The 143601-nt window shown below is 40.2% G+C and overlaps 1 protein-coding gene across 2 annotated transcripts; it reads right to left on the minus strand.

Annotated features, from left to right (window-relative positions):
• Positions 1-19402: 19402 nt before the first annotated feature.
• LOC115396064 (seizure protein 6 homolog) lies at positions 19403-121540 on the minus strand. 2 transcript variants are annotated; one of them, XM_030101824.1, is made up of 18 exons: positions 121105-121540; positions 68182-68958; positions 67632-67753; positions 47717-47909; positions 38239-38424; positions 36907-37075; positions 36219-36385; positions 35933-36127; positions 34424-34562; positions 24946-25142; positions 24019-24213; positions 23416-23607; positions 22524-22718; positions 22266-22304; positions 22051-22159; positions 21872-21968; positions 21187-21260; positions 19403-19867 (listed from the first exon to the last, which is right to left on the minus strand). In XM_030101824.1, exons 1-17 carry the CDS (start codon positions 121190-121192, stop codon positions 21234-21236), a joined length of 3087 nt encoding a protein of 1028 aa, XP_029957684.1. In that variant the 5' UTR covers positions 121193-121540; the 3' UTR covers positions 19403-19867; positions 21187-21233. The 2 variants fall into 2 exon arrangements, with proteins under 2 accessions (XP_029957684.1, XP_029957683.1); XM_030101823.1 differs by lacking the exons at positions 19403-19867; positions 21187-21260 and having other exon boundaries at positions 21794-21968.
• Between the last annotated feature and the right edge of the window lie 22061 nt (positions 121541-143601).

Raw genomic sequence — 143601 nt, forward strand, 5'->3', positions numbered from 1 at the left:
TTCTCAAGCACAGCAATGTCAGCCGTGTTGGAAGAAAACAGATTGTTCAAATTACAATGGAAACTAAACAAATCTGAAAACATGCAACACTAGATTGTTAAGAAAATTGAATCTAGTTTAATACCTGCATTCTCCTATTAAACCAAACGGTGCATGACAATGACAGCAACGCACCCCATTGTTTATTCCTGCAGCTCATCATCCAAATGTAATTAAATTATGAACTGATACACATCAGGCCCACCGCGCCTGTTTGTTTATCCATTATTACAAACTGAAAGCTCCCATCCCGTGAATGAGAAACAGGGCTGGCTCATAATGAGCCCAGCAAAGGCAGGAAAATGGAAGGAATGATTGCATATAGTGGTCAGGATGGTAACAAGGAGAGTGTGACGGGCCAGGGGAGGGACGTGCCGGTTTGAGGGGAAGTGGAGTCATTTGAAGGATACGTCTTTTTTCCCTCTCACAGACTAGAAACAAAATTGATTCTGTCACATCCATTCATACTAGTCTTTGGCGGTTGAGAATCTAGTGACTTGGTCTTCATGTAGTCTGTAACTTTCACATTTATTCTAATTAAATCTTCAATATAACGTAATTCAGGATTTTGATTTGTCTTTATTCTTTAGCATTTCTCTAACATATCTTTTCATCCTCCACACCTCTGTGTCATACTTAGGGTCTTGGCTGCTGGAGCTTATCCCATGGGTCATAAGGTCACCAATCCAACACCGAGATGGACAGTCACACACACTCACATTCACTCCTACACACAGATTGGAGTCATTGATTGGCTTCAAAGGTAAAAAACAGGGAGAACAGAGAGAACGGTCAAACTTTGCACAGCTTGATTTCGCTGTGAGAAAAGAGGGCTCAGCATTGCTGTGCGGCCCATACTTATTGATTGTGAAAAACATCCACGAGAAAAGCAAACACACTCCTTCACCCATTCAAAGCACCTCCAGTTTCTTCACAAATCACACACCGAGACCAAAAATAACAAATGCAGCAGTATCAAGGCTATAAACTTGTATCTGAAATATAAAATTCAAAAAAATAATATTAACAACGAATTCAGTCATCGGCAATATAGTTGAAACACATAAAAAAAAAAAAAAAAAAAAAAAAAAAAACTGTAAACCTTTCCAGACAAAAAATCCCTTCAAAAATGACCTTTCACAGGACTCTGCAAAGCTGTCGCTACAATCAATTTTCGTTGTGGCTTTTGTTCACCTGCTTGTCTACTTCTTTTGTTGGGGGTGAAACATTTGCCCTGGTCTTTGTTTACACACACACACAAGCACACACACCTTGTATGCTTTAAGGGTGAAATGTGCTGCCAAGTTGTGCAACAATTCAAGCGCATCCCTTTGTTGAGCAACCAATACAAGTTATAATAAGAGATATTGTTGTTCCCATTTAATATACTGTATTTCTAAAAAAATAAATAAATAAATGGCATAATTGTAGTGGTTAGAGCAAATTATGACACTAGTGGTTGTGGGTAAATGTTCTGTAAACTGCCATTAGAGGTAAGGAGGCTTTCTGTGCACTATGAAATGGCACAGAGAGCAGGTGGAGAGGCAACAAGCTTTACCCTCCACAATCTGCAGTAATAGCCCTCCCATTTACTGCAGTAACACCTCCCATCTCCCATTCTTCTGTGGAATTGAAGTACTGACAGTTGCAGCGGTCTGTTGGTCTACTTATCTGGCATTTGTGTTTAAGCTGAGCTCGAGCAATGCTTTTAAAATTATTTCATAGATGTGCTGCATTCAGACATTATCAATCCGAACCCATGTGGTTTTGACGCTTTTATACGTTTCTCTTTCCTCCAAAGAAGCAGCTTTAACATTTAATTATGGGTTGCTTTGCTTTCTGTCGCTTGAAATGAGAATGCAGTTTGTAAAGTTTAACAGCCAGCAGCGTGCTATCCCTGCAGTCGTACTGTACAAAGTCAGAGTAAATCCCAGCTTAATACTTAAGAGCTCTTCATCTGAAGACTCTTATATTTCCATGGTCTCTCTCTCTTCAGTCAGGTGGTACAATTACAACACAATTACAACAATTACACAAGCAAAGTGGCATGTGTGGAGGAAAAAAGTGTGCAATGTGCTTGTCTGGCCGATTATCATTTCACTGCAGCCATAATGGGAGTGGAGTGCAGAGCTTACTGGGGTGATGAACTCTAGCTGGACTTCACATGTAGTGGTATTCATTACTCTGTTGATACTCTCTGGTGTGCTAATGATCCACTTACATCTGCCACAGAAACTCCTCATCCTAATCAGCTCAAATTGAATGTACAGTAGGAGAATGTAAATCATGACATTGGAAGAAAAAAATTCCATTTGCAGAATTTTTATGATCTTTGCTGTGCATGCATGCTGGTTGTAACATTATACTTTTTTTTTAACTGTATGTGCTCATGAAGAATTGATTATTTTATCTATGATTGCGAAGTAACATGGACTTTGTGTTTATTGAGGCACTGTATCCCTAACATCTCAGTGGTACGTGAAGCCTGCAGTGGGTTTTGATCATTTGTTGGGCGATTTCCCATATTCACTGTTCTTTGAACAGTAACATGATTGTTCATTATTCATTGTTTTACATACATATTGTTTATGCAGTTGTGACTTTTTCTTTAAAATTAAGGTGTTTTTTCAGTCATATGAACTTTGCAGGTCATAATCGAAAGCACATTTTGCACAAACCAACCACTTGCTCAGCTTTTACATATTTGTCTTTTTTTGTTTTAAAACAATTATCCTTCAACTATAAGGCAAAAGACAGATGGTGCTTAATGGCAGTGTTCTTACATGAGAAACTTTGAAACAGCTCAGTGTTTGAGATCAGACACCATCTCTACCCTACACATTTGTTTAATATTGTTGTAGTGTGAAGGTAAAGTCAGTAGAGGTTGAGTGTTTCGGGTTTGGGATGCATCTCCACCTTTTTCTGACATATCTGTGCAGTGTCCTTCAAGTTGTACTAAGAACTGCAGCGCCTACTCACTGGAGTTCCCTCGCATCACAGATCGCTGCGATCTGAGGAGCACCGTGCAGAGGAAAGTCTAACAGTCACGACTGCAGCGTGGTGACATTGCTATCTGGCAGCATTTGCATTGTATACTCTGTTAGAGCATTCCAGTAATCACCTGAGAGAACCGTCAGCTATGGAAGTGTTTTATTTTTCTTCAGTTTTTGGGATCTGCAAACTAGGAAAACTGATAGTGTATGCTCACCTGAAGTCAACAGAGGAATTCAGATCAAAAGAGAGTATGTCCTAAACACACCTTGTCGTGACAGTTGCTCTTCAGTTCAGTTTGGAAAATGTGCTTTTCAATAAAATATCTTTAGTTTTATCCATCAATCAGTGTTTGTCTTCAGAACACAAGAAACAGCACAGCATAGACTTCACGTTACCATCAAAACTTACTGTATTCAGTGCAGACTGTGTTGTGTGTGCAGTTTTTGAGCATAACTTAAACCCACAGCATGAGGTTTTTCCCCCTCCTATTCTTTAACAAGTTGATTAATGGGATGCCATCATGTGTTAAAGAGCTCTGCTTCTGAACACGGCTCTTTGGAGGATAAGCTGTTCTTGCTTAAAAAAAGAAAAAGCCTGTGGTCTCAGGAACAAGTGTGTTTGTTTAGAGACACTGTCACCTTTAAAAAAAAAAAAAAAAATCACATGAACTGAGCCACAGCAGTGACACTAAGGACGGTGACGATGACGATGATGATGATGATGATGATGGACTCCCTGCTGTGTCGAAATGGTGCCACAATAAGGTTGCCCAAAGCTTGGAGTACCCTCCCTGGTGATTATAATATTCATGGCATGATATCTAATAACTATGCTAATTATCAAACAAAGGAGAGCCTGTCCCTCCTGATTGGGTTATCTAGAAAAGAACTGTCAGAGCCAGAGGAGTCTGATTATCTGAAATGTAACACCAAAGGCCAGGAAGGCACTTGAAGCGAGCTCAGCGAGGAGCTCATGCTTTATCATTAGAGAAATACAGTCCATTACCCAAAGCCTACAACACTGCAATTAACCCTGCAAATCATTTATTTAGGCTCCATACGTATGGGCCACATACTTAATCTCTTCATATGTAGTTAAGCTCGGGCGTCATCAACCAGGTCTGTCAGAAACCCGGCTCCTTCTCCAGACTTCCACCTCGTCGCAGTCTTTAGTCAGCTGAGGTCCAGTGCCATTTAGAAAATCAATCTATGCATGTGACTAACAGATTACAGCAAATACTAGAAATGGATTATTGGCGTTTTTTTTTCTGATATGAGCAGTGATGGAAAAAAAGTCAGTTGTTTTGCTTTGTAAACAAAAGCTGTTCCACACATTAATGGTTGAGTTGTTTTGAGACTAATCCATGCCTCTTTTTTAAAATTACAGACCATAATTGGAAGTTTTCAGAAAGGTTTAACCCTCAAAGCTTTGCCTCCGGTCTATGGTCATGTCTGGGCTGGTTATGTGTGTGATTTTAGTTTTCTTGCGCACTTCTTAACAAGTTGGATGAGCTATTTTATTATTGCGTACAAAAAGCAACAGAGTCTTTCAGCGGGTGCACCCGACTGAAAGGAAGTTTGCTTTAGAAACAATGAAATGTGTGTTTCTCATGTCAGATTTGAGACAGTACACAGAGTGGGTGGAGAACAGTGAAAAAACAGATCCGGGATTCTTCAGGAGGGAAGACATAGGAAAAATACAACCACCCCCCAAAAATGAATACAAATAAAAACAGTAAGTTTGCTTATCATGAGACAACAAGTGATCCCATAATATTTGACCTTTATGTACCTGTATTTTTGTGGCCCGATTCATCTTTTAAAATATCAGAGGGGAATTAGACCTGTATGGAGCCACTGATTGGACAGGTGAATTAAAACTGAGATATATAACAGAAATTCATCAAATCTGAACTTACATTCAGTTTCCATCAACTTGTGTCACAAAAAGCAGCAAAAATTAATACATTATTTTTGCTAAACAATATGTATACGTATTTACAATATTTTGGACCGCTGATTCAGAACAAACTGAACAGAGCATGAAATCCCTCAGTGCGCCTTTCCAACGTATCATCACTCTGTGCAGATCAGGATTGTTTGGACTCATGCCAAGCAGTATTACTGACTGAATGGCACGCTTCTTAATGTTTTTATAATTCTAATGTTGAACTAGCTTATAGCGTCCCTCACACTAGTTAGGTGTTTTTCATTTCACATTTCTTTAAATCTAGTCTAACATCATCACAGCTGCTGTAGCTGTTGTTAGTTTGCACTAAAAACCATGTTGTGACTTGTAAAAGGCATCCCCAAGACCCCCGGGGGAGGCCCAGGCTGCATTTTATCATTTCCATATCAGTAGTTCTTGCAGCAGCGGCATCGGTGGCCGGTACAGGGCCCGGGTAGCCTCCCCGTAACAAGACAATGTGAGAAAAGGCTCAGACATCTACAGCAGGGTGGAAACAAATGAGAATAGATAGGAAATTACCTTACCAGCTAACACAAAAATAACACAGTCATTAAGTAAAAGAGAATCAATAACCAGAAATAATTAATATTTAGACGTTGCTTTCCAAATGGACGCTGCTCAACCTCTTGCCTAATAGTCTGACACGTGGTGATATTACATTGCTGTTTTATAAATGACTTTGAAATTGCACATACACAGTGCAAAAGTGGCAGCGGGGATGAACGAGCGTCCACAAATGAGGCCCGCGCTAAGTTGTTGGGGCATTATGAATGTGCCATTAACATGATGTGGAGTGAAACACATCCAAGCGTGAGACAGTGGCAGTTGGCTGTTTTTGGCTTCGTGGCCACAAAACGGAAACAAAAAAAGGGAGTTCAGTCATCTTCTGTGAGTTATGTATTTTTTAATGAAACATTTGTGCTCATAAAGAATCACATTCTCTGGCTGGAAATTTCCCTTCAGCTCTCGTCTTCATTCAGCCACAGCTGAAACATCAAATGACTGATTATACTATAATTTGAAAATGTATTTGCTGCTAAGTGATTAATCAAGACACTTATAAAATATAGTCAGGTAGTCCCTCCTGGTTAACATATTATGTATTAAAGTTTAATGTTTAATTATAAAAAGATCTCAAATGAAAAATGTATGACTTTTAATGATTCAGGTGCTGATTAGGGTTCTTATTTCTGCTTTCACAGCTACCTCCAAACAACAAAATGTTGAGCCGTAGATCATTTAGGAGACACTAAATTAAAATGATTTGCAAAAAGAAAACCCACAAACAGATAGGATGTTTTTTTTCTTTTCAGATCACCCTTTTTTTTTCCAGAATCACTGCTTATTAATATGTATTATCTTTTAATGGTTTAAATGTAAAGTACTTGACTTATGAAGTCGAACTTTAACAGAGTTGTTAATGTTTAAATTTCTGCTCTGTTCAGGTAAAAGTGATTTTCAATATTTCTCTATTGTTTTCTGCCCCAGTCCTTTATGTTTAAGTTCAGAACTTGTCAAGCAGTTTAATTTAATTTAACACTATTAAATGTTTATTTCAGATTCTTAAAGTGAGATGGTATCGCACTTGACTTTTTTATAACTTTAATTTAAACAAATTTTCTCAGATCATTTAATGGAAAATTAATAAAATAGGTGCTTCTTGATTTTCTATTGTTAATTGCATTTGTCATTCAAACAACATTTTATTCATTTTTCGAAAATAAAAACATGGTTGTAATTAATCCCTGAGGAAATGTTCAGATTTGGTTTCATAGCTTGTTGCAGCCAAACTTTTGAGCATGAAAATATCTTTCCTCTAGACGATGGTCTTTTTTTCCTACATATCTCACAAGATGCTTGGAATTAAACTCAATGAAATAGTTAAAGTTACTGTTTAAGCTCATCAAAGACGGTGAGATTTTTTTTTTTAAATCTGAGGCATTATTAAAATGGTCTTAAGTTTTTCCAGGATTCCCTCCATATGTTGAGGTTGTGAAGGCACTTTCTTTTTCCCATATCCCTGTTATTTTAAATGCTGCTCTACATTTTGTGCATTAAGTGCTTATGATTCTTCATAATCCTAATATGTCATGCCAATGTTCACATTCATTTTTATTAAAAAGAGAAAAAAAATCAGTATTGTCAGTACAAAGAATATGTCGATACACAAGCTCTGCCCACACAGTATTTACACCCCTCTGAGTACCTCATACATCCAAATTAAGCTGTGTTAAAGCAAACTTTACCTGACATCACACAAATTCCCAATCAGTAATGGGTGATAATGATTATGCATCGCTGCCTTGAGCTGATGTGAGGAGGAGGCGGAGTGACGCCTGGATGAAATCGATATGAACTGCACATTCTTCCCCTTCATGGCAGAGAGGGGATCTATTATGGAGAAATCATGATTTATGTCAATGGCAGGAGGGATGTCAGGCTGAGCAAGGGATGGAGGTGTGAGCCAATAATGATAAATGCCCCTGTGCACATGCCCACCCAGCCCCTGCAGACATGCTTCTGTGACCAGAGGTAAAGGTCCTCAACATTTCTCCCAGAATCCCTCCTTTCTCTGTCCTACCACTGTTTGCTTTCCACTGCACTCATGTCACAGCAGCCTCGTTCAGCCTCCATTTTTATTTATGTCTCCTTTTTTTTTTTTCTTTTCCCGTCTCAACAGATACAATCCCCCCCCCCTCCAACTTCTTCTCTGTTGTGAGGCTCATCTATTGTTGTCTCTTCCATGTGCTCTGTCTAAGTGGAGATGGGCGCTACAGCCCATGATGGATTCCAATGATCCGGCGCTTTAGGGAACACAGAGCGAGGCAGTCACCTTTAAGCTGTGGCCGAGCAATCTGTCTCTGTCAGATGTCCCCCGAACATGGGACAACATGGGCCAGACAGTGAACAAGTAGAGGAGTTGGTGATGAAGACAGGGAGTGTTTGGGATGGTGTGCAAGAGAGGATCAAATATACTTGACAAGGCAGAGACAGAAACAGAGAACGTGAGGAGAATGAAATGAATGCAGTCTAAAACAAAAAAGAAAAAAAAAACAGATTGTGTGAATCAGTGGATTTGACATTTATGAAACTGGTAATGATTCAGTTTCAGTTTAATTAGTATTGAGTTCTCCATCAATAAAATCAACCGCAAATGGCAGCTTCATTCATTACAGAAACAATGTGAGTAGGTACAGTGAGAGCAAGCATTGAAGTGAGCATTTAATAACACACATCATCAATAGTGATACACAGGGATGCCTTCGTCTTCGAGGAGCCCTTCTTACATTAGACTACAGTTAACTCAGAGGAGAGTCTGATTGTGTGAGAGACATTAAATGAGTGATGGTGCTTTGACGAACTAGGAAGTGGAAAAGGTCCCACTTTATATCGAGAAAACCAAGTCAAAACACCACAGAACTGGAAACTTGGAAAATAATTTCAAATCACTGATCACATCGTCATTTGTGCAACGGCATGAGAAATAATATTTCTTAATGAGGCAGTCAAAGTGGCAGAAGCCACATTTTTTTCAGCTTACAAATTTAGATAAAAATAAAAACTCAGTGGTATTCCCATCAGAATAGACGTGACGTCTTTTAATCTACTTTAAAATCATCACCTTTTTGTAATGGAAATATCTTCAGCATTTCAAAAAGGCATAATGTCACAGTGTCTTTCCCAAAACATCAGAGGTGTTTCAACAGTTAGTAGTGACAACAAAATGCAAGTGTACACACACGCAGTTCAGAGGTCTTTGATTCATGCATCAGAAACAGTCAAATCCTTCACAATCAGCAGGATAAAAGTCACACATGAAGACGATCAAAACAAAGACTGAGACATCAGAGAGATGGAGATGAAGAACCAAAACACACAGAAGACGCCCAATATAAACCACGGCAGCCAGCTGAAGACAATCATACACTCGGGCACAGGTGAAACACGTCAGGGAACAGCAATCAGACACAAAGAGCGGAAGTCAAGGAGCCTGAAATGACAGAGTTAGCATCTCAAAATAACATTAGAGGGAAATATGTATCATGACACCAAAGGAGTCTTTCTTTCTTTCTTTCTTGATGTGTTGAAATGTATGAAATTCACACTTAAAGAATTTTGTTACATTTCAACTTGTTTGATTTTTGTCTTTTTTTAATACGCGGTAAGAATATAACACAGAATTACAGCAAATGAAAAATGGCTATAGTGAAACAGAAAGAAACCCAAACGAGTTTATTTGGAATCCTCTCCATTACAAAAACATTACTGCAATGAGAAAAAAATTTAAAAAATCAATGAACAACAAAAGAAAAACAAACAAAGGCATCTTAAAGGGGACATATTATGCTTTTTTCACTTTGTGAAGAGTTTCTTATGTGTTGCTGTGGCCTCATTATGAAGTTCAAATTTGAAAATTGTCTGTTTCCTCCCCTTCTTGCTACACCACATTTTGTGAAAATGCCTACTGAAACCATCGAGTTTGAGTTTGGTCCGCTTATCCTGAAATAAGAGGATTTAACTCCGCCCCCTGACTGTGCCCCCACCATTTATGTTTGTGTGAGAGTGGACGCGGACAGATGCGTTCAAGTGCATACCGGAACGCAGGCTCAGAAACAGCCTGTTCTGAGGAGGGCTCGTCAGAGCCACTTTTTAGACCTCTGAAACTCCGAAGAAAGGATGAATTTGGGGCAAGCAAACTTAATATTATGTTTTTGGGCTTCTGAGACCTATATGACGTGACTGAAAAATAGCATAATATGTCCCCTTTAAACCACAAAACATGTCAAGTCAGAATCAGTGGGATGCTATTTGAACAGGAAATAATTACATAATTTACACTTGAAAAGTGCTAAAGAGGAGAGTAATTTAAATGATTTGTCCAACATTAAGCATTACTGTAGAAGAATTAGTATGACTGTTATATTAAAGGTTTGCATGTATCTGGATTTGTTAGAATCTATCTTTACTGCAAACAATGACACATGACGTTTAAAACCTTAGGAAATTACATATTGCATCAAATCTCACAGGGAGTGAGGCAGTGTGGCAGAATAGGGTGGCCTGGGTGTGGTGGGGCGCGATGTTCAAACTCCGTGAAGGAAAGGGAGCGCTCACATTATACTCCCTGATTATTCAGACCCTTCCAAACCCATGTTTGCATCTTCTTCCAATTTGTATTTTCTCCCGTAGTCCAAACAGGGTCAGGGAAACTGATAACTGTTGTACCACCTGAGTGAGTGACTGTCAATCTGTGTTAGCGGAAGTGATTCAGGCCAGCGTCCCCACCCCTCCACTCCCCGCTCTTCATTATCAGACCCGCTTGATAAGCAGGTAAAGTCAACAAATGAAACCGCGGCTGCATCTTAAAGCCCAAAAATAACTACCCCAGCCCGTATTCAGCGAGTGTCCGTCGTGGATGCTTTGTAGGATCTTTTTCACTCCGAGGCAGCATGAGGGCAAAAGGTGCCTGGTGTGTAATTGATGGAGACAGATAGCAGTCAGATGTGATTAGTTCTGGCTTGGTAAGCAGTCCATTGCTGTTGTGGCTGACAGAAGAAAGCAGAGAAGTGCAAAGGCAGCAATGAAAAGTACCCCAGCTGTTTGGACATGGGGCAAACAGACAGGATGTTACAGACAGAGTTGTCCCTCTGCTCCTAAATGTTTCTTTCAATTCAACTGCAAGATTAAAAAAATATATATAAAAAAACCCAACAAAAAACACCTCATTCACTATGTACTCCACCTGACATTTATACAATTCAGTAATTCAGACTTAATGGAATATTGGTATGGCGAGCTGAGCAGATGTGACATTTGCTGGGCTTTATTTTACATTAGATTTCGCCTGCCACCAATTCTGTATAAATAGCGGCTCTACGCTCTGTATTGACTTTGGTAATATGACCTCCTGTACACCCTCTAAAATATGCAAATGGTCAAATTTCAGTATAGAGATAAGCCTGTTTTTCCACTTCTACAGCAATGCATTTACATATAAAAATGCCCCAGCTGACTGTTAAATAAAACTACTTAGCATGCTGAGTTGCATGAGTAAATAAGACAGGCCTGGACACCCGCACTGGCTCCATGTTTGCTATGTGGCACACAAATACCTCCCTTCTCTTAATCTTCCTGCAAACAGGATTGTCTGCAGCCAATTTACATATAGTTTGGATAAGCAATTATATCCCAATGGTTATGTGCACTTTGCAGCAAACACTCAAAGAAGTCCATGTGTGATTGAACGATTCGACCAGTCGACCAGGTTTTGGATCAGTCACCTTTTCAAAAGCATGCAAATCCAGTGGTCTGATCGAACCATCCATCCATCTTTCGTGCTGTTTTGTCCAACTTTCGGTCTTTGTGGGGCAATAGTTGACACAAGCTGACTCTGGCTGAAAAGGCAGGGCATATCTTGGACAGGTTGCCAGTTCATAACAAGACGAACACACACACAGACAAACACAAATTCACTCACATTCAAACATGCAATCAATATAGAGACACCAACTCACAAATATGAAGGTCTTTTGATGACAGGAGGAAGCTGGTGCAGACAGAAAATACCCACAAATCATGCAAAGAGAATCAGATTCCAACTCGCTGTGAGGCACGAGTGCTAATAATTGACTAAAATAACAATGAAATATATTCCATATGAGGTATGTGAACATTTTCTTACAATACATAGAAAATCCATCTATCCATCCATCCATACAACACAGGGCATTCTCTGGACAGTTTACCAGTCCATCACAGAACAAACAGAGATTATAAACAGCCTTATTCACACCTATGGTCAATTTAGAGAATCCACTTCATCTAATACGCATGTCACTGGACTGTGGGGAGAAATTGTGAGACCTGGAAAAAAAAAAGAACATACAGCAAACCCCCAGGTCTGGGAATCTAGCTGAGATTGCCTTGCTCTGAGCTGATAGTGCCACCACTTCACAGCATTTCATATAAAACTGCACAATAAAACACTAAAGGAGCTGTGTGAACATGATAAAGTAATGTTGATTGTATAAAAAGTGATGCATTTCAATAATGAGATAGTTGTGGTTCAACAAATACTGAGAAAACAACAGATTTAGATTCTTTGTGATTATTGTGGATATGCTGTGGAAAATATGTTTGTCTGGGATTGCTGGGTTTTTATTTACTATTGAAGGCAGGGGAAGCAAAGCCACTGGTGCACAAACAGCTGACAAAATGTTTCTGCCGTGCAGGAACATGATCTAAATACTAATCAAACATCATTTACAGCTGGCTTTATTTGAGGCTCCTCAGAGACTGTCCCATCCTGTTTCTTCGCCATGGTAACCGGGGATTCATTTCAGAGGTGTCATGCTGCATTATCATCTCACCGGCTCATCCACTCCCCTTCGCCCTCTGGCTCGCTTGCTTTTGTCCCCTCTCTGTTCAGACCCCTCAATCTCAAACCTGCCCAGCATCCTGGAAGGGGAAAACATCGCCTATCTTGCTCAGGCCCACACAATACATGGGGGGATTTTACTTTGCACACAGACACACACACACATATATTCACACACACTCCCACACACTGTTACACAAGTCGTATCCACCCACGCTGAAATGTCTTTAATCATCAGTCAGGATTGTAACCATTTTTGATAATTTGTCCAATTTTACCTGTTTCTTTAAAACTAAGAGGAATAAATTGAAGACAGAATACATGACTGAATAGTTGTACTAAGCATTCAATATTCTGCCTGTGGGATATGGTGATGTGTATTCCCCATAAATGTTAATTTACCAATGAGTACACCATGAAGGGTTGAAGGCTTAAAAAAACCCTTTATATTAGTTTTTCAACTGTTTTTATACTCGAACCCCACGAAGAACGGCTGCCAACTCCCTCTGAAACATGACACTGAAACCAAACACAAATCTGCTCTAGATTCATATTGCAGTTTTCTTTGATATGTATAAACTACAGCATCAGAGTGGAAAGGGAATCCTGGATCCTCTGATTCAAATAAACATGTAAAAACACACTCAAGCAATGTGAGGTAAAACGTTTTGAATAACTTTTGAATCTTTTCTGTCACACTTCTCTGTGTACATAAAAAAAAAAAGAAGGAATTTTTGTTTTTCTTTTTGTTTGCATTAAATGAATTTGATTCCAAAGCGTTTGTTCTCATGAAGATCTCAAAGTTATCCATCTCACTTGCCTCGGCGTCACAGTCTTGCTGCATCATTATCACCATCATCCATTCTTTTTATCCACTCCTCTAAGCATCTGTTCAACCATGGATCCATCCTCTCATTTGTCCTTTTTCAGTTCTGCATCCCTCCCATCCTTCCTCTGGCTGAAAGCCGCCTGGTGTCCAAGGAGATCCTCAACGCTTTGTTTTTGCATTTTCTAACCTCCAACTATTTATTCAGACCAATTTATTATCATTTCTTCCACATATCCACACTGCATTCTCTTCTGGATCTACATCATTCAACTTCAGTCATCTTGTAGTTTTTCTAAGTAGGCTAATCATCTGGACTTTACATGTACAAAAAAAGCGATTGATGTGTTTTTGCATCCAAAATGTTCATGTTTGCCTGGACACAATGGAGTAGACAGTAAATATTAACAGCACAGGGGTCTTGTAAACACATCAGTGTTTCACTGTTACCTCTGCATCAACAATGGAGCTTCAAAATTTGATTCAAGCCGTCTTTTCTCCATGAGTGGCAGTGAAAGACACCGCAAATAAAATACCTCCAATACGTCGTTGAAGACACATTATCTGCTTATTATGTGACAAAGAAGTAGAAAATAGCTACATTGCACAGTTCATGAGTTCCATTTAAACACATGTCACGGATTCAGAGATCCTCTGAAACACATATTTTACATTTCTCAATTTCTGGCAGGCTCCTCTGTTGTGGGAAAAGTCATCTCGAGCAAAGGTGTGTAACCTTTTCAACTAAAACAGTTGTTTTTTTCTGCAATTTTCAATAAATAAAATTTGCTTGGTGTCATAAAACAATATTCTTTCGTTATAAAGGTAGCACAGCTCATAAACACGATTTATGTTGAATATCAGACATGAACAAGGAAAAACATTTTATCTCATGAAGATGCAGGTTTTTTTCTTGCCATTTTGATGTATTTTAACCGCTCTGTTCATTTCAAATCAAGTTTTCTTATCTAAGCTAAAATGCTTTGCTTGGCTATTTGTCTGTTTGAAGCATCTTTTAAACAGCTGCTTTGATGAAATCATAGTTGTGGTTGTTTGTTTTTAGTAGTTTTAACAGTTTCAGCCAGAGGTGAAAGCAAATACGAGTCCATTTTGAATAAAACTTTGTATTTTTGTCTGAGTCTTACATCAAGGTCCAAAACTCTACACATCAGTCATCTGAAGTCAAACACTCCTTTCAGGTGACATTGTAGGAGTTGATGAACCGTCAGACCAGCCACGTCTGTGACCTCAAACTACTAAAGTCCTTTGCAAAATGTCTGGTATTCAACCAACTTTTAATTGAAGTAATAATGTTTATTTAAATGTCGACGCGGCCCATTGCACGTGGCTTTAGGTCCGCTGGCTGCAGACCGGCCTGGTCAAGATGTTGGGGATGGCGTGCAATCCAAGCAGTTCTTTGTTTACGCGTGTCTCGGCGCTCCATGTGCGCGGGGAAAGCCCGGACCCCCTACGTCTGCTGGAGAGGGAGCTTTGGCATTTTGCCACATCAAGCCACACCAGAGGCGTGTGAAGGGTTTACCCTTTGTTTTGAGCAAAATGGCTTCCTGAGGCTGCAGTTAGTAATAACAAAGACAGTGAGTCCTGTCTGTGAGATATGACATGGCTGCCTGTCTCATCAGCCGTGCTCCCCGGGGACTGTGACAAATGCAGTACAGTATGCAATTTGGAGAGGTTTTTTTTTTTTTTTTTTTTTTTCTAACATGGTAAATGGCTCTTAAGGGCTCACTTTAAGTCCCGTCTTTAATCCGTCCACAAATACTGCAGTAATTGTCAGTGTTGAATCAGTAGAATTATGAATGTGAGCATCACCTCAGCAGCTGCCCTCTTTCTGTGCAATGTTGTAAACCCGGCTGCTTTTTCTTTGCAAAATTGCCACCTTTACTGAGTGGTGAAATAAAATAATTTTCTTTGCCCTTAAAACATTCTTGTATTGAGATTTGGCCGCAGTAACCTTGCAAACACAAGGTTTGTCACCCATTTAAAAAAAAAATTACACAGTTGCTAAGGTGCACAGATTGGGATTTCATGTGCATACGTGGCTTCTACAATTGAACTGAATATGGAGGGGGGGAAAAAGGTCATATGAGTGAGGGTCAAAGCAAATAACCCCAGTACGAACATGCAATTATTCTGCCCCTGGTACATCTTTAAATGTGAGACAGCTTAAATGTGTCCTGGTTCCATTACTGAGTTGTTATTTCTCCTTCTCTGCTGTCTTAATAGCATATTAATCTGATTAATAGAATCATGCTTGAGGGAGGGAGAGCTATCTGTCAATTTTAGCTAAAAACACATGACAAAGCCCCTCAGGGTGGACCATCTAAACCCCAATAAATCTGATTAACGCACAAATGTAAGACAATAACCAAGAGAAAGTAAACATTTACTATTTTTTCGAAATAAAAAGCAAGAAAAGAACCTTGACTAATGTTTTATATAGTGCAACTGGTAGCAAAAAGCAATTCTCTGCACTTTAATCCAATATTCATTGTTTGCATATTTCACAGCTTGCAAAATTAGTTGACTTGAAAATTTAATTTGCTGCTTAATTTCTCAATTTTTGTGAATATTTTCCACCTCTGTTTGTTTTACACTACTGCTGAACATTTCCAACCCAACTGTACAGCAGACACTTTTGAATGGATCATTACATTAAAGTACCTTTTGGTAATATGTATCCCACGGCCCTGTGGGGAGTGTGTGGGGAGTGTGTGCCCCAGAGCTGCCGACACAGGGAGGGAGGTCTAATGGTCTGCTGTATTAGTGGGTTAATTGCCATGTCCTGGTCTCCATTGGATTGTGAGCAGGGCATTTTAGTTTAATTGTGAATCATCAGCAGCCCCACCACCAGTGCATTGTGGGAGTATTAAGGGCCGGGGACGGTCTTCCCTCATGATGCACTTGACAGAAAGCAGGGCTCCTTCACAGCACTGGATTGGTAGTAGATCTCCACCTGCTGGTGAGATGTGGAAATAACTCTTCCTCGTTGACAATACAGCCCCAAAATTAATCTCTTATGCTACAGTTCTAATATTATAATGACTTAAAAAGTACAATGTTAAGATCCCCATACACACTATCATCTGAGGGAAGTAAAAAATACTTCAAAATCCCAATTTAAAAACTCGCAATGTATTGATGAAACAAAAATATTTAAAGCATTTTTTTAATGAAACATGCTGTCAAACAAGAAGAAAATAGCTCAAAAATTAAGACCCCCCCCCCTTTTTACATTACTACTATTACATATACTTCTAAACAACACTTTATTATATTGTCAGCAGTTCTCATACAAATAAAACATTCCAACAATTTGATTTGTACATCAAAATGTGGATCCAAATCAAAAATGTTCTGCTGAATAAACTTAAATTAAGTGCAGATCAATGGTGTTGAATATCAATTCAGGCTGATGGTGTAACTCAGTGATGATTAGTGGTTATAAAGGCAGTGGAGCAGATGACATGATGCCAATTCTTTTTAAATATCAGTGATGTTTCAGAATTGGGGAAATAAAAATACTCAAAGATACAAAGATGCTAAGAGAAATGTTGTAATTTGCTGTAATCCCAATATCAACCACACAATTAACTGACTGTAACTGATATTTGCTGAAATTATATTTTAAGGATTCCAAGTCAGCTGATGGATACGATTTGATTGTCTCTTAAATTGAAACAAAAGCTCCAACAATCACAGAACTTTTCAACACAAATGTCAAAGACGGCTTCATCTATTTGTGCTTTAGTTTACTTTATTTACCTGGCAGTGACATCCTTCATGTTTCTGTCAGTGGACATTGGGCCAGTCTGCCACTGATTAACACATGAAGCGAAGAGAACAAGCGAGTACACGAGTAGATCCCCCGGTTGTGGCTCGTCCTCAGACTACACAGGAAATTTACATTTTAATGGCTCAAGCTGCTCGATGCCCCCACCCTGCATCAGAGTGAAAGCTCAGCTGAAATCATGGGTGACTGACTCCAAATGATCCACTGAGACAAACCAGCTCCACACATAAACACAGGCACCAAAACAAAAGCCGGGACACGGTCGTAAAGCCTTCTGGCTGGATGCACTTCATATATGATGAATCATTTTATTGGATGAAATCGAGCCTAAATGCAAATTGAACCAGAGTTAAAGAAGAGTCTGATGGGACAGATTAAGGTTAAACATGGAGACTTCTTCCACGGCAGTGTATGGGACGAGACTACAGTGACACTGTTTTACAAGATCAAGTGTAAAAGTCGTACTATTATTGAAGGCATTTTGTAATTTGCCAGAAATGTGAGCTCTGGTGTTTTGAAGCTGTTTATCCTGAAGCTTTGGTGGACATGTTAAAATCAATCGGCCTTGATCTGCCATGTAAATACTGATGAGAGAGCTCTGCTGTGCTAATTAATGTGACTGAGGCAAAACCAGCAACAGACAAAAACAACTACAGTCAAAGCATTTCAACATGCAGGAGTCTGAAAAAAACACTGCATGATAATAAACCAGAGGCAGGGGCAATTAAAGCTGTTTGAGGAGGGGACCTTTTTTTTTATTTTTATTTTTCAATTTATATACTGTATTTATGATAAAGAGATAAACCAGAGTATATCTATTCGATAAGAAACTCTTTCTGGGCCTCATTTATTTTTTTTAGCATTATGAGGTACAAAATATTCACAGTCAATACAATCAAACCACCACACCGTCCTTTTGTTTATAAAAATCTGTAAAACTAAGCTTCTCATTCACATGAAAAAGGCCGACTTCCAACCTCTCTCCCCCAACACTGACATTATGTTAACATCCTTGTTTTTGAACCTGCATTTGCTGTAAGATATCAAACAGAAAAAATTCAGAAATAGAGACAAATTATGATATAATTCACTAAAAGCCACACTGAGTGAGATCAACAGCATGTGCATAACCATGAGTCGAGAATATGAATTTAACCTCAACGTGTATGCTACTTTGTATTACTTTGTATTATGCTGCCATCTAGCGGTATGTCAGTGCAATTGGAACTTCATCATGTCCACTGGTTTGTGTTGGATATAAACATGCAGGCTGATGCCACCCCTGACCATCAAATAAGTTCGGTTGGCTCACAGTTTGACTTGTTCAAGGTCTGCTCTGTTGTCTGAGCTCAGGATTGTCTTCACACCGCACACTTAAAAAAAGACAGACAGAGCACCAATCCACTCATGAACGACAGTGACAATACTTTAAACAACAGTTTACTTTATTATTAATCAGAGGATTATAGATATCTGAAGAGGACTCGATCTCCTGGATGTGGTTGCACCAGCCGTGATGCTCGACAAAAGGATCTGTTCGAGGTTTTTAAAGTGTGGGAGAATGAACCTTCCTTAATTTGAACTCGATATAAAGTTGGTTACTGTCATAAATAATGGTTCTTCAATAAACCTTGTTTTATAGTTTTAGTTGATCTCTGTCACACTTAGAGTAGATGCTGTTTGGAGAAATGTGAATTTTGACTTATTTCTTTTGATTTCATGAAAATATAACCAGAGGGAAAGGTCCTGACCTGTCCCTTTTTATTATTTTTATTTATTTTTTTTTTTTTGGAGCTCACCTGCCCCACACTTTGAAAACCGCCGTGTTGGATTACAAAGGATAAGCACAAAGGAGATGAGGTCTATCTACAAATATAACACAAGCATGCACCACAACACCACCCCAAGTAAACACCCATCTGTGACACACTCAACAGCCAGCGTGTTATTATCTAAATTCAGTAGTGACTGCACGCTGTCTCTGTATTTCACTGGGTATTGTCTCGGGGTGAGCTCATGCTGAGGTGCAACCACATTCTGGTGCATACACAAATTAACTAATTCCTACGTATCATTTGAAGCGGACTGTACAGAGTGACTTGAGAACTGTGCTATGTGCATAGCTAATGTGACTTATTCTGAAAAGGTGGAAGTGAGGAATCCTCTGAGGCTATATGCAGTTGGAACCACACATCAGCAGGTAGGAAAATATCTGGCGTCATTTGTTAATTCAAAGAGAAACTGCATGTTTGAAAAGACCGAAGTGAGCGCCAGGAGCTAATACTGTCAGGCCAACAAATGCAAAATGATACATAAATGAAATATTCAGTTTTACAAACATGTTCACAGGTGATTTCTCAGGTTATAGTCAGTCGTGAGGCACTCATATTGGACAGGCAGTTTATTTACAAATAGCAGACTCATACACACAAAGAACAGAAAGTAACAATGGCAAAAACTCCCCCCCCCCAAAAAAAATCTAGAGTGACAGGGAATTAGTGTCCAACAGATGTCGAGAATTAAGAGTACCGTCACCCTCAATCTATTTCACTGACCCAGGGCATCAACAAGTACTCAAAAACATACAATCACCATTGGTCATCACCGGTTTACTTTATAAAAATATCACCATGGTGTTCCACAGATTCACAGAATTGATCGCGGAAAGAAAAGACATATTTACAGTAATACACAGAAAGAAGAAACAAAAAGAAAATATTTAGGGAGAAAAAAAAATAAAGACGGTAGGAGGAAAAGATGAGCAGTGCAGAGAGGGTCCCAAAAGGCAAAGCTTGAGCAATTCTTGCTTTAAGGTCTCTAAATGGACACCTCTTAATCTTTTTCATTTGTCCTGTGAAGACCAGACAAACAGTCCATTAAGGAAACAATACCAGAGGAAGGAGCAGGTTGTGAAATGAGCTTTTTCACTTTTAAATAATCACATTCCGCAGTTACAAAACAGCTGCGGCTCAATACGACAATCATGGTTTCTATTTTCTTCTCTCTCTGTGATTTAACGTGCATGCAAAATTAACAATACGATGGAAGAACAACATGCAGAGCTTTTTATATGCCCACACTGAAAACTAACCGTGAATAAATAGCAAAAAACTTCCCCAATAACTCAGATGAACTTCGATCGTTATAACACTGACTGCAAACTTTTCGCCAATCAGAAGTGTTTGAAATTAGTTTGTCTGTAAAAATACTTTGTATGCACCATCTGCAAACAACTTCAAACAATTAATTGTTGCACAGCTTAAAAGAGGAGGATCAAAATTATTCTGGTTCAGGGATCACATGAGATCTGAAGTGAGACCAGTAATATAAAAGCAAAGAAACTGAGAGATAATAACTCTACAAGTTTTTTTTTTTGTTTTTTTTTAAGTTGCAAATTCAACATTTTTCTTTGCAAAAATATTGTAAAATATCCAAAAACTACCTGCTTCATGTGCTGGTAATGTAATGCTCTCTTATTCTCTTCGTATTTTGTTGCATTCATAAATGATACTAATGGCTAATGGTGGGACTTTGAAGTTTATTTGGCTCTCCAAAGCTTCTGAGAGATCTGAAGTATTTCTGATATAACAGTATTTCTATTCAGATTACTATGGTAAGGAAAAAAATATGCAGAAACTTTTTATACAATAACATACATGCAGCCTTCTGTATTTATTTAGTATTTAAGATTCACTCTTGTCGTTTGGCTTTGATGCTAACGCTGCATTGCTCTGCATTGTTTAGGCTTTATTGCTGTAATACTGATCTCTTGGCTCTGGTGTCACTCACTATTGTAGTATGAACTCCAGTTAATAAATAAAAAGATGAGTAACTTGTTTTGACAAATTACAGGTAATGTTTTCTTTGCAAGTTTTGTCACGTTTTGCAAAGAACCAAGGGACTTTGCATATGGCATAACAAGCATACACACACCATGACAGCGCAGCATGAAAGGATGGGACGACTCATGACGTGGTTGAGACACTGAAAATGGTCTTTTGTCTATTCATGAGTGAAATCTTGCAATACTTCAAGACAAAACTTTTCCCAAGTAATGGGTTTTGTATATATACACATAAAATGGATTGAGACGAGACAAAAAAAAAAAAAGTTCCAAAAGGATGACTGACGTGAAGATGATATGCTCTCAGCATTAGAAGGGGATCTCACCTTATAGTTGTTCTGCATTACAGCCAAAGTGGAACCACTGGCATGTTTTAGTATCTAGAATGATTCTGCCAGTGCTGAAGGAGCAGAGAAAGACATAAAATAACCAAGAAAGTCATTTTTACATAACATTCTATGGCCATGCTATGGCAACTGGCTTCATTTACTGTATTTTTATTTTATTTTATTTTATTTTTGTTTTGACTTATGAATAGAATGGAAACAAGCTCAGGGAGGAGAAGTAAATGTATTAAAAAAAATCATTGTATAAGTTCTTTTCAATGATGCAATGACCTCATAAGTCAACTGACTATGAAAAAGACAATTATTTACAATCACAGCTTCATTTTTACAGACAAGCTTGAGCAAACTGCACATTTCCAGAACTGAAGACTGAAGCATAAAACAAGTGGCGGGTTGGACATACGGATGAATGGAAATCCAGGATGCTAATGACTTCTGACACAGAATGACATGAAGGAAACTGTCTTGGTGTCACAGTTTCATGTTGAGACCACATGAGTTCCTGCTGATGGTTGATCATGCTTATGAAAGAGTAAGCGAAGGGTGCCCTCTGCTGGTGAAACACGGGATGACGACAGGATGGCAGCCAGATGGGAGTGGATCAGGACAGCACGCTGGTGTTGTGTGAGTCCACGTCTTGCATGTTCATGGCATCTGTACTTACGCCGCTCTCGTATATAGGGTTGTCGAAGGCTGACTCTTCTGTCATGTTGTCATATGGTGGCGAGGACGTTGGCATTCTGATGGTCTTCCCCTGGAGTCTGAGCACAGAGCAGGAAAGCACACTGTCAGCGCTCATTCAATTGCAAATGGAATGCATGAGGTTTTTTGGTTCGGACTCACTTTGCGAAGTAGACGTAAATAGTGAGGACAACCACCAAGACGATTGCAGTAGGAATAAAAACTGCCAGGGCAATATTGGTTCCCTCCATGTCATAATCCATATTAACAACTGGAGGAAAAAAAAACAAAAAAAAGCACGTGTTATGTCATATTTACATAAACCGTTTACATCAAAAGTATACATTCAATTTGAAGTGCATTCAAGCACAACTCACCATCCAGCCTACGTTCATTCACAAACTGCGTCGAGGATGCTACAAGGACACAATTACAGTTCAGCCATTGTTTGTTCCAGTTGTATGTGGCACAAAGTACCATGCATATAGTGCACTTGTGCACAAAAGAAGCAAAATGCATGCACAAAAAACACAAATCAATAATGCATAATGTAGTTGGCATTTCATTGCATTTCCAAGTGTTTTGAGGGTTGTTTAAAAAGTAAAGGATTTCTATATTGTGTGGGTAGGACGTACCTCTGCAGGCAGGAGGAGTGCTGTTCCACTGTGAAGGGTGTCCGGGGATGCAGTAGATGGTGGCGTGACCCTGCAGCTCGTAGCCGGAGTGGCAGGAGAAGGTCAGTGTCTCCCCTGCTTGGTAGAAGGCCTTCTCAGAGCTCTGCAGGCTGGTGGAGGCAGCACCAGGGTTCCTGCATGGCTCGTACTTTTCAGCTAAAAAGGAAAATAAGAAATTACAGGAGTACTCGGATACTTTTTCTGATCCCAGTATATTAAGAGAGACGAACGACCACACAGTGTCAATGTAGAGGTCTGAATTAACCTCAGATGCATGTTTTTTGGACTAGAGGAAACCGAGGTGAGAATGTTCCCTCGGGGCGCTCCTTAGACGGGTCACCAGTCCGTCACAGAGCTAACACAGACAGACACACATCCACACCTGTGGAGGAAACTGAAGTAGGCTACATGGAAAAAAACAAAACACAACAACAACAACAAAAAAAACCCACGGGAACATGCAAACTTCTGCCAGAAAGACCCAAAGCACACTCAGGTCAAAGAGAGGGCCTATTGCTTACCACTCCTCCATCACATAGGCCCTCATGGTAACATGTCTTGATCATAAATATTTAGTGTTCTCACTCAATAGCAGGCATCTCCAGCTCTGGTCCTGGAGGGCCCCTGTCCAGCATGTTTTAGGTTTCTCCTCACTGTGAAACATCTGATTGCAATGATTGACTCCTTCTGGACCTTCTTATGAGCAAGGACACAACTAAGACACGCAGGACAGGATCCCTAAAGGACCGGGGCTAGACACACCTGATATATTTCATTCTATAATTGAAGGAAAAAAATGATGACAGAAAACGGTAAAGTATGATGTCAATCGTCTTTGCTTTGTGGCACTTACGGACACACTTGGGAAGCCTCTCATTCCACTTGGGCTTCGCCGAGTCCCGGTTGTAGCAGGTGAGGACGTTGGCGCCGGACATTACGTAGCCCTTGTTGCAGAAGAACTGCACGGTCGAGCCCACCGTGAAGCGGGTGCCTGCGATCACTTTACGGCTGTGCTCCACGTTTCCGGGGTCCGGACAGGTCAGAACTGGCATATAGGAAGCACAAGCAGTGAGAATCTGTTCTAGTGATGGTCTGATAACTGTTAACTTTTTACAAAATAAAAGACAAACAAAACCTCAAAATGCCGTCGTTTATTCAAGTTGTTCATGATTGATCATACAAAAACCATTAAAAATGGCGAAACTGTAAAAAAAAACTAAAGTCCATTTATCATTCAAACTGAAAGAAAAAATAAAAACTACCATCATGCCTAAACTCTAAATCTTGCGAATTTCCTGCAGCCTGTTTGTTCAGACAAAAGCTCACTAACAGAGCGAGTTCAGATCAGTTCGCTGTGACACCAAAGCAGAAAGGGAGTCTCAGAGAACATGATCAGTGAGCTCTTATTCTCTCACACTCTCCCAGCGTGAGCAGAGCTTTGTGTGCTTCCTCTCACCTTCTTCACATTTCGGCACATCTCCGCTCCAGCTGAGATCCCACTGACACATGAGGATCTCGGAGCCCACCAGCTCGTATCCCGGGTAGCACTGGTAGGTGACGACGGTGCCGTGGATGAGGTCGGGGTGGGATGTGCTCTTCCAGCCGTTGGTGATCTCCGGCAGTTCGGAGCACGTGTCGTTCCTCGGCACCTCTGCGAGCGAGGCAGGAGAGAGGAGGGAAAACCTTGGAAATTAACTACAGAAATGTGAGCAAAACAAGGGGAAGCTATCACACTGCGAGCGGATTTATTCTCAATATAATTTCTTGTATAATACACGAATAAAATTTTCATTCTTTAAACAAGATTTGTGTTGTAAGAGGGTTGACGGGTATCCTCAAGGAAATTCGAGCATTAATATGCAACACCCCCTCCAGGGACTGAATATGACTGCAAAATGTTCCGTTCTTTATACACTAAACAGTGACAGTTTGGAAGGAAAATGTAAATAGAAGCCTGCGATGTTTGCTTGGAGGAACACAGCATGTGGTTTGGCACTACTCCGTCTGTGGCTCCATCACTGCAGCATGCACGGCCAGAAGCACAAAGCGGTGGACAAAACCAGCTGATGTTCAAGTGCATCCTGTTATTGTGAGTATTTATTTGCTGTTAGCTAATCCTAGTCATTTGGGATGAAGCCTTAGACAGATAGACAAAGACACAGCGAGAGACAGGAAGGAAGAGGCAGGAAGCAAAAGACTCAGGCAAAACAACATTCTCAGATAGATAGATAGATAGATAGATAGATAGATAGATAGATGGATAGATAGATGGATAGATAGATAGATGTTGGGGCTACTAAGGTTATTTTTATACTTTTATTCATGCTTGCTGGATTAATTATATACATATAACAGATTCCTATGTAACAGAATTGTGTCTTACCAAAGAAGTGAACCACAAATCCGTTGTTGTAGCCATAGATGTTTGTGGCGGGATCGGACTGAAACTGGATGGTGACGTCTGCCATGGAGGTGTAGAGCTTGAAGTGAGGCCTCGTTCCACTGTACTGGCCCAAAATGTTGGCAGTCAGGTCATCTCCGTCATAGAAGGTCAGCAGGTCATTCTTCCCCAGGTGGAGGCTGGAATGGATGTTTCAGGGAAAAAAAAAAAAAGACAATTATGTATATTTTCCTGGCTGAAATAACGGCTTAAACTTTGGCTGGACGGCCTGAGCACTGTGCTCAGAGCTCTAACTGTGAGCGCTATCCGGCTTCGCTGATGAAAGCAAAAGCCGATGATATTAAGCCATGTCAGCAGTACTTGGAAAAGTTTAATTCTGTTTATATTGGATGGATCCAATGTGAAGTAAACACTAAATAATTCATGATTCGCGTCTCTTCGCCGACCACATTGCCTTCATGAATATGTACTAATGTGCATATATGGGCATGGTACAATAAGGGAACACTCCAAAGAAATATGCCATTTTAATTATCCTTTATCAGCCTCGAAACAAAACAATGCAATACATCACAAATGGCATTACAAGAAAAACAATGGCACTGAAGACTTGAAAAGGTAAATAAATACCTAATAAGTAAATGTAAACACCTAAATGTGGCCCTGCACGCTAATATTTTTGAAAAATTGAATGTCGGGGAGTGAATCCACCATTTGACAGAAACTCTGCCGCCGGTGATTAACTTAAGAATGCATTAACCTTTCCCATTTGGAGATTCATATTTCCTCGCTCTCTTTATGGAGCATCAGTAAAGCTTGACATTTATTCACACACAGGGGAAAGCGGACGGTGAGAAAAAAGGAAGCAAATGATAAGCCACAGAAGTTGTAGATATAATAGGGAGGGGGAGGCGGTTGCTCTTTTCGCACCTTAAAGCTGGTGTCAAAATAGCCGTGGAGAGCGACTGTATGTCTGAATTTGGTCGTGTAAATATCGACTAAACTGTGCTGATTAGAGCACAATGCCATCCTCACAAGTGTCTTGGGTAAGAGAAGCGCTTTTAAAGGTATGAATCACCCGTCCTACAGGAGCTATTCCCCCCATTTACTCTTCGCAAGCTACCAATTAAATCTACAACATATATTTGGGAGGCCAGTGCTTGCTTGAAAGGTAAGCTAACAATCCTCACTTCTTTCTTCATTTTCACAAATGCAAATTACAAGTTGGAGTGCTTGCAAAATGTCCGGTTTTTCTATGAGCTGTGATCACACTTCACTCTGTCAATGCTTTTGTTTACTCATGCATTTCCTTCCCTGCAAAACAAATTCACTGTATTAAAGTCAAAAATGTCTTAATATCGCGTAAAATGTCCTAATATCACATGATAAACAATAAAAACATTGGACACATAAGATGTTTGTAAATGTGGCTTCTGAAACAGATTGACCCAGTTGAGGATTTGCATAGAAATACATTTTCATGGACTCAACCAAAGAGTTCTATATTCAACGTGCTGATAGCATCTTTGTATTTCACTTATGTGATTGAAAATCTGAGCCTACATTCCCCAGTTGGAAAGAAAAAAACCCCCCAGAGCAGCTGAATAAAAAAAAAAGAAAAAAGCAGAATGACAGGCTGCTGGTTCAAATCACGGAGGTCACATAGGCATAGAGAGTGATTGCACAGCGAAAGCATGAAGCCTTTAAACAATCCACGTGTCTGTGACCGGAGGCCAAAAATCAACATTAATCTCAGAAGCAGGTGACGTTTAGTCATAGAGACTATATAAGTTTATCCAACCAAAGGATGCTGAGTAGAGTTGTGTAGAAAATGCTGGCTTTCTGAATGGTTAAAGGTTATAAAGAACACAATGTATGGAAGACGCCACTTCCCTTTACTAGATTCAAATGGGAAATATTTCTCTCACCTGGTAGTTAAGCTTGTGAGGCGTTTAAACCAACCACTGTTGTCAAATTCGACCTTGTGCTTATTTTTAACTTCACAGTTTCTTTTGGTGTGTGTTGCTTGTTTGTTGAATGACTCATCCCTGGTTGTTTCTCTATTCACACTGATTACTCTGTGAGTCGACCCACCTGTTTGGCACACTGTATATATAAGTAAAAGCAATAGACTTGGACTTCTTCCTCCCCAAAGAAGACTTGTGCCAGAGCTGTGATGGACAGTGCAATAAAATACTTGTAGTGGAGTTAAGCTTGAAGCTCCAGCTACTCTTTTTCTTCTCTTCTCAGATTGACTGTTGGTGCCCAAGAGGTTAGGCTACTGCAGAAAAACTGGAGAATATTCTAAACTTAACCAAACTTAAGGAGCTTTTTTTTTTCCTCTTCTCCTTGAAGAGACTCTGCAGCAGATGGACCCATGTTATCTGTGATTGACACAGCTAGTGCCTGAGGGAAATGACCACAGTCTGTTTACCGCTCCCAAATATATTATTCACAACCTCTCCTGCAGAATGTCCACATTACCTCTGAGTATGCACAACTACTTAGTGTGGAAAAAACGCTGCAATTTCAATAAGATTCGCCCAGATTGCCAACAGATCATATGGATTTTATGCTGATCATTAGCATCACTGTTATACCGAGCCTATGATCGATTTATCGAAAAGCAAGACAATACAATTCTAAAACATGAGTGGATTTGACAGGCAGCGCAGACTTTCTGCTTGAGGAGAAATTTGGACAAGCTCCTCTGCCTTGACACGAATGATGAAGGCATTGGAATGAACTGATATTCTGAGTGACACGGTGCTCCCTCTGGTCAGTTCAGAGGTCTGCAGCTTCTCTGCAGCGGCTCCCTGTAGCTTTCACAAAGCTACAAGTGAATAAATAGCTTTTCATTCCTAAATGTATTGCACAGCAAATAGTCTTACGTATTTTGTTAAAGCTGTCTCATTGGTTCAAGGTAACGAACTTAAATAAAGGAAGGTGCTCGGCAGTCTTAAAATGAAATATTTTTAAGCCTATTACTCAAAAAGCAAATCACAGATAAAGAAAACTTTCAGAGGAAAACAAAAGTTAAATGCAATGTGGACAGACAGGAGAATTCGTAATTCCTCTGATCAAACTGTCTTTGAAGTGTGGGTATTATTAGCCTCCTTATTTCTCACCATGTTTACAGGACTCAAGCAGGCCTTAACATCTCTGCCAGATTGTTTATTTCCACACAGACAGGCTCCCACTGTGCGCTACAATTAATGTCAGTCGTTCTGTGGAAAGTTTTTATGCTGCGTTATCTTCGCTGTGAAGAATAAATCTGTTTTGAGGCTACAGGACAATTTTATTTGGTTTCAGGAGGGCAACAATGGCTCATCTGGCCTGTGCAAGGGAGTGATGGGAATGATAATGTCATCTATGAAACCTCCATGAGAGCACATCATGTACATACACACGTACTGCCTTCAGATGGGAAATCAACAGAAAAAAACAAATGAGGTTATCAGGCTAAAGGCTACAGTGCTGAATATTATTGTCGCACCCCGGTTTGATGGAGGAATAGGATTCACCCTGCGCACATAGCATGGACTGACAGCCAATAGAGATTTTTCCGAGAGTAATAACACTATCTCCAGACTGCAGGTTCACAGCCCTCTCAAGAAGTGGACAGAGTCTCATCTCATTCAATCACAATAAATATGAAGTGTCCATCCAAGAAGTCCAGAGGAACACCGCAGCTAAATTGTTGGTCTCTCTTTTTCCCCCCTCCTCTATCTCCACATCTCACACTTCATTTCTATTCAAGCTCCCCTCTACCTGCTGTTCATGTCATCAAGCCTCTCCACCATATCAGCACACTGTATTTCACCTTATCTTCTCCCAGAGGTTTCCCTGCATTCAGAGCGCCCGAGAAGGAGGGATGTGGATCCGTCAGTTGACAATCAAACCGTGAGATTACCTCCAGTCCCTGCATTTCATCATTCTCAAAACAAACACGCCTGCCGCTCGCATTTGCCACACACTGAACAGGTTTAGACATTATTCAGTCATACCAAGCATAGCTGCTCTTAAATCTTTCTCTTTTCACAAGATTCTATTATTTCTGTGCTTTTCCTGTAATGGATTTCACTACAGGTCCAATTAGGGTAGCTTATCAGCACCGTTAATTCGTTTTCTCTCGACTCTAAAATGCTATCATGTTAGTGCTCAATAGCATTTATATTTATCTTCATCTTTTCCGGACTACTGTTTTACTGAAGTAGGACAAACCTGCTTCTAGCACTTCATTTCCACTTCAGAAATCTAAACAGGTCAAGAGTAAACCAGTGTGCCTGTCTCATTTTTCCTGACGGGCTCATACAGCGAACATTTATTATGTATTATTATTTTAAATGTTTTTACATGCTCTGTTGTCCTCTTCAGTTTTTATGCAAAATACTTCTGCTCAGCCATCCCTCAAAAACCATGAAAACATCAGCTTAAAATTTAGCGTTTTCCTTCCAGACCAGAACAAAATAGTCTGATATTCACTTTAGGACTGCAGGACAGGTGTTCTTTTTAATTGCCAACTCTACAGTAGCAAATCACACCTAACAACATCACAGTGGAGCTAACTCCCACTCAAGGACAACACTGCAGGCAAGTCCAAAAACCTAAATAGTCACCCCACTCTTCAGTCACTATCTCTCCAAGAACCCTGCAGTCAACTTTGATTTTAAATTTTCCCACTGAGGCCATCTATTCACTTAGCTGTCTGCTTGAAGTGTATTTCAGACCCCGGTGACACCCCTGAAGAATGCCAAATGCGCAGTGCCTTTGGTCCAGACTTGCATAGCACTCAGTGGTGAGACACTGCAGGCCACTCAGCTTGCCTTTTCTGCAGCAACCTGGCAATTGCTCCATCCAAATGTCATCCCACCTGGCCCCTTAATCGTTGCCCCCTCAAGTCATGAAAAGCACTCACCCCCCAGTCCTGTGTTGGAGGCTGGTAACAAACCTAAGGCATGTTTCACCCTGTAGCCTCTATTTTTTTTTATATCCTCCGGACATCATCTTTTTAGTTCTTTTTTCGGAGATAGCATTGAAATTTTTCATCACGCTTGAGAGGTTTTGCAGATCTGACATATGCAATATTCACTGTTTAAGCAACATAAATTGTTAATGATTAAAATGTTGGAAAACTGGTGACGGACTAAAATTATTACTGGCTTGAGCATAGGTTAGAAAGAGAAACAAATACATGAACTTATCTCACAAATGTACAAGCAAACTAACTTTATGAATGTCAATATATGTGCCTTATTGATAGACGTCTCCTCCACCGATACAGCTTGAGTGTGCGCAAAGTTCCAAGGTCTGTTTAAGAGGGAACTTTTTTAGAGAATTTCTGAACTCCTCTGCATACTAATGGGGCCAGCTCAATTCTGCGGATGATGGGATGACAGTTGTTTTCTGCATGCCTCCGGGCGTTTTGTCACCTTCATTGACCTGTCAAAGTTTTAAAGAACCCAACAAAATCTCTAACAGAATAGAAATTGCCTTCAGCGTTGAGCTTTCAAAGGCAACCTTCTACATCTTCTCATGCACACATTTGACATTTGAATTGCTCTGCTCAGTTCAGCTAAATTCAAATAGCAGCCATACAGTTTCCAGACACCTGCATGCAGCCACCCCAATGCGTGTTCAAGTGCAGGTAGCATGCAGTGCTCCGAGTCTCCACAAGAGGACTCTACAAACCTCTCTGCTTCTGCTCAGTATACTGACACAAACATCAGGCCAGCTGAAAAGTCATCCTTATCATATTGTACTCTAAAGCATATGTGTGATTACAGTCAACCCTGAAAGCTAACATCCACATGTAAATCATTTACCTAGCTATGTTCCACAGGTGGGGATATCAGCTGTAACCTCTTGTCTCTGGCTCTTGCTCGAGCCATGCTCCATGCTAATTAGCAGAGAGCCAGCCCTCCTGTTTGGCCTAAATTAATTAATCAGTCCTCATTATGCACACTGCTCCTCTGTAATTGCCAGCACAGGCACAGTGATGAATGATAATACAGAAAACATTCTCATTAATGTGGAAAAGTGTGTGCCCACCCTCGTAATGAGACAGCTCTTATCCACAAGAGCCTTTTGTCACTTCAACATGCATAACGCATGCACACAAACACACGGAGACGCAGATTACATGTTGACCGAGCCTTTAGGAATGCTGCTCTGAAGCTGAGCGGGCCAGACATGATGGTAATGGCGGGGTCTGCAGGGATCAGGCAAGCTGTGGTTCTCCACTGCCATGAAAGCCACGCATGACCAACCTCGAGATAAACTAAAGCCGGCCACGGCACCATTAATTTATAGTGAGCATCCTCTTGTGGCCTGGATTAAAACAAACTTAAGTCTGGAGCAATTTAAAAATGAGATCTCTGAAATCAAAGTTGTTTACTTCTGCATGGGGAAAAAAAAAAAATCCTCTGATATTTTTTCCGTTTGTTTGTTTTTACCCTAGGTGCACGGGTTGACTTTCAATATCAGATATTAATCACAGGGTCTTAATCTCTGTCTAAAGAACAGAGCGGCTTGCAGGGTCACAGAAACCGCTGTGTGGCATTCAGACACTATGTTTTCTGTTGCTCTCCTCTGATGCTATTATTCCCTTTTGATCTGTGGATCACATTTGAGTGATGGCTCATATCGCAGCGCCTGTAAGCCTGAGAGATAAAGTTTGGGGAATTATGCGTATTGTGACCAAGCAGCGGCGTGCAAAACCGAGCATGTACAGAAAGCATCTGCACTTCCCCAAACCCTCAGTATGCTGCAGATGGAGGAGCAAATTAAGGACTTTTCAGAGTGAACTGAGTACACTGCATCAGAGTCACGACTGACTGAATCAGTGACTTTCAGTATTTGAGCTCCTTACAATGGAGACTGCGGGCACTGTTCTCAGCTCTGCTGAGAGTCCCATAGTGTGACTTCCTTCTTAAGAGCATATTTAAAGGCTGTAAAATGTATAGAAACAACGTTTGATAACTCAGTTGATGCCGAGGTGTCCGTCTTTATGCGTCATGCTCGCATGGGGCACAAGTCTGAGGGACTTGTGGGTTTCGTGACCCCCTCTAAGTTTCGGTTCAGAGAGTCCAAAACTTCCAATTATGAAACAACTGGGCAGCAGTGCTGTGATATAACAAGCCCGTTTTACCTGAGTCAGCTACCACGCTTAATCCCTTTCTTTCCCTCTCAGTCCCAACCACTGCAAGGCACAGCTGCAACATTCAGTGGCACCAGTGATTGGCTGAGGGCATATTGATTAACTTGATGAACATTTTGATTATGATGCTACCACACTGTTCCCTCTTTTTCTTTCAGCCAGGCAGGATCAGCCTAATTTAGACAAATGTTCCATGCAACAGTGAGTTAAATATTAAACACGGATACAGGTGTTTTATTGGCTTCCCCAAAGAAAACAGATTGTTAACCTGAAGTTGGTACCAGTTAGTTCTTGATTCAATCACGTATTGATATCAAAGCTTTAAAAAGCAGCAGACTAAAGGTAGGAATATCTCTGGTTACGGCTGCTAAGTGGCGTTTTGCATTCAAAATCCATTGAGAGAAAGCACTGTAATGTTGTGATACAATGTAAAATGTATATTGTTATATCTATATAAAAAGCAATTATTATTTCACAACAATTTACATTTGTAGCCACATTTGTTTCACATTACATATCCTTTATGTGTTTTGGCGCAGTACTGGCAGGCAGTTGTTGTTCTGGAAGAGATATCCTCTTTTTAAAGGTTGTTATATATCACAGTTTTCATAGTTCTTTGCTCCGGGCATTGTAGGAAAGACACCCAAACAAATTCTAACCCGTCTGTTGTTGTGTATATAGCTCACTCTTGATATTGTCGCAATGAATCTTTCAAAAAGTACTCATAAAATCTGCAAAGTGATTAATGATTTCTATCTTGGTGTGCCCTCGTCCGCACTATGTACGTAGTAATTTAGTAGTGTAGGTGTTAATCTATATTGCATCGCTATCTTCCTGCGCTGCGTCCAGACCTCGTGTCATTGCTTAAACTTATCAGTTTTAGCATCGTACCAATATAAAAGGAATTATGGCTCAGGAAAAACATCACACCTGAAGCAAATTCCGGCATGTGTAATGACCACTGTGACCAATGGCTCACAATGGACCCAGTTTGAGATTTGTCTGTGGCTGTTTTTCTACAACCCCAGGCGGTATTCCCACCGGTTTAATTTTAACCTCTCTGTGCCCTCTTGTGTACAAGTGCTTCAGGCAATAACACAAATCACTTATGCTGGAGCTTTTGTGCTCACCATCGGATGCATGTATGTGGTAATATTTATGGGAATCGCTCAGCTGAGACGAACGGATAAATCCATATACGATAACAAGACAGTGATGCAGATTCTCCTGTTCATGCTTAAATAGCTTTGGGATTTTTTCTAAAGAAGTGCTCCACGTGAGCCATAAAGCAAGCAGGGTGATGTGATTTTTTTTTTCTCAGTTGAATTACGATCAGTAATTGGTGCACTCTGATGTGTGTGTGTGAGTGTGTGTGGTATAAAGATAGGGCTTTCAAAGTGTGTCTCTTTTAATGCACACCAACTAGTAATGCTTGGGCCAATCTAAAACTTACTAAAGTTTTTCAAATTGTGAGATCATATTATTGATGACTCTGATCCACACACAATAAAAACCTTAACTGCTCCAGATGCATTAATTTGAAATATTTTGACATCTCTTCAAACAAATACGCAACTATCAAAACTGTTAATTTTGTCTCCATTTCACTGTTTTAGAAAAAAAATATGTTTTTGGCAAATACTGAATAATTTCCTCCTCTATTTATTACCTTTCAAGAATAATTAATTAAAAATTGAATGTTAAAAAAAAAAAACTGCATTGAAAATCATCCCCCCCGACGCCTATTTTTTTTATTCCTGCAATTCAAACTTGTCCGTTGCGCCCCAGGAGATGTCCACCCCACACTTTAAATCCCACTAGTGTCGAGGATAATTCATGCAAGAGTGATGGGTGAAGGTGAAAACAGCGTGTGTCTATTTTGACATCTGTGTGCATGTGTGCAGAATTACAGTTGGGTAGGCTGGATAAGTGGCTCAGAGTAGTTCACTGCCAGAGCATATTCATTTCAAAGCCAACTCTGAGGCAGACACCAGGGAAGTGAGAGCATGGAGGCTTACTGGCTAATCTGGTCGGAGAGCGGGCTGGAAGCAACACAGAATTCTTAATGTAGCGGATGTAAGGTTTTTTTTTTTTCTTTTCAAAAATGGGAAAAGACTAATTAGAGACTGCAACTACAGGAACGCTTCCCCACGTGCATGTTGTAATGTGTCAATGTGGATGAGGGAGAAGACAGCGAGGCAGCAGAGGAGGTTTAAAACTGGAGACGGTTTGACAACTCAGGGTCAATGCGACCTCCTTGTTGTGCGATTTCCAGTCTTACACCAGGGTGCAGTTCCTTACACTTGAATGTCAAGCATGATCCTCTTGTCCTCTTCCACATGGATACCCCAGATGCAGTCTTGCCCCTTGTCGTAGGCCTCAGGCCAATTAGGAGACAGCACCACACCAGCAGAGTCTGTCATCTCGCCACTGCACACGGCTGCAAAACACAGACGCTACAGGTTAAAACTGAGACACGGAAGCAAAAACATTTCAAAACAGAGAAGTCAGAGATCAATTTATCATTTATATAAAAAAATGAGTCACAGTAAACAAAAAAAAAGTTATATTTACAAAAATTCAAAGACATCCAATTATCAATATATCATCTTCAAGACATTTGTCCAACATGATTATCGGCAGAAGCAAGCAGGAAAATCAACGAGCCCCGGACTGTTTTTTCTCTTGTGATACCACTTTGTACCTGAAGATGGTGTGTTGAGTCATTTCAGTGAACATGACATGGCATCAACAACAACGACTGCAGGCACCTGGCAGCCTGCAGAGGTGGGGTGGGCCAGAATACCATGCTCCCCACAACGCCCCTCTCAAGCTCTACCCTTGCTAACAGCACCAAGTCAGCTTTCAGTTCAACAATAAGTTTAAATGGTGAATAGAATTGTAAATGAAACCATCGCAAGACAGATTAGGTTTAGCCTACTGATGATGTGTTGTTGCAATAGTAATTCTGGTCCTGATCTTACATCTCAGATTTTCTGTGGAAACGCAACGAAAATATGAGATGCGGACTGAAGGCAGGCTGAGGGCTACAGCAAATCACCACTCGATGCACAAAAAAGTGACTTTGCTCAAATCTGACATGATGAACCTTCAACCACTTTGTGAGTTCATTGAATAGGACCACAGCCATAATGGCAAATGAAACACAGCAGAAATTGAGTGGGCAAGCTCCTTGGCGTGATCCTTGTAAAACTGCATACTAACACAGAAACACTTGGTGACCGTGACCCACGAGAGCAGAAATTAAATTTCCCTCATATCTAGCTTTACTAGAGAGCTTTTCAATTCCGTTCTGTGGCAGAATGACCATGGAGGCACTGCAGACCCGTGGTAAGGTCAGCGCATTGTATCGGTGTGTATGTGGGAAGAGTGCCGCAAAGAAGAGAGGGAGAGGGCTCAGAGTTAAACTGCTATTAAACACAGTGCATAGTCTGCGCACTTTGACAGTGTTCATCTTAGGCCAGCTATTGTGTGCCTTTAATCTGAAGCACTTCTGAAATCTGCCCCGCAAGCACACATATCAAAGTAAATCACTGTTATAATTTAAAAAGGAAATTTATCACGGATCAGAGGAAAGCAGCTTAGGAAGATATAGTTAACTGCCAGTGGTACTTTTAATAGTTGAACAAAAGAACTTTACCAACCCCTGCAACGATCAAGCAGACAGTGTAATCCTTGGGTCCTTAGGTCAGTCATATCTGACTCTAGGTTTTTCTTTGGTGGAAACACATTTTTAAAAAGATTTAATGCTCCACAATTACTGGGAGCAGATGGAATCTGTTGACTTACCCCTGCAGGCTGGTTCAGTCTCGTTCCATTGTGGGTTTTCTGAATCCACACACTCAATCACCACAGAGCCTTGCTCCAGAGTGTATCCAGGGTCGCAGGAGAATTCGACGACTGCGCCCACGCCGTAGGTGGAGTCACTGCTGCTGAAGTTACCGTACTTCACAAAAGGTTCATAGCACATTCCTTTGGCGAAAGCTGTGAACAGAGAGGTTGGGATATTATATGTAAGTGGCAAAGCTGGCAGAGGACGCTATTAGCAATCTACAGGATGTGCACGACTGGTCACCTTCATATCGAATAGCCGCGCCGGTGGAAGTCATCGTCCCATCTGTGGTGAACTCCACAAAAAGATAACGCCCAGTGCTGAGCACGCCCTCATTTGGCAGGTACTCTACCTCATAGGAGTCATACACCGGGGGAGAGTCGATGTTGTTGCCATTTTTAATGAGCAACCTAAAAAAAAAAAAACGAGCACACAGGAGGGAAGGAAGACAGATTAAAATAGATGTAAATGAGCCTTGAAAAGTAAAAGAAGAATGGAAAAAAAGAAGAAGTTACAAGCTACCTGAGAGCTGCTCACTGTTCCAGTTGTGGCTGTAATAACTTTGTGATAACATTCTACACTCTGTAATGAGGTGAATGGCCATGCATGACAATGGCCATATGGCTCAGTAGTTAAGGAAGAAAAGTGAAATGCAATTGCCGTCTTCAATCTCTCACTACACTCAAGCTCGTTCGATTCATTTGCTGGCCAAAAAAATGTCCTTAAGCATTATAATGATGAAAGGTTCTTCTAAAATCACCTGTCACTCCCTAAAGATTTGGTCATTTATAGCCTTTAAAACCTTAAAACTCAATTTATAGAAATACTCTATTTTTTTTTTTTTGGAAGGCTCTGACGTGTCCGTGCTCTCGCTGTATGCTTCCCTACACTGCAAATATATGGCTGATTGTTGGCAGTGCTCATAAATCACCTGTCATCGTCCTCTGCCAGAGCCACCTTCTCAAAGTGAATATGAAGCCGATGGCCTTCGGGGGCTTCCAGGACCCAGTGGCAGGTCAGATTGTTGCTGTAGTTGCTAGGGAAACCAGGTGAGACGATGCGACCGTAGGTGGCATTTTTTATCATTCCCCCACAGGATGCTACATGTGAAGAAAAAGCGCAGGGGAGGGGGAGAGAAGAGATGAAGAGGACAAAAGAGTTGGATGGCAAAAAAGTAGATGAAAAATGTAATGACACCAACTGTGGTGGTAGAGGGGGGTTTCGGCGAAAAGTCACTGTCTGAGTAAAGATTGCATCAATATCCCATGGACTTTGGCTGGGCTACATGAGGCAGCTCTTTCGGGTCTAAGAGTGTGTGATTGTTTGTGAAGAGAGCAGCAAAACGGTGGCAGTATCAGTTCGGAGCAGCTGCAGGCGGCAGCACAGTGAAAGGCTGGAAGAGGCAGATGAGCTGTTACCAGTAGGAGAAGAATAGTCATGTGGTCCGTTTCTAATTAAGGAAACCCGGTCCATTGGCCTTGTTTTGTCCCGTCTCCAAAGGCGCGCTCCCCGCGCTGCTAATCACATGCAAGCACACCTATTTGGCCTTCAAGTGCAACTAATCAACTCGGTGGGAGAAAACCCGGTGAAAGCCTTTGTTAAACAAAATCACCTGCTTTCTCAAGGAGACCCGAAGGCAAGCCGGCACACTCCTTACTTATTTTTATAAAAAATTATTTTGCAAACAATTCAAGCATAAATATAGTAGGATTGTAATTATTTCTCAAGTTTTATAATTAAATAGTTATTTGGAAAACATTTGAGTTGATTCCAAGCCGAAATACATATTTAAATTAGGAACCTCACAGTCCTGGAAGGTATTTCTGCATAAAAATGAATTAAATGCAAACTAGTCTAGTTAAGGTGAACATTTGGATGTGTGCGGTTATAAGACAATTCATGTCATATCACCATAATTACATTGAGAGCTGTTTTTGCCGCTACCGACGAGTGTGGGCGTGGGCTGGGGGTGAAGGTTTTTACAGACTCTGCAACAATACAAAAATTTGTTTTTGTGTTACCGAGCCGTGAGAAAAGAATGCACATAATTTTCTCACAGTTCCTGTGTGGATTCGACTGGTCATATATTTGGTAAATGGTGAAGTATGAAATCTCCTAGTCAGAGCGAATTTTGCTCTCACCTTGAGAAAGCAAAAAGATTTTCTGTGGTTTTGTAGAAAATGTTTCCACCGTAGCTCCCTCATCGCCTTTTACTGCTCCAGAATGTGTGTAAATGTGTTGACAGGAGTGGTCGGGGCCTCACCCACACATCTGGGCTCCTTGCCGCTCCAGTAAGGCGTGGTTGCGTTACGACAGGTGAGCATTTTGGGTCCCAGCAACTTGTACCCAGTGGAGCAACGGAAAAATGCTTCTCCGCCAGGGTGGAGGTGTGTCACGGAGACCTCTCCAGAGGCCGGCTCTTTGGGAAAAGTGCAACTCAGCACGAAAGCTGGAGAGGAAGGAAGAAAACAACAGGCTGACTTCACTTTTCCCCAAAGTATTTCTGGCATCTGTCTGGCTTGTAATTAACCCAAAACCCAGTTAATACTGTCAAGAAAAAAAAAAAAAACCCCTTTAAAAGTGCCCATCTCATGACTTTGAAAACACAAGTGCCAGGTGCCAGTTTGCTTTTGTTGCTCATGTCAGAGAAACGCAGAAAGAGTGGTGATTTTTTTGCCCTGACCTGTCTGCCGTGATGAGTATGTCAGTGATTAGAGAGAGGGAACCTTTAAAGACTGAAAGCATGTTTATGCCGTAATGCAATGCAATTATATCCAGGCTAAGTTAATGAGATAATTACCAGTTCTGTAATTACAGTGCAAACAACAACAACTCCTGGATATTCCGACGATGAAACAGTTTTTTTTAAGCGACCCACTCTCCTTTGCTCCTTTTGTGGTTCATGTTTTTATTCGAATAAAGTTTTTCCGAGACATACTATTCACTGTTCAATGTGGTATTTGTCTATTCATGATCCACTCATGCACAAAAGTCTAATTCTGGCCAAAAACTGCCAACAATGTTAACCGGCTCCACAACATAATCCTCTGTGTCCTGCATTGTGTATAACCCCCTGCTATTTTGTTGCATTGTTGACCGTGTTGTCTGGCCTCCAAACCACCGCTGAACACACAAACATATGGGTGGGGTGGGGTGGGGGGGGGGGGGGGGGGGCGGCGGGTGGAGGGGAATGGGGTTGTTTTTCCTTCTGTCCTCTAATTTCCATGCCTCTGAAACACACGCACAATTACACATGCTTTATAAAGTACCTTCAACTCTGTTTATATGCGCTCCGGCTCCTAATTGCAGTTTACCAGCACACGCAATATGCAAATGTACGAAGACACGCTTGTGGCGGAGCGGTCATTTACGTCTCTGTGCGGTTCGGCGCGGAGCCGAGGATAGGTTGACAAATAGAAGTAATGGTGATCAGTCCAGCATCAGAGCGCGTGTGTAATGTGATAGCTGGAGGAAGAATTGCCTCTGTGGTGGTTGTCAAAGAGTTGCAATAGCAGCTGGGGCAAGATCAATGTTCTTGGACTTGCTTTGCATTGTTGTTCTGTCTCTGTTTTTAAATAAATGGCGTACGGTGGGATGGAGTTCCCATGGATAATGAAGTAAGCTAACCAAGTCTTTAATGGATGCTATTAAACAACCTTCTCTTCCTGTCTAATAACCACACTGTTCCACCTCATTAGTGAAGGCACTTTAATGGTCCAACTAAAACTTCTAAACTTCTTGAAATGCAGGCGCAACAAGAACAGGCAATGTAATTGGGCACGCTATGGCTTGTGTTACAACAATGTGATTGTGCAGCTGCAAATATACAGGGGTTTTCTTTATTTATTTATTTATTTTTAATAGCTTAAACTTTACTGAACCCATCAAAGTTGCGTGTCATGTTTGAGCTTAATGGAGCTGATACTGGGACTATTTAAGTGCTAATAGAGGAGCAGGAAGAAAACAACAAAGAAAAGGTCATCTGGAAGAACTGTTTGTTTGGAAACCAGATTTGCTGTCTTAAAAGCAATTATGATAATAATTGGGCATGAGCCATGTAGTGTAAACACCTTAATCTTCTTATGATAATATGATTAAGAGTATTCGGTTTACTGAATTTAGATGTGGGCTGCATCCAGCAGCAGGATCCAACCATTTCTTTTTTTTCATTTTGTTACATGTGGATTCTGCTGCTTGATTCCTGTCCATGCGTATTAGCATGAATTAATTAACACATGACAATATCCCATCCAATATTGAAGTTAATACGTGCTAAGTAAATTAAGTCGCAGTAAAATAGGATTCTTTTTAATCTGGTTTAGGAAAATTAAGTGCGGTCCAATCAGATTAAATCCAGGCGGATAAGGCAAACATCAACTGCAACATATTGACACATAGAGGAGCTTAATGACTGGCCTCCTAACAACATCATAAACGCAGATGATTCACCAGCGACATGCAGAAAGCAAAACAGACACTTAGGAGACAAGAGGCTCAGGTATAAAATGTGGAGAAAGCAGTAAAGAGTGCAGGAAGATTAGACTCCATGCAGCAGCCTGGATTAGTGCTTGCACTTGCAGACAAAGAAACAACACTTTAGGGATGTTTTCTTGTGCTACCTCGAAGCCAAAATGTCATTCTATCAATCTCTGAACTTGGACTCTTGGGAAAACAGCCCTAAATGCATAATGGCCATAAAGGTTTGTGAAACTACTGACTTATGTTTTCCTTTTATACAAGCCACTGGTTACAACCATAATGAAACAGGCTTTTCCTTTTGCAGTAAATCAGTGAGCCACAGGGATGAGGTACACTGCCCCTGGGTCATTCACTCCATTCATAGTTTATCACTAGCTCCAATGAACCTAGTTATTGCCATTATCATAGCAGCATTTACATCCCTATTGAGCATGCAGTGGGAGAGCCAGAGGCAAAAATTGTGGAGCCAATTCCTGAAGTATTAAATTACGTGCTGCCTCCATTCCAGTAGATGTGGTGCTGGGCCATAAAGTCTGATTGTTTTGCCATTAGAAATAATAGATCCACGGCGCAGACAGCCAGGAAGATTAGCTCATGCTACTGTAGAGCCACGGGAAACAGATGTGGAGCTTATGTTTTTTTAAGTTATTGTTTCATTGGAAAGCAGAGAAAATAGTCACTTTGGTAATGCACAGGTTAAGACCTCAATAACAAAACCATATGGAGTAGCGTTTCAGATCAACATGTCACTAATGCCCAAAGTTACCAAAAGTATTTACAATCTTTCTGTAAACAGACTAAGGGAAAAAAAAACTGGTCAAAGCAGAAATACTGACTCAACTCATCTAGTATAAAGATTCTGAAATGTTCTTGAGCGCAAAAGCAAACACTGTTTTGAATTTTTTTGTCCGATATAACTATCTTTAAATCATCACTGAAATAGCATCATAGTCTTAAGTCATACATAAAATCATTTATGTGAGAAACACAGAATTTCCACAACTTTGAAAGTATAAGCCTTTTACGATCAGCTATTATAAAACTGCCTTGAAAACCCTCAAGCTTTTCATATTCATTCATTCAAATTCATTCAACTTCGAGTTGTGGAGGTTTAAGCCGATAATCAATATGTTTTGTGTGAAGCACGGGAAGTTTGTCAATATTGCTGCTGGTGTTTTTAAGTGTACCACAAACTGTACACTCACTGCTTTCCCTCCACTCTTAACTTTCCTTCTTGTTATTGTTCTGTCTGATCTGACATGCAGTCATCAGCAGATGGTTAAAATAAGTTGGTTCTGATATATGTATTCAAATGTATTTATTAAACATAATCAGGAAAATTAATGCACCAGAACAATCTCCCTAAGTGAAAGTATTCTCACTTTACCTCCCACATCTTCTAATGCCTTTAACATCAGGACATAACACAATCTTAGTGGGAAAGTTCACAAATTAAAAAGGACAAAAACATGGAAAAAAAAAGTCCCCAATGCAAGACTACTACTTAAATTCTGTGTCCTTAATAAGCGTAGGACAGAAAAGACAAGCCACAATCCTCTGGGACATAAACGGCACAGTTTTAAAGATAGAATGTGCTTTATATGTCATAACCAATATATGATAATGGGGCATCTAAGCACGAGCTGAATGTTCTTTTAGTTTACTTTTGTGAAATCACAGTGATTCTCCACAAAACCTGAAGGATGTGTGAGTTTTTTTTCCCCTCCTTATTCAGACATCAAGTGAATCTGTAAAGATTTCTTATGAAATATATTATACATCATGTCCTCGTGGCCTTTATCACAGAGCATGAAGTACTTCATCGTTTTACCATCCTCTCTAGTTCAGTAGTCAGTTGACTGTCCACAAATATGGAAGCATGGTTGTGATTTTGCGGTCTGATAATGACTCAGTTTCTTCAGTTCCTGTCAACGCTTAATCAACAATTAGAGCGCACTCTTCAAAAAGTGTATTTCCAGAAAGAGCACTGGCTCTGGCTCCTGCAGTCGCTCGTTCCTGCCGCTAACGAGCCTCATTCAGCCGCATGCACATTTCTTCATTTGCCCGAGCACTTCAAATTGAGAATGCTGCTCTTCAGCTAATAACGGACGCATGTCATTGACGAGGGCACAATAGATGAGCTGAGGAAGCCAGTAATAGTAAGTTACCCAGTCTATCTGGACGAAACAAAGAAAATGCATTTCAATTTAGGCCTAATAAACTGCTGCCATGTTGTATGTGTTTCCTGGATCCTCGCAGGTGGAGGGCTGGAACACGATCAAATTCAGCAAGGTGAGGGCAGGAGATAATGAAATGAGGTGGCAGAAAACACAGCAGAAATAATGAATGTAGTGCGGATTGTTATTCTATTTAATAACAGTATATTTGGAGAATATTATCCGTTGTGTTACACTGACATTTAGGCTGAAATGTGTTTCTGAGCAGAGAACATTGTGCCTCGTCTAGTCAGCTATTGTTTTGATATTAAGATGTAACAGCAGCGGTTTGCAGGTGACTTGTGGGAGAGTCTGGCTATCACCGAATCTAAGCCGCATGTCCTGGCGGTGCATCAAAGCATTACCTTTTACAGAAAGATCAATAGTGTTGTCTCTGGGAAAGTGATTCAGTTGTAGAAAGCTGGACCATAGTTCTGCCTTGATATGCCCTATTGATATTTATGTGGCTGGGTTAAAAACTCGATTTTAATGGTCATTTACTCAATAGAGGCTATTAAAGAGAAATAACTTTGGACTGGAGGCAGAATCTCATCAATGCTTTACTTCGAACTTGTGGAAAATATTGGCTCGCTGCCAGAAGCAAAGGCCCTCTGGCCACCTCACATGTCAATGCAGCTTATTAGTTAAAGCTACACAGTGCAGGGCGTTCGCAAATGACATCAAGAACATCCGCTGCGTTGGAGCGCTCGCCAAACAAGCTCATGCAATTTTGCCTAAGCCAATCACTGCCGGACAGTCTCTCCATGTTTCTAAATCGGTTTAACACTGTGGATTGCATGTTATATACGCCGTCTGTGAAAGGGTCAAGCACACTGACTGAGCACCTGGTTCAGTCCTCGTCAAAGACACAAAGTGAAAATGTAAATAAAAATAATAAAGATAAATAAAGATAATCTGACAAAATTTTATTCACTAATATGTTTTAGCAACATTTTTAAAATGAATTTAGTGAATAACACAAACATAAATGCTCTGACTATTTTAAAATACTTGAAGTCTTACATTAATTTCTGACTGTGTCACATCCATTTCTTTGTGGGATAAAAGCTTCACACTGTAGTGAGAAAAGTACTAGTTTGACTATTTTATTATGAAATATTACTACTTAACTGTGTAATCATTTCAAGATTACCTACTAAAAACAGAACACAAATACATCTTTGCTTTCTATTAAAAAATACTATTATTCAAGTTGATTACTTGATTGATTTTCTTTCTGAACTCTTTGAAAAATACAACAGTGTGCTTGTCTGTTTACTCCTAATTACTCTGTAGGTGCATATAGCTGTTCATACATTTCAAAATTATGATCACCTCTGATTCATTTATCCTGCTTTCTATCTACTTCTCAAGAAAGAGCGTATTCCTGTCACTTATCCATTTGTGGCCATAAACAGAAGGTGAAAACTCACAGACTTTATCGAGATAATGAAGACTTATCAGTTTCACCTTCAAATTATTTTTATTTAAACATGTGCTGGGTAAAGACATTCAGCTGAAGCCAAGATTTTTCTGGCTGCAAAACTCCCCTGAAACTCTCTGATCTGCCCCATGCTTAAAAAACTAAAACAAACAGCTTTAAACAGTTTTTTCCCTCTATTTTAAATGCCTGTAAATCAACAGTGGGTCAGAGTGGAGCCTTTTGGCATGTAATGACTATGTGTTTTTATGAAAGGTGCAAAATATTTCACAGACTCTTGAAAAAATTCAAGCTCTGCTGTTAACATTTAATCTCCCATCCAGCTGTTTTAGAAAACAGATTTTCATCACAATTTGCTGCAAAACACATTGTGAAAATGTGCTTGATGCCTTCAGCATCATATACGTTTGTCATTAATGAAATAAAAAGATATGAAACAAATCGTTCAATTGTTGCTTTGACACCTCAATTAAAAAAGTACTTCAGTTTTTCAGGAAAAAGTAACTTAAATTCACCAACAAATTGCATTGGTTTTGTAAAATTTTTGTTGGGCTCATTTCCATGTGTAGTATTAATGTTAGAAGTTAAAAGTTAATATTTTTCTTTTTATATTAATTATTAATAATAATCTGTCTGTTTTGTTTCTTGTGGGTTTTTTTACATTCAGATTCTCTTGTTTCAGGCTCCTAGACTTCCCGTCCTTGTGTCTAATTGCTGTTCCCTGATGTGTTTCACCTGAGCCTGAGTGTGTGATTGTCTTCACCTGGTGACTGGGGTATATGTTGGGTGTCTTCAGCCTGTTCGGGATGTTTGTTCGTCTGTGTTGGGAGCTCGGCAGTGCCTCAGTCTGTGTTCTGTGCGTTTTGCCTTTCCGGTGTCTCTTTGTTATCTCCTGTGTTCTGGAGGAGTTTGTTATTTTGGTCATTTAATTGATGGAATAAAGATGAGCTTCTGCTTCACCAGCGGCAATTTCTGGTGTCCTGTGCCTTCTCTGAGCCGAACCGAACAATCTGAGAGTATCATTCAATCCCTCATAGTTGTTCTGCTGTTTTACTGAATCCCAGTATTGCTTTGCTGAATTTAACAACTGACTGAAATTCTGATCATAATAATGGGGTTTTTAATTAGGATTTTCAATCCTTAAACACAGTCGAAAAGATTTTTCTGGATCATGAATGGTCTCAGGACATCACAGTTAGTGTGTTTGGGTGGAGATAGAGATTAGAAAAGCAGTGAGCACCTTCTCATTCACTTGCTCTCTTAACATAAACACTAAACCTCATCTTTTAATCATGCTCTGGGTGTCATCCTCGCTGCTGACGTTATAGAGGCATCCATCAGTCTGCCAGAGCCGGCGCTGTAGCAGATATTAATTACCCTGAGCTGCGATGTGTCTCTCCACACTGCTGTCTCCTTCTCCACGCTTGTCCAATCACATTTCTCACAGCCCATTATAAAGGACAAGGGGATACTCTGCTTACCAAGCAGAGGAGCACAAATTGAAATATCTTCGGTGTCACCAATATGTCCAATCTTCAAGAAATCTACCGGCAGCTTTTTTTTTTTTTTTTAATTTATTTTGTCATTAGTGAAACCAAATTTGTCCCATCAACGTTTAAGCCAAATAGAGTATTAAAACAGATTTTTTTTTTCTCCATTACTTTCCGATGACACATTGTTGACAAGAGTTACATTATGTAGCATTTTCAGGCTCAGATATCCCTTTATACTACTATGTCATGTTGTGATTCAATTTGCCCCAGCTCGAAAAAAAAAAAAAAAAAAAAAACATTTCCTTTATTATCTATTTCTAATAGTCTGTAAATTAGTGGGACTAATTGTGATTATTTCACCAAGGTTGCAGTGTTGAGCAGTGTCTGACTTTCAGGTGAAGGTCATTCAAATGTTTTAAAGTCATCACAATGTTTTTTCTTTGCCACTGCGTTTTGTTTTGATGGGCTTCAGCCGCCTGTTGTTTCTGCCATCTGACTTTCCGAGTACAAGCATATGCTTTGTGGGTTCTCCACCTAGACCCCGGTAATCACGAATGCCTGCAAGTCTCCGTCTCTCTGCGTCTCAAAGGAGGCTGTTTAATTTCACAGTGTACTGATTTATTGGCAAATATTTTCTTTGTAACAGGTATATAAATATATAAATGGTGTAATCGTCCCGGGTTACAAGTCTCTGGCTGGTTTTCATGTTTTCGGAGTACAGCGATTGAATGGACCTGAAGAAACCACAAGAGGTGATAGGGAAAAAAAAACTTACAGTACATGCTCAGCAGGCGAATGCTTTGATTTACGTCACAGGCCCTAAACTGAAATCTCCCCTTGCAAAAATTGTGTAATCAGTAGGAGCTGTAAGTTTTAAGAACAGTGAACAACCTTGGGCTGTGATGATAAGGAATACTTTGGAGAAGTTCTTATCCCATGAGTGAAATGAGGAAAAAAAAAAGGAGGCCTAGTTCCCTCCATCTACTGAAATCTGTTAATTTGAAACAAAAACAGTCTCATAACAATGAGCCGGAGTGCTGCTGATGTTGATGAAGCGGTTAATGCAACAGAAATGAAGTGAAACAGATGGCGACTTCAAGTTAGTCCCAGCAGTTCAAGGCAGCGTGTTTAAACTCGGCGTACCGCCAAGGATCCTTACAAAAATTGCATGTTTCTTATAAATGGTATGGTCAGGGTTAATACAACGACAAGGTGTCGAAGCACAATGCATTATTGTTACGTTCAGCACCGGGTGATTTATGCAGCTGGAGCCGGGGTGAATAGCTGCACCACTATTTTATGTGTTCATCTACATTCGCATGATCAAAACTGAAGAAAACGTGTTGGACTGGAAACAGCGGAGGTGAAGGAGAAAAGCACAGCTATTGCTGTGACGTAATGTCCTTCTATATTTCTGCCATTTGTGTCTGTGTGTCCACAGCGATGCATCAACCTGACCCCCTCACTGTCATCATTCAGCCTGACCACACAGAGATATTCATACATCCGACAGCGATGGGCTGATTTATCTCAGATCTGCAGCACTCTGTTTTGATGGCTGCTTTCATTTTCTGCCTGATGAAAGTGCCACCGTAATGTGGGGGAATGAATGTTTTGTCCACCAGCTTCCACCGTCAGCTCAAATCGATGGGGCATGTAATTGGTGGCCACTTTGTGTGATTGCAAAGATAAACAGACATTGTTACGCACACAGGAAGATCAATGTCACGCACAAAACAAGCGAGGGAGTGGAAAGGAATTATGGGCCATTATATTCGCCGACAACATACAGTAAATATTTATGCCGACAAGGTTTGCTTCTGTTTCATGCAAGTACCACCTTTATTAATGATTTATCCCTCAGATTTCATTTAAGGAATGGTCATTTGAGTTCAGTGTGATTTTTTTTTTTTTTTTTAATAACAAAATGGAAATGATCAACACTGGGCACAAGAGCGTGTATTTTTGTTGTGGTAAATTACTGAAAAATCAACAAACCCCTGTTTGAAAAGAGAAAATGATGTATTTTCTGTTACTTGTATTTTTGCTCTGGGACTGTGCTTGCTTGGTAGTAACTAGAAGAAAATGCAGGTTGGGAGCGTGCTGACTCACCCTGGTAATGCAGCAGGAGGAATCCTGAACTGTGCTGCTGGTCCCTGCGAAAGCGGATTGAGATCTGGTTGCTCCAGCTGCGGAGCACAAGGCCCCTCATCAAGACGGACTCATTGGCAAGGATGAAGGGTTCCTGACCGCCTGTGTCTTCCACTGTTATCTGCTCGCCTTCAAACACACCCACATTTAGCACCTGAGAAGAAACGGAGAGAAAGAGAGAGATACAATCAAACACAGGTTCAGTTGGTTGTTAAAATATTTACAAATAGTGGTTTAATCCAACATGTTGCACAAAGAATTTGCAAAACCAGACGCTGATGCCCACCAGTTAAAGTGTGGAGTTTGTTTGCATGCACTCCCTGTATGTGGGTTAAAAAAAAATGCATGTGGGGTTATTTGGCCTGTAGGTGTGTGATTGTCTCTCTGGAACGGACTGGAGGACTCTAGGGTGGTCCTGGTTCCTGAGTGTGTTTTTTGCTGATTAATAGCTGGACCTGCATGAAAGCCATCACAAGGTTTTACAGAAGGTGACTGGATTGAAAGAATAAAAACTCTTTTATAGACTTCTACATTTGGCACTGAGGAAATTAAGAAAAAAAAACAAATCAGTTGTTCGATACAGTCCCAAGTGTGTTTTAATGCTTAAAAAAAACTCAAGATGACTATTATCATTTCAGTTTTAATTGTGAAAAATTAGTGCTTTGACTGTGAAAACTGCATCAAGTAGAAAGAGGATGTTGATAGGTAATGAGTCATGCAAACAGAAACATGATCACCGCTGAACTACTGTGTGTCCTCGGTTCAGCCCGGTCCGATCCTCTGTGGATCCCCTCTACTGTTGTTTTTGAGGATTATTAGGAACCGAGCCCCGGAGGGCAGGGCGGCCGCAGGGCAAGGACTCTGTTATAGTGTCTACGCAAGCAGAACTTTGCGTTGTTGTTGGGTTACTTATTTTGTGCAATATAGGTCCAAACATATCGCAAATATGCTAAATCAGCACATTAGGTGCACGCACATCGCACATAAAGAGAGCCGCCTAGTGTGATGCTTCACCCAAATCTGAATTCAGCACCAGCACTGCTGTGTTTCCTTCTAGAGTCAAATTCAGTCCAATAATGCTGGTCTGGAGGAATAAAACAGGCGGCCACCTGCTGTGCACTTCTCTCAGTTGTCTCCCAGCACACGTATGGAGGGATATGTTTGGTTTAACCATGCCGTCTTTAACCCGCTGCCTGATTGCAGACACGCTTCGGAGTAATCGTAGGATCTGTCTGGGTCATTCCACTCATGGTTTGTTGCACAATTGATTCATCCTCTCTCCGCGTTCTGTTTGTGCCTCCCAGCAACTCTGTCAGCCGTGTTTTATGTCTTCAACAGGTTTGAGCAGCATCTGCAGCTAAATCTGGTGAGGGGATCTCAAGAGAACTGCATGTAGTTAAACTGTCTGGATAATGGAGTACTGACACCTTTTGGAACAACATCTGATTCATTCCCAGCTGAACTATAAAAGAGAAATGTGAAACCAACAGCAGGTCGCAGTTATTATTCTGCATGATAAAAGAAAGTGCTTTCCACCTCGGGTTGGAAGTGGGATCCTGTGTACAGCATCGAACCTTGATGTCATTCCATCATATCTAACCAAGAGTTGGCTTTCTTGGTGTCAAAACCTTTTAAAACATTTATCTTCAAGAAAGCGATGCTCCGAATTGTCTGTGTTTCCTGCATTTTTTATGTAGCTTTATTCTCAGTTTATGGTTTTTATCAAACTCTGATCTTTTTTGGTGCAGATTTGAATGTTCCATAATTTTCAGCATCTTGCTGCCTGTTGTAGAGTATAATGGGTTTAAGGAGTTGAAGGAATTGGCATCAAACAAGCTGTGAGAGAGGAAAGGAACAGGAATGTATCGGTGTACAAAAGCTTCACAACTGGTCTAACAGAACGTCCATGGGCAAAAACTGGCATACAAGAAGCTGTAATCTGTCCCCCATTTGGTGAAAAATGTTAAAGAAAACTTAAAAAAACAAAATTCTTAAGAGTGGCAAACGGCACAGAGACCCAAGCTGAGATATCGGTGATGCTGCAATGAAAATTAACTGCCTCGTTGGTATCTAACTAGCCTCAAAGCCATGCTGAGTGTGTAAGAACATGCATAATGCAACGGTTATAGGAGAAGTTTTCTGGATATTTCTCTGGCTGATCATTATTGATCCCTGCCCACTGGTGGACTCATCGATGGACACACTACAGCTCGCCTGCCAGTGCAGAATCGGTGCTCTTCCCCGGAGAAGCCGGGAAGCACTGTGAGGACCGTGTGTGTTTTTTAATTTCTGCAGTGCTTTCAACACAACACAACATGTGAGAGATGTTGGAGCACACAGGATTGGACCAGCGCCTCCCATCGTGGATCCTGGACTACCTGACAAACGTTCACAGCGCATGGGGGTCTCAGGACTGTGTCAGATACAGTTGTCTGCATTGTGGGGGCTCTGCAGGGAATTGCCCCCACCTCATTCCTTTTCACCCTCTACACTGCAGACTTTGCACCCAACGCACCCGCCTGTCATGTGCAGAAGCTCTCTGATGAGTCTGTGACTGCGGGTCTCGTCAGAGATGGAGATACAGAGCACAGAGAACAGGACTTTGTACACTGGTGCCCGAGGAACCAGCTCCAAATCAATGTGGGGGAAACCAAAGAGCTGGTGGAGGATTTCTGCGGGCAAAGTCACACTCAAACAATACCAGTCAACACCCAGGGAATGGACACTGACATCTTAAAAGAACCTGGGCCCATCCATCCATCCATCCATTTTCTAAGCTGCTTCATCCTTCAGTTGCTTAACAATGCAGATTTCCCCATTGTGGGACAATCAAGGAATCTCTATTTCTATCTCTATTTCTGTTTATATCTAGCATCAGTAGGTGTCATTAAAATTGGCTTCATGTTGAGACTGTAATAGGTTTTAGGAGTAATTGTTAGATTTTGTCAGAATATAGACATTTTCATCACCACTACTCTGTTCCACAACAAAGAAAATCTTAATTTCAAAGGTAATTACAGTACTATTTTGTGGGTTTGTGCAACTCAAGATTAAATTGGGTTGCATGTGGTCCCTAAACTGAAATGTGATCGATTAAACTAAAATAAATAAATAAAAAACATGTAAGTTAAGGAAAATCTGACTTTGATTGCTCAACAAACTTTCAGCTGGATGTGAAATGGAGCGAATCAATATCTGGAAAAACAAGTGTCCCATCAAAGCATATGCCAGCTTGAGCTTGTAGCGAAATTCATGACATGTGCTGAAAGCTAATCCCGTCATAGGTAGTGGGCTCAGGTCTCCGGTATGAGACCACGAGGCAGAAAAAAGGGCTGCCCTCCATCTGCTGTCCCTTAGGTAATATGTGTGCGGGAGTGTTGGTGCAGCCGCCTGGAAAAGCTGAGACGGTGGGCAGGATGAGCGCCCTTCACCACGGCGGCGGCAAAATGAATTTGGTCACGTAGACCAACTGTCACTCAGTCCAACGGGAGCTGACAATGAGAGCTCGGAGGCTAATGGACGCCGTGAGACTGAGCTTGGAGGTGACTTCTTCTGGAATGAACTGGGAGATCAGCCAATATGATTGGATTTTTTTAAATTAATACCAGAATCAAGCAACTCCCCTCGAGGCCAGTGATTTTTAAAGTGCGGTGCAGGCGTCCCATGGGGGGTCAGGGGATCCCTTTTACCCAGCGTGGTTATTAAAAGTAAAACACGAAGAAAAGAAATCACTGTAAAATTGTCATTCAAAGCATAATAAAGACTAAAACTATGTGTAACAGTTAAAACAGATTATATGGAAAGACTTGACGAGCACAGGAAGACTTCTGCTTTCTGTAGTCTCCAGATTGCAACAGCTGGTCATGCTGATATCTTAAAATATGAAAACCTCTTGGTGTGAGACAAAGCACAAGCTGTGAGACAGTTGTGGTGACTTTAGGGGCTGCAATGCGGCTGAAGCTTCGACATGAAACGGTCAAAAAGCAGATATTTGACTGACTGACTGTATGTTTTAGTCTAGAAAGTATATTTGTCATTGCAGATTTAAAAAAATAAAAAAAATATTTGCAGGAGCTTCAAACAGCAGTGTCATACTGAGTGCTAAAGGATTGTCGCATGATTCTCGAATCCCAGATTCCCCTTTCCTCAAGGGTAATGGCAATGACAAAGCCTTCGGCACAGTTCTCTCTTTTTTTTCACTTCTTCCTTTTTTTTTCCCCCCTCTGAGTTAATATAGAGGGCTCGGGCATTTTGCAAATCAGGTTACTTTGGCAACTTGCTCTTCTTATAACTTATAATTCTCCCCACAGTATAGGACTGTAATTTCCCTCCAAGTTCACATTGACACCTATATATTTGAGGAATTAGATTCAAATTTAGTCGATGTGAAATTGCAACTTAGCATGACAAATTTAGAAAATGACAGTGTTGGACAATCAACACAGCAGGAATTCCTAATTGTGTTGTGATTATTCATTGTTTAAAGCTCTGCCTTTTTGATGACAACCTTTGAAGTTGAAGCAGTTATTTCGTTCAGATATTGCTAAGCTGATGGGGACATAAGTATGGCTGAACATGTGATTTTTTTTTTTTTTTTTTTTTTTGCGTGTTTGTTTGATTTTGTTGTTGTTTAGACCTGAGCCTGTAATTTTCTTCTCTCACTTTCCATCAGAAATGATTAATTATCCTCTGATGACTTCTTATCTCCTGATTGCCTTCACCACTGTGCACGATTGTGCAGTGTAAAGTCAGGCGCTGATGAGCGATAGCAGCTGTTCCACCGTGGTTCATACATATTTCAGTCAAAAAAAAAAGAAAAAAAAAGCTCTAGATCCAGTGGCTTTTCCTGGTAAGGCTCTCTGTGGAAGAGGTGAGAAGCCTCTTATCCTCGTTCAATACATCCTCCCTTCCGGCCAGTGACCAACAACAACAACTTGCCCTCACACACGTCTTGTTTCTGCAATGATCCAAATGTCATTGCAGGGGATATTTTTTTTTTTTTCTTCAAAACTTCCAATACAAGCGTTACATTTTCTTATTGATCATTCAATAAAGCTCAGAAAACATTAAAGTACCAGCAACTTGAAAGAGTCATTTGTAATTTTTTTGCATGGTATTGTTTTTCAACCTGGACAACTGTGAGTTCTTAGTATCAGTCGCAGCTTTCTGCCCTGACTCCAGTCGGTTGCTACAGCTACAGCTTGAACTGGCACAAAGTATGAACATATTGCTCCCGTACCTTCCAAATTAAATTGGCTCCTTGTTAAGACCTACACCAACTGGGAGGGGAAAAACGGTGACTCTCAAAGTATGAAACGCTGTCTCCACAACGTGTTAACCTTTTTGTTGACACGCTGCAAGGGGGCGGCTGACTGAAAAATATTCTCAACAGCAATTTTGAAAATTAAACAAAAATTAGGCATGATTTAGTAATTTTCAATAAATGCATCCAGCACAGGGTGCACATCGTGTACAATCACACTGAAAGGCTACAGGAGGGTACATCGCTCCAGCATGTGGCAAGAAAAATGGAGAGCACCTCCTCCTCACAAGTGCAAAGACAGGAAATAAGTCAAACATCCCCTAAGGGATGGAGGAATTATGATGAGAGATCACAACATCTGGAATTTATAAATGGGTCAGATTTTTTTTTTTTTTTTTTTTTTTTAAAGCTGGATAAACAGCCGAGTGATAGCGGCTGCAAGATATCCGGGTGACCTGTGCCAGCGGAAGCGAGAATCACAACAAACATTTCCCACCATTTCAAATAGTAGTGCTACGCCACGGAGTAAACAGAGAGATAAAGTCTGCAGTCGCTGCTCCTAGCACTATCACCTCTGCTTGCAAGCAAGTCTCTTGAGGTAACTTCAGCGGCAGTCAGCCGTCTTTCTTCTCAGCCATCACAGTATTTTCTCGTGGTGGAATCAGACTACTTGTTTTTCTAGTTGCAGGTTCGGATTTTTCTCTCTCATGTAAATGTATTTTTTGTGTTATTACCAGCGGATAGGAACACATCTGGCAATGATGATGAGTTATAACTTCAACATGGAGAGAAGTGGCAGGAGTACTGTTGGAATGATAACATTTGACTTAATTATATGGAAAAAATACCCTTCTCCAAAACTACTGTTTGCATTAGTTACTTCTATAAATATATTGGTAACACTTTACTTGAAGCCCCTCTTTATAACACATTATAAGTAGTTATAAACACTAATACATGATCACAATGCTTTATAACTCACTATACAGCAGTATACAGCATAGGATTAAGGTTAGGGTTAGGGTTAGGGTTAGGGTTAGGGTTTGGTCCTGGCATTGTGATCATCTATGAATGTTTATAACTACAGCTACACATGTTATAATGGCATTATAATGCTTTATGAATGTACTTATAATGTGTTATGCAGGGGGGCTTCAAGTAAAGTGTTACCAATATATTTAATTTCATCATCAGTTTATCTGATTTCAGTTACCTGTGTAATTCATGGTGCTTTGATTTATAAACAATAGTAGATATAGAGATGAGACTGTCCCTGTCAAATTGTTTTGCTTTGTTTTACTATTATCATTGCAAAATGCAGAAGAAATGGTTTTACTATTACTTTGTGATAATTTATGGTTTTATAAGCAGCTAAGTAGATGATCTGATATTTACTTATATGTGGTTAAAATGGCCAAATACCAGCACTCTTAGAAGTGCAGGTATTCAGTAGTGCTTAGTTAAATTTATGTATTTGTACTTTGTTACTTGCACTGCAGAATGTGGATCATGTTATCCTGTGAAGGGACAAACCATGAAACCGATCCTGCCGAGAGTTACTGTTTCAAAAATGAATGAAGGCTCTGAAATGTGTTTAGGAACAGAACAAACTCCCATCTGATCACCGAGTATTCTGTCTGACAGGGGAAACAAACCCTTGAACTTCAAATTAAGGAGCATCCTGTGGCGTTTTCTTGTAAACAAACATGTTTACATCAGAGACACTCACCAAAACACTGTGTGTATCCTCAGAGTCCAGCAAATGCTTTAAAAAAAAGTATGTATATCTTTGTGTGTGCACAAAAAGCTGAAAATGCTTTAAAAAGCGGCGACACGCCGTTTGGATCAATGGCTTTGTTAGACTTCACAGATGGCTCAGGGTCAGACATCCTCATTATGAGGAACAGTCTGCTCTTTATAATTTGACATATTTGTCCTTTTTAGTCACACTTTTAAAAGGGTTATCTGACAAAAATAAAAAATAAAACTCCGATTCCACTCAACAATTAAAGGAAGAACAAAATAATCGCTTACAATCATCAATCTAGTGTGTCACCATTATCGACTGTTAGATGTTGAAACTCTGAGAAATGTAACTGTTTTCTGGGAATGCATTGCTTATTTTGAATTTGTAGATGCATGCTTCCATCGTGCAGCTTTGCCCTCTTCTTTCACTAACAGTGTGTACACATCTGAGAGGTGAGCAGACCAGCCGCTGGAGCTTTGGGGGGTAATGTTGTCCCATTCTTGTCTGATGCAGGTTTCTTGCCGCTCAACAGTTCTGAGCCTTTGTTGCCAGGGGTTTTATTTTAAATCTAATGTTTTGAAAGGTCTGGAGAGCACAGAGGGCTGTTCAGCACCGAATCCTCTGCTATACTGTTGAGATGGATGTAGTGTGTGGTTTAGCATTGTTTTGCTGAAATATGCAAGCCCTTTTCAGAAAGACGTCTGGATGGGAGCACATGTTGCTTTTAAACCTTAAATGTACTTTTCTGAATTTATGTTGTCTTCACAGATATGTAGACTACCTACACCACTGGCACGAATGCACCCCCAGACCATCAGAGATGAGTACATGTATTTCATAAAATGGTAGAATATCTCTGTATCGGCCTCTGTTTTGTTGTTCCATTGAGAATAACATATGGGTTTATGAGATCTGTGGATCGTTGCATTCTGTTTTATTATTTATACAGCAACCTCACTGTTTTGGAATCGGGGTCGTTGTCGATACGTTTAAAGTTTTTGCATTAAATCCCTTTAATCCTTGAATCCTTTAATTCCTTCAGCTTGGTTTTTTTGCTGTAAACACGTTTATTCAATGTTGATCTTTTGCAGAGTAATCCAGTTAGAATCATTCTGACTTTGTAAGTTACATGGTTCAAATTCAGTTTATTCCTTCTCCATCGTTGTTTTAGGTTATTTGTCTTCTTTCAATATGATCTCAGTTATGAGTTATTGTCTTTGATTGATCTGTTCAAGTATTTTCCTGACAGAACTTTTTGCTTCATGGAAGCTCTGCACTTCTCTGGTAGGAGGAAGAAAGAAGCCTTGTATGGCACTTTTCTTTTTTTTTTTCCTTTTCTTAACTAATCCTGACAATTAAGTGGTTTATATCTATTTTTATAAATTCATTTGTGTGCATGAGTGCATTTATTATTTGTTGATAAACCGATTAAAAAATGGCAGTAAAAGCTGTTGGAGCTAAATATTTGGACTGGGTGAAGTCTGATTATACAAGTGTTAATTGTTTGCAGTCCTTCACACGACGTGCATTTGCAGTCTGGGAATCTGCAGCATCTTATCACACCCAATAATCTCGACCAGACCGCAGATCTAAGACCACTTGGTTAACATATACGTGTAAGGCTTGTGGAGGATAGGTGAGCAGATAGTGGACAGTGAACATTTGGACTGATGGATAGTTCGGCCCCAGAGGGCCCTATCATCTGTCATCCACCCTGAGACCTGTCAGTGCAGCTAGCAACAGCTGTCCTGCCTCAATTATGAATCATTGGCCATGTCAGGAGACATCAGACTACCTTATCTGCACCAGTCCTGCTGCTAAATGCCCTGAGGGACTTCTTTCTCACCGTCTCTCTCCCTCTCTCTCTCTCTCTCTCCCTCCCGTAGACACGTGCTCATGCACATTTATGCGTGCACACGTATGAGCATGCACGCGTAGGGTCCTCTGGACTGCAATGAGAGCTGCCGTATTGTGTGTCCGAGCTGGAATCTCTGCCTCAGCAGGCGACGTTTTGTGGAACTGGGGATTTGGCTGACCAAGCACACTTCTGCTCCAGCAACAACATTATCAGGCGATGCCATCTATACAATATACAGTTCCATTTTGAGAATTGTGTAGAGACAAGAGAGAATATCTCTTTGGTATTTTTTTTTTGTCCCCAGCATGTGAAAAAAAGTCCAACCAAAAGAGGAAAAACTGCTCTCTAAGTAGGAGCTATTTTTCTTTAAGCCATCTCTATTTTCCAATCACTGTTCTAATAGTTTTTTTTTTTTTTCCCGAAACTAATCAAAACAAGAGAACTAGAGGAAAGAAGGTCATCTCTCTCCTTCAGCCACTGCCTTTTCAATCAAACTACTGGATTGAATACGCTATCGTGCAAGGCCGCACTACAATTGACAGTGCCAGAGCCACACTTGGAATACTAACGATGAAGGAAAACATCTAAAATAATGTCTTAAAAGATAAGAGCATTTGCGGGGTTTAATATCTTTATCGTGCTGTGTACCTTGACCTTTGAAGAACAGGGAGCTTCCAGTGAGCCGTTGTGTTAAACGCGCGCGAGTGAACGGTGAGCAGAGAGCAGAGGTGAAGGTCCATCTTATCACATCGGAACAGAAAGCAGCCTGGCACGAGGGTTTATCCGTGACTACTGTCAATGCCGATACCATACAGTTCGCCCCTGAAAAGAGATAAGCTAACTCATCTGTCACACAATTAGGGAGTTTACTTTACAATAATTTAATTTTTTTTTTCTTAATGAATAAAAATTCAATTTAGACAAGAGGCATATACTTCTCCAGAGGTTTCAAAATAAATAAGCTGCCAAATAAATCTGACATTTTACATATTTAAGATATGTAATCTGAAATTCCTTTATTTATTGGCGGGCGTACAAGACGAGTTAGGTCTCCTCAGAGAGCGGCTCTCAATGATTTTTTATTGTTGAAAACATCTGGTGGTGCTCTGAAATGAACATTTACACTGACTCACAGGAGCTATTGCTGATGCAGGAACGAGCGGTATGTAATCAAAATGATACCGCTATACATGGAAATTAAATGACCCTGCTGCTGTGGGTAATAAATCAACAACTAGTGGTGGACTCACCAGCTGCAGAGTCATCATTACTATGATAAAACCCACTGCTTTATATGGCGGAGCATGCTGGTAATGTACCTATTTCTTCGCCTCCCTATCGCTGGCTTACATTTGAATTATCTTCTTACACCACATCCAACTTGGTGTTTTTGTGTATCTCCTGATTAATTCATACAAAAAGAGTTCTTCCACTGCTCATTATTTGAAAAATGTTATCTTAATTGAACATTCACCTCTATATAAAACAGCCAAGGCCATTTCCTGTTTGCCCCGCCGCCTAAAACAATGGATTCTTACCAATCAGCAAAAGCGGAATGTTAATGAGAACATGCAGGAGCCAGCAGCTGAATACAATACTAACTTGCCCATTGTCTCTTATGTTCCCACTGAACTGGGTTATTTTATGCTGCTGTGATTGCCAAACGCAAACTTTCTACAGTGGCCATCTTCTTGCACATTCTTTGTTTTTCCTACAGATGCCCACGGTGAAGCAGATATGAAGCCGCTTCGCATTAGAGGACGTTTTATGAGATGAGATTCTCCCTTTCTGATAAATCAGACTCACTTCCTGAGGTGCCTCTCGGGCCCTGACAGCTCAGTTTATTTGCTGCAGTGTGCATTTTTGCATAGATTTAAATTCATGCATTGCTGATTACTCCTCGTATTTTGGAGTATTGCATCTTTACTCTTCCTTCCTCATCACAACACCGAAAAGGGTTGGGGAGAACTTAGCTTTCTGCCAAACAGACTTCTCCCTTTATGACAGCTAGCTGAGTGGAGGAGCAATTAGTGTCACCTGAAAGCATTCCTCTCGGGATGGCTCGGCCCCATGAAAACTCATCTCAGCAAAGCCCTGACACCCTAAAAAGCTCATCAAGATCAAACTGGCCTCCTTTATGTCCTGGCTTACTCTCGCACGGCACAGCATGATGAAGGTTTTTCTTTTGCCTCATCTCATGTTGATTAAAGGCAGCAGGCCTGTCTTCGCTTCCATTACTCAGTCAGGCTCACTTTCTCTCCTACACATCTGTGGCGTCCCGTTCGCTTCTGCTGCTGGGTACGCAAGTCCAAACATTATCTGATTAAAACACCGCTTTTAGGATGTCAGAGGTCCGAAAGAAGGATTACGTTCAGCATTGAACTCTAAGAAAGAGAGTGTGGATTCACAAAAGTGAGAAAAAAGAAAAAAAAAAATGCTTGTGTTAGACATTTTGTACTCCTTTTTTTTTGTATGGCCACTTCATCTGATGAGAGTGCCAGCAGTCACTGAACACCCATAAAACAGGCTTAAACTCCCTCCCTCATCGGCCACCCTCAGCCAGGGTCAATGCCTCGTGCGTTCTCCCTCTTTTAAGAAAAAAGGGAAAAAGTGGAATTAAAATAAAAGCGCGCGAATCAATACAGCAATTCAGCCGGCAGAGAGAGGGGGCTACGTGTCAAGTATTGGTGCCGCTTATTAACATGGCTATTGACTAGAGTCAGAAGAGCGTGCTCGCAGACACAGCATCAAATACCGATCGTTAACCCCGAAGTCAGGGTGAGCTATAAACACTCGGCATGCTCTGTAACATCTCAATTCTTAGAGGGGCATTTTGGTAATGATCTTCAGCAGTCCCACCTCAGGTGTAATTCATTAGTACATGCACCAATCGCCACAACATAAAAACCACTGAAAGGAGAAATGAATAACAATGATTGTGTCACTACAACCGGTTCATCGGTGACCGAGGGTGCCGACGGCTCATTGATGCGCGAAGGGAGCCAAGGGCGGGCTGTGGGCTTTATTCCGACTTGAAGAGCTGCTGTAGCGCAAATTGCTGAAAAACCTCGAAATAATGAAGAGAGTCTCAGCACAGCGCAGCTTGCTGCATATGGAGGCGCATACCTCCAGAGCGTCCATGCTGAAGTGATCCACTGCTTCCAACGGGCGCGCGATCATCAAGAAGCGGACCATGAAGGAAGTGAAGAAGGTGACCCGGTGTGATGAATCAGAACTTCCTCATGTGGATGGCCAGCTGCATATAGAGCGCTTACCGGGAGAAACAAATGGCAGCTGGATGCACCGAGGGAAAGCAGGCAGGCCGGTGGAGGAGGAGGAGGAGAAGGAGGAGCGGGGGTGCTGCTCACGGCAATCTGATGCCGGGAAACCTCGGGGTCACGGCATTCATGTGGATGTTACTTTGACATGTACCACCCACCTAAACACCTCTTCATCTCGCGTCAGATGGCCAGTAAAACCTTCAAAGGTCTTGTAAAGTCGAAGCCATATATGGGCCAGGAGCTGCTTTGGTAGTAAATACACAGTATTTGACAGGTGGTTTGTAGGGCACTGACTAAAATACTTGAAAGTGGAAAATTGAAATCTGAGCGTCTATCTGAAGGGTAAATGTTTACACTAGACTTTTTAAAGGCTCACAAAAAATATAAGAAAGCTACGTGCCTTTAATTTATCATAAAAATCTCTCAGAAGATGTAAAACTGACCAAAATTATAGAAATTCTATTGTATCAGGAGTGTCAAACTCATTTTATTTCAGGGGTTACAGTTTGGTCCCAAGAGTAAGAAATAGCATTATAATATATAAATAGATGGCACTATAAATATCCATCTTGTTTTAAGTGCAACAAAGTCTTAATATGTCATTAAGAAGTTCACATTTAATAGAATAGAATATTAGTTAAGACGGCATCTTCTAACTTTTGCAACATGTGACACACCTGAAATTCAAATAACAGAACTGTAATTTCAACATCAAGCCTCAGTTCATGTGTTTTTCTACACAGTGATTTTTTTTTCTCCTTATCTTTACATCTTTAAAAGCAACAATCGGCCACACGTAGCTGGATCTCAAAGCAGCAGTAGGCCAGCTAGTAGGTTCAGAATAACGGTAAAATTTGATAAATTATATTTGATGCAGACACATTTCTACATCTGCGTCATAATCCTGTTCACTTGAACTGATTCACCACAAAATTCAGATTAAACTGGAAAGAAAATAAGTCCTACCTCTGGTGGTCAAAAAAAAAAAAAAAAAAATAGTGCAGTTAAAGGGGCTGGATCATGCTTTTTTAGCTAAACCCTAGCTTTTGCATTAACATGGTTAATAGTTTATTTTTGGCGCTAAGGAAAAGACATTTTGTGTGAAATAAAACATTTTCTGGGGCCAATTCTGAAACCCGGAAGAGAAAGCGCTCTGTTCCAATGAAAATCCCGCCTCTCTCCCTGTGGACTTTGACTGACAGCGTACTTCAGCCAAAACAAATACGCCATCAACATGTGTTAGCTTCTCTAAGGGTTAGCTTTAGCTCTTTAGCGCTAGCTTCTCTACACGCAAAGACACGCGAAAACTGTTAGAAACTCACCAAGCGCAGACAGCTTGCTCTTACTCTTGTTGTATACTTGGTGTTTTGGCTATAACTTTACTTATTGCAGCTTTTAGTCGATGGTTAAAGTTTATCTCCGTAATCTCCGCTAACACCTTTGGGGGTGTTTTTGATGAGTAAATAACTATATAACAAGGCTAAAACATTCAAAAAGTGAATTTTGCATGATACAGCCCTTTTAATGTCCTAACGTCTCACATCTGGAAAATTTCATCTCCTCGTCCGGATCGGACTGTGTGGTGGTCTATAAGTGTGACATCCCTGTTTTTTTGCCTTAAAATATGTCTTAATTGGATGAGTGTGTCACAGGGTTTCTGTGAAAGGTAATAAAATATTCATAAAAAAAAAAGCAAAAATGTCAACAGTGTTGATATCAACATAGAAGAATTTTAAAGCAGAAGTATCACATTAGTCATAATATGATAATTAGTTTCAGAGAGGCAAGAAGTTAAGGAATATGTGCGATAAAGCTGATTGGTATCCAGCCCTCGGCTCGTTCAGTGTTTGGTTTTGCCTCACGTTGCCGTCTGAAACAATGCTCACTCATGTGTGGATGAAGAACTTGGCTCTAAAGCTTTAATTTTCCCCGCTGAGACTCAAGGCCTTTGTTTGATATTTATAAGCTTCAATTACCAAACAAAACACAAGTGTGCTTTTTCTTTCATCTTAAAGATAGTTCACTTTCAGCTCGGCTATAAATACACTTGTCACCGTGTTATTTTCTGAGATTTTTTAAAATTAACAGAGCTATCGTCTCTCATTACCAGAGTCCTGTTATGATATTTAGATTTTTTTGAAGCAGTTTGAATTCAATAAACGAAGGAATCAAATGCTTTAATTTAGGGAAAATAAGTATTATCAAGCAGGGAGCACCAATTTGTCTTATCTTATAAAATTTTCCGCTCAATAATTTAAAATATTTTTGATTTTTGAGTCAAGAAGTGAGACAAATAGAAAAAAAAAAACTAATAACCAACTTTAAGACAGGAAAGAAAAAGTGAAGATCAAAGGGTTGGAAGAGCAGAGAAAAAGCTAAAGAAAAATAAGATACAGTATTGACCTCAAATCCTTTTCCAACATCTTCTTGAATAATGCTGCTTTAAGCCTGTCAGCAAATGGAAACACTACTGTAATCAGCCTTTGTGGCTGTGAGAGAAATTGGCCATGTCTAGGTTTCTAACCCCTGAAACATATTAACCAGCGCTTCCCACGCAATACTTTCTCTCTAAAGCCAGAGCACAAGACGTGGCGTGAAGCAGAGCGGGGGGGACAACCTTCGCCGAGGCTCAGATGGTAACTCCTTGAGACCCGGCCGGTAGATCAGTGAGCAGAGGAGACAGAGAAATCAGAGCGGGACAGATGGCCCTGGAAAGAGCTGATAGCTAGCTAACTCGCTGGATTTATTTGATCAAATAAAAAGCAGATTTTAAGCACTTTAATGCCACAGCCCAGTTCTGGAAAACCTCCATCTGTCCTCCACTAAAAGCTTATTGCAAAAGTGACTGTGGCGGAGAAGAAGAGATGGGTGTAAAAATAAGACGTGCCTTGGATATCACCAATTCACTGGTCCAAAAAAGCACTTTCATGTGTATTTATATAGTAGAGGGCAAAAAAAGAGGCTGGCTTAGGCTTCTCTGATGACTTTGTAAACTCTATTTTGACACCTAAAGTCTGCAAACCTGTAAGGCTGACTCAACTAAATATATCTCCTATATTGTAATCAAAGACTTACGAATGAGATAGCTGTCTTTATATGTGCTTAGATAAAACTTAAAAGGGTATCTTTATTAATAGCAATTAATCACTATATTCAAGCGCTCTTAAATTAACACTGATCCTTAACATTTTATGTACGTTTTTCCAACAATAAAGAAGTGATGTAATTGTATCATGAAATTAACCTTTTGCCTGTGATGTTACCGTCTGCTCCAGCTTTCAGTGAAATAGCAATCAATACTTTACTTCTTTTACACAGTCCACCCCTCTGAATCATAGTTTTGCCATTTAACTACAGAGGAATGGCTAAATGACCTGCACATCGGGGTGGTCTACTCTACAACACTACGACATAATCATTGGTGAGATTTCTGCTGACAATGTCACACAACAGTGCATCACAAACAACAAAGTCAAGCTCGCCTTCTTGGATAATAACAGAGGTTTAGTGGCTTTTAATTTAAGTGGGGAAAACTCGGTTCAAAGGATTTCAGTCCTGAAACCCATCCGAAGATGCGATTTACATCAAAAGATTCTATGGATACCAACAGCTATTAATGCAATGGTATTACAGCGACAGCAGCATCATCAAAGGGAGGCTGCTTCAGTGCAATTAGCTTATCATCATTTATGTAGCATTCACTTGAATAAAATGTATTTAAAAAAATCTTTTTCAACTCAACTCTTTTAGTTGTGTGGTTTATTAAAAATATCCACTCCTTTAGGTTGATACATAGCACAATGAAATGTAGAAGAAAAAAATAACAGTGTCATTTTATTTGGACTGGTTGCAAATCCTTGTTTCTGTGGAGTAATTTAATTGTTTCTTAAATTTAACTATTAGAGTTTGATACTTGAGTCAGTATAGCTCATTTTTACTTTGCAGCTCTCGTACTCCATGGAGATAGAAATTCTTCTCTTTCCTGCTGAATATCGTTGCGTCTCTCCAGGATCGGAGGAACCAGTGTGGCATCATGCATCTGAAATGCATTCAAGATGACTTTGTGGTGAAACAAGAGAAAATCAGGACTTTAAAAAGCTGGATTCTGGCAGAATTTATCTAGGGGGAAAAAAAAAAAGTTTAGGAAACAAAAATCATTAAACGGAGTGACTTTTTTTTTCCTTGAATGAATACTAAATACTTCCGTTATATCAGACTCCAAATTAGCACAACTGTTTTGCTAATTAATCCCTTTTTGCAGTCTGAATCTGCAGATGAGCCATTGCAATGTAAGATGTCAGCCATGGCACAGAGGTTGAACAGTCAGTCTAAGAGCAGTATTTTCCTCCTGATACATTTTTCATCCTTCCTCTCCCACAAGTTGCCAGACTGCTGAAAGGAGTATTGAATGAGCACAGAAAGGGCCTGATCTTGCTTATTTATTCGCCACCAATCTCTCAGATATTTTTCGAACGCTGCCTACCAGCATTCGGCGAGGTCTCTGAATTCTGTAAATGACACTGTATCTTTTTATAGTGTTTTACTGAACCATAGGTACACAACATCAATATTTATATTTATTGCAGCTCCCATAGCTGTCCTTCACGTTATTTCTTTCATCCAATTTCCCTCCTTTGCCCTTGCAAACCGCCGAACTGTCTGCTGTAATGATAACATCCCTCTATAATGAAGGCCGGCTGCCAAAACAAGAACACGCACTTCAAGTATAATGTCCCTCCTACAGCTTCTCCACTTGGAGGTATGAAGCATTCAGCATCGGTATTCATACTAATGGCCGGCACAGTGAAATGGTATAAGTAACAAGACAATCAAAGACGACTGAGAGCATTTAACCCAGGGTGTTTGCTTTTGTGTGCCTAACCGAGAGCAGGAAGAAAAAAAACCACATATTGCACAAACCTAAAAATTGTCAAATGACAAAAGAAAAAGGTGTGATCATTCTGGAAAACACAGTGTGAGGATGACAAATAAAATTGTGAGGCAGATAAAGGAAATCAATGTTCTTCTGGAGAGAATAAATCTTTTTTTTTTCTTAATGAATGTCAAACACCTGCCCACCACAGATCCAGAAAGACCTCACAAAAGCGTCAAAATCACAAAAATGAACAAAACATTTTCTTTTCTTTTTCTTTCTTTTTTTTTAAATTGAAGTAACTAAAGGTTTCAAATCTGTAAACACATTTACATGTATTTAAATTAAATAAAGTGTGATATGATGCTGGGACCTGAGCCGAGACATCAGTGTTTGCTGTCTCACTGCGAGCGAAGCAGCATTAGTATCAAAGCCACACTGTGAGGGTGACTTTGTGAGAACATGCACGCTGAATTAAAGGCTGCGGGAACTGTGTGCGCCGGGAAGTGACACTCTTTCGCCAACTGAATAGAAATACTGTGGCAGATATGATTTCAGGTCTTTAAGTAGATTTGCAGAGCATTTTTAGATGTAAACAAAAAATCCTAATTGGATTTGTTCTTTTTTTTAAAAAAAATATTTGAGATTGCAGACACTAAACATTCAATAATGGAGGTTTTCCAAAGACAGACATTGACTTGAACTATGGGGTTTCCAGTTGATTTATCTGTGCAATTAAAATGACGAAGTTTGGTGCTAACTGAAGCCTTTGCTCCTGGTCACACTGTTCTCACAGGCACACAGCAGTCACGAGTGTCCCGTTACTCACTACTTGAAGAGAAAAGGGAAAAGCGGCAGCCCATCAGGCTTTATTGGCTTTAATCGCAGGGTGCTGGTGTAACTGCAGCTGCAATGCTGCAAATCAGACACAGCGTTATTTATGCAAATTGTTGGAAGAAAGAAGAAAAGGGAAAAAAAAAAATGTATTCAAATATTAAAACTGTGCGGTAAAATGAGTTTGGTATGTGCGTGCTGCTTCTTCGTGGTCATTTTTGTGTCTTCACAACCTTGAAACCTGGATAGCCTCCAGGAAGAGGAGCTTCACACACAGGCGATGAGAGGCGTGACACATGCTTGATTTCAAATTCTATCGCTTCATCTTTACTCACTTTGTGTTCCCAAGGAACGGGGACCTTGGCTCCTCATTCTCTTCAGCTGTGCCAAGCAATTGTCTGTATAGTTTGCCATCAGATGACTATCAGTTTAGCTGTAGGAGGGAAGGAGACTGTGCCCTCCCCCCTCCCCATCTCCTACCCCCACCCACCATCTGTTCGCATGTTGGTGTTGAAACACACGGCTTTCTCCTCTGTCTTTATCAGTCCTGGTTGATGTGTGAATAAAATATGGATTTTTTTTTTTTCTCCTTTCCCCACCCGTCCTTTAAAGGATTGCACTTTTTAATTCTAGGGAGGGAAATTCTCCCAAATGCATCGCTGAAACTGTGAAAACTAGGAGCTGATACATCAAATGCATGAGTGGGTATGCACGCACATGTGCAGGTAAGTAAGTGTGTGCTTATAAGTGGTTCAAGATTTACTTAAGTTACCCAGAGGAAGCTCTGGGAGAGAAGCACACTCGCAAACGTATACTCTGTCAAGACTTATCTTGGCCCTCCAGAGGCAGCAAGACAAAGCTCACACATTTTAAAGTCTCCAGTGGTAAATGAGGCGTTTGAGGAATTGCAAATGCCAGAGAACGCGCGCACACTGACAGTTAATTTTTATAACCTTTTGTGAAAAGACTTACCAAGCAAACATTCAACCTGAGACAGACGGCGTCACTTGTGCCCTCATCCACCCACCCAGCCCAGAAACTCGCTGTCTGCCTATCTCTGTCAACCCACACACGACCAGCAAATACTCTGAGCTGAAATTAATCCAAAATATGTCGGCACTCTCACGCAGTACAACAGCACTTCTTTGCAACATTGTGGTGTTTAAGAAGTGGTTGATATCCGCCTCAAGCAGCACACCTCTCGTCCACGTGCGTGTAATAAATATTTGTAAATTAAGCACTGTCATTTTTGGGACATCGTGCACTTCCCAGCTGCTCTGTAGGTTTTTACACTAGGTGTATATTTATATTTTTGGTTCATTTTTGTCTTTTATGTGCTCGCAGATGCAGTGTATAGTTCCTTCCATTTTAAAATGTTTATTATTGCTAACTCTGTCACATCCGTGGATCAATATAAACGTCAATAAATCAGTGTAGACTATGTATGAATTCATTTGGACAAGATACTTACTAGAAATGCGGAAATAAATGTTCATGATTGAAAGCTCAGCGTACATTAATACAAAAACACAGGAACAAAGAAATGTGCTTTGTGTTGTGTCGCAGCTCGTTGTGATTCAGTGGCAGGACTGTTTGTGTTGTGGAGACAAAACAAACGGTCCAAGAAATAAGTCAGCTTCTTTTTTGCTGTTGACCAATTTGTGTAACTGTGAAATAAAAGCAGTATCACACTCGAGGTCGTGCCATTGTACCGAATATCAGCTCAGCAGTAATTATCTCCAGCAGCCCCCTGCCAGCCCAAACACAGTGTGGTGATAGTAAACACCAGCACCCAGCGCCTCCTCGGTAATCCGGCCTAATTACAGCCGGTGCAGACCGAATAAAGAAAATGATTTGCAGAGTTCCCAGAACTTCAGGTTTTCAGCTTAAAACTTGTTTTAACTTTGGGAACAGTCAATTCAAGTTTTGAAATGCAACTATGAACTTTAATAAAGAGACACTTTAAGAAATGCGTAGTTTCAAATTGCATGCAGCATCATAGTGAGCCTTCCGCACTGACCTGGACCTCGATGTTATATCCCAGGTAGACAGTAATCAGGAGGTTGCACTCCACTCCGGAGTCAAGTTCCTGCAGGATTTCGATGTTACCCTCAGGGTCAGTGAAATTCAGACCACACGGCTCTGTGGGAGACAGTAAAATGACAAGTGATTCCTTTTTCCCCGGACCAGTGATCTCTCTGACAGCCCACCTGTGTCTTTCTGCCCCCTCAACCCTCTAACTATCTCTGCAGATATCCTTTCTAACGCTGCGCATCGGGGCCTTCAGCCTTCTGTGGCCGGTGGAAAGGACAGGGAGGACGCATCAAGAAAAATCAGATTGTTTTTGACACATGAGCAACTCTGTAATCTCTTGCGGAGAGATGGATGGATGTGTGCAGAATGCCAAATGATCAGGAGAGAAACAGATGCTTAATTTCTTTTTTTTTTTTTTTTTCTCCTTTGGGATGTTTGCATTAAATTTTGGGGGAACTTCCTAACTCAGTTTAGACATTATCCGTGGGTGAAAAAGAAGAATCACTCAAACACTGTGTCAGCGTGACGACGCCTACCTGATGTCTGCACGGTGGTGATGGTGGTGGTGGTGATGACGGTGGTGGAGGTTGTGGTCACGCTTTTTTCTTGGATTGATGAAGTTATCTTGGGAGTTGGTTGATCCGGGCTGGTTTTGTTTTTCAATCCGGCTTCCCTCACATTCCCCTTGTCCACCTTCTCTGAGGCGGGCGCAGCAGCGGTGGCCTCCACTGGAAGACCACCCCAGCTCTGAGGCCGGCTTCCCCACAGAGACACGGAGGCTGCGGCGACGTTTCCGCCGCCTGGACTCTTATTATTCGGTGTCACTTGTGTGGTGAGGGAGTCGGTCGTTGGCTCGACCTTCTCTGCTCCGCTGGTTTTTACCTTCAGCGACTTCTTCGGAGGATAGGACACGGGCGACCCTGGAGTTGTGGGAGAAAATGTCGTCAGCGGGGAGGTGGCGGCGGCGGTGGCCGTGGTGGCGATGTCTGAGAAGGCCGGGGCGTCCTCATGGGACACGAGCTGAGTGACCGAGTCCCCTGCGTTTGGAGCCGACGCGTAGCCGGGCGCGGTGGGGTACGCCGCCACAGATCCGTCCTTCCTGAAGTAGTGCTGGTCCCCCTGGAAGTTCCTCGTCAGGAGGTGGTCGTGAAGCAGCAGGCCCCTGAGGACCGGCTGGTGGTTGGGGATGTTCACCGGCGAGGCGGTGGTGACTGAATGGACTTCGCTCTCGGTGTCCTGTGTCGATATGTGTGTGAAGAGCTCCCTGTCAGGACCCAGTGTTCTCTTACTGACACTGTTTCTTTCTTTTGGACCTGGGAGCAAAAGGAAAAAAAAAAAAACAAGAAAAAACAATCTTGTTACATTAAGTAAAATATTACGCTCCACTGAACTCCAAAAGCAACATACAGTATGAGAGAGGAGTGCGTCTTTTTGACAGTTTCATTATAGAACCATCAACTCTGCAAGCCTATAATCTTCCAAAATTAAGCCTAATGAGGTGAGAGGTTGTCCTCTTGTATAATTCTTCCACACATATTTTGTTGCTAATTTAATCAGTTCATTATGCATGTACAAGTGTGTGTGTGTGTGTGTGTGTGTTTGTGGCTCCGGAGAAAGGAATGATGGCTTATTATAATCCTTAATAGCATTCATTCTGGAAGCTTTAATAGTCCTAAATCTGTTTAAATGATTGAGATATATCAGTCATACTAGTAAGATGCAATATATGCTTTAAAGGACCGTGAAGGATGCATCCTCTCTGTTAAAAGTAGCTTTTTTTTTTTGTTTTTTCTTCACAGAGTTGACGTGTTGTGTCACTCACTTTAATTGAAATACCGTGAAGGACATTCTTTTAAAGGCCTGCAGCCCTTTGATACCAACAGTCATGAGCTGTAGCTTGTAGAAAGACAGTTTATCAAAGGCAAATTCCACAATCGCACAGCACACAGGCAGTGAAACTTCAGAGAAATTACCAACAAGTAGTATTAGTCTATTTAGATAAAGAAAAAAAAAAAATTGTCATGCATGTTTTTCTCAGGCCTTTTTTGCAGACTGACATACTTATTCCCCCCTCCCTGAAAATATTTTCTCAATAATAAAATTAATAAAAGGACAGTTTATCGAATAGTTATCCTACATCAGTCGAGATATGCGATTCTGCTGCATGCCTTCACATACATGTCGCACTGAGAAAGCCAATGCACAGTGTGTTTTGCTTTTTGTGTGTCAATGACACTGCTAATCCGTTCAAAAAAACGTGACTGAGTTTTAATGAAACATTAGATAGACGACCTCAGGCAGATGCTTTTGATATTTGATGAAATGATAACTCCCCATCTGTGGTTGGGACCTAATTTCAAAGTGACAGTGAAAGTAAACACTTGAAGAATTAAAGCTGTACATGTTAGCCGCCTCTTTCTTTGTGATATCTGTCTTATCAGTCAATATCAACACTTTGTAATTTGCTAGAGGGCACTGGGTGGGGGATGCCGTTCCCATCTCCAGTCTGTGTGGTACATCCTGGCTCCTGCTGAAGATTTTTTTTTTTTTCAATCTATGAACAAATCTCATATTTTACAGAGAGTCAACCAAGTCAACGCTTACACCTTTTTTCACTGTCTCTGCAAAGTTGATCAGATTTACATCAAACACAAATAGTTTGGTAAACATGAAAATCCCTGTTAAAATTACAAAGTAATTCATGATGTCCATCAAAGCAAGACAATAATGATATACGATCGATAAAGGAAAAATAACACTTGGTGACGAATTAAGTATAACTTTGGTAAATTTAGAATTGAAGTCCCGGGAAGCATTGTCCCACAATCCTTTGTGCTGGCTCCCTCTAACATGCCCAAACTGCCTGCTCTGCACCTCAGACAGAAAATGCCAAAGTGTAAATGCACTTTTACAGACGAACTGCAGGAAAAAGAAACCTTTTCAACATAATGTTGAATGATGGCAAAATTCTGGAAAATATCGGCTCTTCTGCAAAATAAACATAGACAAATAGATTGAATATGCTACATCATTTCCTTTCTCTCTATATATCCTTTGGTCTTTTTGGTTAACTGAGATTTTGAAGCATTATTTAAGTTTTTGCACGAGCAGCAATACATTTTATAGCAATGGGCTACCTCTCTTTTTCTTTTCAGCGAAGCATATTGCAAGGTGTTATTTATGACTACATCATAGAAAATATTCAAACGGAAAAGGAACATTTTATATAAATGTATGGTTTGAAAAGCTATTTTGTCGTCACTGAGAATGCTTGGGCATTTTTGCAGTATCTCCAAGAGGCCAGGTAGGGAGTTCTGTTTTTTGGGCTTTCATAATGTACAGTAGTCAACCAGTATTGCAAAATCATCTATGAGCATAAACTCCTCCCAGGATTTTGCATGATCTGGAAAACACATCCAATATTCCATATTCATGAAGGCGAATGTGCTGGATTGATTGTGTGTGCTCCTTTACACTTCTGTCAGATGCAATTCTCAGGAGATCAGTTTCCACATGTGTGCACGTGCGATATCATGTTTGAATTTATACATGTAAACCTTCAGTAGTTCAAGCCTGGGTGTGTATACCCAGCGAGGAAGGATGTGAGGGGAAGTCACTCCAGTGATCATACCTGATGAAATAATATCTAATGTGTATATACCTGTGTGCTAAAATTACTGACAGTTTCCTAAAAAAGTGAAAGAAAAGATGCCCTTGAGTTAGAAAGAGGGGGAGAAAAAAAGAAAACACAGGAAGCTAACCTCTGCCATTTGTCGTTTCAAACATTAGCATAGCTTTTAACAGCTGCAGATAGACAATCAGCTCATGCGGCGCCGGTACATTTTAAAGTCAAATTGCTGCACTGTGAGTCCAAAGGGGCCATATTTTCACCATTATCTGATACATTTTCTTCACATTAGCTGATTGGGGAAAACTAATGAATTACTCTCTCCTGAGCAAAATACTCCGCATAGCATAGCCACTAGCAAAAATGAACTTTCTTGTAGCTTAGCTCCACATCTTTTATGGAATAATGAAATGATCATGTTTTGTCCAGCTAAAACACACTCAGATTACAACAAGGCATCCTTCATGTTTTGTTTTTTTTTTAATTGTTATTCTGGGAGGTTTGTCACTGTTTTGGTGTTGGAAGATTTTCATCTTTAAAAAAAAAAACAATTTGATTTTCAAAAACTCTCAGCATATATTTAACTCGACATATAATTCATACATCAAAATAAAATAAAATGCATTATGGATGAGCTCAATATTGAAAACAATAGTGCTATCTTCCTATATGTCTATGTGCACGTCTACATGAAACAATGCCATCAGCTTTGACACCTTAATTAGCTTGTATTCAGGGTGACAGTATGTCTTAATGAGGCAGAGTAGCTGCCAGCACGGTTTTCACGCTCGCAGATGAAAGGCTGTTGTTGACACAGGCTGCAAATGAGTGAGAGATCCCTATGTGAGTGTTTCCATTACCGCTCTCCAAAAGGGAGGAAAAAGCCTCAGCAGGAATCCAAAACACATGTAAGAATATTTAAGAAATGCTACTCGGAGATCAGCTTGCAGTAGTGAAATCAACATTATCTCAAATGCTCTTCATGGTCAAGCCGCTTGACATTCAGTTCTAAATGAAATTCCAAAGTGATATTCAGTCTGATTTTTTTATCTTTTTTTTTTTTTTTTTTGTACCTGCTTGATTCCAGTCCGGTTGATTAAAGCATTCACATGTAAAAATCTTCTTTGGCAGGACTGTGATTACAGTAAACATGAATCAAGGTTCTAAATGAGAAATGCTGTCTGAATGGATGTGAAAATTGACTCGGCGAGCGGAGAAGCTCTGCCTTGCTCATAAAACTTGGAAAGTAGTTGCACGCCCGTGCGGCGTTTTGCTGATGCAGAGGAGTTTTACCACCAGCCAGCACGCTAATAAAAGTTTGATCAGGCCATTCAAAAGGAAGAGTAAACAATTTTGTTACAAAGCCTCTCCCGGGCTGACAGAATTGACACATGGTTTTTACATTTTACTGACAGACGCGACAACACGCCACATTCATCTTTCTCAGCGACTGAAGCAATTCAAAGATCTTTTGATGTTCTAAGATGGAGGAGGAACATTTTCTTGTAGCCTTATTCTGTCACAACAAGAGCAGCCGAAACCACGCTTTAAAGGCAAACTAAGCATATTTGACATGTCTCACTACCAGGGAGAATAAAGAGTGTAAATGGAGGTCTTCATAAATGACTGGAGTACATAAAGCTGCAAACCCCTACTCCAACTGTAAGTACAGAGGAATCTCCAAAACACACACACACACACACACACACACACACACACACACACACACACACTGTATGTTAAATTGTTATTGCTGCAGGAGTGTGTAGTAACTACACCCTGCCTCCTGTTTTCTTATCTCTGTCTCCCGCTCTGTCTCTATCTGTATTGGGCAGATTTTGAACATCCAGTCGCTGCCCTTCAGTCAGAATATCGAGTGAGTGCGGAGAGTCAGAGTGAAGAAGTGGGTTAAACCAGAGTTTCTCATACGCTGATCAATACGCGATCAATGTGTACAGGTTGGAGACCTCACTGTGGTGATTACAGAGGAGAGAGGCGCCGCCGCCACATTGTTCTGAAGCCTGAGCGTTAATTGGATGTTTACAGCTGAGGTTTCAGGGAACAATCGTTATTTGCGTAATTCAAAACATGTGCGGCTTTTTTTTTTTTTTTCTTTTCAAATCACAGCTTTTCTCTTTCATGATTTTAATGATTTCAATGTGGTTTCAATCATTTTGAGGTGCAGCTGATTAGTGGGCTAAATCAAGCCTTTTTGAACGCGCCAGTGTTTTTCTGTAATTGTGTGGGCATTTCTCTTTATTTTTAGAGTTCTTTCAATCTGACAAATGAATTATTGATGACAATACCTCCCAAATTAAAACATGGTAATAATATTAATCAGTTTTGCTCTGATGAAACAGCTAAAAGTAGGTCCATCTACAATTCAAACAAATGAATGCCTCAATCGGGGTGTGATTTGTTGGGAGCAATGGATAGGCTTTTTTCAAAGCTTGCAGATCATATTATAAGCGCAGTATTTACTTGATTTATGAAGATTGCACTCAAATAGGTTGTACTTCAGATTTATGGGTGAATCGCTAAAAATTATACTACGAGTGGCATCGCATTTAGACAGGAGTACTCAAATCAAGGCTGTGGAATAGTCTGCTGGTAATGGTATCACTCCTTCCCCTTTTCAGACATGTTGAATAAGCAATATGTGTGCTACATATGTGTATGTATATAAGCATATATTTGTAGATGGGTGTATGGTTGGCCATAATTTATTTTGTGTATATGTATTTTCATATGTCTATTTCCATGTATATATTTTAAATTTTAACAAATACATTTTTTTTCTTTGTTTGAAATGAATTAATAACAAAAATAACATTTTTATTTATTTGCACTATCATGATCTGATGGAGCACAGATGGCCAACATGTACAAAACGAAATCTGGTATCATGGTGTTACAAGAGTCATAAAAAGTCTTGTTAAAAAAAATAAATAAATAAAATAAAATAAAAGTCATTGTGGGCCAGCTGGTGAAAATTTTTAAATAGCAGCAGCATCTCTGCTGAAGGCTAACCTGATATTTGATTTGTAAAAAAATAGACTGAAACATAAACCAAATGCATTTTACATTCATGTATAGGTCTCTAAACTCCAGCTCAGTCTGGGAAACACACTGGATATTCCTTATTCATGAAGCCACACATGCTAAATCGATAGTGTGTGTTATTTTGCAGGCCTGTCAGATGTGATCCTCCTTAAGCCTCATTAGTAAACCAGCGTCCACGTGTGTGAGCACACATATCATTTTTACAGGCCGCGAGTTGTGCTGAAGTTGTAATTGAGTTGTAAATCTCTGCTTTAATTTGATGAGATTTACATTATATTTACAGTCTTTTCTGCTGCGACCACAAATCACACGCAGGCATTTTAACATCAACCCAATATACTTTGCAGGATCCCTGTTATTTACATTTTACTTTTGACAGTTAAAGCACATTTTCCTTTTTATATAATGCAGTATTTGCATTTTTTTTTACTGAAGTACAAAGTGAAAATAATTGTGACATGTCTTTTTTTTAAATCACGAAATAAGTTAAATATTTATGTAGCTTCATAAAGCTTAACGGCAATGCAGAAATTTGTTCATTTGTTACTGTTAGACTGACAAAAATTACAACCTCTGCCAGTCACTGCTTTCTCTTTTCTTTTTTCATCCATTAAAGACAAAACAGGTAGGCCCTGCACTTACATGTTTCCATACATAGTCAGAAAATCACACCCCGCTGACAACCTATTTAAATTTATTGTGCTTGAAGGACTCCAGCCAGTTGTAAATCTGCCGGAGTGTGCCGGCTCCACCAGTGAGCTTTCAGAACAAAGTGATCCTGATGTGCTCTGTCAGGTTCACAAAATGGGTGTCATGCTATCATAACCCTTGACACGCCAGCAAGTAGCATCAAGTCATCCTGTGACAAGGCTCGTGACAAGATTTGAGATAAATCACAAAAGAGACGACAGACGCTAACAACTGCGAAGGCTTCCGTTTCCCTGCATCTCATTTGAAAGTTCGTTTAGTGCCGCAGAGCCAAAAACTGAAAGTGGAAACTGTGCCGCACACTCAGGAGCTTAATGTGTAAAACTGAATCACATCACACAACGCCGTGGCTGCTTAATTAGAGCTAATTCATAAATTAAAGGTGGTAGTTACCATGACAGAATGAGATTACCGTTGTCTTTTTCTAAGTAGTGCTAGAAATACAATAAAAAACAATTTATTATCCCGGGGGAAATTCACTTAGCAAGATGTTCCTTCTGTGTGCGCTCACTCAGTACAACACAGCGCGGATAGGCACAGCTTTAAATACAAGAATATAAAGAGAAGAATAAATGAGTGGCCTCCTTTTCCATTACAACCAGCATTAAGGACAAAACAACCCTCTTCTTAAACTTCAACACCACTTTAAAAGTTAGACTAATCAGAATGAATATAAAGGGAAGTCTAATCAAATTCAATTGTGTAAAAACAAAGGAAACTGCACTGTCTTCTGGTTAAAAGAAAAATGTTTCCTCCACTGGAAAGCCTTTTCTTTAACCGTTAACCCTCTTTATTCCTGCATACCTTACATTATAGTAACTCCTGCATCATTTGCGATGTCTCCAGAAATGAACAAATAAGCAGAAAGCAGCGAAAATTGAGCATTGTGTGGATTTACAACTCATTACAGTATGCTCCAGGATATTCAGACAAGCTTCACAAACACATAAGTCACACATTTTTAACACAAGCTTCTCACTGCTGTCAAAAACAGATGCATTGAGGAGCTGCCGCACACTGAAAGTTGAAATTATTTGGGGAAAAAAGAAGACAAGCTGTTTTTTTTTAAATATATTCTCCGGCAACAATACAGCACCCTCAATATTGACGTGTGTGAAAAAAAAGCTTTGTGCAATAGCATAGTGATTTGTACACTGGAATAAGAAATAAATAACATGTAATCTATATTTAAAAATACATTAAGGGAAACGTTTTATCTTATGAAATGTTTAAATATTTTGAGATACTGTATTTTCATGACTTGTAAGCTAAAATGTACAATAAAATTCATAAAAGGCTATAAATATTTCGGTATGAATTTAATAAGCAAGATATATGGACTTTCACTGTTTCAATTAAATTATGAGGAAAATAAACTCCAGTGATGGAATATATACCACATATACACTCTGCCTTCATCCAAATTCAGCTGGAATCAGCTTAAAGCTGTACAGATGATGGATGGATGAAAAAAATACACTCTTTTATTGTATTCAACATTTTTGAAGAGAAACAGAAGACACGTTACACTCCTCCAATGAAATATTCACAGAAAAACGTCCAAAATGATTGAGCATGTTTGCAGTCCTGCAGCCTGTAGACCCGATTCGAATCACGAGTGTCCAGCCAACCTCATTATTGGCTGACATTTACAGTGGATGTACAGCCGTAATATTCCAGGAATCCGCTGCAATTTCTCAGTCTATCCTGACTGAGATGACAGAGTGAGCAATCATGAGGGAATGCTCCTCAAGATGGCAACAGACAGCCTCCTCTCTTCAGTTGCATATCAATGGAGTCATCAGTGAACACTCAGTGCATGGAGAGCGCGCTAATAAGATGGGACAAGCCACACTTGAGGCAGGCTGCTGATTGACATCAATCTCCTAATATCCAGGGGCTTTATTTCCTTATTATTACAGAGAGCCACTAGACAAGCAAATCAATAAGCGGCTTCCGCTGGGCTCAGATACGAGGCCTTCAGATCACTCTACATGACTCCTTCCAGGGTTCTCAGCGGAGGCTTGCACTCACAAATTCATTCCAACACCTTAGGTGAATACTTCCTGTTCGCGGGCTGCTCCTGCTTCTCCTGCAGATTCACCGCTTAGTTTGCATAAAGCGATAGGAAGGAGTATAGGAAATAATGGGGTGAAACTGATAAATGATTCCATTAGTCAACTTAATGAATTGATCATTTAATTTTGCTTGTGGGTGTGACAGGTGCACCAAAGTGGAAAAATGTAGACAAAAAAAAAATGTTGCGGGAGGGAAATGAAGAAAATTAAATTACGTTAAGTCCGGTACAAGCGTAATAGAAATGAGCGAAGAAAAAAAAAATGAAACAAAAGGTCACCATTTCATTCCTCGCTCGGTAATTTACAATCCAAAAATGCAATAATGCATCCATGACTGGGCAGACATTCCAATTTCCAAAGCATCAAAGTTTCATTTTACTGTCTGTCTGTTTTTTGAGTGGCGAGGAGGATAACGGCGTATTGAGATGAGACGCACTTTTATCCTCCATCTGCCCTTTGACTTCATTGAGCGGAACCATAACTTTTCCTTTTCATTTATCATGGCCTGTCTCTGTTCGGGTTCATTGAGCATTGTCCTTCAGACAGGCTTTAAGCAAACTGTGTCTTAATGGTGCTCAGAAGCTCGTATGGCCTGACCTTTAGACTGGAGCAGAACAAACACACAGCTACCCACCACTCGTATTTGCATGAAATCTACTGTAAAGCACTTAAGCTGCAGGGGGTAAATGGGCCATCCTTGAACAAATCTGAACTCTGTGGTGAAGGGTTGAATGCATTTTAATTGGTAAGAAATCGTTTTAGAATCTTAATTTTTTTTCTTAACCGAATCAGCTTAAAAATGTGTTAATTCTCCAGAACTCTCCTTTTTACAGTTTTTTTTCCCCCCCTATAAATGATCAGACTGTGCATTACTGTGTAAAATCCTAATAATAAAATTGGATTGTCTTCTGTAACCGTTGTGGTATAGGATGCCAAATCTTTCTGTATTTCAATTTACTGATGCTCTGCATCTTAGAAAATACAGGGAGAAATGTGTCTTTTCACACTCCATTTCCTTCCATTAGAGTAATTTATCTTTTCATTTTCTTCTCATTTACTCCATGGTGGAGTCAATTAAGAAGAGAACTGTGGGTGAAACAAAACTTAGCACTCAAAAAAAAAAAATCTGCAGCCGATTATTTTGCTGAGAGGAATATGCTGAATGTGTTGTAACAGTAGTTGTGAAGTTATCCGAGTTGTGCCTCAAGTTTTAAAGCTGTTGTGGGATTATGGCATCAAGGTGTGTACCGTTAATCAGAACGCAACGCTGAAGTACAAAATGTAATTGTAAATAGAGTTGTGCTATACAGTAACGAGTGTTCTTTGGGGGGGCAGGTCGTACATCTGGCTCTCGCCCTGACAGCAGAGGCATTAGCGGTGAATTTAAAAGCCACTTGATTGATGTCGCACTCTCCTCCCCTCTTCAAATGATTTCCCAGCTCCATAACAAATCCATCAGCTCAAGGAAGGAACAACTAAAAGGCTGCACCAGCAATTCCAACCTTATCTGTGTACTTGTCATAGATTGACATGGCTATGTAGGCCACAACACTTGTCAATACTGTGTATCTCAGGGGGAGGTTCCTGTTACAGCACCGAATTAGTCACAAACCAGAGGCAACAAAGAGACTCATTCCGCCCTCGAGGACTCGGCGAGTTCGTTATCATATGTCACTCACAATCTGGAAATTCAATCACCAGTAAGATGGCCAGCTCCGCTTCAAGCGATGAATAACACGCTGTCGAATCCATGTTAATGAAACTATTGTCAGAGGTTGGCCATCAAAGGGAAGACCACCAGCGAAGGTTAAAGCCCCGTCGCTTTGTTTCCTGCTACTTTCAAAGCATTTTTGTTTGCTAAAGTAAATTTCATGGCATTCTCTATCCTGTTCATACTGGTATGTCTGTGATATTATGAATGTTTGCAATCATCGCGTCTTCAGAGTTGGATGCACCATCTCTCATCATTTCCCACGTGTATTTCAGCAAATCACGACGTGCTTCATTGGTCACTGGTCTGTAAACTAATGGCATCAATGCGTTCCTATTGCACCCCGAAATAACAACTGCTTACATGTTGCTTAATGAGTTCATTCACACTTGGTGAAGATAAAATATATACGAATGGATGACGACTGAGCTGTTCCTTTTCAGGTACACTGAATTTTTCCTGCATCTTACTTGCATTTATGGGTTTTAAAATTGCCAATTGATACATTTGCTTCTTCAAACCCTATCTGCAGATGGAAGTTTTGACAACTGATTTTCAAATAGTGATAATTGAACAGCCAACAATATTTGCCATTGATTTTTTTTTGTTTTTTTTTTTTTTGTAAATAAACACTATAACTACACCAGGTTAAAATAAAGCTTTCACATAACTTCATGAAAGAAACATCAATTCTCAGTCCTGTATTTAATTATTCACAAGCATTTCCACAACTAATCTTTATATTTCAATTTAAAACGAATGTCCTGCCTTCCAGAACCTGTGGCGTGAAATCCTCTTCCTCTCCAACATAATCTGCATTTTCCCTTTAAGCATCCAGCCCTCTACTCCATCACCACCCGCCTTCATGCTCCACAAGGGTCCCATCTTCCTTTACCTTCATCTGGGTCATCGCTCAGTGATGTTGCTGGCCAGACTCTGCACATTTGATTTCCTATTACTTGAATAAATATTGTTTCTGTCTTTCTGAATTATCTCTCATTTTTTTTTAAAAAAGGTTTTATATTCTTTTGTTCAATCATGCATGAATTCGACGTCTATTGTCTCAGCTTTACACTCTAAGGGAATTTGCTCCTGCTGTGTTATTGTCCATTAAAATAAGCTTCCTGCCATTTGCCATGAAAGAAATGCAGGCTTTGTGTCTATTTAAGTCCAGACTAAACATCTCACACAATTTACCTTGTACCCTTGTTTCCCACCTGACTGTCTTTTCCATTTGTCTACCCCTTTATAGTCTGACACCCTGCACCTCTCCTGTGATCAGTAATGCCTGGTCTACTCACACACACACACACACACACACACACACACACACACACACTCAACAGTACACTTCTCTATAGTTCCTCTTGTAAATCAAACCCAGAGCCATTTTCCCATTAGATCGTATCATGTGTCATCACTTCCACGACAAGCCTTACGCGGCAGAAGCAAACCATTAAAATAGTCATGTTGCTGAGTTGTGTTTCCAGGTGATCGTAACAGCAGCACAGAAGGGCATTTTATGTGTCTGAGTGTTCGGATCTCCACCTTCAAGCTTCAGAATTGCTATTTCCCCCACTTGCGATGAAGAGCATTTCAGACATCATAATTTAAATTTAATTTTCATCTGGTGTGGTGACCAGTCACAGGACAAGCCAATCGAGCCGTGGGCGTATTTTCTCTCCCATAATCTTTCTTTCCCCCCCCCGCTGTTAAAAATACGTAGCTGTGGAGTGTCCATGAAAAAGATTAAAGTTGAGTTTAATAAAGATGAAGACTCTTAAGAGTCTGGAGGATTAAAGAAGTGATCGTGTTCAAGGGTGAACTTTGACTTCTATGTATCGCAGGATTGGTTGGAAGGAGGTGGATGAGCTGACTAAAATTGTTTCTGCACTTAGATTTGCCAGAACGTGTACGATGTGAGCATTTTCTGAAAGCCGAATGAAGTATAATTGGTCAAAGGGTGCAGAAAAGAGGAGAAAAGCCAGAGCGAACACAGACACAGAGTGTCTGGAGCTGACGCATGTTTTTGACAGGTGCCGGTTAGATCGCACTTTAAAAAAAGAAAACTTCTCAGCCTGTTAAGACTCACAAATGGGTTACCATTCTTCGAGCGTGATGTTGTTTCATTTCATGACAGAAATACTAGAAATCAGTGTCAGAGTGCAGAAGCAGCAGCCACATAAACATAGAAGAGGCTAAATGGTGTCTATCATTTTGGTTCACTAACTGCAGGGTTATTTCTTCCACTGCAGCTCTCTGTTGAGTGTTCAGCACTTAGGAATAAAGTTTAAAAATATTTCAGTCAATGTCAATACCTAAAGAAGAAAAAAAAAACATTTTCTTCTGGCACTTTCAATTTTTCATTTTTTTCAAATTAATTTTGCACTTGAGCATGAAACTCCAGCAACAGTGATGGCGGAGCAGAATTCAATCAGTTGAAGCACAAATCTTCATTTCCTGACTGAATCAGATCCAAGAAATGTCAAATTTTCAAAGCAACCTTCAAACAAGGATGAAAATGTAAAAACACAAAACGATAATAAGCCACGGAGGCGGCCATTAGAGAGTTTGAGAAAGAGAGAAAAAGACGCGTTTGACCAGAGGCGTTTTAATATGCCGGCTGCATGTAATGTCGAAATTAGCTTTATGCGTTTTGGCAGGGGGATGCCAGAGAGCACAGCCAGGTGAGGGCCTGTGAGTACACAAGTCTGAAAGCATAAATGCTGTAAACCAAAACACAAGCTGCCTATTGGGAGGTGAGGGGAAACAATATTAACTCTGACAGTGATGGATGACGGCGGTTCCTGTAGAGGTCTGATAGATACAGGACCCTTCACAGCCAAGAAGCGCCCCGCATGAGGCGAAGAGCCGCATTTCCATGTGCTTCTCACACAAAGTCTGCATTCTCCAGGAGTAAGTAGACAGTCCCAATGTGCTTTATTTTTTTTTAACATAGATACCGGTGGGTTTGCTTCATCCTACTTGTTTATATTAATGAATCAGCAGAAGGTAAATAAATGTTGGATGATGAGCGTCCTCTGTGTTAAACAGGTAGCGCTGAACGGTAACAGTCCTTGAATGATGGCTGATATCCAGAAACGGCGACACTAGTCATTCACAACCAAAATCTTTAAGCCATTGTATAAGATCAGGTAAAAAAGTGCCATAATATTGTTTAAATTCAAGGTATTTTCTGGTTTTGGAGCAAAGCGTATGTGATGCAAATGTCTATTTTCACAAAGCCAAACAATTACATCCAAAAATGACTACAATCTCAACACAAAGCCGGTTTTAATGATACCTTCGGGTGCAAAATATAGTGAAATGTACAACAACAACAAGCCTTGTCCCATAGCTGTGCCATTATGTATGTTTTGACAAACTCGCCCTGACAGCGTGGCTTTGAGGCCAGTTTGCCAGCAACGCAGTATCTGTCATGGCAGTAACACTGATATCTCAGCTCAGGTCTCAGTGTTCTGTTACGTCTACTACTCTAAAAAAAAAAAAAAAAAAAAAACAGAAATTAGTGTTTTCTTGGAAATTTTCACAATTTGCTTTGGGAGCCTCTTGTGGGTCGCTTTTAGGCCTTATGTTTGACACCAGTGTGGTGCTGAATTGTTGAGTAGATACATACTGTGGACCAAACACCATGAAAGCCTGTGAATGAAAATGTGTCATTTGATGATTACTAAAATACTGATTCAAAAACATAGCCTAAAGTTTACAAATACATTTTGACAATACCAACGAAATTACAGCAGAATATAATAAAAGTACAATGTGTGACAGTGTAGGAAATCACAGTAAATTCAGTCACACAAAAAAAAACTCAATATTGTGAACTATAAAAAAAATAAAAAATACAAATTACAATGAGGATTATGACACTTTAGAAGATCACACTACTATAAAATACAATTCACATTTCAGAATAAAGCTAATTTCCTTGACTACAGTGCCTGTAATGTCATTCTTACAGTTTATTTATAATGAATTCAGCACATATAAACTGTTTCAGGAATTTGATTCACTATTTTTCAAAAAAAAAAAAAAAGATAACCTCACACCAGTCTAAAGATTTGGGTAATTTGGAGAAACAATACACCACTGCAATGGAACTCACAACGAAGAACGTTTTAAACGTTGATATTTTGGATGTTATGGAATATTGTGACATACATGATTATCATAAAGATTACTTGCTACGTTTTGTTACTGACACGGAAACAAATGCATCAAACACTATTGTGCAGTTTTGCATTATTACAGTGAATACAGAATATTTTGCTGGTGTTTGTATCTGGAATGTTTGCTTGGTGTTCTTAAGTATTACTTTTTCCTCGGCTCAATAACATTACAACTGGGCAAGAGTTCAAATAGTGGACACAAATTAAGTCGGTTTTCTGGCCTCTCAGAAGAAGAGGAGCAGGAGAAAGGTCAACAGTCGTCCTCTCCAAAAACAATATGATGTATTGTATGCTTCTGTAGAACTCCGCTGCTGAAATTGATGTTGCTCTTCCCACAAACACGACTACATTCAGCATATCAGCGAACCACTTGTGGTAATTTAACTTCAGTGCAATTCAAATGCTCCCTTTCATATATTGCTGCTGTACCTTTTATGATAAAGTTAAAGGGAGTAAAGTCGTACAGGATAAATAAAACATGAAATGCCGTGGATTATAAGGAGAGATACTGACAACTGTGCTTAGCTGAGAGGGAGAAACAGAAAAAAAAAATACAAGGGAACAAGAGAAATCATAAAAAAATTACATGTTAGTGTTAACAGTTAAATAATTTTTCTATTTTAAATCGACTGACTCCATGGAGACTGTAAGACTGCCTCTTCACTGTAGCTCCACATCGCTGCCCTTCACGCTGCACGGAAATTATTCAGAGTTTAATACGTCAAGGACGGCTGGAATGCAAGTAACATTTACAGGATCAAAATCTGTTAGATAAACCGAGAACCGAACAAGGGAAAAGAAACCAACGGATAACGTGTCATTGCAGTTTTGGCGGGGGGAAACGGAGGGGTGGGAGGAGGGGGATCTGTCTCATCTACAAAACACATTAAATAAAGGTCTTGAAAATCTAAAGCCGTCATGAAAGCAGACAGTGTAGTTTTTAATGGCTCGCCCATTAAATGACATTTGTTGATGGGTTAGATCAGTGGTGTCAAACATACTGTCATAATAACTTTTATAGTAAGCTTTAAAGTTTTTCTGTTGTGATGTGAGCATAACATTTAAAAAATAGTCTCTGTATTTTGAAATTGGAGTAATTTTCAGCACTAATTGTTTGCTTTTGCAAAAACAGAGTTTATTGATATTTTTCTGGTGCAAAATACAGTGAAATATTGAAAAAAAAAAGTCTCCTGCAGCGACTGCATTTCATATGGCAGCATCGCTGATACCTTAGCTGTGCTCTCAGTGTTGTGTTGTGTCCACTACTCTTAACACATTTGTTAAAAAGAACAATTTAATTAGTTAAAAAAAAACTCTTTTCTTTGAAATGTTTACAATTTCCTGGTGAGTAGACAGTCCGGGTTAGAGCCTCTTATGGGCCGGTTTTGGTCAAGTGGCCTTATGTTTGACATCGTTGGGTTAGAGGCTTACTTTGTGACTATATACTATAATAATAAGTTGGTTAATTTGAAACATTTATGAGTTTTCTTTTGTTGAAGTTGTGAAGCTGATATAAAACCATTATTACCCTCCATCTACTTTTTGTTCTTCTACCTGATTTCCCATGAGCCATCAAAACCTCCCCCCCTCTATGCTTTCTTCACAAATCTACCATGTCTGTCACAACAGAAGCTCTTTGTTAGAAATCAAACTTTCATTGAGCATATTAACTTGATATTCCAGAGTTATTTAGCAAATGATTTGGTTAAAAGTCACAAGATGTTTGACCTAAAAATAGCTCTTCCAGTGGCTGCAACAATTTGCTCCAGTAAATTGTTGCAGATTGTACTCACATATGATTGGGAGACATCAGATATTCAGCCCTAATCTTATTTCAGCTCTACAAAATAAAAAAAAGAGAGGCTCTGCCTCATGGTGCAGGAACAGGTTATTATGAAGTGCTATAAATTACCATACCAGGTAATTGAAGCGCACCTGCAGAACCAATAAAGCTGAAGCTCTGGCAGACGGTTTAAAAAAAACAAAACCCAGACGATGAACAAGTTTCTTGGCAGGCAGCTGTTATTCTTCGGAGACAAGCTTTACATTAGCATTGCTGATTCCACCTGCATTGTAACAAAGAACAGCAACGGCTGCATTAAAGCAGAGCTGCTGCTGTTGGATGGCTTCTGAGTGATGGAAAGAATCATCTCAGTTTGTAAAGTTCTTCTTTTTTTTTCATTATTATTATTATTTTCGTATTTTTTTTCTGTGCTTTATAGCTTCACTAAAATTGGATTTTAAGCCCGGCTACCCTAAGAGGATCTACAAACACATGTGGTGCAAGAGCAAATCTGTGTGGAAAAGTCAAAAAATAAAAGAAAATTAAAGTGGTTTAGCCTGAATGGATTTAGGGTCCAGAGAATAAACGCCTGGTACTGCACCAGGTTTTCATATAACTGTAAATGCACATTTCTGCAGCAGTTTGTCTCATTTTGTTTGAAAGCAAAAAGGTTTTTCTCCTGCTTTGTCCACCTCTACGTAATCAACCTTGTTTTTTTTTTTTTTTTTGTGTCATTAATCCAGTGGTAATAATAGTGATAATAATAAGCAACAAGACTGCACCATTTACCACTCAGAACAAAAACAGAAAGGTTCAAGTGAAACTCAGCAGCTGTCAGCCCACAGCTCTCCAATATCACAAGGTTGAGCCACACTTCACATCAGATTTCACACTTAATTCATCATGTCTCCTCGTCAGAGTTGGCAGGCTTTTCATCAGGCAATCATCTGCATGTGGAAGGCACCAGGCTACTTTTATGAACTAATAATTCCTGGACGTGTTGTGAAAGCACTTCTCGCCAGGTCAAAGGACACTGAACCCTTCAGTCGTGCATCTTCTCTCCAGTGTTTGGAACAATGTGGTTAGAATCACAAAGCAGGGTCCACTGAACACCCCAAGTCTCTGAAAATGTAACTATTTCTGTGTGTTAATGACAGAAACAGGCAAAAACCTGCAGTCTTACGGTTCTAAATATAGATTCTTAAAATCTGTGGAGTAGTCGGAACAACAGAAGCTTCTGTCATTACCCACTGGCAGCAGCAGACACTTCTTAAGAAAACACATGAAGAGTGGATCATTTAGTCAGATTAACAACACAACCAAAATCGGAGGCCGTTCATGGAAACTACTTATAAATTAAATCTGTGAGCATGTCTGCCAATTATACCCACAGAGAGGTGCATTTTCCACTTAAAATATACGATATATGGATATAATCTCACCCCATCTGGTGAAAATGTTTGCTACACATGCAGCAACACACACCCAGAGACGAGGTGGCTGAACTCCGGCGAGTCATAATTTTCCAAAAAGGTTTTAAAAAACAACATACTTTTCAGACAATGTAATTAGAATCTACAAGCAAACCAGCTGCTGAAAATAGCCACCATTTGCTGGATTTCAGAGCAACTTTAGATCCAGATTCAGAAAACTATAAAACATTCACATCATGCATTTCAATGAAAGTACCGCCAAACCTACATTTATTTATTATTATCTGGAAATGTAAAAAAAAGCTTTCTATATGTTTTCCTCTTTAGACAGCTATTAAAACGTCTATTTAAACTGCCAGCTGATGTAAGTCTTCTGTATGGAATTTGGCTTGGAGGGGCCTTTAGATTGGCTGCCATCTGGACTGACTTGAACCAGAAGAACTTGGAGGAGCTTTAATTGGTGGCTGGTGACACCACTGACAATGCCTGAGCACTGAGGGAAATATTCTCCTCTGATTTGCCTCTTTCATGTCTCTTTTGTATGCTCGTCTTTGCGCTCTCTCGAGAATCCAGCTCGGCTCCTCGAGATCTTTAAAAACAGCAGGTGGTCACCACGCCCACGCCCGCGCTAACCCCTGCGCTATCACACACACAAGAGACATACATCAAAAGAAGATACACACATCTGCAGCAGTTTGTTTATTCTGCAGCTACGCAGCGAGGTAGCAGATGAGCGGCTCTTGATTTCGACGCTCTCTTCACAGTCGATCCCACTTTCAGCTCCTGGACCGTGATCAACCACATTGTGTTACTCTCGAGCTGTAATATCAACCTCGTCAGCCACGCCAAGTGCACTAATCTAATTTGCCACAAACTATTGTTTATTGTCATGTAATCTCCTTTTTTCACACTGTTTTTTTCCCCTCCCCCTTCTTGTGTTTCCTTGAACGTAGAGTTCAGGTTGCTTGTGTTTCTGTTTAAGCTCACGAATCCGTCCACCACCAGCAGAGATGGAAAACAGCTTTTATCCTCACTGTTTGTGACAGTAGGAGGCTTAAGATGTTTCTGTTGTTTGACTTGTTTTGCTGTTCTTTGCTTGTTTCTGCGGTTTAACGCCTCACTTCAGCGTCTTGATGCTGGATTTTGCTCATGGTGCATTTATAAAAGCTTTAGAGCTTAAACCGGGCTCAGTCAGGTCTATACCTGACTGAAAAAAAAAACCCTAGCATCTCCTGAGAGTCTACAGAGGATGCGACAAATTTCTAACAGGCCTGTTCACATTTTTCATTTTAGAAAGGTCCAGACAGTTGCAAGCACTAAAACTCTTGAAAATCCTTACCCAGAACCATCAGCTCTGAACAGTATCCTCTGGCAGGTTTCGCAAACATGACCTAAAAACTTCCCTCTTATCTGTTTTCAAAGTGATGTGGACTGACAGTCGCAATATCACGCATGAAGCGGGGTGAATTATTCAGTGTATTTTTTAAAAGGACAAAAGACTTGGGGAGAGTGACAACTCGTCAGCAGGAGATAAACTGGGCGGATGAATAAGAGATGAAGAAAATAAAAGTGTGCCGGCAGATGTAACCCACTGCCATCCACTTTCCTGCAGTGTCCTTTTGTATGTGTCTATCTCTTTCACCCTTCTCTCTTTCTCTGGCTTCACGCTTCAGAAACACCACCTGATTTCCTCCTCTATATTTCTTTAGGTGACACCAAGGCGGGAATATTTAGTTCAATAGGGGTCACAGCAGAGGAGGTGAAAAGATGTTTAATGGTGACTAATGTTGGCTGCTCGTGCCCTTGGCCACTACGTGACTCACTCCCGCTGCCGTCAAAGCGGACCCTGACCAAGTGTGTCCAACACGGCAGGCATGCACAGGGCTGAGGGGGGAGTTACACGGACAAGACGGGGGGGGGGGGAAAGGGTGCCGAGCGTAACTAAGGGAGCGGCCAGGAGGCAGGTTCTGCTATGATTTGACAGTTTATGGTCAGTGCATTTATCACAAATGTCATCCCTCATCACCGCTGAGCTCTTCCGTGGAGCCTGCATATGTGAAATATATGGTGGAGGTCCACGTGAAATGGGTATAATAGAAGATGCCAGGGAAAAAAAAAAAAAAGACAGATTGAAAACATTCTAATGAAGACAGAGTAACAAAACAGAAGATTTATATGACTGTAAATCTGTACAAACTACACACAAGTATGTTTTCTGTGCAAGAGAAAAACACAATTTTAAGGAATATATTCAGTATATACTTTGCATTTAATACAATGAGTGTTACATGAATTTATGTTTCTCAGTGAACACTGAGTCACATTACATCTGCAGGAATTATAATATGCAACTTTTAAATCAAGCTACAATTCAATAGATTTCAACAAGGCCATTTTCCCAACTGCTACAACATACAATTATCTACTGAATCTTTAATGTTTTCTGCTTTTAAAACATCCATATCTTTTCTTCTTTTTTTTCCCCTCCAATTAGCAGCAGATTTTCTTTCTTCAACCTTCAGAGGTGGAGCTCCTTTTCTTTGCACGCATTTTCTTTGACTGTGCATTCCTAGTCAAATGTTGCTTTTGTAACCTTTACAATTTAAAAGGGCAGATGAATTCACACGTCTTTATAGAAAAGGTAGGTGTTTTTATTCATGCTCTGGCAGATAAATTCAAATACTTGTCTAATCAAAACTCAATGTCACTGCCTTGCTTGAAAGTGGGTTTGAAGCTGCACCGCTGGTGCACAGTGCTTCTCTCACAACCATCGTGCAGCAGAGCCCAGCAGGTAATAATAACATGTTATTAATATCAAAATGCCAGAAGAGGAAATGAAACATTTGAACTGAAAGGCACCAACTGTTATGAAATGATCTCTGGCATGAAATGAAGCGCATTAGTACATGTGGATCTAATTAAGGAAGGAGGCATCTCAAGAGCTTGGCTTATGAAACAGCTATTATCCTGAAGATCAAAAACCTTAAAATGAGAAGAGATGTCACTCTTTATTTTGTTTTATCTACTTCACATATGAGAGAATTAGTTCTTCATTTGCTCCAGATACTGACTTTTTTGGATTAAATTACTCATATGTATCTAAGGTCAGCCTTACACTCCACTTTATTGAACAGACTTTAAACACATTTGCTCAGTTTAACACCTTGTCTATGCGGTAAGATCTCTTCCCGGGGTTGAAAATAATAACGTCAACATTTGTTCACAAAATAAATGCAAATTTTACAAATAGATCCGTGGGAAAATAAAAAAGATAAAGATTTGCATGCTCATATTGAGCAAAAAAAAGGGCATGGTAAGCCGCTGTTCCACAGTAAATGTGGAAAATGTGTACATTAGATGGTTAATCTGGGTGGAAAGCAGTTGCCACAGGAGCGCAAGGTTAAGCGGGATGTAGGACCATGGAAAATACAATCCTGCTCTAATCCCTTAAATCTTGGCAGGACTGCCAGCATAAGGGAAGCCAGCATTACTGGAAACACATGTTGTGATACGTATTGTCTCATTGTAGAATGTTTGATCTGCCATGAATCCTGTGAGAATGAGTTCAGCTGAATGATACTATTTGCTGGCACAAAGAGGCAGACATCAATGTTTTTATCTTTGACGACTTTTTAATCATCCATATAAAGCACTGGTAGCCTGTGGCTTTAATATCCAATATTCGCCTCTTTTTTTTTTTTTTTTTTTTACTCCCTCCTCTGTTTTCTTTGCAGTCATTAAATTCAGTGAGTCAACATTTTGCAGCATTCACCAACAATTACCTTTCATAAAGCCATCTAAATATAGGTTTGCAGCTCCTCTGATGTTCTGTCCCTTCCCCATAATCATGTATTTCATCTTGATAACATAATAACTGGTTGACGTTTTCTTCTGGATAAAATCTTATGACACAAACATGCTGAGATCAGGCAAATTCACAAGCATACGCTATGCATCATGCAAGTTACTGAAAATTAGCACTTGGCTACCGTTACATGTTTCCCCTTTGAAGATTGGTAAATTGGTCTGAGTTGATCAGATTTTTAATTAATTTTTAAATCCCATTATTTTGAAGTGCTCCATTGAACGCGATCTGGAGGGGTCTGTAATATTCAGCAGTCAAGCAAAACTTGACACAACACCTGTTCTTAGGGGGAAAAAAAAATGATTTATGAACTAATTACAGCAGGGGGGGGGAGAAACAACAACAGCTTAGATAAACCACCCAGACAGCAGTAAACAGGTCCTACAAAGGTGAACTAACATGTATTCACAGGCTGTCATGATTTATTCCAAACACTGGTGACATGGCTATGTCCAAACAAAGGCTTTGCGTGTGTGAGTGTGTGTGTGTGTGTGTGTGTGTCCACTTTGATTTTCTGAGACTTTCAGAGTATTTATATATCAGTAAGAAGATTTTCTTCTTTTTTTTATATAAGCTCTCCCTTGAAGCAATAATCATACTTCAATATCAAATTAGTGCACAGTCATTGTTTGGGCCTGTTACAGCATCATTTGTCATCACTACAAACTCAAACAGCCAGACAGCCACCCTTACACACACACACACACACACACGGCTCCAGCTACCTGTCGGCTCTGTCCCGTGGGGGAGGTGAATAACCAAGCAGTCCAACACATCAGAGTGTCAGTGCTGCGAGCTGTGCCAACCACAAGGTTAAAAGGACAGCAGCTTATATGTACAGCCGTCCGCCGAGGGGTTAGGTAAATCTGATCCTAACTGAGTCTGAAAGACTTGTTTTTCCTCTTTTTTTTCCCCCATTCCGTAGCAAAATTCATGATAGATTTATTACTTTCCGTGAAGAAATAAATTAAATGAAAGAAATAAAGCCAAATGTGAATCAGAGAGTCAGCAGATTCATGGCCTCAGCTCACCAGACCGTGTTACTCTGTAGTTTAATGTTGTTGGGTCTAAATATTAAAACACATTCTTTTAATATTTATTCAGAGACTGCTGAGAATATTAATTCTAATGAAGAAGAGAATGATGACTCTATAAGTGTTTTTCCCCCATGCCTTGTTTCCTGGTGGTTGTTTTTACTCCCCCCCCAAAAAAGATAAATGCCTGTGAATGTGACTAAATTGTACTTAATGCACTGAAGATGAGTTGCATTCCAATGTATCAAGACTTGTGCATTTGATTTTTTCAGATTGAACAAAATATGCTACTCATCCTGACAGTGCAAAGGTCAATGAGAATTTAAATGCTTAGGGTCAGGTTCAATAAATCACTGTTGGAATTACTTCCTCTCACTGTATGTATTGGAACAATTATATCAATAATTTACAATTCACTGGATACTTAATGCTTAATGCATGATTTCTAGCTTTTTGAAGTAAAAAAAATTCCAGTTTTTCTTTAATTCCAGTTGAAATTGAACAAAAATGTCCATAAAAGTTTCTATTTTGAAAACTCCATTAATGTTATGCCCGTTGATGGTTTCAGCAAAATGTATGCACACCTGTAAATGTTTTTTTTCCCTTTAAAAAAAAAACGTGGTTCTTGGTAAATGTTCTGATGGATTTTCTACACTTGCTTGGGTAAAGCTTTTCCTGAAACTGGTTTCGAGGTGTGCTTGCCTTCGCATTGGAAGAATTTTCTGCGGCGCTCTTTTAATCCAGACAAACCGGCTGCTCTCTGCACAACACTGTCGCTTTCTCCAGTCGATGCTCTCTACCTTGCGATATCCATCAAGCTCAGCATCAATAGTGCTGATGGCAGACTCACCGGACTGACACCTGAGAATGAGGGACGTGCCACACAGCGCCACAGTGATAATCAACTCATTTACCACTTGTAGGAAACTTTCATCCGGGGAGGGGGAACTCAGTGTGGGAGCGTAAACACACACAGTCATTATTACAGATTAATCACTGGGTAATTATTTTATATTGTTGCAGCTGTATTGCTCCTCGCCGTTAAAAATGTGCTCCAATTCAAATTTACAGATAGACTTAAAGAGCTCTTGGAAATTACATATAGTTCAGATCAGAGCGATCTATTTAGTATCAGACATGGTATCATTGGAGTTATTCTGTATATAAACGTGCAGCTGCATATTCTAGTTTGTACTCGTCTCCATGCTGTGGAGGGGAGTGCAGGCGCAGCCATGACCTGCCAACTGGCCTGTAAAGTGCTCCTCTTATCAGGTGGGAATTTATGTCAGCATGTGTAGCGCAATGGCTACATTTACAGATAAAACCATCTATCTCCCTCAGTCTGATGGCTGAGGACAGAGGGAGTCTAGGTCGTGCCGCTGTTATAGTGGAGAGATAACTGATGAAGCGATGACCCCACGATGTTAGCCAGATTGGCACAGACAAAGTTTTATGGTACAGAAGAGGTCACAGGAGCCATAAACAAAATCAGGCTTCCGCTGCACAGACGAAGGCTGTTGATTAAAACTCCGGATTTTTGCTCATAACTCGGAGGAGAACTTCTGGATGAAATGCAGACACATAGACCAACAGCAGCCCGCATAACTCAGAGACAAAGGGTGGTTCGATAAGGTGATAAAGCAGATAAACAGCTGACGTTTGAGGCAACAAGTGTCAAAAACTGGGTGGGAATAAATAAATCAGAAAGCGATGATGGCGACGTTTCACATAGTTTGAAAAATGGTCCATTGCACAGCTTGCAAAACAGGGCAGATTACTGTCATCAAAGATCTCTCAAAGTGCCGACTGCTGAGCTGCACCGAGTTGGCAGCACTGCTTTCTGACAGATTTAGATAAGGAACTGATTGCTTTACTGTATTTTTATGTCTGTTCTTTGACTGTTGTCATTCTGGGTACATTAAAAAAAAAAAAACACATCTGTAACAAAGCGTTGTCACTTTAGATATGAGGGCGTAACTAAAGGGAATATTTGTCTGCGCGGAGAGCTTGTGCTCCTCATCCGGAGGTTTCAGGCAGCAAATAGATTTACTGCAGCAAACACAGAGGCGAGGAACAGCAGTGGAAATACATTTATCTCATGAGGCCCTGCCCCTTGCCACTGGTCCCCGGTCTGGGCTTGATTTAGGACAAAGGATATACGACATGGACTTCCTGGATGTGTTCTATTTATCACATGCAGAGGTGAATTAGAAAATGGAAAATGTTACTTTGCTTAGATAGTGGTAACACTTCGTATAACTATAATTTTGTTAAATTTATAACTATACCTTGGTTGATCATTACATTTCACTGTTACCGTATTGTCTGAACAGACAGTTCTTTTAGCTAAAAATGTTATTGCATCAACAACAGCATAAATTATTGTGCTAAACAAAAGGCAGATGTTTGAATGGCCATTGCCTCAGCTTTCTCCTATAACTATGCATGCATGACTGCTGCTGTATCTCTACAGTCTTACCTCTGTGATCGACCTTTTCTCTTGGATTGGCTCCAGCTGCCTTGTTAGAGCAGGTTTAAATGATTGATGGATGAATAAATTTTTACTAACTAAAGTTTGTCAACTCTCACACTGATCTAACTAATAGCAGTCATGACTGTATGTGTTTCTTCTTCTTCTCCTTTTTTTGTACTATATGTTCCCCTAGCAGCAATTCGGTGGGGTCGACAAACATGGATTATGCAAGTATTCCTCTGTAGCAGTGTGGTCTAAATTGAAGATGCCAAGTTGGGTTGTGAAAATGATAAATTATGGGGCTGCTTGTCAGACGTGAGTAAACAGAATTTGCAATGACTTTGCATACTGCTGATGCTGCACGGAGATGCTGCACAATGGTATTTCATTCCCTTTGTGATTGAGTGCAATTGTGAATCCATGAGCTGCAGTGTCATAAAATATGTGTTTATTGAGCAAGACAGCCAGTCCAAGACAACAGGGTTTGTTTTTGTTATTGTTTTTTTAGCTGTAGTTCTTTTCCACGCAGGACTGGCTGAAGGCCACATGGTTTGATTTAAAAGGAAAATGCACCAGAAATCAACAAATAAAACTCCGACGGAAATCTCACATTCAACAATCATGATCGTTATAGTGTGAATAACGTGTGTGAAATTGGTGTTTGGACAACATTTTAGACCAACTTTCTGAGTGGAATCCTACCTGAGGATAGTAACTTCACTAATATTCCCACACTTCAGCAGTCTTAAAATGGTTTACAGTGTTAGTCACATTGCACACACACACAAAGGAATGCAGAAATTGGAAGTGGAAGATAACCCGCTCTACCACAACCATTCCAAAAACATGTCTGCTAAACAGAATAACCAATGACGCTCTGATGTTTCTCCCGCCCTTGCAGATAATACTGTACACCGGCCTCCTCGTGATCCCTCTGATAAGATTTAAAGCTGCTAAAGTACACGGCTGTCACTGGCAATCTTCAGCTTCATGTCTCAAAAAGACCCTTTGTTCTTCCACTTATCATCTGCTCAAGTCCAAAAAGAATATTGCTATCAGGCCTGGAGTGTACTGTAACTGATTAAAAGTATCGATAGGGACAAAAGGACAAAGGAAGTGAGTAAGACAGGAAGCAAGTGATGCTGGGCGGAGACGGCAGAAACAGAAACCCTTGCCATCCAGCAGAATTTTAATTACTGCGGGCAGCGGCACTTCCCACCAACTAATCTCCTCCACAGTTGGATTTATAGGCATTACTGATGCTGACAAAGTGATCGCTCAGGGAGAGATATAACATTATAAAATAAAGCACGAAAATGGTAATGAGTAACACTTCCTCTGTGAGTTAAGGTTGTTTTAATGTTTGTTTGACTGAAAGGAGCTGCCTTTTAATGGATTGTTAGGGATTACTGCACTTTATAAAACAAACATATTGTGTATGTGGGGAAATGATTGAAAGATTTCGTGGAGGGAAAAAACACTGGATGCATTTGGAAAAAAAACCACTACACTGACCTTTAATTATCATGTAGTTTTCTTTCAAACAATCTGAATAAAACCCTCGCCAGAATTTTAACATCACAGGTATGAATTTCTTCAGCAGCAAAGGTTAATGCCGTCCTAAAGCCGATGTGAGTGGGAAGTAATAACAATGAATTCGACTAGCTGTGATTTCTGAGGCCTTGCAGTGAGGACATCTCCCCTCACCCCTCCTTTCCATCCCTCGTTCCCCTTTCCTGACATTTCTATTATTGAGAAACAGCAACTCTAGGATAGCATCCTGCTGCCACACTATATCCGCTCCAACTTAATCCTCCTGGCATTTTGCTAGCCCTCTCTCCTTCCTCACACGTGCCAAACTATTTAATACTTAATCCACTTTGGGTGGAATTGTCATCCTATGGGTTAGTTGATAATTCTGGCAATGGGGAGACTAATAAATTGTTTTGAAGCACAACAATTTTTCCCTTATTTTTCTCTGGCAGCGTTAATAGGACGTCAGTGGATTTTGGCTTGCTGGGAGTGAACAGGGATTGATGAGAGGTCTACATCAGCAGAGAGAGCTGCTAATGAACAAATAAATCAAACATTTCTCCCAGATCGTGGAGTCACACCACATCAGACTTGGTGAGGAAGATGATCAAGGGCACTAATTGAATTGCAGTGTACTCACATGTACAGAGCAGTAAGCTCCGCCCTTTGACAATTGGAGGAAGAGAGGGAGAAAAAAAAAAACCACACTGATGCAATAGCTCCATTTCACAGTCTGGAGTCAATTTCACAGCCTGCAATCTCCATATGTTTATCTACAGAAATGTAATTTCGGCTATTAGTGACAGTCCTTCGGCCACATGCTCAAGTGCTCACATACACCCTCTGAACAAGACACACAGAAACTGTGTTTCCAGACACACACTCACTTTCTATATTTTCACTGCACACTGCACACTACATTTTTTTTTTTTTTTTTTTTGTGAATACATTCATCGAAGCTGATGTGGGAAATTGCTGGCTCGGATTCCAGAGAGCAGTCTAAAAGGAGAACGTTATTATTTCAGAAAGAGGATAGTGATGACTTTGAATTGACATTCGCTTTCAAAAAAAAAAACCCTATAAGCGACAAAAGAGTATTGTGCGGTTCATGCGAGCAATTACGTGGGTTAGTGCAACATGCACTAAAATGGGTACGGCTGAGCACGTAACTTCCAGTAATTTCGCTCTAAAGAAAATCTGTTCAGGTGAAGCAGAGCTCTCAACATATGATTAATGCTTTAGCTTCCTATATGTCTGCGTTGTTGAGATGTTCCCTTTAATTTCTAACACTCTGACTCGTTGTTTGTCTACAGGGAGCCTTGTTGCAATCTAACAGATGGAGAGGATCGGGATCATTACTGGAAAAAATCAGGATATAGTCTTGTGTGATCAAAATAAAAGGAAGGGCCCCTCTGGAGGCTTGTCTAAGCTAAGAATAGTAACAACACATCAGCCCCCAGATCGTGTGAACTAAACGCGGTGATAGAAATCCAATAGAACCGGTTTCAAAGCTCTCTGCAGCTAACTATCCTACTGTACCTACCACTGTGGCACTTGCAGGAAAAGGGAAAAAAAAGAACCATTCCAGCAGCACAGATGAAAGCAAAGGAATATTCTGCATCCACAAAGACGTGGATTATTTTGACTCAGATTTATTTAACTTGTTTTTCTCTGGCACTGCACAAATTTGCATTTGTCAAGGTAACTTTAACAATAAAACAAAGTGAGAGGATGACGGGAGGAAACGGCACTAAATCATTCAACACCAGAGCATGATTCAACAATGCAGATGATTTTGTATGGGCTTAGTCTTGACCTTCATATATTATGTTTTAAAACCCAGATTATTATTTCAATTTATTACCTGAGATGCTATAGGTCACCCAGGTTTAATTCCACAGTGCAGCAGCTGCGTCATACTTTAGTTTCTCATTGCATCGTGTTTTGTCCAGTGTGAAAATTAAATATTAGTGTCAGTCTTTCACAAGTAACAATGTAAAACACAAGTGGGTGTGCACAGATAAATGGTTAGGATAGAAGGATGGATCAGATGAAGGAAAACGGAGCACTTCAGAGCTGACGTTGTTTTGTTGTATATTTACATCTTAATCTTGTGAAATAGGTAAAGTCGCATGGTAACTGCAGCCCAACAATTTTTTATCTGTTTAAAGGAGACAATCACTCACGCACGCTTTTTAACTCAACATGCATGTGTTTGGTTTGTGTGAGGAAGCCAGATTATCTGCTTGCGAAGGAATTCTGCAGGGTGTTTGCATGTTTTAAGCAAACACCCTGCTGAATGGACAGAAATTTAAAAGAGTGCATTCCCACTCCACCACTATGATATATATACTGGTACGTTATTTGTACCTCAGTGAGGAAAGGCTTGACATTTTGTACATTTTGGCTTGTTACCAGGTTGTACAGACATGTTTGTGTTCCCCGGTCCCAAATTCAGCTTGCATTTCAGAAGTTGTGTAGCATAAGCAGACACTATTGACTTGTATGGTTTTCTTTTTTCTTTTTTTTTTAGCCTTGACACTTTCCCGCTCACTTTAATCTTGCATGGTATGGGTTTTTTTTTTTTTTTTTTTTTTAGTGACCGTAGCAACCTGGTAGAATGATTTTGGCCATAGTAAGATGATTAGGTGTTAGATCCGTCGCTGCATGCCTGCTGCATACAGACCTCTGGAAGCTGTTGTGCTGCTTACACTTTTTGTGTCTGGTTCAGGAAACCAGATACAAAACCAGGCAAGTTGCACGCGGCACCGGGAACCAGTGGGGAAAGGGATTTAGATGTGTCGCCAACAAGTCTATGTGATTATTGAGAAACTGCATGAGGGCTCAGCACGTCACCATGAAGAACGAGATTTGTAATGTAGAGATGTGGACTCAGTACAACTACACAAAATGTGGGGAAGCCCACCAGCCCCACTCCCTGAGCTTACGTATGATAAGCCGCAACTATCTTGTCTTGAGCTGCCAAGTTGGTGTGTAACAGGGCCTCATCTGGCCAGAGCAGTGAGCTATGACATTTCACCCCCCTGCCAAGAGGATCCTTCTTCTATCTGCTTTCTTCAAAGCCCCCGTGGCCTGTAAGAGTACCATCAGCATGCAGCAGTCAGCTGAGGGTGATTGAATTAACCGACACAAAATGGATTCTGCCTGCTCAACCTGCTGGACAGATGAATGCATCAGTGGCAGACGCTGAATCCAGGCAATGTGAGCTGGTGTTTGATACAAGCTTTCGCGAGGATCTTGAGGCTCAGACAACCATTAGGATAAACACATTCTCCCGCTACATCAAATGCAACTAGGATGGCTGTAAAGGATAACAACACCCCCAACCCTGGTGTGTTTTTTTTTTCTTTTTTCACAGTCTCTAAGAAAAGGTTTCTTGTTTCTGTGCCGCATCAAAGGCAGGGCTTAATGCCTGACGTGCATTCACTTGTTTTTCCTAGGAACAGGCCGGTGGTATCTAAAGTTTTAAGATGCTAGCTTGAAACTGGAGGTTACCTGGAAGGAGCGAGTTGAGGAAATTAATGAGAAGCACTTTCTTATGGTTGCAGCAGGCAGCCCTCAAGCATGAGAAAACACAATACCATGAACTGCATATAATCCCCTCCCCGAACAACATTTGCCCCAGGAATGCAAATGAATGTGTTAAGGGCTAAGTTACATGGCAGAATAAACATCCGGCAAAGTCCTAAACAACAGCGTCAGCCATTAGTGTTGAAGATACGTTCCGATGCCGGGCTGCCCCAAGGAGAGTTGCATTATGATGAAAAATATTCTGCAACATTAACAGATGTTTTAACCATTCAGTGCACCCATGGCAAATCACACGTACAGTTTCAGGGTTGCTTGCAAAAGAAATTCCACTTTGTGAAAACGTAACAATTGTGAACCTGCATGAGAAGTTGTTGTCAGATTTACCAACAAATTAAGAAATTCTGAAAATCGTGTTTTTTCAAAAGTGTGGAAGGATGAGCCCCTGTCTCAAACCTTTCAGTCGTTTCCGAATCGCTTCTGTTGCTCCTGTTTTTCCCACAGCTTGGACTTATTGACGGATCGTCTCTCATATTGCATTTTTCTTTTTCTTTTTTTCCTCCCAGTTCAGATTTATTTACTCTAATGCTCTGATATGTTTGATAACTTCCCCCACCACCATGTCCAACTCCATCATGTCAGATTTCTTTTTTTTTTTTTTTTTTTGCTTGTAGGGGCTCAAGGCCCCATCCAATCACTCCAGGGCAAAATAAAGCAGTAATGCAGGCAAAACCGTCATTTGCATGTGATGTCCCTCATGTTATTAATTTTACTTGAAAAAATAGGCATGCAAACACTGGTATCTATTTGCACGAGAATGCAGTTTAGCACACTGTGCACCAGGTCTGAGTAAATCAGGCCCTTTGAGTGTTTGGGTATACAGTGAGCAAAAACCCATATTTGCAACAAGCCTGGAAGATGGGTGTGGGCTCAGCCTCAGAGATTGACTCATTGATTCCCTTCAGACCTTGAGGCTGGCTTTGAGAGCCACTAGGCAGGTTTCAAGGGCTCTCATTACCGACACGTACATGTAAAGCTGCTCAATGCCAGCTGAAGCTGGCTGCAGAAAAACCCTAAATTGAGCTCTGCAGTAAGGATGATGGATAGCCTTGTCCGAGATACAGATGGCTCCTGCAGGGGGTCTGGCTCTCCTTTGGGACAAGTCAGCTGGGCTGAAACCCACATGTTGACAGCCAGAACCTCTTTACAGTGTAACATAAGGCACCACGTAGTCCTCGATAACAGCTTGGAGGCCATGCACATATCAAAGATGTAGCACTCGTAGCACACGATCAATAAAGCAGCTGAGGAGCGCTCCAACATGCATGCTATCCATTCCTGCTTGTGATGCAGTTCCCTTCTGGAAACTAATATTGCAGCAAATCACTCTCCAACTTCTTTTATTTTTCTGGTTTTACAGGAGCATTTCAAAAAATATACAAGAGTTATTTTTTTCCATAATTTAACTGAAACAGTGAAACTTACATATTTTATATTTATAACACATACACTGACATAATTGGGTTTTTTTCTGTTTTGTAATTTTAATCTATACAGTAGGGAATCAAAGCTGAAATATCAATACATTTTTTCAAACCTTCATGTTGCGATTTAAAAATGCTGTGAGTGTAGAATTATCTGACAAAACTCTTAACTTTTTAATTATATTCTGATATTTTGAGATGCTCCTGTAGGTTAGAGCAATATTCAGTTGTAAAATGTAGATCAGATGTCACTCTCACTGCTTTATGACTTTTGAATATTTATGCTATATTATGTGTGGCTGAATTGCTCGAAAGGGCAAAAAAGTGTTAAAATGAATTAATGCTTTCTTACTGAATGTGTTATTGAGGCAGACCAGACCAGTAAAAATGAACTGCACCACATATGCTTCTCTGCACACTGATGCCAAATGTACATAAATAACATAAGCACTGCAGGTGCATTAATTCCGCCTAAAAACTGATTTCATCTCACAAAATGATTAGATCATGCAAAAATACTGTCTGCACTCAGAGTATGGCTCCCGCATTCTCACAGTCACATCAATACAACTTAAGTTCCAGCGCCGCTGTGTATGAGGAGGGTCCACGCTGTGTGTCACTTTGACTGAGAGATCAGGAGGGTAGCAGGTGATGAAGTGCATTTGTGTGAGCGCGGGGCTCTTGGGTCGCATGTCTTTGTGCCCTGCCCTTTGAATAGGCTTTGCTCTCGCCGGTCCCGCCGGCCCCGGCTCCCCTGTTGGTACAGGTAGGGCTAATCACAGACCGTGGCTCTGGGTCCACGCAGTCGGCTCTGAATAAAACATGCAGCGAGAAATTTAATCAAGAGAGGGCATCTGTGGCTGTCTCTGGCTGCTGGTACCAACACTCCAGCTATTCACCACATGTGTCCTCATACTAATGACAAGCCTAAAAGGAGGCAGAGGGCAACCTCTTTTCATAATCAAAGTGTTTTTATTCATGACATGTCTATTAATTAGTTTGGAATAGTCGGCAGCATGTGCTCAGGAGAATTTAAATTGGCTGAAGAGGATTTGCCCTTTCTCTGTTGAGCCAATGATTTCTTGGCAAGTCTTTATAACCAGGGAGGGACAAAGAGGGGGGTGAGAACGGGAGAAGGAGATGGAAAGGGTGGGTGGAGGTGTGTGTGTGTGTGTGTGTGTGTGTGTGTGTGTGTGTGTGTGTGTGTGTGTGTGTGTGTGTGTGTGTGTGTGTGTGTGTGTGTGTGCATGTCTCTCTTTCTCTCTCTCTTGCTCTCTTTTTCTCACTTTCTCTCTCTATGTGTGAGTGACTCATGGAGCCTATAAATCACTGGGGCCTACAAAATTGAAACTGTCAGTAGTCTTTGCCTTGGTATCCAACCAGGGTGTGTATATTATTACAGAAAACATAAACACAATTCAATCTCAGCTGTGTGCTTGATTTGTGACATTATCTAAAATAGGCTATGTAACTCCGAATTGCATTACAATACCACGCGATAACCATAAGAAAGTAATTATCATCTTTGCAGGATTGGCTGTTTGTGTTGTTCAGTTTCACCCAAAGAACGCCAGAGAAAAATGGAGGAGTATCCATGAAGACTCTCTTCAACTGGATTAGGCAGAAAAAATTGAATGTAATGTAATTTTTCCCAGAAACGATATAATATACTTATACAAATACATAAATAGGATTGTTTGAAAGGAACAACACCCCGGAGAAAAGTAATTACAAACCTTATTGCTTTATGGGATTGCGTGTTATCCTTTTAAAAACCTGCACCAGTGACTCTAATGTATTATTCAGCTGTAACAATTGGCATGACTTCGATAATTAAATGTCTTCTCTCTTGGCTTAATCTCCGTCATCTGTGTCTAACCTCTACAGAAAAGAAGAGAGAGGTATTAATGTTCATTTATATCTGCCGTCATTAAAACAGTACTCCAACTTATGCGGCAGTACAACCTGGCACAATGGCATTTATCTGCTCCCATTCAAAGCGTGAATCAATGACAGCATCCAATTCAAAACCACAATAATGGAACCTCATAAACAAACTGTCTCTGGTACAGTTAACAAACAGGCGTGCAGTATTGACACTTGTCAAGGCATAATCAGCGTTGATGTTTTAGTCATGGTGGAGGATGAAACAGGAAGCAAATTGTTTGCTAATTCTCATTTCACACTCCCGATGTGAAATCAGCCAGGCACGCAGAGCACCGGTTCCTCTACATGCACAATGGCCTGGCTCGCTGCATAACACCAAATTATCTTTCCCCGGGCTTAATTATTCATTAGGCAAACATAATTAATTTAAGAAGCTTCTCTCACAGGAAGTGTTTCAAATAAAGGCCAGAAGGACAGCTTTCTGCTTAATCATTAACTGAACCCAGAACATGGCCAAGAACCTAAAGGGGCTCGGAGTCAGAGGAGTCAAACTCATTTAGGCTCAGGGGCCACAGGAAGGAAAATCTTGGGCTGCACTGGTAAAATTACAGCAACTTAAGCAAGAAATACAAACAAATTTAAAAATTTTCCCAATATTTGTCGCTGATAGAAAATCTAGAAAATGTTCACATTGAATACATTTAATGCAACAACCTAATTTTCACTTTAGATTGATGTATATTAAAGCCTGTCGCGTGTCAAAATGCATTTTGATGCATGTTAGCTAGCTTCACAAAACTGGGATAAAAGTGTGAGATGTCGCAGTCATTTTTGCATCACTGATCTATCAGTAATGCATTTCTGGCTTCTCACGTTTTCTCACAATTTTTTGAGTTTTAGTGATGCTTTGCTACATCTACTCGTACTGAACCTATGCCCCTAGTGGACCATCTAGGGACTGCATTTAGACAGCAGTTAATATGTCCTTTGTTATCATTATACTTTGCGAAGTTGGACTGGACCTGCTTCCAGGCGGAGGCAGCTAACAAAATATTTCAACAAAAGCAGATTTTTCTTCAAATAGTATTCTGTTATTTATTTCTTTTTTCTAAAAAATGATATCTTGTCTGATTTTGAATTCTTTGCATGAATTTGAACACACCTCTATGAAGATGAGCCAGTGTTACAGTGAAAGCATAAAATCAACAAATGGTATCAGTTATCAATAGAGAAGAAATCACATTAAGCTGCCCTTCAACTCAGGGCAAACACAGAGAAACAGATACCCACAAACACATACGTATCTATGGGTAATTTACAATAACCAAGCCATCTCACATCATGAGAATCTGACACACCCACAGCAAAAAACAAGCAAACCCCACACAGACAGGCCAGGCTCAGATTTGATTTGTGTGAAGAACTCTGCTTTCCGTGCGAGTTTTGGCCTGTGGGGCCCATGTTTGGCACTGAAATGACAAATAATCCAGTCAAATTCGGACAAGCATCATTTTCCAGGTTCAGCCTCAGAAGCAAAGATATCATAGAAAAAAAACATTTGGAATATTTAAGGAGCAGCTTCAGTTTCTTTCAAGTCCTAACTTTCGCACATCATTTAGCAGGTCTTTTTATGGCGCCTGACGGAGTGATGATGCTCCATGTGACCATGGGGGATGTGAGACTTAGATAGGAGGATTTCATTCCACAGCTCTTCTTAGCCGATATATCTCCCACCCTACACATTTCCCGGGGAAAAAAAAAAAAGAGGAAAAAAAAATACCCTAATTACACACACTGAGTACACAGACACACACGCACCAACTTTGCCCTCTATTCTCCTCCTTTATCTTCCCCTTCCTTCACTCAATCTTCCCGCCTCTAACGGAAGCATCTTAGAGAGAGGGAGCGAGCTTTGATGTATCTTCTTCGTGATTCTGAGCTTTCAGATCAAGGGGCTGTTTGTCTTCAAGCTCACCAAATCCTCAGACGGCCTGAGACAAAGAGCAAACATACTGAAGTGCCTTTCCACATCCATTTGCGTAATGGAAGCTCTGTCTGTTGGGTTTGTGGTCTTTTTTAACCATGTTAACCTCAATATTATTATTTTTATTTGTATTATTACTATTTAATTTATTTTTTTATGATTATTACTTTGTTTTCACCATATATTAGGTGCTTTAATTGAAGCACTAAGACATTTGCCAAGGGCTCTATTAGTTTTATTTGGAGTAAAGTTTCTTTATGGGATTACTCTGTGCTAGTGAATAAACCTCATTCATATTACCATGGAAACAACAAGATCTTTTTTCTTTTTTTTCTTTTCTCCCCGAGGATCTATTAAAACACTTCTATTCTGAGGATCTTTTCATGAGTCAATGAAAAGGGTGAATATGACACTATGTGCTTCGTCTGGCGGGGCTGCGTCTTGGTCAATAATTTTCATTTCAGAGGTTTAAAAAGCAAAACCATAATAGAGGAGGAGACGGATTGTTTTGGGTCACAATATGTTCTTGAGACAGAGGATTTTCACAATGTCAAAATGGGTTTCAATTTGTGAAGTTTATAAGGTGTGCAGCAAGAATTCTTTGAGGTTTGGCTCTGGAGGAGAGCTTGAACCACATTATGCCCTCCAGCCCCACAACTCTCCAGCTATTACTGTTACTGGCTGATGATTCATGGGAAGTAAGAGGCATGACTCTTGTTGTGGTAGCTGAAGCCTGTTAATTTGAAATATTGGGTGCATCTCTATATATAGTCTACAAATGCCACAACAGTTTTCTTTTTTTCAGTAAAGCTTATTTTATAATTATAGTTTATGTCATGACTGCCGAAATGAAATTCATGCATTTTTTCTTTCTTTTTTTTATGTTATTTAAAAACAAAACAATCAGACTGGGAGACGGCATCCCAACTGAATGACAGTTTTTTACCTGCACTGATCTCAGCAGAAGTAGCCTGAACCACACTTCGAAAGCCATTGGAACATATAGCAAAAGTTAACAATTACCTAGACTTTGTTGCTGAAAGGTTAAAGGTCAAAGTGACTTCAAAAAGTTCCACCTCAGGAGCTGTTTTCAAAAAAAACTGCGTTTTAAGTGGATCCGAGCACCGTTATGTAAGTAGACACCCTAAAACACAACAAAAATTTTCCATTTTCATATGAAGATGCATTTGCATAAACAAAGCCTCAATACAAGTAAAACATATCTTTCTTTTTATACGTCTTCAATAAAGTTTGACTTATGATGTTTTTGTACAACATTTTTTGTGCCGCTGTACCTGCAAAAGTTATTATAACACGATGTTTTTCCTCTCTCCACAGCGCGACTGAAGAATCACTTTTCAGTATGAGATCAGTGTGACCAGCTAATCTTAGTAAAGCCTCCACTTTTTCCCCAAAGTGACATGTAAATGCAAATCATTGGTTTAAAACAGAAAAAGAGAAAAACGTTTGCAACCCTCGAGAGTTTGTTTGAACGTGTATCTTCAAATTTGTCTGCATATTTGCCTTCATAATCAGTTAGGACAGACTGGATTGTGCCGCGAAATGAAATGCGCACTCGCAAATCCCGCTGGCTTATGGGGTGACAAATCCAACTGGCTCTCTCTTATCTCTGCTTTCATTTACAGCCCAGTGCAGTAAATGCGGACAAGTCGGTAGATAACTTTCCCACAGTTTCACAAGGTTAAAACACGAGGGTGGAGAGGAGGAGCACGAGACACCCGCACAAATGGCAAAGGATACTGAGACAGAAAGTTCACATACAGGCAATAAAAGGGAAGGCTGGAGAATAAAATGACTCCAAAATCACAGCAGACATTTAATCCAATTTCCTTGGCAGTCAGAGCTGTGTAGAAAAATCACATAGTTGTTTGTCCCCTATAAAAGCCTGCACGGATGGCTCTATGGCATCCAAACAGGCAATTGCAAAATACCAAAAGAAGAAGAAATCAATAATCTAACAAGAAACAGACAGATTTAAAGAGAATCTATCACTGTAGAAAAGAAGTTAAAATCAACACAACCAAGAAAAAAAACATGCGCTGGAAGGCATGAAGCTGTTCTCTGGAGTTTTCATTTACTTCCAGATCTGATATTTAACTGCGATGCCTTTCTTTCATTGTCATTCTCTGAATCAGAGTTCCATTCCTTCGTGTTTGTGCAGTAATGTGAAAAATAAACCTAATTCTAATCCAGAATTACAATTTTTGGTTTTGACAAATTGATTCCATTCAGGAAATATCACAAGCCCAGCCTCTCAAGCATTCCACAGAGCATGCTTCATCGCACTCTCTGTATTCCCTCCATGGTTGTGAAACATTAAATACACTATAGGCTGACTTACACAACTTAAATTGTGTTACTGGGAGCTGCCTCATCCCTCCTGTCTCTACATTACCTTTCATCACTACCTCAAATGTGCATCTACATGCAGAGCCGGCGCTCCTGGAGCGGGGCCAGGGAGCGTCCCTACAGCCTCTCAGCAGAAACAGCTTTGTCAAACTCAGTTAGCCGCCTCCGAGGGGGAAACACCTCTTTCCACAGTAATACTCCAGCTATTCACATCATGCCCCTGCCTCTGCCTGAGCCACCTCATCAATCCACACAGCAACAAAGGTAAACAGCCTCGCACCTTCCAAACGCAGGCCCGAGCTGCTTTGTTGACACGGTGTATGTGCAAACCGCCCGCACAGAGGGCGAGCGACTCGCAGGACAGACTCAGCTTCATTTACAGAAGGTAATTGCACTGGAGCCAAGTGCTGCACTTTGTGATGAGATTTTTTTTTTTTTTTTTTTCTTTTCCAGCTTTGCTAAAACCTTCAAGACGCTCCCGATTTGTTTACCCGCCGAATGAAACTACTATGACAGGGACATATAATAAAGTTCACCTAAATGCAAACATGTCACCTTCAAGCAGGACTGGTCGCCGACACTGACAGGCTATTTACCAACTGCCCGGCTTATTGTGAACACCTGGCCATGAAATAACATGACATTCATCATGTCGGGATCATTTAACATGCTCGGAATGAAAAAACACTGAGAGATTTCAACATTTTCAGCATGAGATTTGTGATTCCTCCTGTCGTGTTTGTTAAGGTTCCAGATGAAAACGCTGTAGCTAATGTCGTCTGTCTAATAGAACGAAGACGATCTCATGTACTTTGCCTTATTTTTTCCTTTTTGTCTCAGTAACTCTGCTTTCGCTTTTGCACCCTCCCTGTCAAATTGTTTATAACCTGCTGCCTCAGTCGAGCCCAGGCAGAATCCTTGCCGTGAAAACACAAAATATTCCCTCACAGCTAAGATCATTGAAGATGCTCTACTCCTCTCTATGTGAAATATGCTACTCTTGTGCTATACGACGTAGATGTGATTTAGTCTGAGTTGGACGATAGGGAAAAGGAGAAAAACAGTTTGGAAAACAACCTATGCAAACGAAAGAAAGAAAAAGAATAAAGGAAATCAGTGTCACCCCGGGTGCAGAGATAATAAGAGACAGACAGTACTGGAGAGTGTAACCCAGTCATTATTTCAACAGCTGTCCTCACACATCGTAAATTCAGCTTAGCTCCTTTTGTCCTGATGAAAAACGCAGGATGTAGCGAAACATTTTATGCAAAATACAGCCACAGAAATGGAGAAATCCAGAGATGGGTGTGAGTGGTTGGTAGCAGTATGGACACTTACTGAAAAAAATGCCCCCAGATGATCTTTCTGAATATTTTCTTCTTTTTTTTCCCCCCAAGGCTGCTTGGTTGATAAACATCTTTTTTTCTTCTTCTTCTCCTTTTTTTTTCTTTCTGTTTTTCACTTCAGCAGAACAGGCTCGACTGAATTTTGTGTTTATGATGCTACTCATGTTGATAGAAAAAAGGGGAAAAAAACAGAGGGCCAGCTCAGAGCTCATCTGCGAGAAAGAATAAATCTTCTTTGGTTTGGCTCAGGCTGCCTCTCAAAGTCAGTGTTATTTACAATAAACAGACCATTAGGGCCAGACACATTGCCTTTTCCTCGGCAGGGGAAGCTGCGTTATTTATAACTGTCCAATATTCCTAAATATATGGTTGAGGATGAACTCATCAATTCTTTGAAACCAAATCATTTATAAGCAGCACAACATGGCAAAGTGGCTAATGTTGTCTTCCAGCTAGGATCTGTTTTTCCTCTTTGCAGATGTGTTTGTGGAGTCAGCGAGAATCACACAATCGGTTCATTTTATCCCCGCCGCACTCATGAAGCTCACCTGAAGTGTTTCTCCACCTGGACGAGTTTTCTTGTCACTTTTCTGTTTTTCTAAAGAATGCAACTTCGACATCTTCCACACCAATGTATCCCAGATTTATCCCAGCTGATTAAAGGCGTGTATGATTTACACACATAGTAAATTCACACCTACAGGCAAGTCACGCTCATCAGTTTACTTTAAATGAATGATGAAAAAAAACACTTTTAATACTTGGCAAAAAAAAAAAAAAACTGCTTTAAAATTAATGTAAAATAATGTGTAAAATGAATTATAATGGATACAGTGTACAAAGCAAAATTACATGACATTACAAATGCAATTTAGGATCCAAAGATCTGATCTCTGATTGTGACAAACAGAGAAAAGCTTAAATAACCACACAGCAGAATACTAATTGAGAACATGGTGCAAAAGAAATTGAAAATCAAAGCATCCTGGTACTAGATTTTAGAAATGACATGCCACTGTTTTTGCCAGTTCGTCATGAATTCTGTTTTACTGTGGTTTTAGTGAAAAACTGCCTGTTAGAGCTCTGTTCCGTAATCCATATCCCTACTACTTACTGGGGTCTTCTCACAGAGGTGTGATCATGTAGGCCTCATACAGGATCTCATTACAATGAATGTAAGCAGCTGGACAGAGAGAGACAGCAGCTCTGCAGCTCATTTATTGTTCCCTGAAAATTCAGTCGCCGCAAATGTTCCTGTTTCAATGTAACTCCACAGAACTCGTCAGAACAGCGTGTTCAGCGTCTCCATTCAGTTGCTTCATTTTGATGAGTCGAAACAGGAAATGAGTGACAGCTCATTTGAAAGACGCCTTTTCCTCACCTGTCCACCAGGTGTCCCTGCTCCCCCCACCGCCCTGACCTCCACTCCCGCGACTCCTCCCATTATCGTCCTCTGTGTCCCGCTGCCTGCCTCACAGCTGCACCTCCTCACTTTTCCCTTTTCTCTGACCTGTTTCTTCTTGCTGTTGACTTGCTGCCTTCCTGTCTGTTTGATTCCCGCTGTTACCTGTTGCCTGCCTGTCAATTTCTCCGGGTTTTCAAGGGTTTCTTTCCCTCCATGTTTACAGTAACCGCTTCTGTCATATCTACTTCACTCCCTCAGTCTCCCGCTCGACGTCTGCGAGCTGCAGTTTTTCTGATTTCACAAAGCAGCCGAGTGATTTCACCCTCCAGGCCCGATCGCACATATGCTTACATCATTAATACTGAATCATGGATGAAGAGCAGCGAAACACCATATTAAGTGGGTCAAAATGTTCTCGTGTACGGGCATAACCACATGTGAAACATCTGATTTTAGAGTCTAGACAAGCAGACACAAGTCAAATTCATGTTTCTTTTTTTTCTCTCTCTCTCCCTCTCTCTCTCCAAAAGGTCAGCGAGAACCATGTGATAAGGGAACAAAATAAATCCCCGAGAGGCTGAGAAATCAAGTCGGCCAGTAAATGGACATAATTCAAAAGTTAACGCTACCGTGTTAATGTTTGTCCCTCAACAGACCCCCTAGTTTCTGAGCGGGGTGAGTCATTTCACGTGCCTTACACCACACATAATGATTCACCAAGCATTTGCTGCTATACATGGCAGAAGGGTTCAAAAAGAGTATAGCTTCTGTATGCACTCTTAACACAACATAAAGAATTCTTTCAGTAGCTGCTGGTATTGTGGCTCCAGTAGCTGCACTTATTCAGACACCCTTCTCCCATTTCGATTGAATTCATGAACATCTCGCGCTCGCTCTTTACGTGGATGTTGTCTAATACGGCCGTCCTGCTGTTTACATGTTCCCACGCATTTAATTGGATGGACTGTGTGATGTGCACTAATGTGATTCACACAGAGAGCGTCCGCCCCACAGAAGAGGACATCAAAATAGTCTAATGATAGAAAAGGTTTCAAAACAACCACAGGAGATAGGCTGCAAGAGGAGTACATATGTTATTTGTTTATTACCTAATATCTTAAAATGTGGTCTCAAACATTCAGGGTGGGTCTTCAAAAGAGAAATAAAAGATTGTGGGATGACATATTCAAAAATGGCCATTAAAAAATATTGCTTTGTTCTTATGAACTGTTATTTGGCCTCATAGTTTCCTTTAGCATGAGCGTTATTGACAATATCAAGATCCATGTGAGTATTAACAAAACGAGACATTTATCTATTCATTCACTTGATCAGCTGTAAATTCTATGATTAATAAAATGGAAAATATCAATGTTTTTTGTTAGCCGCACAGCACTGGATGATACAGTGTTTAAGAAATGAAAATCTTATACAGGACGAAGACCAGCAGAGTAATCTTCTTAACAAACAAAAAAAGAAAGGAAGTGCTCATAAAGATAGATATTTATTTTTCAAGAAACAAAATTAACAAAAACATGTATTGTCTCAAAGGTATGATCTGGATAGAGAAAAATGAAATCTTGACAAACAAAATTTTTTATATCAATCTTTACATTTCTTCTTTTTTTATGGCTCCAAGTAAGTCTTCGCATTCATTGCTTAGTTGAGATCTGCACACAATGACCTGGGTTTGAATTTACAACCAACTTTAACAGGAACAAGGTCCTCAGAGAGCATCCTGGCAAGAATATGAGTCAGATCTCACAGAAAATTAAATAATTTATTACTTTGTATTGAAACTAACAAACCAAGGCATTAAAAAAGGTAAACCTCCTGGCGGAGGTAAATGGGAATACTGGTGTTTGCAACTAACTTAACAATATAATAATAATAAAAATAAACATATGAAAATATGAATTATGTTTTGTGGGCTTTCTGTTTCCAAACTATGAACAGTCGAGACTCTAATACCACTTTATATAGCAGCACAATCTTTATTCCATCTATATCCAGGCAGACATTTATGTGAGAGTCTACAAGGTGGATGGATATTATTCTTTTCAAAAGCTTGCCTTTCACAGATTTCTCAGCACTAGAGGAACATCTACTGCCCGTCTTTTCTGTTCTCTTTACTGTATCAAAGCAAAAAAAACCCAACCCGGTGTTAGTCAGACAACGGCAAATTCACACCGTTTCCAAATATCCAACAAAGAAATGGCGACTTGATATTAGTTATTGTTACAAAACAAACTTCACCTACTTCACCTCGTCACATTTAGCAGTTTAATTTCATTTCCACTGTGTGCTTCCGTGTGTGTCTGTGTTGTATTTTTTTAACCCATGCTGAATGGAGTCACTTCCTGTTTCAAATTAAACGCTATCCAGCACTAAACAGACACTTCACCTGTGAAGGGTTTTTAATCTGTTCTTGTTTAAATTCTCACAAAACAAAGCAAAGGGCCTGATTCATCTTGAAGAATCATTCAGGTTAATTTATCCCATGGCTCTTGTCTAATTTAACTCTTTTCCTTTCTCTCTGGAAACCTTGACAGCTTCCATCCAATCGCATCTCGAGAACTCCGGTATTTCCGACTGCGCGTCGTCTAAAGAGGCCTTGTCCGGTCTTTGTGAGGATGATCCCTCGCTGTCAGAATTCCATTTCTCTGTTTGCCTTTATAATTCGGAGTTAATCCCACAAAGTATACACAGGCAGGCTTCATGCGCTGAATATATGCACCTCCCCCAAGCTGCTGAGCCGGAGGTTAAAGCAGAAGTCAAACAGGGATTTTTCCATGTGATGATAAACTCACATTCGCTCCAGGAACAGAAACGACAAATGTAAGTATGAGCTGCAAACACATTGTTACTGTTACTGGAGAAATGCCACCTGTTCAAATGAAAGAATCTAGTTCTGTGTGTGTGTGTGTGTGTGTGTGTGTGTGTGTGTGTGTGTGTGTGTGTGTGTGTGTGTGTGTGTATGTGTGTCAGTTTTAAAGCATTATCATGATTTCTGGTTGAAAAATGTGTTTTAATGCATATTAATAAAGTAAAAGAATAGAAAGAAATATTTCTGGACAGTTTGCCAATAAGTACGACTATTCTATGCAAATAGTGTTTTAATATTTAAGATCGAAAGCTAAAACTGTAAAACGAGAACAGTTTTACCTTCAGTGCACCAAATGTTTCATTGGAAAAAAAAAATGAAATCTCCTGCAACGCAGTTGATAAAGCAATTGAAAAAGGTTACATTTGTTGACCTCTGCAGCAAGGCAAGGATATCTCTGCTTTCTATCTTTGCCTCGCTGTCCTTTGAAGGCACATTAAGAGACTTAAATAAAAAATAAAGATCATTCAAATGTCTGTGCTTTCCACTTGACAGGAGGTTGATTCAATCATCAACAAAAATTCCAGGGCAAAGGGCCAGCATTTAGGTTCCATTAGATTACGGCCACATTTACCTTGATCACAACGTCTGTTAGCCTGCCAACACATAGAAATCAGTTCAAACACAAACGCAGAAGAAAAAGGGACTTTTTCCTAATGTTGATTCAATATTATTGTTGGTATTTGCAAGAATTTAAAAGCAAAACATATTTGTCTTAATTTGTGTTGATTTCCATCTGATATTAAAAACATTTCACCATGTAAAAAAAAAAATCAGCTGAAGGTTTTTTAGAAAAACAAGGGTTTCTATTCAGATATTTACAACAAGATACTTGAGCTGTTTTAGATGGCATTCCGTCTTTGTTTTGCAGGCTGACAAACAGAAATTAAGAAGCTGAATGCATTGTATGTCTGACTGGTATTGTTTAGTCAACAAGGCTTTTCTTCCCCTCAACACGAAGCCGCTCAACATCGCTTCGGCCTCGATTTCACACATCATCTGAAAGAAATGTCAGAAATGCACAGGCCAGCTTTTACCACTAAAAGCTATAGCCCGGCAATCAATGATGTGGTCCAACAGAGCTGCTGCTGTTCCCCACTAAGTAATCCATTCTTAAGGGCGAGTATTCTTTTTAAAGGCTGCTCGCCGCTCTGACAGATGAGAATGGCCACAATGAGCTGGCTCTCCATCACCAAGGGAGAAGCGAAGGCAGACGCCAGCGTTATAACTGACAGACAATTGCCTGACCACCCAGCAGTAGCTCGGACTGACAATGTTCGATATTTTGAAGAAGGTGGTCGATGTAAGAACCTCTGAATTATACACAAGGTCCCGTGAGACACGACTTCAATATATCTCACTAGAGAGAACAAGGCTCACGGTCATATTGTAGTTTTCTACGACGCGCCTGTATTGTTTGGACGTCAGGTTCACGGAGTAATGGCAGATGGACACATGGTGGACGTACGAAACTTAATTGTAGCCGAGCCTGCAGTCAGTATGTTTTTGGTGCAGCTAAACTCTTCTTGAGATGTTTTTAAAATCATACATGAACAAAGTGTAAAACAATGTAAAGCTAAAAGTGAACAAAGTTAAAAGCAATAACTCTCCTCGGTGTCCTGTGCACTTTCACTGCTTGTGTTTGTCTTTGACTATTTTCAATTACTCGTGGAATGACTATCCCCTTCCTTGATCTATCCACAACATTGTTATCTTTCCCTGCTACTTATAATATGTTTACTCATCCTGATGAATTCAATTACATCTTTTCAGAGGAAATTACTGTGGGGGTGGCTCAGCCTGCCAGAGGTCAGCACTAACTGTGAATACTAAAACTACTCCCCCAAACACATTACACAGCCTATTACCTGCTGCTTTCCACACAGCACTCTCCGACCCTACATAAGCCTTTCCAGTGGCACAGATGAAATGCTTTCTAGATGGGATCTGGCGTGGAGAAGAGGGGAAGAGAGCTGGAGCTGTCCCTAGGCCTAATCGTTTCAGAGAGCCATCCCCACTGCAGCCGCAAAATACGCCAGTCCTGATTAGGGAGGTGTGTACACGGCCAGGCAGAGCGTAAAAGGTGCGGAAAGGAGGCTTGGCCTGGGGGAGGCGAGCACTGCTGACTTCCTTTTTATTTTTTTATTTTTTTTTCAGTCAACGACTGGTGGGATCGATAAGGCACAAGGCCAAAGGCAAAACAGGTACAAAGTAAGCTTGCAATGTAGTGCCTTGACAAAGTAGTAGACATCTCTTCATTTGGAGTTTTGCTACTGGGCTTCTTCTCGCTTGATATAAATTAAACGTGGATGGCCCCCCAATTCAAATTAGCCACTCTTCCAGTCCCATATGCCCTCCCTGATGGGAGTTAAACCCCTGCTGCCTACTTTTTGAAAGGGAAATATTATGGGCAAGGCGTCTTGCGGCGTCTGCTACGGAGAAAATTTCTCTCCAGCGCTGAGAATACATGTTGACAATTTCATTGTAAAGCTGTTACTTTAAATCTCTGAAGGGATGATTGTGTTGAGACAAAACACAAAGGCTGTTGGAAAAACCTCTCACATAATTATCTAAACGCTGGAAAGCCATTTCAGGTCCATCCAAACTGTCAAACTGATTAAACAGAGAGAATGTGAAATGCTATCAGGAGAAACGGCCGGTGGCTTCTGTGGGCCTATATATATATATATATATATATATATATATATATATATATATATATATACATATATACAGTTGCTCTAAAAACCTTGACTATTTATTCATTTATTTACTTCACCAAACTAAAGTTTCTGATGGTAAAGTATAACTCACAATTTTCTTGTGATAAGGATTTTAAAAATGACATATTTTAGAATAAAGCCAAAGATATTATATACATCAGTGATTAAATAGGAGGATTAAATAGGAGGATTAAATAGGAGCTTTCAGAAATACACACGATATTTGATGAACTCCATAATATTCTGTGACTCAGATAGTCTTGCATGTATGGGTTGGTCAGTGATTACATTATTCATATTACTGAAGCAATCAGCCATAAAGATGCATTTCAAGACAAGCTTGGAATAAAATGTTGAATTAGACGATGTTGTCAGTCATTTCACATTCTTATAAGTTTTCTATTTGAACTGTGTAATCTTCCAGATTTAGCCCGAGTGCAGCCCGATTCAGTGGACTAAAATATTCCGCTTCCTTTCCATAGGGTGAACGCAGCTGTTAGAGAAGCATTCTAAGCAAAACAGTGATGAAATCCAAAAAGATCCTTGCAAAAATAGTCTTTTTTTTTCCCTTGACAAATAAAGCTCCCCACTTTTGTGAAAGAAAATATATGAGGCAATGAGTCAAATTAGGATGCATAGAACATTCTCACGGAGCGAGAGAGGCATTTGCACATGAAGAGTTGAAAATGACTCGCATTCAGCCAAGCTGTGAGCTCCACCTAGGAGGCAGTGAAAGAGACCGAGACAGGCACAGAGAGGGGCTGAGGCAGGCAGGCGCCAAGCCTTGAAGAGGGGCATTCTGGTATAATGACTCTCATTTACCATTGACAGGCCTTGGGAAAGTTAAACTAATTATGACAGCACACAGATGCTGAATAGCCCTTGATGAAGTTAATAACTGGCAATCCAACAAACAGGTGTTGAATGATTTCTGTTTCCTCCCTTGGAATTATAGGATGTTCCGATTTTTCCAGCACACCGCTCAAAGCAGCAGTCTCCCCAAAAGCCAGAATTATGCTGCCTTATCCCCATGATCCTGGCAAATTTCAGGAACATTTGCGAATGTGAACAACATCCCCAACGATAGAATACAAAAAAAAAATCAAGTTGCGAAACCTGTAACATTTGTGGGACAAAGAGGGAGAATTACCGCTGAGTTGAATGAACACACACAAAAATGCTTGTTTGAAGTGAATGGAGCTTCCTGCCGCCATTGTGGTAACAGGTGTCAATACAAAAGAATCTCCGCAATGTGCATTTTTCACTGATCCAATTTGCACGTCTTATAATCTTAAGCTCATATCAGAGTTCCCATCAACTGGATGCTAAATTGGTTTTTTTTATTTCTTAAGCTAATATTCAAATCATGGACTCGGTCTGAGCAGGTACAATATTAAAATACTGACAATATCAGTGATCATATTTGACAAAGTGGTGATGCATGTTAGCCGGTGAGTGAGCTGTCACTTCGTGAAGTTGATGTGTTGAGAACAAACAAAACGGGTCAAGCACAAAGATGTGAGTGACTTTGACAAGGGCCATAATTGTGACAGCAAGACAACAATGTCAGCGCATCTCTAAAACGGCAGGTTTTGTGCTTTTTATATATTTTTTTTTATTTTCATTTTCTTTTTTTTTTTTTTTTGTATGGAGTAGCTAACAGCTCACAAAAGTGATTCAAGAAATAGCAAACACGAAAATAGCTGCAGGTTTTATAGACACCCAAAGGTTACAGATGGATGTGGAGAGCAGAGCCTGGCCCAGGGAGCATCTGAGGAGTCACACAGCTTAGCAGAACTTACTATTATTAATACTGAGAGTGCGAACAACGAGCTGAATTTTGGAGCAACACTGACCAACTGAGAAGACTTTTTTTTTTTTTTTTTTCCATAACGTCGATGGCTTGCTACTTTTGTGTTGTTTACCTATGAGAAAAATGGCATCATGGTGCACTTATGTGAGAGGCGAGGTGATGCTTTGGGCAATATTGTGCCTGGAAGCTTCCAGGCCTGTCATTCACGTGGACGCCGCTGCCTTGTGGCAGGCCATTTATATGCTCCTTCATGACTGTGATGGCTTTGAGCTGGTGAGAGCAACCCGGGAAAAAAAAAAAAAAATGTTCACCAACGATTTGAAAACATGACAAAGACTTCAAGGTTATGGCCTTTGAGTTCCATAGACCTTTATCCCATCAAGCTTTTGTGGAATGTCTTTGAAAAAACGTGAGTGAATTCATGGAGGCCATACCTCCCAACATTGAAAACTTTACATATCTGCAGGTGCAGGAGAGGGGGATGGGGGCAATACTCTGCTGTATTAAGTTTATCTGTAGGAGGATAAAATCTATCTCCCTCTTGGTGAGAAAAGGTGCTTCTCCAAGCAGACTGGGGAAAACACATGAAATAATTCAAGTGAATTAAAGTGGGGCTGCCAGCTCCCACAAATAGAGAGCGAACGTCATACAATATTCTCGAAGATCACACAGGGCACGCGCTATGTCTCACGCTGAGTCGCTTTTAATTATAAATTGAGTTGTCCATGTAGTTAAAGTAACAAGAAAAACAGCTTACAACGAGAGGAGATAAGAATATGCATAAAAGTCTGCAACTTTTATACATACATATCCTTATCTTAACTTGGCTCCCCATGGGAACCCCCCCCCCCCTCCCCCATCCCTCTGCTTTGTTCACTAATGGCACCCAGGTTGTGGATGATATTACAACAACTCGCAGTATGCCACTGAAGCTCAATAAAATGTAATTAATTTGAGACAATTTAGGAAACATAAAACCTCCTTTCCCCAGATAACAACTGAATATTGTTGACAGGCAGAGATAACGTGTGCGCATCCAGATAACAACTTCATGTACCACATGATGGCTGACAAAAAAAAACTCTTCTTCTGCTGATAAACAGGAAAATATTGAGCACAAAGATTCAATTAGAAATATATAGACTGACTTATTGTTTCTGTGTACTGGATTTCACATAGAATCAGATTTGTTCAGATGCAGTAAAAATCTGGTAACTTTATATAACATTTATTATATAGGAGAGTAAATGATATTCGTTAAATGGGGGGTAGGTTGAAGTTTTCCCTTTACAACCACCCTTATGAAAGACTGGTTGTAGTGAGAAATAAACTGTTTCTATCGACTGATTGATTTTATTTATTTGTTTGATTACGATTTTTTTTCTATATAACATGACTGAGTAAAATGAATATATCTGTTTAAAAAAAAAGCACAGAGACTGAAATAAGACGTCTTTCTCGTCAAATATTATTTCACTTGTCGTTTGATATCTCTGTGTAAAGGTGAAGGGGAAGCTATGCAAACTCAACACAGACCTTCTGAGTCATGCTCTCATTTCCACTGAATATAAGTAAAGACTCAAAGATGAAGGAAGCGCCTCATGAAAAGCACAGGACACATTTAGGGGCAATGCAATTAATTTGTCGTGTTGTTTTTGTTTTTAAAGTGAAACATAAATTGCTGAGAGGTGCTGAGCAGAATTTTAAAGATCCCTCCTTGTGTCCTTTCAAACAGCCTTCTCAATAATGTGATTAAAAAAAAATATTTAAAGAATAAGCAGCTTGAGAAATTAATTTACTGAGTAACATTATTTACTGCAACTACGCTCATTTCCATCCAAGCTAAGTTATCCTCATGTTGTCTGTTGGAAATTTCAAGTTTTGTGTGACTATGAAATAACATTTATTCAAAGCCAGCAGATTAGAATATCCAGATTGTTATAAATTATCAGTCTCTCCTCTATTGGCACGCAGCTTTGTAATCACAATCGCATGACACGCAACACAAGCATGAAAAGCTGAAGTAAACAAACAAAAACGTCTTTTTGTAACAGTGCACTGTTTTGGTTTACTGTTGTGTGAACATTTTATCTCTTGATCACTAGGAGTGTGAAGGACGCTGAGGCGAATGAATGTTTTAAAACAATTAAAATATACAGTACATAGAAAGATAAGATCGTGAAAAGTGTCAGACATTGTGTTCGGGGGCTAAATAAATCCTACAATCATGAACATAGCCTGATGTTGCAATGCTAATTGAGAGAGTGAGGGGCAATGCAAATTAACTCATAAAGAAGAAAATATGCAAATGACCCAGCAGTTAAGAAACAATTTTGTCCTTAATAATAAAAGCATTTGGCTCGTTGGTAATAGATATAATTTATTTCTGGAATTACCAACTGAAAACGATTTTTCACCACACACACACACACACACACACACACACACACACACACACACACACACACAAAGAATAATGGCACAGTTCCTGAAACCTTGCCATGAAAGAGATGGATGACTGTTTGCATTCCCCGCTAGGTAACAGACTGATATAAGTCCCCTAAAAACAAACAGGACCAAAAAAATAAGTTTAACCTGCCTTTAAATCACAGCTTCGATGGTTCGACTGAGTCTAAATCTTCAGATGATGACAAATCATCAAACGTCCAAGAATTACAAGCTGAAAAGCCTGGGAGACCGAACTGTGGTAGAAACATTTGCTGGCTTAGCAACAGCAAAGAAATTCACTAATGGGAGCTGTTAAATTTCATTTTGCCCTAAAAATCATGCTCTGTGCATTTTCCCCTCTCTCCCAAGAGTTTCAAGCGCTGAGCGAACAAGGCAGGTGTGTTCTGGGGATGCCGGCAATTGTGCCTGAGAAAACACCGAAAATGCACTCTTCTCTGCACACAACTGCCCTCTATTCAGTGTGTGCACAAGTTGATTAACACTGAAACAATAAGAACATCCTCGGAGTGGGTTAGGCTACAGCACAAGTAACTTGATTTGAACTTCACTTATATAAGGTGGAGAATTTCAATACTGTAATAAAGCAGCACCTCTCCTCTATTAGATATTCAATCAGTAGCTGTTTTGTTGATGGTGTAAAATATTGTTGCAGCCACCGGTGCAGAATTGCTTCTCGGTCCTCAATGGGTTTGCATATAATGACTAAACCAGCCCAGGCAATAAGAATTCATCTTCATACATATTACATTGTTTAGTAATCACTTTTTCCTCATAAATATGTTCAATTTTAACGTGAAACGGACAGCTCCCATAACAGGCTTCATCAAAAAAAGATGAGGAAATTTGTTCAGTTTGCTTGAATCCATTTAACTTGATGATAAATAACTTTCTTATTTTACACTGCAGGCTTCAGTAACTGAAAGAGACTGCATGCTTCAACTGTACTGTCTTCATAAATCCTACTTCAACAGTATCCCTTCAGGTGTGTGCTGTGTTTATCAAATTAATTTTTTTTTTCCAACATATTTATGAAGTATTAGTCATACCTTGCATACTGATCAGTTTGTATCTGCATCACTTTGGAGGTAACTTGACAAAAAAGAGATAAACATCACCTTCACAGGGGGTGATAGGAAAACTGTGTAGACAAGCTGGAAACACAGATATTCCAACAGAAAGCATAGTTATCATGATGAAGAGAGGGCAGACGCACACCAGAGAAATAATTAGGACAAGGCCACTGTGCATGAATCCGTTGCCGCTTCCCACAAGCACTCAACTGTGTCAAACAGCTTGGTCAATAATCTTCAGCAATTCCCGAGGATTAGAGTCTTATTACCGAGCACCGTCTGTCACACAGACCTCGGTGCCCAAACAAGTCACTTCCTGACTGTTTGCTCCGGGTTTCAATGAACAAATAACCATCTCACCACCCTGCAAGAACATTGATCACATCAGGCTGAGTTGGGTTCATTATAGTTTGTGGATGTCTTATTAAGTTCACTCCTCCCCAGAGGTTGTTTTTCAAATTGTTGTGAAGTCACTTTTGTGTGTGTGTGTGTGTGTGTGTGTGTGTGTGTGTGTGTGTGTGTGTGTGTTAAAAACATTGTAAAGCTGTTTTGTGGAAGTTGTCAGTAGGTTGTTATGTAATTGACTGAGTGTTACACACATTTCACCCAGTGGCGAATTGAGAGGTTGAACTTTTTATTAAACATCTCCTGTGGACAAAAAGAAACCACGTGGATTTGTCTTTTTGCGAACTATTAATTACAATTTGCCCATTCAGTTAATACAACAAGAAAATTAAAAAATCCTGTGCACACTAAAGTCTGCAACTTTGTGGAAATATACTGACAATCTGACAATCAACCTTGTGAACTTTAAGCAAAAATAGCGAATCGTGCGTGTCGATGCGCCAAATTCACACTTGTAGATCTGACATTCGACATGTTTTTTTTTTTCGTGTGTGTGTGTGTGTGTAGTTTAGCACACGGAGACGAACTGCGATCTGCACAAAAGTGCGTGCAAGACCTCCAAGTTTCTTACCTTGTGGATGTATCTGAGCCACGGCGGCTGCAGCGAGAAACAAAGCCGCCAACAGGCTCTGAAATTGTCGGTCTCGTCTCGTGCACATGTCTCCCAAAGTCGAGGTCGCTCTCCGCGTCGCTACGGTGCACGTCCTTTGGTTGCAAAAATGTATTTAAAAAATAAATAAAAAATACTTCCAGCGGAGAAAACAAAAAAAAGCGAGCAAAGCGAGGAGCTGGTCGTCGGGTGAAAACGGGAACGGAGGCGTGCGGCTCGTCTCCCGGACTTCCTCAAGAATTCTCGGAGTGAAGACGGTCGAGAATAATCAAGTGAAACGCGGAGGTCCCTTTTTAATTTGGAGGCTCCGTAAGCGGATTCCTGTCTGTGTGAGCTGTGGACACATGGAGAGAAAGAGGAAGCCGAGGCTTCAGCACCGCGGACAGCTCCTAGCGTCTGCTGCTGGAACAGCCGCTCAAAGTTCAAGTTGGAGGAGTCCTCTTCCTCTCTCCTTTCTTCCTCTCTCCTCTCTGCTCCTCCACCTCTTCACGTCCACCTTTCAGATATATCTGTCACGTCGTCATGAGGCTTTGCAAAAAAAAAAAAAAAAAAAGCTGAAAAAATGATTGTGTCCCATGCAATGAAATCCCATTTTTACAAGACAAAACAAGTTCACAGTTTTTAGATCAAGAATTTCCAGTGGAATTATTTTCAACAATTACATCAAGTGTTATGTCTTGCATTACACAGCAAATTATCAAAATGATTATTACAACTAAATATTTTTAAACAGTTCATAATTATGCAGCAGCACTTTTTAACAAACCTTTGACATGTTTGGATTTTGTTCCCTTGTGTTCATCACATATGATGAAGCTCACTTTCACGTTGACACTAAATACTACGATTTCGTTCAGAGTTTGCATGTTCTCTTTTTGCGTGGGCTTGCTTCAAAATCCTCACATTCGGCGACCTCACATCTGTGAATTTGCCCTGTGATTGTCTCCACCATCACAACCCTGAACTATATGAAGCGGAATAGAATATGGATGGAAGTTGACTCTAAATTGTCTGAATGTGAAAATGTGTGACTGTCTCTGTGTGTTTGGTCTGAGATAGACGGGAGACATATTTGGGGTGCAAACTAAGAGATGTGGATCAGTTTTACAGTAGGTACTGTTTCAATTGCAGTGTTGTGGATTTATTTCCCCATCTTATGTTATCCGTATGTCAGACAGCATTGTCGGCCATCAGGTGTGTGAATGTTAACCCGCTTCTCAAGTGAAGTCTGTTAACCTGCTTCTCAAGTCTAAATACGATAGAAAATCAAGGTCTGCCTCTGCAGTTTCATTTTCAACGCTTCACATTTCACACCATCTGACCCAGCTTTCATTTAATTTTTCCTGACATTTGTTACATTTGCTCAAAGAAAACATCCAGGGAACTGCATGGCAGTGCAATGTATTGTTTCCCACTCTTCACTCACAGTAAGAATCCCGAGTTCAAGTGTATGCATTGGATTTTTTCCAGGTACTCCGGTTTCCTCAAAGAGTCTAAAAATGTGTTGGGGTTAATTGGTGCCTCAAAACAACTCAAAGGTCTGAATGTGCATGTTTCTGACTCTCTGTCTCTCTGTCTGCCCTGTAAATGATTGGTGACTTGACCAGGCTGCTAGGTTGGTATATCCAGCTGGGATTGGCCCCAGTTCCCCGTGACCTTAAGATGGATACGTAATTGGCAAAGAAGACGGATGGATAGACATAAAAGCAGGGCTGCCATCATCCAAATGGTGGCATTAAGAAAAAGGGAATTATGAGGCCTGAACACAACACATCACTGCACCAGCTGCCACTGCTGTAAAACTTACAGCAATTTTGGTTACAGTTTTTGGTTTCAGTCATTAAACTTACAGTAATACAGTTACTGTAACTGTTTATGGAATTAAAAAAAACAACTAACAACTTGGAAAGTAAAGCTTGTCAATGTCAGCTTTATTTATATAGCAAAGGCCTATGGCCAGCCAAAGAGTTGCACAGTTCAAAATTAAACAGTAAAAAGAACAAGGTAGAGCAGTAACACAGTAAAAACAGAGAACATCTCTCACCGATTTCCGTTAAGTTTCCTTAGTGGAACAGAGCAAATCTGGGGCCAATGAGAGAAATATATTTTAACAGAATGCATTTGGAGACAATAACAGTGATGTACTGATAAAGCTATATGTCCTAAGTTCAATGTGATTGTGACATTAAAACAGCTATACATTTCTGATGACATTTTACTTCTTATATTTAAGCAATGACTCAGCTCAGCAATGGCTGGTATAACATATTCTAACATTTAATGTTATATGATTCAAAATCAATCCACCACAAAGCAACGATACTGAGAAAGGCCCCTCTTTTATCTCTCGCCCAGGCTTGACGAAGGGACAGCTCTCCACTGAGCCTAGATGTAGCTCCTTCAATGCACTTGTGCAAATAGCTTTAATAATGTAGTTGACAATTCCAAGTTAGTTTGAGCCCCATGGTGGTTCACACTGGTAAAATGTGGGCAGTTTGAATTACCCTGTTATTTTTAAAGCCCACAATTTTCAAAATGCGCCTTTATAAAAGGTGATCCAATAGCAGGCATGTCCTTAGCAGTACATTTAGTGACTGATAGTGTCTGCAGCAGATAGTGTCTGAATCTGCAGATGCATAAATATGCATGTTTTTAGTTCCAGTTAAAAGTTAGCAACATAAAGTTTTTTTAATATTTTCCAGTCTTTGAGTGAACTTGGAGTTTTTTCGAGTTTTGACTTTTTTTCTTCTCTTACTTGCTCTGGACTGAAATGCTCTTTTTGTTGCCATTTCCTTACTTGAAGTGAAGTCCACTCTGAATCCTGATTGGTCAGATGGGAGCTCTCAATCATCACTGCTGCAGGGTCTGTGGTTTATGAAAGGTCTCCTTCCTCCACTGAAAAATTTCTCCTGGTGCTTGTATGTGCGAGGTTATGGCTGTCCCCTCTGCATGAGTGGTATACGCAGTCGTTTCCACGACCAGAGGCTCTAATGCACCGCACATACATAAGGAGAGAGGTGATCCTACATAAACAAAGCATTTTTTTTTAAAGAACTTTGCTGAATTTATGTCAGAGATTTTTGTTACTGCAAAGAAAACACCGTCGTGTTTTATCTGTTTATTCTTTAGCCACGCGGCATCTTCCTTCTCTTAGCTGCAGAGAAAACGCTCACTTTTTAATGCATGACACAATGATGGGTGAGAAATTTATCACCTGTGATAAAGTGCAGTGTGCTGTGATACAAAATCATAGGCTTTCGGGGTGAGTGAGACGCATGTAAATGTGCAATATTGCCATAAAAAAAGGATAGCAGATTAAAAAAGATCTTGTTCTGTACAGAAATCACATCCTCCGTTTCCCAGTCACATGTTCCCCGAGCCTTTTTTTAAAGCGAGTCTGGTAACTAGCCTTGCACTTGTGTGCCATCATCCACACCACCATATTAAATTGCATTGCTTTTCATTTCTGAATCTAATTTTAGCACACACCTTTTCTGACTGGTTTTTGTGCCCACAGGAGTCAGGACTGCAACTGAGTGGATTTTTTTTTTTTTCAGTCCAATTCACAGAAAAGCTGAGACCCCGCTGTGCATGACAAGCCCTGAGGTGAGGCGTTCCTCAGGTCCTGGAAATAACCATGCCAAGCTATGAGTCTCTCAGGTCACTTTTAGTCCCTTTTCCAGGTTTAGTTTATGTCTCAGAGCTGCACCTATTTGCCACTGATGTATGTCTGCCCAGTGCTTGCAGAAAACTTTTCCTTTTTTAATGAATGGAGCTGAGTTTCTATATTGGGGATTCTGAGGGTAAACCATCACCGATCGAGTCCAGCAAATGGCCACTGTGGCTGCAGGAGGGAAAAGTTTGGATGTAATGAGGAATGAAACAAGTCTTCAGGATGATCTGGGTTAACAGTCATCTGTAGACAGAAAGTTCCTCAACTGAGCGATTTTAGGAGCACCTCAGTTGAGGAACTTTCTTAAACGGAGGAGTTTGCGGTTCACACCAAATTTCCTCAAGCACTTGCGGGCTGCTGCTGTGTGTGGTTGGACCTGACCTCTGACCTCCTCGTGGAGCCTGAGCAAGAGGAAAGATCAATAAAGCATTACATCATTGCTCTTGTAACAGCACTTAATCACAGTGAAGTAAGCCCCACACAATCTGAGTCAGTGAAGTAATTGCCGCAAACCATGCTTTCATTTGTCATTAATCTCATCACCAAGCCCAAGTATGACAAAAGTGATTATTCAGAAATGACTGATGAGATAAGCTTGTTGAAACACATTCTCCTCTTATGACACCTAAAGATTCAAAAAGTATTAGTAGATAGCATCTGCCACGCTTATCATTTTAGCCCCTTTGGTTATGTAGGTCATATTAGCCTGTGATATTGAAAGAGGCTTAATTTAGCTGGGAAAATAATTGCTCTGTGCCCACATTCTGTTCATCTGTAACTTCTGAGTAAGTCATGCGGAGCAAAATAGTGGATAAAAACTGTTCGCATTCTACAGAGGAAAATAAGCAACAAAGCTTAGATTTGTGGATTGCACTCCTTCACCTGAGCAGACAGATACACCGGGTTGACGTGCAATCACAGGCTGTCTCTTGTGCAAGAAAAAACAGTTTCAGAATAAAAACAATTATAAGACAAGAATAGAGGAGGAGGTAGGAATGGGATCAGGGAATAAAGGCACCAGAAGAAAATCAGATTTCATCAGAGGCACTAAAATAGTATATGTAAGCAGATGCTATTTCAAAACGAGACCAGTCCCTCTAAAAATAAACACAGTCCAGGGGAAGCAGAAAATGTACACCTGTTCTTTGAGTTCTCCTCATATCTTGCCACAAGCTTAATAGGAGGTGTTTTCATCAGTTTATTCACTTTTCTGTCACTCATTTGTGGGACTCAACTTCCCGGAATAAACAGAGCTTTTATTTCTGAACCGTCACGTTTGTCATTGTCATCACACAACACAGTGAATAAAGGACAGTACAAAATGAGCCTGTCTCCTTTTTTATGCTGACTTTTCTTCTGGGTTTTTGTTTGACTTTGTCTCGGTTTCCCTCCCTCTGTCTCCTCTATCACTGCAGCAGGCATTCTTTTCTTTTTTTCTTTTTTTTTTTTTCTATCTAAATTTATCTCCGTCCTCTTCCCCTCACCCCACCCATCGCTTTTGCATCCCCCAAGCATGGGGCGCTCTCCTTGCATCGCTCTCATCCTCCCCGTGGCCTAACTCAGAGAAGGCTCTAATAGTGCAACTTTCCCTTTAGTGAAGCTCGATGGAGCCATAAAGCAGCCCTGAGGTGTAGTTGGCAGCCAGATGGTCGCAGCCGAGCTTTCATTCTGCTAATGGGTAGGGGGCAGAGCAGTTAATGAAAATCAGACCCTTGAAATGAAATGACCAATGTCCCAAGGTAATGAGGCACACATCGGCAGCAAGCTTTTACAAGCATTAAGGTAATTTCAGATGGCAGGATTATGTAAAAACATCTTATGATGACTGTTCATTAGATGGCTAAGGACTGACTGATTATTATACTGTGTGCTCAGCTAACAAACACACTCCTATTGACTCAGACTTCTGTCTGTGATATTTAGATTGACTGGCTTAGCTAAGTGCCTCATCCAAGCAACACTGTGTGCCAAATGCTATCAATGAGTGTCTACCCACGCAGCCTTACATCCTGCAAATTACAGACCATGTTACAGTCACAAACAGCTACGGTATCACAGTAGCGGGACTCACAAATGCATACAGGGCTAATCACTGTGCATTACATTCACAGGTTCTGAACCATGACCCCTTTCAGCCAGCAATCACAATTAATCCTGTCCTGAAATTTGCTCGCTGCTCACTATGATTTGCTGCCATTTCTCTTGCATTAGGCTGCGTCGGTCAGGCTCCTGCAGCAGGAAATGCGAGCGATTTGAGAAATAATATCAGTCTTTGCAGTGGAAAATAATATATACCTGAATCAGCACAGTTAAAAGTATTGTGGCTGCTTTTTCTGAGGCAGCTGGGTCCTTGAAAGATGATTCCTGACTGTTGTTCTTTGTGGTTTTCTTTTTTCCGCTCTTTTTTCTTTTTTTCCTTTTCAGCCTTCAGTGGGTTTTGGATTCCTTCCATTTTAGGAGTTGCAGCAAGAAAAAAAAAATGTATCATTACCACTGAAGTGCTGCAAACAGTTAATTATTTCACAACAAAAAGAAAAACATACAAAGAAGTCTGATCACAGCGAGCAGAACAGCTGGTGTTTTTATGCATTTTCCCTACTCAAGATAGTCAAGGACAGGAATCTCTAGTATAGTATTGATTTCCTCAGAGAGTTTTTTTAATGATCGCCAGAATTCTTATTTTATGTTTTCTGAAGCATTTCTCAACAGCAAAATACCATTTAGAGAAATAGATTACACAATTTTCACAAAAGTAAAATCTTTTTTGTTGTAGTCTCACATATGTGCACAGACACACTTAGAGAGGCTTGATTTTTTTTTTTTTCAGTGTCAATATGGTTTATTCACAGCAGTCAATGTTTTCAAAGTCTGTTTCAGGGTTTTCACTCGATATTCGCGAGAGCAGAAAGACTTTATTTTACAGAAGAATGCAGAGAAACTTTTTTTTTTCCCCCACCTATAAAATAAATGGGACGAAGCCCAGCTGAAAGTGCTGCCTCTGCTCTCTGCTGAACTGAATTCTTTAATCACGCTTCAAATGCATCCTCCATCCGGGGTGCTGTGAGGAAAATGTATCACGTAATCATCTATTAACATGAAAATAACACTGTCAATAAAAAGGCTTTGTTTTGATTTCAATAGTCACTGCTTGATCGCAGTTTTTAAAAGTTCACTGCACTGTGTCAACAGACAAAGCAGGATAAAGAGGCAGTTTGAAGCACAAAATCCATATCCGTGATGAGGGGAGGCAAAACTAACACAAGCCAAAACAGAATCGACTGAAAAGGCTCCTCCGCGAGGCTCCGTACCACCACTGGAACTTACATTTCAAGATATTTTGTTGGGGGAAGATTCTACACACATGATTTTGAAGAGAAAATGTAAGGTTTATGAAACAAAAATAATGAGCAACAACATCCTCAGGGGAGAAAGTAATCAAAAAGATGAATATTCTCACTGAAGTCATTGAGTCAATCATTGAATAGGACTTTTCAGGAGCTGTACCTTTAGGGGTTTTTTTTTTTTTCAAGTAAGTATTTAACTTGTGCTGAAATCACACACTCACTATAGCATGTGTCAACTGAAAAACCTGATTTAAAGTCAGTAATTGCTGTAAAACTGACCAAATTCACACATTTTTCGACTTTAGATGCAAGATTATCTCATAAGGGGCTTTCAGGTTTTTTTTTGTTTTTTTTTTTTTTTTATACTAAATACAACCAATCTCAATAATTAGTCAAACTATTTTTTATAAATATATTCTTGTATTTCCTTTAATTTACCACTGTTAATTTACTGGAAAATACATAATAATACAGAGCTTACCAAATATGGTCAATTTTTTGATAAATTGTTAGAAAAGCAAATCTTACTGTTATATCCAATACTGAGTATTCACCCAGTTCAGAATAATATTTTAATAATAACTATTAGAATGTATTTTTTGACATCAATCAAATTAGACATGTATATTATTTATATACCTGTGTAGATGTTTTATCAATGTAAATGGAAATGAATTCCTGCTGTTGACTGCTACAAAGTACATTATACTTGGATTTTTTTATTTGAGTATTACTTTTTTTTATTATACTTCAGTTTCAGAATGACTTCAAGAGGAAGAAGGATTTCCATTTATGTAGCAGTTTCAAAACACAGGAGCCACAGATAAACCTAAAATAAATAAATAAATAAATTCATTACATATGAGCAACATGAAAATACACATGCATCAACACATTGATGGAATTAAATTAAGCTGCATGCAATTATAATAATTACAACATTCTACAGTGATCTGGTCACCGTAGTGCTGTTAATGCTGCACACTGGTTTTTTTTTTTTTTTCATAAATAAAATGCCACGCTTGTTATTAAATTAGAGGTAATTCTTCGTAACAGGAAAAATAAATTGTGGTATATTGTTTATTGAAAGGAGTCCACCCACCACTGTGGAAAAAAAACAGGAATGCATTTTGTGTGTGTTTGTGTGGAATTCATTGTTTTCCTTGAACTCTTTTCAATTCTCCATAGTGGGCGTCATGTGTGCGCTGACCCAATTTTTCCCACAAATACCAAGTTTCTTCTCAACTAGCCGATGCCTGTGTGGCATAAATAGTTCAGTGTAGTTTCTTGCATTTTACCATCTCCCTCAGTCTCCCCATCCCCCTTTGTTGTGCACTCACTCCTCCAGCAGAGCCCAGTTAATTGCACATTCCTCATTACCATGTATTGAAAAAGAACTCCCTCTGAGCTAGTAAGCTGTGCACTAAGACAGTTTTTTCGCTCTCAGTGCACATCCATTTTTTTTTTTTTTTTTTTTTTTTTTTCTGCAGGAGAAAGTCAAAGGAGGTATATCTGACTGCACCTGATCTTTGACCTCAAATTATGAATTTCACAAAGTGCTTCACGGTTTCGTAACTGTTGGGTACAAGAGCGGTCAGAGACAGCCTGGAGAAGGAAGCCTTTCTCCTGACTTAGTCTGTTGTTGTTGTCGTTCCTGCAACAAACCGGGAGTAAGCAGTGCCGAGCGGCTGTTCGGCTCACTCTGCTCCGCCCGAGTCCCAACGGTGGGAATAGAGTGGATGTGACCCCAAAGACTGAGCGGCATCTGTTAACCCCCCTGATCATTGCTTCTATCTGACGGCTAGGCTGGAGCAAGCGTCTGCCCAGTCATGCGGGGCCCTGCCAATAGATTCAGCAGACTATGGTAATGAGCCTGAAAGGATTCCCAAGCTCAGTGCTGTCACTTTGATGACTCCAAAATTAACACTGCGCGAGAAATTTCTCCACACCTGCTGTAATAACGTTCAAGATAGAATGAATGTGTCTTCGGTAATACAGGTACAAGAAAATTAACGTAGCCCCTCTTGTCAAATGTAATTAGTGGTGCAGATATGGCGCAGTGACTGTTTTTGAAAGGATGCAGCAGGAAATTATTTGCTGCAGGGAGACAGTGTGTATATATCAGATTCGGTTTGCTTTTGGGGGGCATGTGTGAAGACGTAGTTTTCTTTAGAGGAGCGCTGGGCCCTTATGCCACTGCACACTCCATCATTCATTTACAAGGCAAGACATACGCCAAGGCAACATGAATGCATCGCACATCACTGACACCATATAAGTTTTCGTGGCAGGAGCACACGAGCGCGCATACAAAACTGAAGAAAATTAGCATATTGTCTCACATATGTGTGCAGACAGACGTTTCCCAGAGGATGTGACATGCAGTCCTACACTTTTACATCCACGTCTCCATTCACCATTTCTCTTCTTCCCCCTGCTGTACACCCCTCCCTCTCCTTGACCTTCTCTTTTCATTAGTCAGAGTGTGTCTCATGCCTCTGAGCATGCTGATAGTGCACTGCTCCAAGGCTGCATTTATCAAGATGATAAAGCACTCTCAGACAACAGCCAAGTATCTCAAGGCTAGTGGCCGCGGTACCTGACAAGTGACAACAAGTCACACAAACAACTCCACCTCAGTCCTCCCAGTACACCCCCCCCCCCCCCCCCCAATCCCCCCCTCCCTCCCACTCGTGTCGGCCATATACCATGCCTAGTTGGTCACAGGTTGTTGCCTTATGTCACACGAGCCCCTAATGAGAAGTTAAGTGCAGATGAGGGCGGGTGGCTGCACATGACAACAAATCTGCCCCTCTCCTACACTCTCCCTTCCACACACACACACACACACACGTCCGCAGGCCCGTGTGTCTGCGCTCGGCCACATCCTCTCAAGCCACGCCGGCCCAGAGTCACAGAAATGCAAGTCTTGCCACTTTAGCTCCGGCTTTCATCTTTGCCCACTGTTCACCTCACTTTCTTCAATTCAATGTTTTTCTTTTTTTCTTTTTTCACTCCCCGTCACAAAGGTGCTCTCTGCCTCCAGAGAGCTCCAGCCAGCAATCACTGTTCAGCTCTCAGACTCAAACTGACAACCAAGATGACGGGGAAGTTATGTTATTCTCTTCAGAAGGTATTAGCAATTTGCTGTAATGGGAAAGCAGTGGGCGACTTTTACATTTCTTTTTTTTAACTACCCCTTTGTAGTCACCATTAAATTTCATTTGGATTTCATTATATTAAGACACATGTTCGGTTGCAGTTAAAAAGTATATTGTCATTTTTAATGAAAAGGCTTAAAAGGAAATTTTTACTTTATTGACACAGGGTTTGATTTCTTTTGTTCCTTCCCACTTGAATATGCCTCTGGCTCTGTCTTTCTCTCACACACAGACTCTCTCTCTCTCTCTCTCTCTCTCTCTCTCTTTCTCTCTCTCTCTCTCTCTCTCTCTCACATTTATTCACACAAACACTCTTACATTTATCACTGATTCTGCAGGCTGACTGAACCCTGACGATATGTAAAGGACATTTTTATACTCTAAGTTGCAGAGCTTATCGGCACTGTTGAACTACACGCTGACATTTGTAGCTTATTGTGCTTTTATCTACATAATCATATTTTGCATCTGTAGCACCGTGAACCAGCTGTGCCACTGCTGCTCCGCCACAATAGTTATCTATGCATTTAGGTTTCTGATGTGAGTGAAACATAGCAATGCATTTTGAGAAGTAGCAGGGTGTTTTGTTCTCAAAAAGAGTATTTTAAATCTCTGATTTTGCATGTTCGGGATGGATGCGGAGTGGTTTGTTTTGGAAGTGATCTCATTTGTAATAAAGATGCTCCGAGACAGACATGGGCAAATGGCGGCTGGTGGGCCACATGCAGCCCTTCTGTGGGCCTTCTGTGATTCTGTGGGCCTGATTTACGTTGATCCAACACGCAGAGTGCAGGATCGCACGCTCCCGCAGATAAATAGCTTTTTTAAGTGTATGTGCATCTTGAAGGTGTTCAACGAAGAATAACACCAGAAGTAACAATTGTGACATTGAAGTGAGGGATTTGGGTGCATTAGCTCCTGGAAACTGTATAATTTGTTTGTTTGGTGAATGTTAAGCCCCCACAAGCATCAAATGAAATGCACGAACATGGATTTTGACATGTAAACGCTGAGCTGGTTTACACCTCTTATTCAAATTGGTTAAAAACAGATGCAACCATAAACAATGCAGCCTTTTCTAACATATTGGATCGTGTTGCACATTGTGCATTGATCTGTCAGTATATCCTCCTCTGACTGCGGTGTGAAATCTGGAGCACAAACCACTATACCATCGTCATGATGGCACACATTGCTAACTGGAGAGTGTGTGATTTCGCTCGTCTGTCAGATAAAGTCCTCGCAAGCGAAGATCAGCTTCCACACTTGAGTGGGCACAATATCGCATCTGCTCTTATTTCTAAAATGTTGGTTGAACGCAGGTGGAAGTGCACAGTTGTGGAGTGGTTGCCACTGTCAATGCACAGGGCCAGGCGTTCAAAAAAATTTTTATCTGGATCAAAATGATCCGAATTGGAAATGCCAGTTTCTGCTATCCAGGATCAGGTAATCCGTCTTACTTTTATGCTGGTTGTTCAAAGCAACACCGGATTGGATCACAATGATCCAGATACACAGTTTTGAAGATTTCCAAATCTGGATTAGCAGTGCTCTCAGTGGAACATATGACAATGTGGGCTAACAGCAATGTGAAGAGCAACAGGTAGAAGAGCCAACGTGGGCTCAGTTTGAGAGTTTTTAATTTGGAGACAAACACAAAAGTAACATAAATATCCACTTTTATTGATCATTTCTTTTATGATCACCAGGATCAGCAGAGGATCTGTGTTTCAGCTCTTTCAGTTTCTCCTTTAAGGAGTCATTAAGCATCATTATATCTTCAAGCCTGTCTTCTGAGCTCCTGTAACTGGTGGTTCTACCAGAGAGGATCAAGATTGTTCTCCAGTTACAGGGCTGAGATCCAGAATCAATGTGCACCAGAGGGAAGTGGATGACTTTTCTCTACACTCGTAGACTCTCCATCCCCAACAACACCTTGAGTCCCTGCTGAGCTTGGGAGTTCTCACCTCCAGATGTCCAGAGTCACATCTGTAGATTCACCGTTCTTAAAGGGTCTGTTGCAGTTTGGGGTTTTACTTCATGGGGGACAAGATCATTTTTATTTTCATTTTATTTTTACTTTACTGCACTGAAAGGCAATGGCATTTATTTTTTTGACCAATTTCAAAGTTTTGCTACAGTTTCTACCTGAAATCCACCTTGAAATCATCCCCCCTGTTGAGACCAGGATAATCCTGTTTTTTAGGATCAAAGTTATCCAGATCCTACTGAAAAGTTCTGAACAACCCAAACTGAAGTTTTGATCCAGATTAAAACTAGTATTAGATTACATGGTCTAGTGTGATTTCTGAATCCTTTTATCCCGTTTGAACAACCCATTTTCAAGATTTGAGCCAATCCAATAACCAAAATCACTCAGATTACCTTTCAACAACAGGTCCATAGTGAAAATATCTGAGTTTGAGTCCTGGCTCGTGTGCCTGTTCTCCCTGATCATGGGTTGGTTGTCTCTGGATACTTGTCATTTGACATCTCATCCCACCCCCACAGGACGCTGAATTGCATAAAAGACAGGCGGATGGATTGTTTGACAGGTGATGAAGGGCAGAGAGGTAATTTTTCATGACGCATTCAACCAATTATCAGGTGTAATTACTCTATTTTTAGAGCACTACCAACTGAAGTTAAAGGTTCAAAAGCAGAAAACAAATGCATATTGATTAAATTTTCACTTCAAGATAGTTATTTCATATATATATGGTATACATGTTAGATCACAATTTGCCTTTCTGGTACTGAAAATGAAGAAAAAGACTGATTCTCACATAAGATAAAAAAAAAAAACGATCTGTTCACAGTAAATGCTTGGAAAGGTACTTGATGACAAAATGGTCAACGTTTCCATCTTGAATGCCTTCGTGTGCTGACACAGTGCACGCAGCGGAGGGGTGTTATGATGGCTACACGCCGGTAATGGAGGACCTTAAAGTGTTTCTAAAATAACAAATGTCAAGAAGGATGGATGGTCGTTCTGTCACTTTTTTTTTTTTCTGTCTTCTGTTGGAGTTGCCAATTTAACAGACCATTTGTAAGGTAGACCAGCACTCAGCACTCATGAAACCGTTTTATGATGTAATTTTTCCGGAGGATCATTCAAGTAACACGAGGTGTTTGCACGGTAAAGACCGTCGACAATCATCTCTGGGAGGACGGTTGTACATTTGAAATTAAGTGTTTTTCAGTCTCTCCACTGAAGTTCCTTTTTCTAATTTCTACCAGTCCAAGTAACAAAAAAAAAAAAAAAAAAAGTTTCAATATATTGTCTGTAAATCTAAAATATTGCCAGAGCTTGCCATTTTTTATGGTCCACAATTTTTTTTAAGATCACGTAAACACTTTAACACACACAACTGAATGGAAGTCACTGCACATGTAACATAATAAGCTTCCACAAAAGACAATGCAGACAATTTTTATCTTAGAGTTAAATCTGTTCTCAGTTTAGTAAGGATGTTTGTCTTTGGTGCACGATGAGTTGTAGATTAGAGTTTTTGTACAAATCAATCAGTATTTTCTGTATTGTCCGCCGTGCAACATTATGATAGAAAATGAGCAGAAGTCCTTGCTGCATAGCCCATTTTTCATCCTGAAGCTGTAACAATGACCTTTACTGTGTTATTGTGACAGGAAATATTTTTCCAAATATTTCTTTTCCCCTGTCATAATGGCTGATTTAAGATTTTTTTAAACTTGTGATATGGTTTGGTATTTTGTGTTGTCTCTTAATGGTTTGTTTTCCCCTGTGAAATTTCCTTTTGTCCTTTACTTCATGTCTTGTGTTGTTTTTTTGATGGGTTTTTTTTGTGTACTTCATGATATTTCATGCGTCATGTCCATGTTTGTTTCATGTTCTGGTCTGTTTTCTTTCCTTTATCAGTCTAAACAGTTCAGTGTTTTCACGTGAAGTTATATCATCTAGTTGTATTTTACTATTCTAGTCATGTACAGTCACATCCTGGTGTTAGTTTTATTTCAATTCTGCATTGTCTGTCTGTTCATGTCAAGTCTTTCATCCTCAGGTTATATCTGTATTTTTCTGTGGCTACCTTTTCAAGAAACTTTCTGCTTCGTCCTTCATGTGACATTTCTGTTTATCCTTGATCGCTGTCAGCCGTGCCTCATTGTCTCCCCACTCCCACTGTGTGTATACTGTGTGTATACACACGCCATCCTCCATCCAGTCAGTTGTCAAAGCGCCTCACTCTGTCATGTGTCTGGTACCATGTGCACCATCTTGAGCACCCTTGTCTACTGGACTGACATACTGTCTGCTGAGCCCTGCTCGTCTCTGGATGTAAATGAACTAAACCTCTACTGGTTTTCTGCGTTTGTGTTTGGGTCCAGGCTTCTCAAAGGACTGCTCTACATTTCAAATCAATTCTGTAAAATGACAATGGCACACACTGTAACTACAATAAAATGCCCAAAAAACCCAAAAAAGATATAATTCTCTTTTACAGTCCTCAGATACCAGATGGATTTTTCATTTGGTATTTTTATGTCTAATCTCATGTTGGTTTACACACATGCATCCATACATACAAAGCTTTCCAGCCCTGCCCCCAACCACACACACACACACACACACACACACACACACACACACACACACACGGTTGTTTCTGCATTTCAGATCATATCTCCCCAAAGACACTTAACTCTCACCTCTGTGCGCTTTGCCGCATGTCATCTGTCCACACAATCAAAGACTATAAAACCCTCTCAACAAGCGGATCGCTTCGGGTGGGTGACCACTGTGGCGCTTGTTTTATATTTTTCCGGTTTCATCATAGCTAACTCTGTATACTTCAAAATCTGACCTTCTTGAAAATGTTCTTTGTGACATCTCAGCAGAAAATGTCTCACTCCGTATGGTGGAGTTGTGTACTTGGTTTTGCCAGCTGCATTCATTTGTTTCATGCTCCAGTGTTTCCTTTAATGTTCCTTCACTGTGTGAGTACTTGGGTTCTTAATGGCCTCCTCATGTTTGGCTCAGTGTAACAGTCAACAGAGGCCTGATCTGGACCCCTTTTTCCACGCATTTGCATTTTCTTGTTCTCTCCCCTTATTATTCAAGACATAAAATATTGCTCAGCTGGCCCCCACGGTTGCAGCGGGCTCCTTATTTGTACTGTAATCATAATAGTGACATGGTGTCACGCACAAACAGCACCAAGGAAACATCAGTCTTGCTCCACTGTTGTCTTCAACCAAATTTTGAAGCCAAACAAACACAGAAGATAAATATGGGAAAATTTAGGATTGTGAAGTGTGAGGACAAAATGAAATAATTCATCTCTCTCAGTAACCCTGCAGTCTGGGGTGTAAACAGCAGGAAATAGCAGAAAAGACATTTGCCAGCATGTAAAATCATATTTCTTATCCACCAGCAAGCAATGGACAGATTCCACCTAATTGGCTGTCGGTGGTATGTTCTGCTTGAACTCTTCCTTCATCTTCAAATACAGAAAATAGACATGTTCTCCATCATATATTGTATTCCCTCTCAAGCCGCAGCCTGAAAAAAAAAAAAATCTAAATTTCAATTTCACACATAAACTACAGTATATGCAGCATCTTGGTGTCACATTTCTGGTAATTGATTAAATCTTTATTTTCTGCTTTTCTTAAGGTTCTTCAAGGTTTTGTGTCTCATTTCTGGAGCGGTGGCATTACACAGATCACTTTTAAAGTGATTGCTCTCAGAAAACGGTGACAGCGGAGCACACAAATAAAAAAAGTCACTTCGGTATGAATTTGAATGCCTTCCTCAACTGGTGATGCCCTTGAGCAAACAGATTTACACCCAGGCCCTCTAGCAAAACGATGGAAAGCATGATTGTTGTGAGAAGCTCCCAAGTGTGATTGTGTACACAGTATAGCAAGGCTCTGTAAATCTTCTCAGGAAAAAAGCCTTAAAAAAAAAAAAAAAAAAAAAGAGAAGGGAAAAAGTTGGTATTTTATTCAGCGTTATGCCTGCATCAAACTGACAGTGCTTGGGCGAGGATGTCAGATTAACTTTGACCTCGCTGAATAGCCTCAGGTGTGGAACGATGATGAGTGCTATCTGGCAAGGAAAAGCTGCTTATACAAGCAACTGTTCCTGCTTGGCTTCGCCTCTGCTGGAGGAGCGGCGTGCAGCCCTGACCTCACAGGACTTTGGCAAGGCTTTTAGCACTATTCGCCTTCACCCATTCTCCAAGAGGCCAAAAGGAGAAAAGAATTCCCAGATTCTGTAATTATTTTTTCAGATTTTAACCATTATTTTTCAACACTTGCCGTCGGTTAATCTGGACTGAAACAGGTCGACGTTATTTAAGGGGAAATATCCAGGGTGTGATTTGTGGCGGGGCTGGAGGTAGATCCACCTCTGGTCAATGCATCCCCACTTTCGCTGAATTATTTTTATCGCAGGAGAGATAAAATCTATTTCTCTCTCCTCGGTGATTAAAGCGACTTCAGCAGCAGACCGGACAAAACACATTAAATGAATGTATTTTTCAATCCAGTCAAAGCAGGGCATCCAACTTCTCAGTGAAAGTCACCCCATTAGCTCTAAAATCCAACACAAAATGCACTTTGTCTCACACAGTATATATTAGCTCCCAAAGGAAGTTCAGATCCAGAGCATTTTGTCGTGGACAGATGTTTATGGTCACAGTCAATTTAAAAAATAAAAGCTTTATTTGAGCCATGCTCCAATAAAAAAGAACTCAAGTGGTTTGGTCCTCATATAAAGCCCTGCAAAGTCATGCTTGTAACATTTATGCAGCTTGTTTTGATTTGCACTCATTATATTTACATTATATCCAGTTAAAATCTCCAGTTATTTCTTTCTGATGATTTATTCCCTTGAACAAGAAATCAGCTATGCATATAAGAGAAACATGCTAACATCACTCCACTGAAAACCTTATGCATGCACCATACTGCCACCTAGGAAGGTTAGAAGAATACATGTATGCCAGATTTAAAGATGTCATGATTACTCTTTTATAATTGTTAAACTCTCCTGCTGATCTTCCCACTTGAAAAAAGTGCAAATGACTTTAGATCTAAAATCAAGTCGTTCAAATTAAACGTTATTGCTGAAAAACAGTATGTTCAAGAGCAAGGTTGTGGGATATTTAGTTTAATATTCTCACAGTGAATCTGGGCGAAGCAGAGAATAAAACTCATCTGGGTGACTTCACAAACTGGATTACTTCATAATATTCAGTGAAATGATCTTGGCTTGTTTTTGTGCTTTGCTGGAGCTCTCGGGGTTTCCTGATAAACCCTCTGCACTGCGCCGTTGTCCGCCGGTTTATCTTATCGGCCTTACAGTCACATCACTGTGACTTAGCTGTAAAATAATACAGAAAGAGAAAAGATTAATTCCCAAATGCTTTTTATGCACTGACAATACATAGCATTACCAAAGGGGGAGAAATGCATTACAGGTTTAAAATTTGATAAGTGTGGCAAACAAGAAAAAAAACGTGAAAAATAAATAAACAACAAACAGAGTGTCTATAATAAATACAGAGAGCCCTGGGCTGTTCAGCACTTTCCATATGAAGCAGCTGGTTGAGGCTCAGGTGGTGTGGAAGGTTGTTCACTAATCACAGACTTACAGGAGCTGCTCCTCATGTCTGTATACCAAAGTGACCTTGGGCAAGGCATTAACTCCCAGGTTTCTGCTGGCAATTTAACCTAGCACAGCAGTTCCACCCCCATTACTGCATGAATGCATGCGTGTGCATAGAATGAGTGAATGACGTATGGAATTTGCAAGTATTATATTCTCTATGTTGGCAGTGTCTTTAACTAGTCCCAATCAGATGCATGTTATTAAACAAACCACCAGTATTATCGGTCCATTGAGTCATGTTTATTCCAGCTAAGAGCGGAAGGCAAGGTACACGATAAACAGATCTGCGGCCCTTGCCCCGAGCATCCAATTCAGAAAGGAGCCTCCAGTTGACCAGATAAACAAAAAAAAAAAAAATTAAAAACTTGTTCCTGTGAGGCAACAGTGCACAGCACTGCTGCACTACATTCACTCTTATTCTATTTGGTTCATACTGCAATCTGAGACGTATGTGTGGTGAAACGTCTCAGTCAAGGACAAAAAAAAAAAAATAGAGAAAGCCTGCAGTGGGATTCAAACATACACTTGTGGTTCCACCACCAAGCGCAAACGAGGCCATGAGGGCCACGTTTTCAACCAGTGCTACAATCTGACACTGAGGCTGCAAAGATGCATACTGTATGCATCCTGCAGGCAATCCAGAGAGCGACTCCCTACTACAGCGAGGCGCCTGCAGGTTAAAAGTATCACAGAGAAATTGATTAAATACAAACATAGCAATTCACATCCTGAATTCCAAATAATCTTGTTTTGACCCTGTCTGAAAGCACAATGAAACAAAAAAAAGAAGGAGTGAGAATAAAAAAAAAAAAAAACATCCACAAGGAATGGGACAGTGGCATTTGAAGCCGTGGTGGCTCTGGAAGGTGTAGCCAGAATCGGGGAGGTGAGTGGGATGCAGCAAAAGGCAGGTGGAATAAAGTGACCTGCGCTGAGAGCAGAAGGGGGTGATAATAAGGTATCCATGTGACTGACTCAGAGTGATGGGCTTACCTGGCTATGAATATTTCAGACAGCAGTGAGGTGTGTTATTACAGCTCAGTGGGAGCGCTCACAACATGGGGCAGGACATGTGCTGTCACAAGATAGGACCGAGCACAAAGACGCACACAAACAAAGCTTTTTTTTTTTTTTTTTCTTCCTCTGTATTCAGAAGAAAAAAAAAGAAAAAAAAATCACTTTTCAAATTGCTCATCCAGGTTCAATGTGTATGAAAATGTTTTCATCAACAGACTAACAACAGCATCTTTCTCTGACATGCGCCTTTAAATCAATACAGCGACTAATCAATAAGCCGTGGAAGGCTCACGCACGATCGGAAGTCTGGCTCTGCGAGGAGAGAGTAAAATAAATCCATGTGCAGCATTTTAGTTGAGTTGGAACAGACCCACATGCCAAGAAGACGATTAAATAAATATTCTGTTTACATGGACTGGTTGCCCAGGGGTCTGCAAACTAGTCCAGCAAAGCAGCTTCACTCAGCTAGCTAACAATCCAAAGCCTCTGGCCATTCTCATATATTCCCTCCATTATTTCAGCAGCCGCTGCCTCTCAGGCCACCATCTCTCCTACAAAACAGCGTCTGGAGATGAGACTGTCACAGTGTGCTGTGATCAGGAGGCATGTGCTGCTTTATAAACAGCAGAGTTGTGAAATGCACATTAAATTTTTCTGGGGTGGTGGGAGTAGCGTCATATGTGGACTAGTGTTGCCTACAGCATGAATACGGTGCGGTATAGTTGGATCTTATAGACAAGGATGGCAACAGCGAAAAAAAACACACACACACACACTTTATAGGCTAAATTCTAGTCCAAGATTTTTCTTGCTCAATTGCATATCATAGCGAAGACCGCAGAGACAGTTTCTCTCAACTTTAGCGCTGCTAAGAGCAACACGCTGAAAAATAAAAAAGAAACATCAGAATTCCACAGACAAACCGTGAAAACATGCTCGGTTATATATTTCAGGTGAAAAACACTCCTTTCAAGCCAATATAGCGTATTCGCAAACTATTCCTCTTGGTGGAGACTTCTAACAGATTCCAGCACAGACCTGAGACAATGACAAAGCCCCAAACAGAGAACAGTCAGTCTTATGCATTAAACATTACCCCTTAGTTATTCATCAGAAAGGACGCGTATTAACCTGTGCGCAACCCAGAGAGCAGCATTAATATTCAGCAGATAGTGATGTTTGAACAGATCCAAAAATAAACGCTGTGGCTTGTAGAAGTGTGTGCATGGTAATTAAGACATGCGGTCCTGCAGACACGTGTGCTCATTTAAATACGCCTTTAATAAATCCTCCCACTATATTAGCAGCCAGGTTGGAAACTTGTCATGAAAATGACTTCAGTTCAAGTATTTGTTTTCACCCAAACACAATCAGTCAAAGTTCTTCAAAGGGAGAGCGACACAGTGACAAAGAGAGACGATTTAAGACGGAAAACAGTTGAGAAAGCGGGCATTTGAAGGGTGAGCTGGGAATGGTTATTGAAATTCAGAGATGTGGATTAAAAAGAGACAACAAACAGGATCAAATATCAAAACAAAAACATGTAAAAAGGAAAAAATAGATAATTCAATATGTGAAGCACATTATATATTAATCATAGGATGTTAGAATCGATTTCCACAATCACAATCATATGCAATATCTTAATATGACAAAGGAAAGGTAAAACTTATATTAATGAAAATTAAGATAAAAATAATAGTTTAACAAACAAAACAAATAAAAGTAATGAAACAAATGAGAAAAATGAATATGATTATGAAAAGATCAAATAATGAAAAAAACAAAATACACAAATAGCTGAAGGTTTTAAAGCTGGAGTTGTGATTTATGAAGAATCTCACAACCGCTATGTTCATTTTGATTGAAAACTCAACTGAACAAAGTATAGGAGGCGTTCCAAACTAAGATCTGTTTGAACAATTTCTTCTTCAACCATGTGCAGAGTCAGTGGTAAGAAGACAAATTGAAATAATTAAATAAGCTGCAGAGAAAAACCAGGAGTGAACGGTGCAACACAAAGACGTACGTCATACCAGGAAATGCCGCAATGCTTCAACCACTGGAATCTTTTCTCTCATTGGTGAACAAAATAAGCATTTTCTATTAATGACCACATAACTTTGAAGATAATGTACAGTGATCTTTAACAGAGGGTCTCATTTATGTATACGGACCATAAAAATAGGTTTTAATGATCATGTTCAGGGCATAAATGAACTACAGTGAACTCTCTTCAAAGTGCAAATGTATTTTTTGAGGACTGACTATGCTAATTATTTTTTCTGTAATCCACACATGAATATGAAGTATCACTCCTCACAGGATTTGTCTTTTTAGTGCGATTTGGATGACATGGGCCTCTGCAGCTGGTGTAATGGGGGGTTAAATGCGCAGCTCGTTCTCTCTATTTGTTGAAGGATGAAGGACGGGGAAATGTTCCTTGTCAATCCAGGGATTCAAATTAATTATCTTCTCTCTAAAACATCTTCTCTATGCCCCCATTTCTTTAGTATATAAAGCATGCTGCTTTGTGATACTTGCGAAATAAAGCGATACTACAGAGATGATACATCAGCAAATAAGCAAAGTGATGTTGCTGCAGCGGCTATTTGTGTTCTCACTGATGCTACAGAAATATTTATGTCTCTCTGGAAAAGTCCAAACTCAATATTTTACCCAGCCAATTTAATTATTCACTGCATTTCAGGGAAAGTGAAATGATTGGGAGAATCCTGCCAGTGCAGTAGAACTGGGGGAAAAAGTTAATGAAGGTCCCCTGTCTGCTGGAAATACAATCCTGCGGCCGACTCAGTTAGCTTTTGAATTAACACGACGAGGTTTCTGTCATGCTGGCAGGCACAGAAGCCTTTCGGTGTGAGACCGGGGAGAGACCCTCAGAGGAAGCTGGTGTCTTCGCCGGCATGAACGGCGCCTGTAAAACAGCCAAGCAGGTGTACAATCAACCTGTGTGAGAGTGCTCTCACCGAGCAGATTTTTACACCTGCCAGAAAGTAATTTTGGTGGATCAGCAGGATACCTTCCACTTCATACACAAATAACCGTGTGTGTGTGTGTGTGTGTGTGTGTGTGTGTGTGAGTGTGAGAGAGAGAGTGTGTGTGTGTGCGGTGTGTTTGTGTGAGTAATATTGCCATGGGGATTCTAAATCTCTTCACACACTTGTCTACCCCTTGCATTTGTAGGTGAAGATAAGTTTTAAGGTTGGACAACCTTTCCTCCCCTGACCTCCCCCAGATTACCTCTGAGAAGTGCCAGACCTCTTCGCTGATCACTGATTTGTCAAAAACTTGACCGTGAAGTGAAATGCTGACAAACACACTCCCACACTGTCCAGTTTTATATTTAGTCAGCTTGTGGTCTTCTATATAGTAACATATAGTTGTTTTTTTTCACCATTTTGGTTGATTTGGTTAATTACATATCAAATGTCTGTTGAAGTTCAAGCTTGATTTCATCTTCACATCTGAGTGCCGGTACTCCTCCTCTCCTCTCTCCTCTTCTCTCAAGTGTCTCATTGCCCCGCCCTTCATGTGTCTCACCTGATTGTTACCCTTGATTGTTTCCGCCAGCACCTCATTTACTCCCCA

The sequence above is a fragment of the Salarias fasciatus genome, chromosome 10, assembly GCF_902148845.1.
Source record: "Salarias fasciatus chromosome 10, fSalaFa1.1, whole genome shotgun sequence".
NCBI lineage: Eukaryota > Metazoa > Chordata > Actinopteri > Blenniiformes > Blenniidae > Salarias > Salarias fasciatus.

What these genes read in the sequence shown, in the direction of transcription:
- LOC115396064 (XM_030101823.1), bottom strand. Translation starts at nt 121,192, where the DNA reads ATGTGCACGAGACGAGACCGACAATTTCAGAGCCTGTTGGCGGCTTTG. An exon ending in CCTCCTGCTGCATTACCAGG is followed by an intron (nt 38,425 to 47,716) that starts GTGAGTCAGCAC and finishes CTTCCTCTCCAG; the next exon opens with CTTTCGTGCTGAGTTGCACT. An exon ending in ATTTGTGGTTCACTTCTTTG is followed by an intron (nt 24,214 to 24,945) that starts GTAAGACACAAT and finishes CCTCGCTCGCAG; the next exon opens with AGGTGCCGAGGAACGACACG.